Below are 144,179 nucleotides of genomic sequence, written 5' to 3' on the forward strand. Positions count from 1 at the left end.
ATACCATGTTCATGGATTGGTAGAATCAACATCATTAAAATGTCCATACTACCCAAAGCAATCTACAGATTCAATGCAATCCCCATTAAAATACCAATGGCATATTTCAAAGACCTAGAACAAACTCTCCAAAAATTCATCTGAAATAAAAAAAGACCCCCAATAGCCACAGCAATCCTAAGAAAGAAGAACAAAGTTGGAGGGATCACAATACCAGATATCAAGCTATTACCAAGCCACAGTTCTCAAAACTGTCTGGTACTGGCACAAGAACAGACATATAGACCAATGGAACAGAACAGAAAACTCAGAAATCGACCCAAGCCAATATGCTCAATTAATATTTGACAAAGGAGGCAAGAGAAAACAATAGAGTCAAGACAGTCTCTTCAATAAATGCTGTTGGGAAATTTGGTCAGATACATGCAAAAAAATGAAACTTGATCACCAACTTACACCATACACAAAAATAAACTCAAAATAGCTAAAGGACTTAAATGTAAGATGGGAAACCATAAAAATCTTAGAAGACTCCATAGGCAGCAAAATATCAGACATATGTCGTAGTAATATCTTTACCAATACAATTCCTAGGGCAATGGAGACTAAGGAGAAAATAAACAAATGGGACTACATCAAAATAAAAAGCTTCTGCACAGCAAAAGAAACCATCAACAAAACAACAAGAAAGCCCACTGCATGGGAGAACATATTTGCCAATGCTATTTCAGATAAGGGTTTAATCTCCAAAATTTACACAGAACTCATACAACTTAACAAAAGGAAGATAATCCAATCAAAAAATGGGCAAAGGACCTAACAGACACTTTTCAAAAGGGGACATACAGGAGGCTGAGAGACATATGAAAACATGCTCAAAGTCACTAATCATCTGAGAGATATAAATCAAAACAACAATGAGATACCATGTCACACCTGTCAGAATGGCTGTCATCAACAAATCAACAAACAACAAATGCTGGCGAGGATGTGGAGAAAAAGGAACCCTCCTGCACTGCTGGTGGGAATGCAGACTGGTGCAGCCACTGTGGAAGACAGTATGGAGTTTCCTCAAAAAATTAAAAATGGAAATCCCATTTGACCCAGTAATCCCACTTCTAGGAATATATCCCAAGAAACCAGAAACACCAATCAGAAAAGATATATGCACCCCTATGTTCATAGCAGCACAATTTACAATAACTAAGATTTGGAAACAACCTAATTCCCCTCAGCAAATGAGTGGATTAAAAAACTGTGGTACATCTACACAATGGAATACTAGGCCACTATAAAAAAGAAGGAATTTTTACCATTTGCAACAGCATGGATGGAACTGGAGAGCATTATGCTAAGCGAAATAAGCCAGTCAGAGAAAGATAAATATCACATGATCTCACTCATATGTGGGATATAATGATCAACATAAACTGATGAACAAAAATAGATCCAGAGACAAATGGCAGGGGAGGGGGTGGTTAGAGATCAACCAAAGGACTTGTATGCATGTATATTAGCGTAACCAATGGACACAGACACTGGGGCGGTGGGGCCTTGCCCACAGGCGTAGGAGTGGTGGGGGTGGGGGGTCAATTGGGGAAAAAGGAGACCTATTTAAAACTTTAAACAATTAAATAAATAAATAAATAAATAAATAAATAAATAGAATTTAGTCCCTGGAGACAAAGTATACTTAATACTTTGGTGGCTTATGAACAACAGAAACTTATTTCTCACAATTCCAGAGGCTGGAAGTCCAAGATCAAAGCACCAGTAGATTCTGTGTCTGGTGAGGCCCATTTCCTGGTTCATAAATGGCTGGTTTCTTGTTGTGTCCTTACATGATGAGAGGGGAAGGGAACTCTCTGGGGTCACTTAGAAGGACATTTTTCATCATTTAAGCTTATCTCAATCATACGTCCTGTCCTATTCCATGCATTCCCCAGCTACAGCAGTCCACAGAAACATCTTCCTTCTCTGAACCCTTAGACTTGGCCTCTCAAACTCACTGTAGCACTTGACCTTACATCTTTGTATCATATTAAAACTATGTCTTGTCTTCCCCATATGATTTTATGCCTTATGAAGAGTTTAAAAAAGGGTTATCTTGCAAATGCCACAAAACAGCAACAATAAGATAAAACATGTTGATAAAAACAGAAAGATTAAATATGTTATTGCATTACTAAGAAGAAAAAATTTAAAGTATTACAAATATTTCTTGAAATTTGAATACACAAAGTACTTAACCATAAATAATAAATCAACAACAAGAGGCTGCATTTTGTTATTTACATGATCATTCCCAGACTTGAAAACCATGTGTTCAAAAATCAGGTGATTTCTTGTTATACGTTGGTCTTTTGTGCATGACACCCCATTTCTTAAAGGCAGATTATAGTATAAGAACAACAATTATATAAATACTAGTGGCCCATTTCACGAAGATTCGCGCAATAGGCCTTCCTTCCCCTGGCTGCCGGCACCGGTTTTCCTCCAGCACCCAGGACCCAGGCCTTTGGTCCGGCTGCAGCAGCGAGGCTTGGCTTCTCCCCCGGTGACCCAGGCCCCCAGCTCCTCCTTGAGCAGAGCCCAGGGCAGGGCTGGAGGCCTGGGTCTCCCTGGTGCCCCAGTCCCCTAGCCCAGCCGTGAGCAAACTACAGCCCACGGGCCCGATCCAGCCCGTTTGAAATGAATAAAACTAAAAAAAAAAAAAAAGACCATACCCTTTTATGTAATGATGTTTACTTTGAATTTATATTAGTTCACACAAACACTCCATCCATGCTTTTGTTCCAGCCCTCCGGTCCAGTTTAAGAACCCACTGTGGCCCTCAAGTCAAAAAGTTTGCCCACCCCTGCCCTAGTCCCTCCTTGAGCGGAGTCCAAGGCCGGTGGGAAACTTGGCTTCCTCTGTCGCCAGGAGCAACCCAAGCCTCCTGCTCACTCCAGCTCCGTGACCGCTGCCATCTTCAGTCATCTTCAGTCTTCGCTCCGTGCCTGCGTATGCAAATGAACCGCCATCTCTGTTGGGTTAATTTGCATAGTCACTCTGATTAGCTAGTGGGTGCAGCAGAGTAACGGAGTGATGGTTAATTTGCATGTTTCTCTTTTATTATATAAGCTATTTAACTTTTTTTACACATATAATAAAGAAACAAAATTTAAAAGACAAAAAGTTGTTTGTGTTTTTCATGGAGTACTCACCAACAGAACACAGTTTGGGAAACAGTACTTCAGATGATCAGAGACAGATGGAAATCAACTGTTGTTTGACTTACTTCATAAATTTCTTAAGTTACATAGTCTACCCCCAAATAGCAACTAGAATAAACTCAGATCTGAGACATGGTCAAACTGTGGGACAACTTATTTCAATGGCTAAGCAAGTTGATAGGTACATAGGGGATTTGTTAAACCATAATTTATTTCATAGAGACCAGACAATCATGTGTGTAAGCATCTTTAAAGATATGTAAAAGCACATGGAGAGAGAGCAGTGCATAAAATAAAAAACAGATGTTTTTCCTCTTAAAAATCAAAACATTCCTAACCCCTTTCCTAGCTCCCAGCTCAAGTTTTCTTGATGAGACAACTGTTCCTATTCAATTCATATGCAATCTAAAAAGACTAACTTTAACGAGTTCACATTCTTTAACTTTAAAACTGCTTGCCACTGTTCATACCAACAGAATTTCACAATCTTTCCAGCTTCATAAGCACAATTACCCCAGCTAGCAGCTACCTAACTCGCCCTGCAGATGTACAGTGAATCCCTCTCTGTAGCTGTAACAAGTAGCTATTTTGTTTTTTTTAGATCAAAACCTTTATTCCAGTTTCTCTATATTCCCACTCCAATTTGAGATTCAACAATTTAAACTTATTAAAAATAATTCAACCTCTTTTAGATAGTGTGTGAAGGTTTTAAAAGATGTCAACGATTTTTTGAAACGCATTCCTTCAAAAGACAGACATTAATTCCCTCCCCTGGTTGTGTGCTGGCCTCAGTTATTCACTTCTAATGATTAGATTAAAAAGTAGAAGGGATGATATGTGTCTTCAGAGCCTAGGTCATAAGAGGTGTAGCAGCCTTCTCTCTCTCTCTCTCTCTCTCTCTCTCTCTCTCTCTCTCTCTCTTTCAACTGCCAGGTTGTGAGGCTGATTAAGCAGCCACTGGAGAGGCCCCTGTGGTGAGAATCTGACACCTCCTGCCAACAGCTGTGTGAAAGGCTGGGCTTGGAATTACATCTTCCAGCTCTCCTCAAGTCTTCAGATGGCTGCAGACTCTACTGACATCTTGATTGCAGCCTTGAGAGAAACCCTGAACCAGAAACACCCAGCTTAGCTGTTCCTAAGTTTTTGACCTACAGAAAATGTGAGATAATAAACTGTTGTGATGGGCCACTATAGTAAGGGGTTGTTTGTTGCATAGCCAAAGGTAACTAACACATAGCCGTTGAAATATGCTAATTCATAACTATAAGGTCCATCCTCCCCTCTGATGCTGAGTGACATTACATCTTATTTTCCCTCCCTGAGTGTCACAGGCTCCTCTTCCCCTACTAGCCATGAGATTTTTGGAGAGAGTTTTACATTGTACTCATGGGCAAAGAGAACTATAATTTTGATGGATGAAGGAACCAAGATTTGTATATACCCAACCACTTGCTGGTGAGTATCCTCTTCCTTCCTGCATTACAGTTCATGGCAATTTCAAAATCTTATTTTACATTTTGAGTCAGCTTTTCTTTTTCTCACTGTAATAGTTAAGCAATAAGACAACATCAGAAGGCTTGAGAGAGACTTTTTTAAGAAGATAAATTGAGCCAAACCGGCTCCGTGGTTGAGTGATGACCGATGAACCAGAAGGTCATGGTTCAATTTCTGGTTAGGGCACATGCCTGAGTTGCAGGCTCAACCCCCGGTGTGCTGCATGCACATCATTGATGTTTTTATCTCTCCCTCTCTCTTTCTCTCTCTCCCTTCCTCTCTGAAATCAATAAAAATATTTTTTTAAAAAGAAAATAAATTGATAGAAAACTTAATATGTTTGAAGATATTGAGAGATTTATTTATACAAGTGGGAGAAGAGTGTGGGAATTAGTGATAAGAATAGAGAAAGCTATGAAAATGCAAAAAACTATTCTATTTTTCACTCTAGAGAAAATCAAAAGTTGTGAAGGAAAGGAAATCTACTCTACGTATGGGACATGTAGTCCACAGTGTTTATACAGTCATCGTACTGTAACCACTGACTATTGATCTAACCTCAATAACACTCTCCTAGGAAAAATGAGGATCAGGAAGTTTGCTTATGTGTGTGGTTAAAACAGAGTTTGTGTGTGAGAAAGTTTCACGTTTCTTATGGGAATATTAAAAAAAAAATCATGACTCAAGTGAAAAATCAAGAAAGAGCTATATAAGCTTATTATCTATAAGCTGGTGCGAAACAGAAAGGGTAAAAGGCAGAAGTGGAGAAGTCAAGGAGGGGAGCTAGGCAGGCGATTTACAGTGTTATTTGACTCTAAACTATTTGCATGAATACGTTTTTAAAAGTAAAGGAAAAGGAAAAGAGAAAAAGATAATTACTAAAATAATCACTAAAATGTATGGAGAGATCTGTAAATGTTACCAACGTTATTAATTGGTGCTTTACATATTTTGCAATGCCAAATTCTCTCCCAGGGGTCCCCCAAATGTGGACTATCTACATGACATTAACTTCCGCTTAAGATCTTCCAGTGTTTCTGAATTTATTCAAAACAATCCTCTGACTGGAGATACAATAATCCGCTCTTTGAGAAGACTCTTTTGTGTTCTGAGATGGAGCAAAATCTCTAGTGACAACTTCAATCAGTTCTGGTGACTTCTGTTTTTGCTATTGATTTAAAATATGAAAAACAATATTCTAGTTATTGAATAGACTTTCTTCATTTTAGTTTTTCCTTCTTTTTACAATGTCACTCAAGAAAATGTAATAAATGGAGACCAGCTTGACTTAATAAATATTTATCAAGCATTCATTACATGTTCATAGTCTAGTGCAGTGATGGTGAACCTTTTGAGCTCGGAGTGTCAGCATTTTGAAAAACCCTAACTTAACTCTGGTGCCATGTCACATATAGAAATTTTTTGATATTTGCAACCATAGTAAAACAAAGACTTATATTTTTGATATTTATTTTATATATTTAAATGCCATTTAACAAAGAAAAATCAACCAAAAAATAAGTTCGCATGTCACCTCTGACACGCGTGTCATAGGTTCGCCATCACTGGTCTAGTGTGTGGTGGTGGGTTGCAGACCTGTGACCAAATGATTCTAATGCAATGGGATTTGTATAAAGATTAATGTGTATACATGTCAGAGAAATAGTCTAGTGGTAATTTGCCTAGGAGCTGCCTCAGATATTTATGAAATGGGGCAAGATATAAATTGGCTAAGGAGTGGGAGAGAGGTGGGAAGAGAAGGTTTTAGAGAACACAAACCCAGAAGAGGTTTTTGGAAAATGAATGGTTTACCAGGTATACAAGCAGGGGAAGAGCATTACAGGAAGAAGGAACAGCATGTGAGAAGGAACAGGGCACAAGCAGCATTGTGTATTGAGGAATCAAACTATATCAACATTGCCCTGAATGCAAGGACTGGAGAGGGCTTTGTTTGTCATCATAGGGCACATACACTTTGCCCTGTAGACAATAAAGAGATAGTAAAGAAACTGGTGATACCCTCAGATCAATAGATTATCCTGGTGAAGGAAATATTTCACTTGATATTATGAAAATTATATAAACATAGAGAAAAATAAAATAGTATGATGAAGCACTATAGACATAGATTTAACAATTCTTAACATTTAAAAAAAGTGTTTATTGTGGGAAGTTTCAAGAATAAACAAAAGTAACCTGGCTGGCATGGCTCAGTGGTTGAATGTCAACCTATGAACCAAGAGGTAATGGTTCGATTCCTGGTCAGGGCATATACCCAGGTTGCAGGCTCGATCCTGAGTGGGAGGCATGCAGGAGGCAACTGATTGATTATTCTCTCTCATCATTGGTGTTTCTATCTTTCTCTCCCTCTCCCTTCCTCTCTGAAATCAATAAAAAATATTTTTTAAAAGAATAAACAAAAGTAGAGAAAATAATATGATTGAGTCTCCTGTACTCATAAATCAGTTTCAACAATTATCAACTCATTATCAATCTTATCTATGCTCCAATATACTTCCATCATTCCCAGATTATTTTGAGGCACATCTAAGTATAATTTCATCTGTAAATATATAAGCATATATCTCAAAGGAAAAGCATACTTTAAAAAAACAGAATGTACAACACCAAGAGTGAACCATAATGTAAACAAACTATGGACTCTGGGTGATTATGCTATGTCAATGTAGGTTTATCACTTGTAACCAATGTACCACTCTGGTGGGGATGTTAATAATGGGTGAGGCTATGGATGGATGGATGCAGGGGTATATGAGAAAGTTCTGTACCTTCCAATAAATTCATAATTAAAGTAACAAAACAAACTAACAAAAAAACCACAGTGGAATCATCACACCTAAGAAATAACAATTTTTAACAAAATACAGTTATCACTTAAGTCCCCACATACCTCATAAAGGTATGATTTACTTAAATCGGTAATCAAATAAGGTCCACATACTATAAAATCAATGTCTCTTAAATGTCTTTGAAAACTAATTCTTTTTTTGTAGTCATTGGCTTCATAATTTTTCAAAAATTTAAATTGTGGTAAAGTACACAATACATAAAATGTACCACTTAGCCACTTATGAGTACAAATCAGAAGCATTAAGAACTTCACATTTTTGTACAACCGTCACCACCATCCATGTCCAGAACTCTCTTTATCTTGCAAAATTGCAACTCTGTACCCATTAAACAATGACTCCTATTCCCCTCTCTCCTAAGTCCCTGCCAGCCACCATTCTACTTTCTGTCTGTATGCCTCATGTAAATGGAAGTATAAAATATTTGTCTTTTTGTGACTGGCTTATTAAGTTTAGTCTAAAGTCTTCAAGATTTATCTAAGATATAGTATATGATAGAATTTCCTTCCTTTTTAAGGCTGAATAATATTCCATTATAAGTATACACAACATTTTGTTTATCCATCCATCCTCTGACGAACACTTGGGTTATTTCTATTGTGAATAATGCTCCTATAAACATGAGATCCTTCTCTTGATTCCTTTGGTTATATATACAGAAGTGGCATTGCTGGATCATATGATAGTTCTATTTTTAATTTTTTAGGAACCTCAATACTAGTTACACTATAGTGGAAATGACACTGTGCCATGTTACATTCCCACCAACAATGCACAAGGGTTCCAATTTCTCTACATCTTTGCCAATACTTATTCTTTTCCTTTTTTTTTTTAAGTAATGGGTGGGAGGTGGTATCTCATTGTGGTTTTTATTTGCATTTCCCTAATAATCAGTGATGTCAAGCATCTTTTCATGTACTTATTAGCCATTTGTATATTCTTTATTTATATTCTGAATAGTAACCCATTATCAGATATATGATTTGAAAATATTTTCTCCTAGTCCATGAATTGCCTTTTCACAAAATTTTGTCCTTTGGTGCACTTAAGTTTTTAATTTAGATTAAAAACTTAAAGTTTTTAATTTATCTATTTTTTCTTTTGCTGCCTATACTTTTGGTGTGGCATATTTTATATGTATATAAAATAAATAAATTTATACTGATAGTTTTCAATTCAAATCTGGACTATAGGCTTTTAAAAATTAAATTTAACATTATTGAACAGACCTATTATTTTCCTTTTTCTTATACCGAAAATCCCAGATCTTAACAGTATCAGCTTGATTACTACTTTTCTTTACACCACAATACACATCCAAAATAATGATACTAATACTACCATAAACAATTTGATTACTGAGAGGAGTTTCAGATTTTTTAATTTTGTATTCTTGGGTGTTCTTTTTTATCCTTAAGGTATATCCCTCTAAAGTTGTAGAATCAAATTACTGTGTTTAAAATCAGTTAAATTAGTTCTTCTCTATATTTTATGCCACTAGCTAAATACACAGTTAGATTTATTTATTTAATTTTGCTTTCATCTGTGAATAATTGTTTTTAACTTAAAATGCTTAATTATTGTGTAAAGTGATTGCATGGCTACAAAGTTAAATCATGCAATCAAGATGCATTTTGAAAAGTCTAGCTTTTAGCCTTGTTGCTTCCACATTGTTCTCTTCCTCAAATTGGTAACCTTTAAAAAATATTTTTACTTAAGCCTTCCATTTAAAAAAATACATATGTAGCCCTAGCTGGTTTGGCTCAGTGGGTAGAGCGTCAGCCTGCAGACTTAAGGGTCCTGGGTTCCATTTTGGTCAAGGGCAAATACCAAGGTTGCGGGCTTGATCCCCAGTACAGGGCGTGCAGGAGGCTGCCGATCAATGATTCTCTCTCATCATCGATGTTTCTTCCTCTTCCTTCCTCTCTGAAATCAATAAAAATATATAACAAAAGAAATACATATGTATATTGATTTGTAACCTATCTTTCTTAGATAAATGTTACTTTACTATCCACATTTTTCTCTACCTTCCTTTTTTACTTAATATATTCTAGAGGTCATCATGCTGTACAATAAATAAGATGTTATTTATTTCTTTTTTTTTATAGCAGTATATACTCCATTATGTGGATATGCTATAGTTTATTCAATCAGTCCTCTACTGTGCATTATTAGACAGCAGCCAGACCCTATATCTTATAGAAGTAGATGAATTGGACTTCACTTGATGGACAAGGAGTATGGTATGTTCTAGAAGCCATTTTCTGTAGACAGAAAAACTGTGAGTTTTGTTGTGTAGCTGTACCACTATCTGATTTGCATTTCCTAGAGACCACTTGATTCTGGTGTGGAGAGTGAGATGGAAGTTGAAGCTAGAGGTAAACCGGTTAGAAAGCAGCTGAGCCCCTGACTAAGGGGGGAAAAAGATCAAGAGGAATTTAGGATGTAGAATTAAAAGAACTTAGAGACAAATTAGAAACAAGTAGTAAGAAGGAGGAAGGAGTAAAAAATGAATATGAGGCTTTTAGTTTTCACAACAGGGTCATTAACTAGGAAATGAGATGTTGAAGGAAACGATATTTAGGGGGTGAGAGAAAATAATGAGTTGAATTTTGGACACACCAGATGTGTGCTTCTGGGACAGTGAGGTGGAGTGACCAGTAGGGAATAGGAGCAGGTAAGTGAAGAAGGTGGAGAGGAGAGGTTTTCTGTGTAAGGGTCACACTATCCAGGTGCAATGTCTACTTTGAGAAAAGTGCTAACCATGGAAGAGAATTAAGGAGATTTAGAATTAATAGCCAACTGAAATACAGGAGAGGAATCAGGATAGAGAACTATTGAGTAAGCATTTTAACATAGGAGTGTCTCGTTCCAAAGTGGGCACTCTGTCTTAGTCAGTTTGAAATTCCATAGACATGGTGGCTTAAACAATTTATTTCTCACACTTGAGACTGGAGAGTCCAAAATCCAGCTGCTAGCAGATTCTTTGTCTGGTTTGCAGATTACTGACCTTTGTATCCTCATAGGGCAGGGAGAGAAAGATCTGTATCTCTCTTCTAGAACATTAATCCCATTCGAGGGTCTCGCCCTCATGACCTAATCTAACCCTAATTATCCCCGAATGGTTTCACTCCAAATAATATCACATTGGGGCTCTGGGTTTTACCAGTAACTTATGAAATTTGGGATGGGGGGCGTTCAGTTCATAGAACATTTTATCTGCTGTATCATGTTTTCTTAAAGTTTGGCAGTGAAAGGATGAGGGAAGCATTGGTGGCCTGTTAGGGAAGTAGTGTCAAGAGAATGTATTTTTTTCTAGGATGGTAGAGACTTACTCATACTTTTAGGCTCATGAGAAGAAGGTAAGTGAAAGGGAAGAAGGGTAAGTGATGAGGTAAGGTCCCTGAGGAGGTGGTGAGTACTAGAGCATGCCTATATCTCTATAAGAATAAGTAATTCCATAGACTAATAATGATTTATTCAATTTACTCTTTCCTGGGTTGTCCTCATGACACCATTATCAACCTTTCCATTCTCAGTTACTTCATTAATTTAAAAAGTAGGATACTTTAGGTAATCTCCAAGGCCAATCTTGGTCCTAAACTTTTATCTTTATAGCTTTTCTATAAAGTCTGTCATCCCAGAACTGGAAAGAACTTTCTGAGTTATTGCATGGTCTGTCTCCTTGCCTCCAAGCCAAATTCACCATAAATATTTCTACCTCTAAAAGAGGTATATCATTGAGAATTAGTTCAACCACATTTAACTTTATAGAGTACAAATCTTTGCCAAGAGACAGCTGGCCGGTTCATGCATAGAAATATCATGTTAATCAACCATTGGGCCTGGAGGAGAAGTTGAATTCTTGGCAAAGAGTTGCCCTTTGAGCTGTCTAAACTCGAGCACTAGTTTTGGGGCTCTTTCCCCCTCATTCATTCATTTTGATTTGACATCTTTATGAGGGACTCCACCCAGCAGGTGTTCAGAAAAGTGTGAAAGGGCAATTTTTCACCTCTCAAGAGGGTTGAAGGGTACATTGTTTAGACCTGGATCTCTTCCAGTCTGTGTGAAATGTCCTAGGCAGCCAAAAGATACTCCCAGGTTACAGGTTTTAGGAACTGCTAACAGTGGGGCAGGAATTTTCTTCTTTCTGTCGTTTTTTTAAGTGTCTCTACAGAAATGATTATTATGTCTGTGGATACTTTTACATATTGGCTCCAGCGTTTGTGCTGCTTTTCCTGGGGTGTGTTTTCAATAGCGGCATTCATCAGCTTTTACAGGATTCCCTGGAAACCCTTGCAGAAGCCTTCCCCAAGGGGAGCAATGCCATTTCTTTCACTTTTTGGAGGAAATCTCCTTACAAGTCTTGGCAGTCCAGTTGTGTGGCTTTCTGTGATCTTCCTCAGTGTATAGGGGATGATATTTTAACCAACCGAGCTACCTGGCCAGGGCTTGTGAGTTAGTGGTCATGTCTATCTGTATCCCAGGAGCAGTTTCAGGATGCAGGAGTACCTGGGGCAACTTTGTAGTCACAAATCTACTCCCTCCATGGAAGAGCTCTCTGAGACAGCCCACAATCAAATCTCCCAATCTCCTTGAGAGACACAGGAAGTCCTGCTATGATCCATGTGGTCTCAGGTAAGCACACCCAGTCAGGATGTCATTACATCCCCCCCGTCCCCACACCTTGTGTTGGTTTGTTTGCGCGCAGGGGAAGTAAAGGTGATCTGTATTTTCTCCCTAGGCCTGTGTAAGATTGTTCCACCTGAAGGCTGGGGTGTTTTCTACTTCTGTGGTGCTGGCTGAGAGTATGAGCAATGGCCTACAGCAGAAGGATCGCATCTAGCCTTTGCCCACCTCCTCTTGACATACACCTTGAATCCTGCTTTACAGAGAAGACTGAGCCATCAGTCATGAGCTCGACAATATCTTCCCTAACATCTTCAACCCCATCCCCATCGATGACCATGCTCACCTTCATCAGTCTTTTCTTAGGGGGAGGGGAAGTCTTGATGCAGTTCAAGGCCAAAACATTCTCTTATTATCTGGATCTCGTCCTCTTCCACCACCTCAAGACCTTGCTTCATCAGTCATTCCCTCTCTCCTATATTTTCAAATGCCTGCATTCTTAAAAAGTAAAAAGAGGAGACAGTCTAACTTTGGGCTGAGGGTCCTATGTCTGTTTCCATTTTTAGTCAAGTTCCAAGAATCTTCTATACACAGTATCTCACCTCCTGTTGGCTTCAATCCACCACAGATAGGCTGTTATTGGACACGGACCTGCCCGAGCAGGTCTGCCTTAGGCCAGCCTGTGGTGTGTGGGTTTTGACTTCCTGTATGAAAGATTTCACAATACGAGTCCAGATGGCTTTGAGGGTGTGTTTATTAATGTTGGGGACAGCTACACAAAGGAAGAAATTAGGGTAGAAGAAACAGCAGGGGGGAGCCCAGGCGGTGCTCTCTTTGGCTCCCTAGAAATGTTATAGGAAAGAATGAGCCAAGGTGGGGCTGCTGTTAGCTCACTGGGAAGTGAAGGCCACAGTGATAGAAGTGAGCCTGGGCGAGGCTGCTTTAGCTCACTGGGAAGACAGAGAAAAAGTGGGCCTTGGAGATAGGATCGGGGCTGAGCCCAGGTCAAGCTGCTGCTGCCCACTGCTCCTCTGACTGCAGAATCTCCTGGGGACCTGTAGAATTTAGGAAGAAGTAAACAGTTCCCAACCAGGAAAGGATATGGGCATGCTCTAGAGCAGTGGTTCTCAACCTTCCTAATGCTGCGACCCTTTAATACAGTTCCTCATGTTGTGGTGACCCCCAATTTCATTGTTACAAACTGAACACAATTAAAGCATAGTGATTAATCACAAAAACAATATGTAATTATATATGTGTTTTCCAATGGTCTTAGGCGACCCCTGTGAAAGGGTCGTTTGACCCCCAAAGGGGTCGCGACCCACAGGTTGAGAACCACTGAGAGTGAGCCCGCCTTGAGTCTTTGTCCTGAGGACTTTTTATCCTTTTTTTTTTTTTTTCTGCAGGCAAGAATCTTAGGGGAGGGTTTCAGTAGAATAGTCATCAGCTTTCCAGGTACATTTTTAATATGCTGATGCATCAAAATAAATGTATAGGGAAGTTTTCTGTTATTCTTTGTTCTGTTCTACTATTTCACTTTTACCTTATTTATGTCTGTATGGCTTAAATTGGGGTTTTTGTTATTTTTTTCCCCCAACTTCATCTGTCCTTGGGATTAGCTGGCACAAGTGACATTAATTGAGTCTTTGTTCTCTATTTTCCCAAGGCAGGGTGATTTAAGCTATGTATTCTCTGCTTAGAGAGGAGAGGTATTAACAGTTTGCCATCAAGTGTCCTTGGTTGGGGAAGATAAGGCGTTACAAGTCACAAGCTGGCTGCAGACTGTGTGGCCTTGCTTAATTTTCTTGTGTTTCCTCATTCCACTTGCCCCGGGATTTTCCCAGCTTACTACCCTGCTATACGGTAACAGCCTCCATCTTGCCCTGAAATTGCTCTGGGGCAAAGACCTTCTCATCAAATTAAGCCACATCCCTCTCATGGCTTTTCTGCATCATCTAATAAGCTGCCACTCCATTCTCCTTGAAACTCTCTTGGCTCCAGCGTTACCAGTTTCTCCATGTACATCCCTGACGGAAAGCTTGGCCTCATTTGTGCTCGTCTTTCTTTGCTGCCTTTTGAATGGTGTCTCCCCCAACCCCAGATTCTCTTTTCGCTCCTTATATTTTCTCAAGTCCACGCTCTCCCCAGATGTTGCCATCTATAGCCACTGCCTTTACTATTATCCATACATTGATGACCTCTCTTCTGCGGTTCTGGGGCTGTTTAGGTGTTTCAAAGGCAACTCAAACTCAAAATATTCCAGTCTGATTTGCTTCTTTCTTACACTGGCTCTGCCTCCTGTGGGCCCTCACTCAGCCTCCCAAGCTGGACACCCAGCTCCCTTTACTCAGCAACCCCTCGTCATCATGCACTTAAGTCACTGGCAAATTGAGCTTCTTTGTAGTTTGCGAATCCGCTTTCTTTGTTACCGAAGGCTTCACAGGTTGCTGTGAAAAATTAAGTGACATACCACATAATTAACGTGCCTAGTACCTGATAAAAATCTTAATTGAATTCAAAGCTGAGAAAGCAGCATTTCCAGGCTCTTATATTGTTTGGCCTGTATAGACCATTGGGAATTAGAATTTCCTCTTTTAAGTCATTAAGTCTAGTGATTCACACACCACACCAAAATAGCAAGTCACCAGATGCAGTCTGCTGGCCTGAAAGATTTAGGCCACTGGGAGGCTCCAGGAATCAGAGGATTGTTCTGACTTTGGAATCCTCAAGTGACTCCTAATGTAATTTAGGTTTCCGTTGGATACAGTTGAAGCAAGGACCTGAAATCATGAGGTTCTTTTTGTGTCTTTTTAAAGAGCTCCCACTGCACTGATATAAAATGCCTTCTCTCTGCGGAATTTCCCTTTTCTGGGACTTGCGTGCTGGGTAGATGCAAACTATAACGGCAACTTTCCATTTTCCCCCTTCTGTAACCCTTTCCTCCCTGTGAGGAGGGGAGCTATTGTAAACCCAAATTCTATTTTGTTGAACATTCAGCTATGTAAAAATGTAATAATGAACAGTTCTCTGTGATAGTCTCAAATGTGTTGCGAATTAACCATCACATATTTATAACGCAATGAACTTGGTCGCATTACTATAACAGAAACCCAACTCTGCTCTCTTAGACTACAGTACATTTGTCGGCTCATGTAACAGGCAGGCCTTTCTCTCAGTCCAGTCATCCATGTCCTCCTCCCTCTGTCAGAGCAAAGATTGTGGTCTGGGGAGTGCCCTGTCCTCCCTGGCTGTGAAGAGGGTGGTTTTAAACTGGGCATGAGCCACTGTGCCCAGGTGATGACCTCCCCTGAGGTGGATGGGCTGCTTAATAAAATGGTGGGACCTGAGCAGAAAACTGTCATTCTATCAGAAGGCAGAAAGATACAGGCAGCCAACAAATATCCATTACATGAAGCATAATAGAATGTTTAAAAAATGGAAGAGGGAATAAAGAAGGAAGTAAAGGGGTTGCAGAAATATTCGTGGTCTGTCATAAACAGGGAGAAGAGGGAACTTTCCAATTATTCATAGTAGTCCATTCCAATTGCTGAAGAGATCCAGGCTCCTGATAACTGATAGATGAGCCGGAGGGATTTGAGAAGACAATAAGTAAGCGTAGAAGCTGCTGAAGGAAGAATTTCTGATTCCTGGCAACTTTGATAGACAGGCCTCCTCAGTGAACAGCTTGGCAACTATCTGGTGATGTCACTTGAAAGAACTAAACTGTCTCTCTGCCCCAAACCGTCCTTTCCCTTTGCCTTTTCCAAGATAGCAAAAATCTCTGCATTGATCAAGGTTCCCGGTTCTACTCCTGGCCTTCTGTGGAGCTGGTTTGAAGGGCCTTCTGTTGATGGGACAGCTGCCCCAGTGACCCCATTTGACCCTTAATACCTACCTCATTGTCCTTCGGAAGAGACAGCCGGGTAAGTGAGGAACAATTTCCCCATAGTCTTCTTTTTTAAAAAAATATGTATTTATTAAATTGATTGGGGTGACGTTGGTCAACATGAACCCCAGCGTATTCTAAAATCCAAAAAAGTGGAATTTCAGTGGTTATTGATGTTGTTTATTCATAAATATATTTTAGATATTCATCATATTCCTAGCCTCTCATTTTACAGAGAGAGAGAAGAGAGAGAGAGAAAGAGAGATTATCCACGTTACCGAAGATTAGCCACTAGTCAGCATTAGCTGAAGCCACGAGAAAGAGAACTAGCCCTCCTCTCCAGTCCCCTGAGTCCCAGGTGAGGCCTGTCAGTACCATATCATTTACAGCAGTTTTAACTGATGGTGCCACACTGGCTGTAACTTTTACTTTTAATTTGACTTTTCTGCAGAATCCAGTAGATTCCGGACTGCCATATAGGTTGCCCTTCCATGCTGAGGTCTGCTGAAGATTATTGCTTATTTAATCCAGTACATTTTGAATTTTAAATATGTTCTGGTTACAGATAAAATATACTTCATCCGGTTTTTAGAGGATAAAAATGATAGTAAAGAATCTAACTGAATGAGCTTTGAAAGTATTCTCAAAGAACATTATTTACCTCTCATTTTAGTGATTTCCTGGCCTTGCCATCAGTAATATTTCACAAGAAATGGAAAGAATTTGGTTAATGCCAGCTATCTAAAAATTAAATATATTAAGTGAATTATAATTAAATGCTATTTTTAAGTGTTTCAGAATTAGCATTCAAAGAAATAGGTTTGCTTTGTTGATTACAAATTAAGAGTAGTTTCAGGAAGCTTAAGCTATAAACCAAACCAATATGAGAAAATCACATCCATCATTTTTCAAAAATATGAAAGATTGCTACAAATAGAACTGTTTCTATAGAGAATACAATGTACAGTATCTAGAAACTATATATAGTGGATTCTATGTTTTATCATTTCATTCATTTTTTTTCCAGTGAGAAGAGATAAATATACCAGCTGTATAGGTATTCTTTTTCTGTTACCATAAATACTGAAATGAATAGACTGGACTGAGTAATATGTGCAATTGAGGTTTGCTATCTTATAAGGAGCTATTTGTATATGAAACTTTGACATGAGATGGAAAATGTGTGGTTTAAAAGCAAAAGAAAAAAACAACAGCTTTATATCCTAGTGTACTGCATTTCAAATTTCGGGCTAATTTATAATCCTCTTAAAGCCCATTCTATTAAGCAATTCAAAGTTTCAATGGCTGTCTGTGTTTAGCTAATATTAGCTCCTCCACTAATCAGCCTGTGACATTTTGCATGCTATTCTTCATTTTTTCCGTCTGTATTTTTTCTCATCTAGCTTTTTCAGGAATGTTATTCCTATTTCTGTCACACTGTCGCCTTTTAGTCTGTCTTGCAAGAATGTAACATCAGCAGCCAGATGAACCTAGGAAAGAAAAGAAAAAAAGGCTTTCGTCATTTACGTGTTTTTTTTTAAATGTTTAATAATTGAGTTATCATTTATTTATGTAATATATTTTATTGATTTTTTTTTTTTTTTTTTTTTTAACAGAGAGAAAGGGAGAGGGATAGAGAGTCAGAAACATCGATGAGAGAGAAACATGAGAATCATCAATCAACTGCCTCCTGCACACCCCTTACTGGGGATGTGCCTGCAACCAAGGTACATGCCCTTGACCGGAATCAAACCTGGGACCCTTCAGTCCGCAGGCCGACACTCCATCCACTGAGCCAAACCGGTCAGAGCTCATTTACGTTTTTTAAGAAACAACAACCTCACTACAATTTTCTGTCTCTTTTCTTCAGCTTTATTTACCCCATAAGAGCTGACTTTCCTTTTGGAAAGATAAAAAGGAGCTAGCTCTGTGGATGAAGGGCCCTTTACTGTGTGTCTTTCAAAAATGGTCTGGCTGTGTGTGAGCTCTGTGTCATGCATCTGCAAAGAGATGGGTGGTCCAGGCCAGGCAGAACCTGGGTGATTCTGGGGCAAGCCCAGAGACGGGGGCCCTTGCCAAGGTTTGTTCACAGGGCTGAATTATGAATCCATCTCAAAAAGAACACTGATTCTCAGCTCAAGGATAGCCTTGACCCAATGTGCCTCGCAAGCAGAACTTCCAAGGATAAATGAATTCATAAACGACTCCTCTCCAACTGACTTGCCATATATCATTCTGTCCTAGCTAAATAGCATAATCATAACATAATAAGTATTGTCCTAACAATACTTAGGACTCACTTATGGCTTTGAGAGGTTTAAAAAAAGTATAGACTAAATAAATCATGACTATAAAATTAAAGATTGAAATTACAGACATGAATATTTGATACCAAGGCCTTCTTTTCCTCTGTAAGGCATAGCTCATTTCCCAGACATTGACATGAGCTCCAAGGGCTGACTTCTCTATTCATTAAAATATATTCACATAAGAGCAGCATGGTATTGCTGTCCTACCCTCAATAAAATGCCATTCAGCTATTTTAAGTCATTGGGGTAAAGAAAATAAATAAGTGAAAGTACCTAATTAAAGCAAATAAGTGGAAAAGCCTGAGCCTAGTAATGAATTAATTAATATTAATTAATTATAATCTTACCAGACTCATTTCCCTCTCTCACTAAGAATTTCTTGGCCAACCAGCCTGGATTTGTTAAACCATAGACCTTGGTAGGCCAAGTTCTTTGACCCATACAGTGCACAAAAACTATGCCTCTGTGATGCCCAGCACCCAATAGAAGGATATAGACTGCACTTTGAAATATAGAAGATAAATTCACCCACATTTTTTTCCGTATAAGATCTTTTTCTGTCTTTGTAAAAATTTGACAGAAAATTAAATAAAATAACAGGGAGACTACACTGATGCTAATTGAATATTTGGGGCCACATGCTGTCTGATGCCTATGTGTCTATCATTCAGCATATATAGTCAACCATTATCCATGAAAGATGGAGACGTCTCTATCTTGCTTTTGACTTGGTTTTATGGTTCAACCCATTAACTCCCAGAATTCTTCCTTTCCCATTTCTTGATTTCATGGCCATTGATTGTAGGGCAAGCTTTAAAAAATGGTAGGTAGGCCTGTGGAAGATCTGTGTGACTGATACATTATTTCTGTTGCTTTACTCTTTTGGACTGCCTGTTATTATGTCCTTCCCCTAATTATCACAAATAATTGAAAATTATATTCATGCTTCATTATTGAGTAGGTCAACACATGTCTAGACCTGGGACACTATCTGGTCTCAGTAGTCTAAGTAGCTAAGCTTCTGGAAAAAGGAGACTGTTGATTACTACCTCTGCCCAAGCTGCCCGTGGCTCATCAGTGTTGGACAGAGTGTCTTCTTCTCCCTTCACTTTCCCAAAACAGCTTTTACCAAGTCCTTCCTGACCTTTTGGTCCCTAGATGTTGTGAATATTTTTCAGGTCTTGTTTTTCTTAGCCTCTGCTGCACTGGGTCTTGCTAATCACTTCCTTTTCTCGAAATACTCTCCTCTCTTGTTTCTTCGACTGGTATTTTTCTAAGCCCCGGTTGCTCCTTCTCGGTATCCTTTGCAGCCTTTGTATTCTCTTGTCTAGCTTACTCACTGTGTTTTGTCGCCTCCTAGGGTTCCAACTGTGGCTCTCTCTCTCTCTCTCTTTTACACTCTATCTACACACTCTTTGAGAGTTCCAGTGCTTCTTCAGTCCACATCTCTGTGACTTGCAGGCATGTGTAACAACTGCTGAGTGATATTATCTCTGGTGTGTATAGATACCTCAATCCCAGCAGCTGCCCAATTAAATTCCTCATTTTGTCTCTCCCATCCCCAAATGAACATCTCCTGGTTTTGCTCTCTTGATTAATAGTACAACCATCGCTATAGGTTGCTCAGAAACCTGAAAATAGCCCTAGCTGGTTTGGCTCAGTGGATAGAGCCTCGGCCTACAGACTGAAGGGTCCCAGGTTTGATTCCAGTCAAGGGCACATGTCTGGATGTGCCCAGGTTTCGGACTCCATCCCCAGTAAGGGATGTGCATTGATTAATGATTCTCTCTCATCATTGATGATTCTATCTCTCTTTCCCTCTCCCTTCCTCTCTGAAATCAATAAAAATATATTATAAATTTAAAAAGAAACTAAAAATAATTCCTGAGTCTTTTCTCAACCTTGTCCCTTTAGTCAACTGATTACCTAATCTTAAACCTGTTCTACCTTCTTAGTGTTGTTGGCATCACCCTCTCTCCACTCCTCCTGTCAGGGCTTTCTCTGGCTTTTCTCGAGGTTCCCACCATCAACTTCCTAACTGCCTTCCTCCTCCCTCCAGCATTGTCCTCTCCTGTACACTTTCACTTTGTGGACAAAGGAATAAAATTCCTAAAATACAAATTTGAAAATATCATCCCCCTGTTTATAAACCTATAACGGGTCTTTGCTCTTTTCAATACAAAAATCAAATTCCCAACTTGTCCTATAAATGCCTTTATTTTTTAATTAGGCCTCTGTAAAAACTTAAATCTCCTTCCTCATGACAATTCCTCTCTCAACCTACATGTCATTCATGGGAAATGAATTCAAGTTCCTCGTTCCTTGACGGAAACATTCTTTTTGTGCCTTTGGACAAGCTGCTCCCCAAGGTTCTCACCTCACCGAACTCCCATTTATCCTTCAAATGCCAGATCACAGTTTTTCTAGGAAGTTGTCCCTGACCTTCCATCCACCCCCACCCAGGTCCTCCCATAGCCCTTAGTCACACTTAACATATCTGCTTTCTCTACAGGACAGAAGATTCTTGAAGGACAGCAACTGTGTCTTATTCCTCTTTGTAAGTTCAGTGCCTGACTCTTAGCAGATGCTAATCATTGTCTTAGTTAAATTGATGAATAATTCAGGTGTGGAAGCCAGCCTCCAGAATAGCCTGCAGTGATCCCTGGCCTCCTGTTATTCACGCCCTCACGTAGTCCCCTCCCACTTTGCACCAGGGTTGGCAGCACCTGTTGTGATGAGATCTCCAGAGAGGCCTATTTGGCAAGGAACTTCATGAAGCCTCTAGCCAACTTTTAGCAAGGCCATGCGTGGGCTTGAAAGTAGATTCTTTAGCCGAGACTGCAGCCCAACCAACAGCTTGATGGCATGTGTATAAGCTGAGAAAAGCTCTGAGCCACAACCACCTGCTAAGCTGGTCCCAGATTTCTGATCCTTAGAAACCGTGTAAGATAATAAACATTTGTTTTATGCTGCTATTCTATGGGGCAATTTGTTACGCAGCACTAGATAACAAATGTACCCACAAAATGAAGCAGGAGTTTACCATTTCCAGGGCACCTCTGATAATCCCACAGAGTAAGTTGCAGTAGCACAGAGACGACCGCCCAGCAGGGAGCTCTTCCACAAACTCCACCAGTGGATTCTTGTCCAGAATCAGGGAAAATTCATTTCTGCTTGAGTTATTACAGGTCACACTTGGTGTAATTCCCAAGTACATCTTGAAAGCCACCTAACAAAGAGGGGGGGCGGGAATTATGAAAACTTGGTTTAGAACAAATGTCTATAAATAGGGCACCCAAATACCCTGTTCTAGGCAGTGCTATGTAAGGGGGAAGCGCATGGAGTTTGCAGTCAGGAAGTCCAGGCTCACACTTAGCTTTGGAGTGTACTGAACGTATGACCAACGCAAGTCTTAAATCCTTTTATTTTTATGAAACATCTTAAGGGACTAGATCTTAAAACAAAAATCTCTTAAAGTAAACATCCTTTAGGAAGGTGGGAAATTAAAATATGACTAATCATCAACATATTAGTATGATATTTGTCACACTGAGGCTAGTAAAAGATAAGGTATTGAATTAGAAGGAACACATCTGCCCTAACAGGAATGCGATAGAGCGAAGGATGCTACAGGAAGGTTAGACTCAAGGGTCTGTTTGGGGAAGTGGAAGGAGTCATATTACTAAGGATGGCAAGTCTCTGACAAGGAACAAAGAGAAGTGGTGAGAGGCACATAAAATGAGTCCTAAAGTAACTTCTCAAAAAAGTCTCCTGTTTTACAGGACTTACATTTTTTTATAACATGGAAATGGAGGAAACCTTGACGATTATTTCTGTTTCATTTCCATTTTCACAAATGACTAAACCGGAATCCAGAGACGTAAACTGACATGGTCAAGGCTACACCATATCTTGGCTCCTAGTCCACGGCACTTTCTTTTCACGAAGCACACACACCTGGAACTTGAGGCTTATTAATGGGAATGTGTCAGCTTGATAGGTTGTTGTCTTTTAAGTGCCTTAATTAATTTAATTTTAAAATCAAGACTGGTGTAGGAGAGAAATTGAAATAATTTCCTTAAATTATTTCTAATTAGAAGTACTTCTAATAAAAGGTTTTTTCATTCATTCATTCATTCATTCATTCGTACTCAATGAGCGCTACCTGTCTAGTACAGTGCCTGGCATACAGTAGGAGTTCAATAACTATTTGAAAAAGGAATTATTGAATGAGCATCTAATCTGTTTGACACCATGTTTAGATCCAGAATACAAGTTAATAAAAGGGGCTACAGATATTAAACAAATAACTGCAAGGGTAAAATAAGTCCTGCAAGTACAATGTTATATATAGGGTAGGGCAAAAGTAGGCTTATAGTTGTGAATATGTGAAATACAGACTTCATTCTTATATTATTATTTATTAATTATTGTATTATTTTCTATATGAACAACTAAACCTACTTTTGCCCCCCTGTATTAAGAAGCAATCCTGGAAATAATCGCAGAGGAAGGAACTTCTACCCTGTTCATGAATACGGAGTGAGAGTTTGTCAGGTGAACAGAGTGGGGATGGTGGGGGTGATATTCCAGGTAGAGGGAACGTATCCTGGGCATGAAACGCCATGATAAGACTCATGGGGGGCTGGCATTTATCAGCGTGTAGGCAGGGGGGAGGCTCAAAGCCATGACTAAGCTACGGCAGAATTCAGTTTCTGTTTTATAGGGCTCTCCTTTGTGTCAGCATGGAGGGTGGATTTAGGACAGAGGGGATGCTGGGCATGAGGTCAAAGGCAGACATGCCAATCAAAAGATTACTATGATAGCCCAGGAAAGAAATGATGAGGACTTCTTATTTTGTCTCATTCAAAACTCAAAGGTTCATTAAAGTTTTCCTATAAATTCCAAGTAGCCCAAATCCTGAACTTTGCTGCCCGTCTCTGCCACTAGCCAGCTTGAAAGGATACAAAGTGAATTTCCTGCTCTTAAGTAGCAAGAGAGAAAAAAAACAGCACAAATGTCCAGACTTGGACATTGACTTGGCTCCCGACCAACTGGCTGAAACCCATTTCTGGCAATGCTTTGATTTCTCCGGCTGGAAAATTCCTAGACTATTATTTACATGAGTGAGAATTTCTTTCAGATTCTCAATGCATGGAAATAACATAAAAACGGAGGCTTTGCACTTTGAATTTAATTGCCAGTGTTTTGGCTCTCGTTTCACGGCCCAATACCCACCAGTAGGAGGCATTGTCTAAACACAGTTGGGAAATACTCATTCTTGGGGAATGACATTGTTTCCTTATCTGGCCGAATTCGGTCTGAGAAGGAGGACCGACTGCTGGCAAGGAAGGAAGAGCTCCACCCTCAGCCACGGCCACAGCTGCTCTGCCAATAAATAAGGCAAAGCATCTCCCCGCTTTATTTACCTCCAAAATGGATGCTTTCAATGGGATTTTGAAATTCATCCTGCACCAGAAAACGGTGATTGGCTACAGCTTCATGGCTCTGCTGACCCTGGGAAGCGAGCGGCTCTTTTCACTCGTGGCGTTCAAGTGCCCCTGCAGCACCGAGAATGTGGTCTACGGGCTGGTTTTCCTTTTTGCTCCCGCCTGGGTCTTACTCATCCTGGGATTCTTCCTGAACAACAGGTCCTGGAGACTCTTCACAGGCTGCTGCGTGAACCCCAGGAAAATCTTCCCCCGGGGCCACGGCGGCCGCTTCTTCTATGTCCTGGGCCAGATTACTCTGAGCTCCTTGGTGGCTCCAATGATGTGGCTGTCGGTGGCTTTGCTCAATGGCACTTTCTATGAATGTGCCATGAGCGGGACAAAAAGTGCAAGACTCCTGGGATTGATTTGCAAGGACAAGCCCAAAGAGTGCTGGGAAGAGCTTCACAAAGTGTCATGCGGCAAAACCAGCATGACAGCCACGGTCAGCGAGGAGCTGAAGCTGTCCCTGCAAGCTCAGTCTCAGGTAAAAAAAACAAACAAAACAAAACAAAAAAAACTTGGCTTTCCCTCCCAGCTTGAGCTATTCTCTCAGTTCGCCTTCTAGCCAGGGCTGAGTCTGAATCCTGCCAGAACAGTTTGAGACAAAATGGAAATTGGAACAGGATGCAGTGTTAAGACCATCTCGGGAAAAGCTTTTTAGAAGTCGGAGGGGCTCAGTAAAACTGCTGATTGAATTGTCTTTTCCATTTCCGAACAGAACATATCCTCTGGGTTCTGTGTACGTAAATACTTAAGTACTTTAAAGCTATCTCTCTGGGTTGACTTTATAAATAATGCATGATACTAACTCATAATTGAGTGTTAAGGCCAGAGCTGTAATTAGAAATTACTGCCATCTATCAATTATTTATTTTCAAATTGGTTTCTCAGGAAAAACAACAACAAAACCCACACACTTAGCGTTCATCTATTAAAATATAGCTGAACCAAATGAGTTAATACTGTGCAATGTTGCATGCAATATCGTTAAAAGCAAGATTCCCTTGAATGATTTTTGGCAACTTCTATCTCTGTGTGTAAATAGTGTCCGGATTGAGAAGAGTTTCCCAGATAACGTAGGAATTGGCCGTCTTTAGCCTCTGGTGAAAAGCGGTCATATTCTCTAGGGAGGTGAGTCCGCCGCTCTTTGTGCTGTACAGCTCAACAAGTCTTACATGACTTTAGAAGCTCACGACTCGGGGCATTGTTTTATGTACCAGAAGGAAATCGCAGCTTTCCCTAACTGATGTGGGGAAGTAGCTTGTCATCCTCCCAGGTTTGTGCGCACAAATCCAGATGTGAAGCCTTGCCCCGGCCTCAGGAAAGACTGCATTCCTGCTTGTGAGGAGAAGGAATTGCATTCCCCAAACCAAAACGAGCAATAAGTGTGGATAAACAGATCCACAACCGGTCAGCAATGCCACTTGTTTTGGAATAAACACGCTGAAAATAGTATAATTTTACTTTTCAACAAGGATTTACACATCAAGGCAAAGAGTATTTTTGAAATCCTGCATTCCAAAGCTGGCTGGCAGTGTTGTCATATACTTTTCATAAACCGATAAGCCTAAAATCTTTTGTGTAATGCATAAAGTACACCTTAGATAAAAACATGCCAGGCTCCCAGATGTCTTTTTTCTTTTGTTGAAGGAAGGTATTAATTAGGAATGTTATGACACAATGAGTGATTTATGATTTACGTCCCCAGGCACCAGGCTCCATTCAGTTAGTGCCAGATCCAAACACGCATCACCGTGTGAGCTTTTCTTCTCTAAACACAAGCACGAGGAAATCATGCACATGCTGTCATAGCTGAACCTGGGCACACCGACCTGTTCTACTTTTCAGCAGAATGAAAAGGACCTGGGGCTGATTCCTGGGGGAGGATGCATGAGGGATGTGGACAAGGCAAGCTGTGTCAATAGCAGGTGCTCACAGTAGTTCAGGTAATCAGGAGAAACAAACAGTCCAGACTAATAGTTGGGCATGTGGGTGGGGGTGAAAAAAGTGTCCCATCCATAGGTGGGGCAGAGAAACAAGAAACCCAGCTGGGTGATGCTCTTTTCTTAAGGCAGGTAAAGTGTAGTAGTGGAAAGAACTTGGCCTTGGAGTTGGCTAGCCTTGGGTTTGAGTCCTGACCCTACCAGTCTCCAGCTATGTGATCTAGAGCTAGTGATTTGACTTCTCTGAACCCCAGATTCCTCTAGTTGGGGGAATAATACTTGCCCTGCTGGAGGGTATAGAGATAATGGACATAAGGGGACATAAAGCTTCTGGCACACGATAATTGATGAGAAAACTGCCAAGGTTTGAGGGAGGAGACTCATCCAGAATGGGACACTATTGAAGGCTGGGGTGGGATCATGTACCATGTCTAGTTAGGCTGGGTACTATGAGTTGGGGAAGAACAAGAGGGCTCAGTACTCAGGTGAGAGCAAGGTGATGCTAGGGTCATTTCCAAGGAGGGAGGGGGAGGAGAGGGGGAGTTTGAAGCTGACCAAATGGTTTAAAACTCAAGCAGAATTGCCTCTGATATTGAGGTGAGATGGCCTGCTGACCTGCAGGAGGCCATGCTATAGGGGATGAAGAAAAGAGGAAGTTCTGAGGTAGTCAACCACAAGTCAGGTGAATACGAGGATTTTCACAACATGGTAGCTATGTCTAATTCATTAATCATGATAGAAAGATATCATGAGTTTAATCATGCATTTACATACACATATACATTTGAAAAATAGCATCCTATATAATAAAAAGGTAATATGCAAATTGCCCTAACAGCAGAATGACTGGGAACAACCAGTCACTATGATGCCCACTGACCACCAGGGGACACACACTCAATGCAGGAGCTGCCCCCTGGTAGTCACTGCACTTCCACAGGGGAAGCTCCGCTCAGCCACAAGCCAGGCTGATGATTGTGAGCACAGCGGCGGTGGTGAGAGTCTCTCCCATCTCCTTCACAGTGCTAAGGATGTCCAACTGTGGCTTAGGCCCGCTTCCCGTAGGGAGCAGGCCTAAGCTGGCAGGTGGACATCCCCCAAGGGATCCTGGGCTACCAGAGAGATGTCTGACTGCCAGCTTAGGCCCAATCCCCTGGGGAGTGGGCCTGAGCTGACAGGTGGACATCCTCGAAGGGGTCCTGAATTGCAAGAGGGCACAGGCTGGGCTGAGGGATCCCCCCCCTCCCTCCCACCACCACCACCACCACCACCACCACCACCACCACTACCGAGTGCATGAATTTTCATGCACTGGGCCTCTAGTCATGTAATAATAGCTCACACTTACTGAATGTACATATATGTCTACATCATCTCATTTTAATCCCCAAAATTGCCCTCTGGGATGGGTAACCCCCATTTTATGGTTGAGAAAACTGAGGTGCAGAGAACGGTCAGTAAAGGGAAAGTTGAGATTTAAACCCAACTGGTGCCAATCCAGAGTCAGCATTCATGTGGAGTCTGAGCCCTTCACAATGACTCCAAGGCCTGAGAGTGTGGGAACCACAGGTTTAAAGCATTGGAGTGTATCTGTAGTTCTGTTATGGTCTGAATGGGTTCACCCGCTGATTTTTGTCTCTATTTTCAAATAGGCCCATCTGCTGAGAAATACCAAAGGCCATTTCATTGAAATGTCAAGAGAAAGTTTGAAAGAGCTCATTAGTTGTCCAAATATGAAATTAATTCCAATTATCAAAATATAATTAGAACAACAAAAAAGTTTAGAAGATAAGTTGAACTATTTGGACTTCTGTTTTTAATATTCAGCGGGAGGGGGAGAAAGCCCAGCTGAGCCAGTCCATAATCAGAGAGAATTTTGTTTTTTCTAATTATCAAAATTCAGAACCAATAGTCCTGAAGGTTTGGAATCACTGTAATTTTTTTCTCAGCTTTTATGCAGGCTTTCAATTCTTACAGTTTCAGTCTCCTTACTGTATTATGTCTGTTTTACTTTATCATGATAATGAGTCATGAAATTTCCCTCAGAAGGGGTTGTTGCTCCCTACAAACAAGAGAACTTGGGAAAAATCAGTCACTAGATGCATATCTGCATTTATCAATGCCTGAAAACACATGGCTAAGGAACTGGTCATTTGCTCAAATGATCACATTTACCCAGGCACAGAAATGTTTGGTTTCCCTGATTCTTGGATAATCTATATTTTTTGCTTTTTTTCTATTTGCCTGCCTTCTGGTTATTTATTTGCATACCAGCAATGATGTCGAGGATGGAGAATAATTAGGTAAAGTCGAAATTTATTTTGACTGTTAGAAAAGTGTTGTTAAAAAAATAAGATGAAGGATTTCAGCTGAGATGTGGTTTTAATTTAGCCATTCACTTCCCAATACGATCACCCCAGCTCCCTGAGAAGTGGCTTTGCTTTTACACGCCCTCAATCTCTCTCTCTCTTTCTAAGATTCTAGGATGGTGCCTGATTTGTTCAGCATCTTTTTTCTCTCTGCTCACCACTTGTTATGCTCGCTGCCGATCTAAAGTTAGCTACCTTCAGCTGAATTTTTGGAAGACGTATGCACAGAAGGAGAAGGAGCAGTTGGAGAATGCGTTCCTGGACTACGCCAGCAAGCTGAGTGAGAGAAATCTGAAAAGCTTTTTTGAAAACAAGAGACCAGAGGTCTTCCCCATGCCTACTTTTGCTGCCTGGGAGGCTGCTTCAGAACTGCATTCTTTCCACCAAAGCCAGCAACACTATAGCACCCTGCACAGGGTGGTGGAGGAGGGTCCGGAACTTAACCCCGAGGAAGATGAGACCACAATAGTCCTTGTGGGTAGCGCCCACAGTGTGTAGTTCATCCACCATTGCTGACTCATGGTGTCCAGGGGTTCACTTCTTATAACATCTTGTCACTGCATCAGCCACAACCTGTGAATATCTGTGTTTTCTCACATTCCGTGTTTCTTTATAAGACAACAAGGCCAAGGGAAGCAGCTTTGCAGCTCCCAAGTGCAGACGGTGTTAGGATGTGCTGTGCTCAAACTGATGCAGAGTGACTGGTCAAGGATGGCGAGAAAGGTGGTCTTGCTTTGGGTGGGGGTTGGGTTCAGAATCTTCAAGTTTAAGATTTTGTGATTCAACAGCAAGACTCATGCAAGAGGGTCATGGCATCTGGGGAAGAAGTGGTGAGTTGTGAGTGAGACAGGTACTCTTAATGGACTACTGTACACAGTGGAATCTGCAGTGTAGTCAGCAAAATTCTCATCCTATAAATCTACCCTACTGCCCTTTAAGAATGTATAAAATTCTACCATCTGAAATTCATTTCCTCAGAATCTGAAGACACCAGTTCTCAAAAACAACACATTGAATGGATATAATGCCTAAAATTCTGATCTTCTCATCTGTTTAAGCATACAATAAAAGTATGCCCTGCAAGCAGGGTTGTATTAGGGCTATTGTGGGCTCTAAGTACTTTTGCTTCCATGGACCCCTTTCTACACTAAAAATACACACACACACACATTCATGACTGTGTTGATAGAAAATATATAAATATTATGTATTAAAAAATTTTCAACCCAAAAGTTTATTTTTTCCCCCAGATTTTAAAAGAAATTCAAAACACTTGTGGGCCCCTACAGGTATCATGGGCCCTAGGCACAGTGCCCACTGTGCTGAAGGGGGCAGTGAGCCCTGACTGGAGGTCTGTGGGAACTGTCCAAAGCGTGAAGCCCAAAATGTATACTGAGCCAGAATGAGACTCTAGGAGAGGCAAAAGGGCACGCTTGGAGGCTGAGGCTGGAGCTTGAGCACAGAGAGAAACCCTGGAGGAGGCCTCCATCACTGGTAAACAAGGCAATGCCAGTGGCTTTTTAAAAACTATATATTTTTATTGATTTCAGAGAGGAAAGGAAAGAGAGATAGAGATAGAAACATCAATGATGAGAGAGAATCATTGTTTGACTGCCTCTTGCACACCTCACACATTGAATAATAATTCAATGTATTATTTTTGAGAACTGATGTCTTCAGATTCTGGGGATTGAGCCCACAACCCGGGGATGTGCCCTGACAGGGAATTGAACCGTGACCTCCTGGTTCATAGGTCAACACTCTACCACTGAGCCATGCCAGCCAGGCCCCCTGCCGGTGGAGTTATTCCCTTTGGAGCAGGATTTTGATCAAGAGCATTAGGTTAATTTAATCCATTTTGTGGGTTGGAACATAGTTATTACACATATAAAATGTCCTATTTGAATCTGGAAGGAAATTTGCTTTTAGGCAGCTTCAAATAATATTTTCAATGTTCAGCTGCTACTTAAAATTGAGTTATGCAGAAAAAATACTTCTGTAGCTATAAGAAAGACCATATTCTAAATTTTGCTCTTCCACTAAGGAGGCAAGGTAGAATTAATGTATATGACAATCTATTATGCTCTGGGTAGTTTACATATGATTTATATTTAAAACTTACAAGTATACTGGGAAGGAAGTATTACTATTTCTACTTTTATAAATAAAACTAAAGTTCAAAAAGGTTAAAGTTAAGTCATAGGTAAGAGATAAACTAAATTTACACCTGAATTTATCTGACTCAACTTCTACCACATAAAATGTTGCATGATGTTGATATATTCTCAAATGTTCAGTTAACCATAAAAAGCATGTTTCCATTTGTAATATCTTAATCAATAAAGGAGAAAAAATTAAGAAAAGAAAAAAATAGTAAACACACACACACACACACACACACAGACACACACAGCATGTTTCCTCATTGAAGTATCAATGAGCCTGGCCAGCGTGCCTCAGTGGTTGAGCGTGGACCTATGAACCAGGAGGTCATGGTTCAATTCTCTATCAGGGCACATGCTTGGGTTGAGGGCTCGATCCCCAGTAGGGGGAGTGCAGGAGGTAGCTGATCAAGGATTCTCTCTCATCATTGATGTTTCTATCTCCCTCTCTCTTCCTCTCTGAAATCAATTAAAAATATATTTTTTAAGTAATAAAAGTCTAAACTCAGGTGATACTTAGTAATTGTGCGTAAAAACAATACTTGAAAATATATGCATCCTTTGGAAGAGTGCCTAACCCATACAATTATTACTAATTGCATCATGACAACATTTTATTCCAAGATTTAGCCTAAAGGAATGTACTTCTGCAATAATAATGGTTGCTGATGGAATCAACACAAGATTATTTCTCCTTGGGGTTTTGTTCATATCTGTGTCATGGGAGGAAAGGTGAGGGATAATAATCAGTGTCTTTAAAAATCTTGCTTCCTTAGACAAGTGGCTAACTATGAGTGGATCTCAATGATTCTGTATAGGAAGCCAAGCAGTTAAAGAAATATGCAGCTACAAATTAGTGTTGAATCAATGTCCATCTTCTTTGAAGTGAATGTCCTAGAAGACAGAGCTTCTCTCCCTACCTCCTACCCCAGAGAGAAGCTAGTTATCCCAATTACTGGTAGGGTGGGCTTTGCTTCAACCAAGACTATCCTATATAATAAAGCAGAAATATGCAAATTGACCATCATGCCCTCACAATATGGCTGCCTACAACCAGGCCAGCAGGGGGGTTAGTGAGGGACGACCAAACGACTGAACAAGCAGGCTGCGTGGGGTGACCAGGCCAGCAGGGGGGGAAGTTGGGGGCAACCAGGCCAGCGGGGGGGGGGGGGCAGTAAGGGGTGACCAGGCCAGCAGAGGGGGGCAGTTGGGGGCAACCAGGCAAGCAGGCAGGTGAGCAATTAGGAGCCAGCTGTCCAGGATTGTGAGAGGGATGTCTGACTGCCGGTTTAGGCCCAACCTAAACCGGCAGTCAGACATCCCCCAAGGGGTCCGGATTGGAGAGGGTTCAGGCTGGGTTGAGGGGACTCCCCCCGCCCCCCGTGGATGAATTTTGTGCACCAGGCCTCTAGTGCTTTATTGTATTTCTTTAGTTTTCCCCACTGTTAAAAATGACATTTTATCTTCTTTGAAACACTTGAAAGAGATAAAATGAGAGGCAACTCTGGGAGAATCGAGACAGAGGGTCTGGGGGAGTGGCAGCCCTCACATGCCACCTCACCTCTACTGCAGTCACTATAGAGTGCCAGGGAACACAGTTTGAAAACTCTTGTTCTAAAACAGTGGATGTCTATTAAGATCGCTTGGGGAGCATTTAAAAAGTTCTTATGGCCCAGCCAGTGTTGCCCAGTGGTTGAGCATCAACCTATGAACCAGGAGGTCACAGTTCGATTCCCAGGTTGCAGGCTTGATTCCCAGTGTAGGGTGTGCAGGAGGCAGCTGGTCAATGATTCTCTCATCACTGATGTTTCTAGCTCTCTCCCCCTCTACCTTCCTCTCTAAAAACAATAAAAAATATATTAAAAAATAAAAATTTCTTATGCTGGGCTTTATTCCCAGAGACCATGATTTAATTAGTTAAAAGTAGGATCTAGGCATCAGGATTTCCTCAGGAAACCTCCAGGTTATTGTATGGAGCAGAAAGACTGATAACCATTACCTTGGACAGTGACTAAGAGGTCAGGCCAAGCCTGGACAGAAGCTTACATCTGACACAAAGAATGACACCGCGCAGGGCTGACCCAGAGTTTGGCTGGCCTTTCCAAGGTGTCTCTAAACCCTTCGGCCCAGGTTGATCTTGATTTTTTCCTTTGGGATTTTGTTTTCCAGAGTATTTCCTAAATAGTTTTCATCTCCTTGTAAGGAATTTTGTTGTTAAAAGGTTACATTGATAAAATGCTCCCAAAGCTACTGCTATTTTAAAGTTGTGAATGAAAAAGGAGCTATGTAATATAACTGACAAGCTGGGGGTTGGGGGGTGGGGGCAAATGACAGGCCTGACAAGCTCAGTGACCAAAAGTAACCACGCAGGACGGTCTGATCACAAATTCCTCACTGGGCAGGTCATAACAGGTAGTCACATCCCAGGCCTACAGCTTCCTTAGCAAAGGTCAACCTTGACCTTAAGTGAGCTCTGTCTATTGTTCTCATGCATCTAGGGCAGGGGTGGGCAAACTTTTTGACTCGAGGGCCACAATGGGTTCTTAAACTGGACCGGAGGGCTGGAACAAAAGCATGGATGGAGTGTTTGTGTGAACTAATATAAATTCAAAGTAAACATCATTACATAAAAGGGTATGGTCTTTTTTTTTTTAGTTTTATTCATTTCAAACGGGCCAGATCCGGCCCGCGGGCCGTAGTTTGCCCACGGCTGATCTAGGGTAATATACCTTTGAAATTTCAGAGTAATTTTTTTTCTTTTTGTGAATCCTCACCTGAGGATATTTTCCCATTAATTTTAGATAGAGTAGAGGGGATGGAGGGAGGGAAGGAAGGGGGGAGGAGAGAGAGAGAGAGAGAGAGAGAGAGAGAGAGAGAGAGGAGAGAGGCACATGGATTTTACATGCCCTTGACCAGGAATAGAACCTACAACCCTTCAATGTTCGGGCTGACATGCTAACCACTTAGCCACCGGCCAGGGCCTGAGTAATTTTCTTTTCCTCCCCCTCGAAGGTACAACCACAGGCACAAGAGCACCAGACCACAGAACTTCTCATTATTATCTTGTTCCCTGAATACCATCTGTATGTGCTGTAAATGTTAATTATTAACTATTGTGTACCCATCAATGTAAAAGAAGTATGTTTCTCCATTTTGCTTTTTATCCAGTCTCGGAGATTTCCCTGCTTTGCTTTCCTCCTGCCTCCTTATCTACCACCAATTAATTTCATGTAACCCTCCTTACGTCTCCTCCTTTGATTCTAATGTATAAAATAAGCTGCAAAACTGCCATTCTCCAGAGCCTTTTCTCAGTCCATTGAGATTTTGCTTCCAGGCATATCCTCAAAATTTGGCTCCAATAAACTCTTAAAAGACTTTGCTATAGGCTGGACTTCTTTTGTCAACAAATCCACACACTTAGATTTGTTTTGTAAGTCAGTCTCCCATGAGTTTCATCCAAATAAGTTAAGCAATAAAAACAAATCCAAGAATCTGCAATGGGAAGTTGGGATAGACTGTATTTTTTAACCTTCTTTATTCACTTTAAAAAAATAAATTTATTTGGATAACACTGGTTAATAAATTACATAAATTTTAGACTAGATTTTCATGTGCTAAGATCTCTGGAAGACTGAAAATTTTTTCCTGGAATATAATAGTACCAGGAAGACAAGATGCCTCGTTAAAGTCAGACTTTCTCTAAATCCCAGTCACAAGCAGAATTGGAAGATGGACACTCCTAAGTAAGGGAAGATGAGTGGTAGAATTTGCTGAGACTTGAACTTTCAGAGGTACTTCTCTGTGACTAGAGGAAAAACAATGTTACATACTTGTAATCATAATGAACGTTTCAGGGCAATTTTCCTGCAGGTGCCTTGCCTTCCTAGAGGAACTCTGCCATAAGTAACTGATGTGGGTTAGACCCAGTCAGTCTGCAAGATCCACAGACCCTGTGGCTCTGCGTACATGCTTCTCCACAAAAGAAAACTTCCTACGTTTTTCTCCTTTCACCCCTTCCAGAGGTACAAGGAGGAATAGTTCAAGTACGTGGGTGCTTATAGAAGGCAGTTCTTGCCTACTCAGGGGGGAGAATTAAGTCTAAATAATTGTGTTTGTTTAAACAAGTTTCTTATTTTTAATCATCTATCTGGCATATTTTTGGCCCAAGGGGTAATAATTCTGGAAATATGTTATGAATTGCTTTTGCTGTTAATACTCATTATTTTTTAAATATTGAGAATTTTATAACTATAAAGGATTTTTCTTTCCTTTTAATTTTTCCACTCTCTTATCCCCAGCTAAAAAAAAAAAAAAAATGCCACTCAGTAGGAAACTGGCCTGACATTCAGCTAGCGCTGATGCCAGCTCCTCTGGAATGCTGTGTGGTGTTGTGCTGTGACTTCCATGGAATTCAATCCCTGCCTATCAAGGGCTCCCACTTATTTTAATATCATATGTTGGAAAATGTGAAAAAGGTTCAATAGGCTCTTACCACTAAATTGTGAGTTAGCCTTTGAAAACAGTAATTAATAGCAAAGAAATTCAAAGGAAAACCTAATACTATCTATTGTAGTACAACATCATTTTTCCTAGAATTCGGTTGCCTCCCCTCTACCAAAGCATCTCTCTGTGAGTTTACTGTTCTGAGAAATGTCCATCCCACTCTTGCTAATATTTTAAAATATTTACTTTCGCCAGAGCAGGCTTGGCTCAGTAGATAGAGCGTCAGCTTGCAGACTGAAGGGTCCCAGGTTCGATTCTGGTCAAGGGCACATACCTCAGTTGCAGGCTCCTCCCTGGCCCAGGCCCTGCTCAGGGCTCCTGCAGGAGGCAGCCTATTGATGTGTTTCTCTCACATTGATATTTCTCTCTGTCTCTCCCTCTCTCTTCCACTCTCTCTAAAAATCAATGGAAAAATATCCTCAGGTGAAGATTTTTAAAAATAAAATAAAATAATAAAATATATACTTTCTACTAACACTGTAGTTTCCCCTGGAATGCTTCCTAGGGGATACACAGTTTTGAAAGATTTCCTTACTTATTATCTGCAAAATACCTAGCAAAGACAATTATTTTTATTTCAATACCTTATAGTTAGCATGTGAAATGGAGCCTGCTACACTAGTCTATGCAGGAATTCTAGCCTCTGGGGCAACAGAAAACAAGCACTAGCATCAGTAAGATGAATAATGTGAGCAGAGGACTCACAAGCAAAAGACTCATAAATTGCTGTTACTAATTTTTCAGACAGAAAGAGCAAGGTTTGTAACAATTCCTTTGCCCTGTTTTAGAAAATCTCAGAATGTTTGTCATACCCAAACCTGCTTCCTGAGGGGTTTCCTATGACGGTCATGTTCTCTGTCTCATTACCCTGATGTTCTAGCCACAATTAATAGACTAGAATGGGCATTTGAGAGGCCGGGCAATCAGCCCCATCATTTGGTTACAGGCCTGGCAGTGGCCTAGCATGAAAACTCTGGGCAACAGAGGGCTACTGATTGACTGGACAGGTTGGGACTTTGAATATGAGACAGAGAGAGTCACAGTTTGGGTGACTGGACAGAAGACAAAAGAAAGTAAGCGGAAGCCAAGTAGACACTGTGAGGCGGCCGAAGGACTGATGTGGAGGGAAGAAAGGGAAGTAGTGTGGTGAAGGGGGAGGGAAGGGTGGTAGAGAACGTCAATGGGGGGAAAAGGAGACATCCGTAATACTTTCAAAAATAAAGATACATTTTTTAAAAGAAAAAGAATAGAAAGGGGTAGGGATCAAATGTATAAATTGCCAGTCATAAAAACAGTCACAGGGATGTAAAGTACAGCATCAAGAATATGGTCAATAATATTGTAATAACAGTGTATGATATTATGGTGTCAGATGGTACTGGACTTATCGGGGTGATCACTTTGTAAGGCATATACATGTCTAATCACTACGTTCTACACTGAAACTAATGTCATATTATATGTCAACTATAATTGAAAAATAAAAAAAATTATTTAAAGAAGATATTAGTAATTAGTTGCAAGAGCAAAGTAAGCAGAGAATAGCTGAGTCACCAGAACTGCGGAGGAGAGAAGTAGGTAGGGAAGTGCAAATGCCTGCTCCTGAGATGACAAGGGAAACCAAAGGATTTTCTAATTTCTGTTCTCCCATGAAGCCTAGCGATTGTGTCCCAGGATATCCTTACAATAAACCCCTATGGCCTGATGTAACTCCAACCTAAAAGGGTCTAGCTAACACAATTTGGCTCCATGATGAATTTTAGGCTACATTTCAGATATTTACCATAATAAATGAAAATGATTAATTTATATCTAATTAGCTTTTCTTAATAAAACTGTTGCTATACATGTGTTTGAAACCATCGAACATATTTTTGTGTAACTAGGGAGATTTTTTTAGATCTTAGTCAGAGAGAGGTATAATTGCATTTTCTATTTAGCCTCATAATAAACTGGAAGAGATACATGCCTGTTAGGTTAAGGGAAATGCAATATCTAGTAATTTGATTCTATTTAATGCTTGCATTTTATAATCACAGTTGACTTCAGTGTAGCAAGAATGGCTCTCCTACCTCTCCTGCAATTATCTACAATCATAAAAATAGCGGGGGGAAATAAAGGGTTTCAATAAAATTATCAAGATGAATTCACTGTCTATTGTTTAATAAGAATCAGATATTTTCCTGTCCAGAATTCCATTGCAGTGCAAATCTTGTTATTGTGAGCAACCAGACAGGTTTGGATTTTCAATGTAGTAGTAAGTACTGTTGAAATAAGGGGGCTACAAGTGATGGGTGTTAAAGTGCGAGGGGAAGAGTAGGAGACTTTAATTTGGAGATGAATGTGGACTACTGCCCTCTTCTGGAAAGAGTAGGAGGAGCAACAGTGTACAGATGTGTGGTAAGATCTTCAAACATTTTCCAAATTCACTTCAGTAATATGTAACATATGTCTACAATATTCTGGTTTGCCATTCAGTCACATGTAATATATATCTACAATGTTCTGGTGGGTCAAACCCTAAGAATACCTGGAATTATTCTTCCCTTTGAAAAGCTTACAGACGTGATGGGGAAATGAAATATCCCAGAAATGAAAGATAACTTTAATGGATAATACAATAAAGTATCAAATCAAACGAAGTTTGTTTATATTACCATGGTTCAATAAAACTCTGTATTATTCTATTCTTTGTAAAACACTTTTTCTTTAGTTAGATGAGGAATAGAAATATCTACAAAAGAAGCTGCCCAACCAGCATGGCTTAATGGTTGAGCATCGACCTATGAACCAGGAGGTCTTGGTTCAATTTTCAATAAGGGCACATGCCCAGGTTGCAGGCTCGATTCCCAGTTGGGGGTGCGGGGGTGGGGGGGAGGGAGTGCAGGAGGCAGCCCATCAATGAGTCTCTCTCATCATTGATGTTTTCTATCTCTCTCTCCCTCTCCCTTCCTCTCTGAGATCAATAAAAAATATATTTTAAAAAATGTTTTCTTTTTTTGGGTTTCTCTCTCAGCACTAAGGAATTCTTTCGCATATTTTTTCTTTCATAGTAGCTAATCACCTATATAGTTAATAAGTTTTTATATTAAACTTTGTTTGTTGAAATGATTGTGTGGTTTCTATCTCCCGACTGGGCCCTCACTCACTCTCCTTCAAGAAAGGCACACCCTCGCCCTAACAGGTTTGGCTCAGTGGATGGAGTGTCGGCCTGCGGACTGAAGGGTCCTAGGTTCAATTCTGGTCAAGGGCATGTACTTTGGCTGTGGGCACATCCCCAGTAGGGGGTGTGCAGGAGGCAGCTGATTGATGTTTCTCTCTCATCGATGTTTCTAACTCTCTACCCTTCTCCCTTCCTTTTTGTAAAAAATCAATAAAATATATTTTAAAAAAGAAAAGCACACCCCTCTGAAAATGTCTAATCAAGTCAGATTTGAATGTCCCTGTTGAGGTGTTAAATCGGTGCTTCTGAGTACAAACCTGGATGGAGATTGCACTTCCATGGCATGGAGCTGCCAATACTCTGTGACTTGGGGGTTTTGGGCTTCAAAGCATTTGAATAACTTGAATAAATTCAGCCATGGCAGTTTTGTGCCTTCAGATCAGAATTAGGACAAAAGAAATATGACTAGTGTGGTTTGCTGGAACCCTTCTGTATAGACTCAGCTCTCGTCTTAAATAGAGCAGTTTATAAATAAAAATGATTCCCTAGTTTAAAAAAAATCCCTTTGCCATTGAGATTTCTTTCTGGATTATACTCCTAAATCTTGCTCTAGAGTTCATGCTTACAACATTCACCACTTAGATTTCCTTCCCCGCTTTAGGCATTTTCTTTTCCTTTTTTTGCCTCCTATGAACATTTCCTTTTGACTATTTCATTGATTTTATATCACTCATACACACAAAAAAATCATTGTTTATACATTTAATTAAGGCAAAGTTTCAATGCATACTATCAGAAGGAAAATATCTCATTTTTGCTTCCCAGAATTTCCAACATGTACAACATATTGGGTTCCAATTTTTTAACATAAAGATCAGAATTTCGAGTTTTAAAAGTATCTTTATATTTTGAATATATTTTGTGTTGTGTTTTAAAATTTCATTCTACTGTGATAATACCAATGACGTGATGTTTATCCTGAAAAATTATAAAGTCCCTCTATGCCCCTCAGCACAACCATCCTAATGGCATTGGCCTGACAGTGAGAAGCTTGTCCATGCTGGGCCGAGCAGCTGTTAGCACTGTCAGTAACTGGAAAGTATGAATGCTTTGGAGGAGACCTTGGAAGTAACAACCAGGATGCTCAGCTATTTATAATTATAGTTTGGTGTCCAGATTTTAAATTCAGGAGAACTTTAGCTGAAAGAGGCCTCATCTGACAGATATAGAAACTGAGTTTCAGCCCGGCTCAGCGACTTTCTCAGGGACACACTGAGGGAATGGGCTGAGCGGGAAGAGGATTCTTCCCTTTCCATCTCTGCCGCATTGGATTTGGTTACACCACTGCTCTGAATCTGATGAGGATCAGAGCTCCTTGCGTTGAAGTTACTTTTAAAAGGCAACATCATCCTAGTTCTTGTCAAGCCTAGCCTTTATGATCATTTGTATTTTAATGATCAAGTTTTTCTCTAATTAGCTTCTCCTAATAAGAAAACTTCATCATAAATGTGTTTGGAAACCATGAAAAATATTTTTATGTATCTCAGGAGGTGTTTTTTAGACCTTAAACCAGAGAGAGGTACAATTGCATTTTCTACTTACCCTTATAACAAACTGAAAGAGATTTGTTCCTGTTAAATTATAGTTAAACTCTCTAATATTTCGTTATTTCAACTAAAATCAGCTAAGGTAACTCTGCTGCAAATTCCACATTTTCATTTTTCTCAAAACAATGACCATAGCAGGAGAAAATCTTCAAAGGTATATTTTAGAGGAACAATTATATTTTTTTAAAAGCACTGGAATCAGGTCAGAGAAATAAAGTGTAAGCTGGCTTTTCTACCTGTCTCTGGTGATGTCATCTAAGTCTCAATTACATCATCAGTAAAATGGGGCTAATGAGAGATGCTCTCTACTTCACAAAGCTCTTGCACGGAAAAAATAGATAATAGGTGGGAATTACTTTGAACTTTTCTTCAGAAAATCTCTGTATTACTAGTTTTTTAAAATATCATTTTATAATGCTAACAATTTGTTATATGTCTTATTTAAAATGTGTTGTATTTTGAGACAATCACTACAAAAAGCAGATTTAAATATGATAATATCACAATTTAAAAATGAATACCTTTTTGTCAGTGGGTAGTTGAAATATTGGGGGGCTCACTTTGTAAAGTATACGATTGTCTAACCACTATGTGGCTGTACACCTGAAACTAAAAGAAAATAATATTGACTGTGAATTATAATTGAAAAATAAAATAAATACCTTTTAATGTTGCAGGAAGATGGCTTTAGAATTAGCCTGCCATCCCTTTTTTATATGGAATACTAGGGGCCCAGTGCACAAATTTGTGCACCTTGAAAGGAACTGTGGACTGCAAGGCTGCAGTGGGCACAGGGGCGGGTCTCGGCCCATCCTCTGTGCCCCCACCTGGCCCCTCCCACTGTGGCCTCTGGTCCCCTCTCTGCCGGCAGCCCTGCTCCCACTGCTGCTGCTCCCACACACTGTCGGCGCCGGCCCCGCTCGCACCCGCTGATGGTGCAGAGCAATTGGGGCCAGCGCCAGCAGCGGGTGTGAACGGCGGCTGCTGCCCCGATTGCCCCTCAGGAGCAGGGGGAGGTGGAGAAGCCCTGAGGGGTGATCGGGGCTGGCAGCTGCTGCTTGCACCTGCTGACAGTGCCGAGCGATCGGCCAGCGCCGGGAGCCAGCAGCGGGTATGAGCGGGGCCGGTGCTGGCAGCAGGTGCGAGTGCCAGGCAGGACTGCGGCTCCCGGGAGCAAAGAATTTTTGTTAACCACCAGAGGCTCGCCCTGATGACAGCGACCAGCACCCCACCTTGGTCTGGTGCCCCTGCTCACCGGCTCCACCATCCCATGGGGCTGACACCCGCCATGTTCGGCACTCTACCACCTGCTGCCGATGCTCACCACGTTCTGCACGCGCCCCTTGGTGGTGAGCGCACGTCATAGTGACTGGTTGTTCGGTTGTTCAGTTGTTCCGCCGTTCGGTTTATTTGCATATTAGGGTTTTATATATACAGATAAGGCTGACTAAATATAATTTGGTCTCTGTCATGGGATTTGTTTTTATACCACTAGATGGTGCAATTTGAGGTCTAAAGCCTGTCCAAAAAAATTATCAGAAGCTTAGTGATAGAGTTACTTTCCCTTTGGAAAAGGCAAAGTGAGGAAAACGAGAGGGGGCTGTTAGTAATATATGAGGTCACATGATTGTCCTCTCCCAGAGGCAGAGGAGTGTAGAGTAGAGCATGAGATCAGGAGACCTATTCCTATGTATAGTCTTTCACTAACTAGCTCTTAGATGACTCACTTCACTCATCTGGACATGGGTGTTTCTTCTTTCTCTGCTTCCCTCTCTTCCCTTCTCTGGAACCAGGACAGAGATCACGAGTTCTGTGGCGGCCACGATATGCAGATGAAGTACTCAACAAGGACAATGCCAGTGTTCTGTCTAAATGTGTGGTCTGGGAAGGCGGCCAAACAAGTCACAACCATCGGGTTCTGCTCCTGTTCCTGCTATGCTCCCCAGGCAGCACTAAGCCTCCTCTGATCTTGCCCACTTCTCTATAAAACCGACTCTCACATCTGACACCCACCTCCTCTGAGCAGAGACTACAAGGATGGATGAGACAATGCAGCCAAAGGCCAGACCTTTTAATGAAAGCTAATTATAAGCAAAGCATTTGTGTGAATACATAACTAAAACCTGACCTTTCATCTGTGTTCAAATGCTCCCGAATTGGGTGACATCATTCCCACATGTGAAAGAGTATTTTGCTGGAGAAGTGAAAATTATTAAGGGGGAGGAAACCAGGCCTTTGAAGGAAAGTGCAAAGACCAGGAGACAACCCCTCTGCACAAAAGAAGGGTGAGGGTGGCAACATATTCTCTTCACTGGTAAGAAGGAAACTTGCAATAAGAGTGGAAGTTTTGAACCCATTTGGAGTTGATTTGTGTGTAGACTCTAGGGTAAGGGTCCAATTCCATTCTTTTGCGTGTGGACGTCCAGTTTCCCAGAACCATTTGTGAGAGAGACTATCCTTTCCCCTTTGCTATATTCAATGGTGAAAAATTGCAAGCTTCACTCATGCTCAACACAGTTCTAGAAGTCCTAGCCAGATCAACTAGGTAAGAAAAAAGAAATAAAAGGCATCCACATTGGAAAGAAAGACGTAAAATTATCTTTCTGCAGATGATATGATCTTATAGGTAGAAAATCCTAACCACTACACACACACACACACACACACACACACACACACAGAAGCTGTTAAAACTAAGAAATTATTTCAGAAAAGTTGCAGGATACAAAATCAACAAACAAAAATGAGTTGTGTTTCTACATACTACCAATAAACTATTCAAAAAAGAAATTAAGGAAACAATCTTATTACAAAAGCACCAAAAAAAAGGATAAAATACCTAGGAATAAACTTAACTAAGGAGGTGAAAGACTTATTTACTGGAAACTATAAAACACTGATGAAAGAAATTAGGTACAAACAAATGGAACGACATCCTGTGTTCATGGATTGGGTAACTTAATATTATTAATATATCCATACTACCCCAAGTGATCTATAAATTCAATACAGTCCCCATCAATATTCCAATGGCACTTTTTACAGAAATAGGACACAACCATCTACATTTATATATTGTGAATATTTGCTTTCCATCAACATAGCTCATATTCTTGTAGTATTTCCCATAGAACTGGTATAGTGAAAATCTATTTCATTTTACAAACCACTGCTTCAGGATCTTAATTATAGGCTGCAAATATGGAAAGAGAGAAAAAAATATAACCTGTTTAGTAGTGTGGTAAACTCACCACACTAAGACTAGAAAGCCTAGATTTTAATTTCAACTATATGATTCACTAGCCATGAAATAATAAAAGTAAGAATAACAATAAATGGAAAAATATTTCATTTGGATTGCTTTTTAATGTGCAATATTTTTCACATATGCTAGTATTTGTTTAGCAAATTCTTTCTGGGGCTCAGTTTGCTTATCTGGAAAGTGGGGATAAGAACTCCTAGTCTGCCTGCTTCACAGGAATACTGTAAAAATGAAAGACAAAAAATATGTAAAACTGCAGTTAGAATCACAAACCGCTATGTAGAACTATTATTGACACTAATGTGAAGAGTCAATATGACAATGGATGACCCCATCGAGGGTGACGAGAGAAAAGAAGAATGAGACGAACTAGATTGGTCAGTTGTGAAAACGTGGAGGCAGCATTCCTGGGCCGCATAAATATCTCTTATCCACGCAGATGTCTCACAAGTGAACAAGGCAAGGAATTCTGGCTAAGGACACATTTCCCAATCTCATCTCCTATCGAAAATTTGATCTCGTCCCAGATGATTCCAAGCTGCCTCTCAAGGCTGTGAAAGTTCTTAGAGCACATACATTTATAGGAAGCTTTCTTTTTCTCTTGGGAAAACACTTGTCCTAGAATGAAATGGCTACAGTATTCTCTGACACAGGCAAAGACGACCTCCTTCCACCTGCTGAAAATGATTACATAAAGAAATTGGTTCTGGGCCTGTGTGTTATAAGGCTGCCTTATTACACTTCCCTTCTGCTTACCTTCTAAAACATTTCCCCAGTGTGGGACACATACCATTTGGTCAGAAAAATCGATAGATGCTTAAATGCCTGGAAGCATTTATCTGTGTTCTCAATAGCTTTATCTCTGTGCTGAAATAAAATGCTTTTTGATCGGAATCCTCTCTCTTCTCACCTAATAATGGATACAGATGGAACCTCTTCAATCAGAGCAGAAAACCACCAAACTCAGGACGAATTAAAGGGTTTCAAAACATATTGACAGAGCTAAAAATGCTCTTACCTGGGCAATTATGTCTGTAATTTCTGAATAACTGTGGCATCGGCCCACACAAGATCGAGCCAAAAAGTCTTCCACCAGCCGCGTTCCAATGCCGTATCCCCTGTGGATGAAGGAAAGACTGTGGTCTGGAAATAATATTCGAGTACTTAGTGCTAAGTTTGTCAGTGTTTAAGAATGGATTCATCTAGTTAGCACTTGCCAACTGGATTACAGACTAAACCTAACGTGACAAGTCAAATGGCTATTTAAAAGTGGGCTTCTTATTTGTCCCACAGACCACAGAAACAGAGGGCAACAAGGCCCTGGCCGGGTAGCACAGTGGGTTAGAGAGTTGTCCTGATACACCTAGGTTGCAAGTTCCATCTCCAGTCAGGGCACATACAAGAATCAACCAATGAATGCATAAATAAGTGGAACAACAAATCTCTTTCCTCCTCCTCCCCCTCCCCCTCTTCCCCCTCCTCCCCCTCCTCCCTCTCCTCCTCCTCCTCCTCTACTCCCTCCTCCTCCTCCTCCTCCTCCTCCTCTCTCTGCAACACATCCAGGGAATCTTAACTAATCTACAAGCAAAGGAATTTGAGGAATCAGGGATGGCCCAAACTTAGCTTTGCACACTAAAGGTAAATAAGGTTGGTTGGTGTTTGTGGCCTAATGTTTCTCATTAGCAACTAACTTTCTCATCATTAGCTGTTGAGAATGAGGGTCAGTTAACCTTGTCTGCTACAGGTGTGGTACCTAGATGCTCATTCTTCTCTTAGCAGAGTCATTGTGGTAGGAGGGCAGGCATGCCTGGGGTGGGCTCTAGAAGGAGGGGATGAGGGGAATAGAAAAATAAATTTTTGTTGCTAGTGTAGATGTCAACAGTTAGAACTCTGAGTTTTCGTGAAAAGAAAACAGAGCCAAGTTCAGAAAATTCATTTTTTCATTTCAGGGAAACCGAATCTGTGGGACTTGGGAGAAAGCATTTGTAATAGCTCTACCTCACAACGAATAGCTTGAGTAGTACTTGCAGTACAATCGTGAAAGCATTTTATTGAGATGTGATCTGAGTATGTGGCTAAGATGGCTAGCAGACACCTTCAGCAAGATCAGCCTAAGAACTTTCAATCTAGCTGAGGAAATATGACCTTCATGGTGGAAATAAAGAAGAACAAGACTTCCTTTGCCAAACCACTGACACAAAACTGGGCTTTTCATTTCACAGCAACATGTGCATAAACCAGTGAAATGATCTGAATGGAGCAACAGAACACCCCGCAGGATAAAGACACCAAAGTTTGTAGAGGCAATATTTGCTCCTAGGGCCTAAGAAGGGGGGAGACAGATTTGATGTCAGAGTGCTCATTAATTCACTAAATCTAGCGATATTCTATTAATTTTTCCGAGTGGATGGCGATATTAAATTTAGCTTACTTGCCTTTCAAGAAAAATGTTTTGTGATTCTAGTCAGGAAGTTCTCACAGAATAGACTTTTTAAAAACAGAATGTATACTTTACAGAAATAGTTGTACCAGGATTTTAAAAATGTTCTCAGTGTTTCTAATTTTTATGCATACACACAGGCTTGGCCACTGGGAATAGTGACGGGAAGCCAGAATGTTATGGTCAGTGCCGTATATATACATATATATTGCTTTGGTCAAAGGGTTTGCTTCTGCAAAGTAGATATTGTGTTTACTTATATATCAAATTAAAAATGTAAAATGCAGAAGCTATTAAAGATATCCAGATGTGAATTATTGTGTTTCTTAAGGCAAGTCCTTTTGGCAGCCTCTCAAAATTTATTCTTTAACTAATATTTCATTCATATTTGTTAAAATATGCCCTCAAGTAGTAGCTAACCAGAGATAATTCTTTTTAGTCAAATAAGCGAATTTCTGTATTTTCTACCTATGTTCCCCACAACAATGCAAATCTAACATAAGCTAAATAAAATGGTGTAACTTCTGGACACGCTATATGGCTGGTTGCATTGTGACCCAAGTATAAAATAGCTTACGCAGCTCCCACTCTTACTGACAGTTTAGCCAAGGAAGTGCTTCTGACTAATTAAGAAGAAATGAAAAAAAAAAAAGAAGTACACAGATCAAAATAAATACAGGACAATGAAAAAGAACTTTCTAATAGAAAAAAATAATAAGCACATAAGAAAAAGAAAGAAAAACCAAGGTTTTGAGAGAAAAAAATATTTAATATTTATTTTATGGTTTGTTTGTTTTTTCCTGTATTCAGTGAACTGAAAATACAGTGAACCCTTTTTAAAAGCTCTAAAATGCTCAACTCAGCTAGGCTAAATTTCCCATTCAACCTGTCTGATTAAATCTTCTACAGATTTTTCAGTCATTGTCCTGTTAGAACCCTTTTCAGAATCCATAATTAAGAAGTTTAAAAATGTTGACAGATATTTTATTACTTTTTATTTTTATTTATCAACTCTAGAAAGAGAAAAGAAGGGAGAGAGAGAGAAACATTGATTTGCTATTTCACTTATTTATGCATTCATTTGTTGTTTCTTGCATGTGCCCTGAAACCTTGGCCTATGGGGACAACACTCCAACTAGTTACCCGGCCATGGCCGACAGATATTTTATTATTGAGCAATAACATAACGTTCATATAATTATTCTGAGAAATTTAAAGGCTGAATTTGTGCAAAAGGAATCTCCATTAATAAAGACAAGAATAATGAGCATTTAAAATGGAAGAAGTGGGTTCCACTAATATATATATATCCTGGTGCACAACATTCGTGCACTGGGGGGGGGGGGGGGTTTCTCAGCCAGGCCTGCACCCTCTCACAGTCCAGGACCCCTCGGGGGATGTCCGCCTGCTGGCTTAGGTGGACATCCCCTGAGGGGCCCTTAGCACTGCTGTGAAGGTGGGAGAGGCTCCCGCCACCACCACTGCGCTTGCCAGCCATGAGCCCGGCTTCTGGCTGAGCAGTGCTCCCCTGTAGGAGCGCACTGACCACCAGGGGGAAGCTCCTGCATTGAGCATCTGCCCCTGGTGGTCAGTGCGCATCATAGCGATCAGTTGTTCCACCGTTTGGTTGATTTGCTTATTAGGATTTTATTATATAGAATATATATATGTATTTTTTGTTTTTTAATCCTCACCTGAGGATATTTTCCCCATTGATTTTTCAGAGTGGAAGGGAAGGGAAAGGGGAGAGAGGGGAGAGAGAAACATGCGACCCAACTGAAGATCAAACTTGTACCCTTTTGGTGTACCCCACAATACTCCAACCAATGGAGACACCTGCAAGGGTCCATTAGTAGCTTTTTGCATATCCTTCCACAGACAGTCTATGCTTATGTAAGCGCATATATATATATATATATATATATATATATAGTTAGTGGAAGGAGTTATGTTAGAACAAAAGCTTTCTGAAAAAAAATCAAATTTGATGATCCATCATGTTAAAAGAAAAAAAGTGTTTTACCACCTCCTTTGCTTATAAATGACTAGCAAAGAAATGATTTCCAACTAAAAAGAAAACATTCCATGCCTGATATACATGGGAAAAGTCCCTTCCCACTCTTATACTTTATGACAACCCAAATGTCGGCTGGCAGAAATGATGTCTAACCTTAAGATGTTATTTATTCAGATAGAAGATGAGCCAGTGGGATGGAGCAAGAGAAGTCAGGGTGGGGAAAATGCAGAGGATGCTAAGAAACAACGCACATTCCATAAGAATGAAAGACTTCTACTTACATTTTATCTAAATATGTATTCACATCTTCATCTTTTTCATAATCCTTGCACAGTTGGGCAACCAGAGCTCCATAGGTTAGGACAAAGAGATCTTTGTTCTGGAGAAAAATGGGTAGTTTCACGTTATAGGCAGTTACAAATAATACACTGCTCTGGCTTTTAGTTGGATGCAGACTTCCAGATCATCTGTTCACTTTTCCACTCTCCATTCTACTCATATTTGCATACATTGCTGGGGGCGGTGGGGGCATGGGGGGCTATGAAATAAAATTAATTTCTTAACATAAATTTTTTTCTGCATTTGTTTGTATGGTATAACTTGCAATATTATTTTCATGGAGAAAGTTTCTGAAGAAATAGTAATTGCTAGTATAAATTCCTGTTGTTCTAGAATGGCCTTTGGTAGATGCTGTCCATGTTCAGTTGGAGGCATAACTGGGTGAGACTTCTCATGAGTCTGCATACTTCCTAATGGGTTCCAGACCTGCCAGGAAGACCATCGGGATGAATCCAACTGCAGCAGGAAATTTATGGTTTTGTTCTTTATACTTGTACTTCCTTATAGATCTCCAAAATATGCCTTATATTCAGAGTGAATTAAAAATTGAAACTGAGGATAATTTAGGTTTGGTTTCACATAGATAGGTTGAAAATATGGGAAACAACACAAAGCACAATCAATCCATTTCAGAAAGTCTCTGTTTTGCCTCTACCATAGATACTATCTAAGAATGGAAAGGGGATATTAGAGATAATTTATTCCAATGTTCTCAGTCCTACAGAGGAGGGAATGGGGCCTCAGGAGGAATGAGTGACTTGCCCAACTAGCCAGCAGCTGGCAGAGCCCGGAGGAAGCCTGAGACTGCAGGTCCCCCCTCCACACACAGCAATTATCGCTGAGGTGCACAAAAGAAGGCATGTTTTGAGTAGAGGTGGGTGGAAGATGGAGGTACTAGGGATTACCACTGTTGAAAATAATCTTGTGCATAATTACGTATTTTCATGAAAGGTCAAATGTGGATTCCAGGTTAGAAGAGAGGTCCTTACCTCTAGGCCCAGGTGTCTTGGACAGATAGCCTAACCTGCAGGGGAAAATAAGGCCTGATAATATGTATTTAATTTCTTCTTTTAATCGTGGACAGAAATGTCTCAACAAACCAATACAATTGTTTATTCAACAAGGGGGCTGCTATAAAATATTACATAATTTTGAGCCAAATACTTCCAAAATTGGCCCAATACCACCAGTGTCTACTCCAGGGGTCCTCAAACTTTTTAAACAGGTGGCCAGTTCACTGTCCCTCAGACCATTGGAGGGCCGGACTATAGTTTAAAAAAAAACTATGAACAAATTCCTATGCACACTGCACATATCTTATTTTGAAGTAAAAAAACAAAACGGGAACAAATACAATATTTATATTTGCATGTGGCCCGCGGGCTGTAGTTTGAGGACCCCTGGTCTATTCCCTTACTTATCGGTTTATATCATGACAATGTTTTTAGTCGAGTAGAATATTTATTATCACTAAATAATTTTAAATGGATAGCATCTAAATATTATATAGCACATATGGACATAATTTATGTTGAAAATATAAATAAAAATGTCATAAATATATGTAGAAATATATTATATACATTAAGGACACTAATATATATAATCCAGGTATAAGCAAATAATAAATACATTAATATTTCTACCAGGAAAGAAAGGATGTAAAGCAAGAGATTTGAACAAAAATAATGTTAAACAAATCATGGAAGGGTCATCATGTACTCAATTTTAATTTTGTTCTTATTTAAAAATTTCAAGAACCTAATAATAAGTCACAAGAAATGCCTATATTAGTACATTTCTGCTTAGTATATCAGGATCCACAGCAGAAAATAAATTACTGCTATGTGCCAATATTACATCACAAAAATAAGCAAAGGGGAAGGGAAAAGGGAGTGAAAACATAGTTACTATCACTAGCAAAAAAAAAAAAAAAAAGAATTTGAAAAGGAGATACCTATATACCATATCCTCAGCATTGTGTCCATTTATAAATGCCAAGCTGAAATAATGGCATTTCCTTTTTCTTTTCTATCTCTCTTTCTCTCTGTCTATCTCTCTCTCATTATGAAGGGTGGGTACAAACTATATTTTACTTCCAGTGAGTTTTAAGTTCAATACCCATAAAGGCCAGTTTTCTCCATTCTGCTTCATGGCCAAAGGCTGTACCTTGAACAACATATCCAATTGAGTCTCAAATCCATACAACTTATCACAAGGAAGGTCAATTTTAAAAAATAATCATTTTTTATATATGAAAAATATAATACCATTAGCTATTTCAAGAGGTTTGGGATATATTAGGATAAATATGAGTTTTTATCAAATGATGTAAGTACAATATAAATGATGTACAATATTTTTTAGCATTTGAGAGACCCAATAAAAATAAATCAAGATCCTAGAATGCCAGAGGGGGCATCTGTAGACATTTCAAACTGGGCTGTGCCTGGGTTAGTCATACAATTTTAAGTACCCATGGATGAAATTACTTAATTTTAAGCAATTGTCCATCATTCGCTTGAAATAAATAACAGAGCTTTAAACTTAATGATGAGCTTTCACATATACTAGTATAACTTGTGAATGCCTAAACCTATAAGATTAAAGAAAAATATCTACATCTAATCTGCAAATAATTGAGTTTTAAAAATAACTCTCAACTGGGAATATGTAGAAAAGATAATAACACATACCAAATTACAACAATAACCCCTTACATCTAGGACTAGGGAATCTATGTTTAAAAGCAATCTTTTAATCCCGAGTTTTTTGATCCTCTAGTCCTATTTAATTTAATATATAATCAACTATTTTCCATGCATTTCATTTCCTGTCTCCTGACAAAATACAAAATACAACAAATTACAAGTATGAAATACAAAAAAAATTGCTTAATCTTTTCACATTTTCTGTCAGAGACAAGAAAAATTTGACACTTTTGTAGATATAACCAGTCGGAAAAGAAGACCCTGGACTATGTAAGAATCGATTATTCTGTTACGGTGTGTAAGAGATTGTTGTAACTATTCCCAGAGGTGTCCTTTACGATTCACTCCACCGAACACTCCCTTACTCCACTGAAAAACTCTACTTATAGCATCGCCTTGCAAAATAAATCAGAAGTCACTTAAAACATTTTCTCTGAACTAGAATAAAATATCTTTGAGAACATGCTGATAAAGATCTTACTATTTTGTGGTATTCTGGTTTTCTAGGTGCAGAGCGAGACATAGTGCTTGATAGATGAAGAGTGGGATCTTCGGTTCCTTTCCTTTGGCTTTGTGTTGTGTTTGCAAGTCCCCCCTCGCTTTGAGACACAAGTGCTACCTGCTTTTGCTTCTTGCTGCACTGAAGAGGACAGTCATAAACAGGACTCTGCTGTAGCTGGTACTTTCCCAGCCATCAAGTAAGTACGGCTCCACTTGTGAGGGTGAGCTGTAATCTAGAGGCATGAAAGCTGAGAGTAGGAAGTCAGACCAGAAGCACCATCTACTGAAAATTCTTTAGCCCAAGGGAGTATGAGAGTGGTGTTTTGCTCTCATGCCAAGGCATTGTTTTGAAATCACAAACAGAAACCCTCACAATCCAAGATAGATCTAAAGGTTAGCATTATTCAGTCTTTGTATTGATTGTTGTGTGAACTCAAGACAGGATCAGCAATCTATAGGCACTAAATCCTGGGTTCAGACCTAATCAACTCTAATGGGTATCACATTATCCCCCAAACAATGGGTATCATAGATCCCATCTGGTGTGATTAGAAAATTTAAATATACCTGGTAACTTTTTACCCAGAACTAGCAATTTGAAGGAGTGATAGAATTTGGGGTGCTGATATTTTCTTATAAAACTGTTGCTCAAAATGGCTGCTCTACACTTTAATAATGTATGATGATCCTGGCAGAGAAAGCAAGCCCTTAGCTTCCTTTCAATAGTCCCTGAGATGTTGGCTATTGAAAGCTCTTTATTTACGCACAAGTATAGTTAAAGTTGAAACACGAAGCCCTCTCATCTTGGCAACTGCAGGGTGTGGAGGATCAAAACGTTTCCAGAAATAAAAGCATACAACTCAATTTAAGAAAGTAGTCTCTTACTTCATACAGCTTGAGTCAATTAGCCCTATGTGTTCTGGAGAATTCTAGCTATAAAGTGACAGACTACTGACGACTTTGAAGACCAGCATGGCATAGTTGAAAGAGCCCAGGAAGGTTGGGGAGGCTGAGGCTAAGCTGCAGTCCTACCATTTACTGGCTCTGTGACTTGGGCAAGCCATTTTATTGCTCTCCGGCTCAGTCCCCACATCTGCGAACGGCAGTAATAATGCCCACCTCGCAGAATAATTGTGAGTATCAAAGAGATAATGTGCACTATAAAGCACATTACAATGCACTATATAAACAATAATTACTAAAGATTATTCTTGAAGTTGAATATCTTGAATGGGATTCTACAATATTTAAGGTATTTCCATTCATGCCTTTGTTTTATGACCCCACTCTCAGGAAAATCAGTTTTGCTGGGCCGTAAGGTGTGGGGGGCTTTTCAGTAGCAGTTTCATAGCACCTTTATTTATGTAAACTTTACAGTTTACAACATGGTTTTAATTTTCTTTATCTCATTTTCATTCAACTACAGTCTGAGAAGTAGTCAGCATGGTAATCAATACCATGTTATAGGATAGGCATCTCAGTCAGAGAGGTTAGGAATATTTTTCAATGTTAGCTCAGTAGTAGGCAACAAAGAGTGAGTTAGGCTAAATTTGCTGATTCCAAATATAAAAACCTTTTTTTTTCTGAACACACTGTAACTACATTACAAAAATATTTTAGGGGTAGATTCACAAAAGCTACTAGTATGGTGACAGTATGTTGATGGGCCCAGTATTGGGCAATTCTGGCTTCTGCATGAGAGATCCCTGAAAAAAGCATAGAAAAGTTTTGTGTACTTGGTGAGAGGGGAGAGATCATAGATTAGAAATCACACAAGATGGTACGGGAATCAATTTCACAAAACTCTAGAGGTGTGGTATGGTGACATCAGGGCCACCATGAGAATGGACATCGTGATGAAGCACTGCTCTTCCTGCAGCAGGACCGCAGGCTTTCAGGCAGGTCCCTGCCAGGACTATTGTACAAAAGCACAGTCTGCACAAGCTCAGCCGTAGGCATGGCCTCCAGGACAGTGGTTTGCTGGTTTTCAGGCTGTGCAATGCAGTTGCTGTAATAAGTGCAAATGGCACCAGGTGTCAGGCCAGAGGGGTTGGGGTCAGACCAAACCTGGGCTCAGCAACTTTGGTACTTGGGTTTCATATAAAAAGAAGTAGCCTGGGGCACACAAGGCTCACTTGGATCTTCATTTAAATAGAAGAACGCAGGGAGGTTGTTTCAAACATGTACATGATCTATACCAGTGATGGCGAAGCTTTTGAGCTCGGCGTGTCAGCATTTTGAAAAACCCTAACTTAACTCTGGTGCCATGTCACATATAGAAATTGTTTGATATTTGCAACCATAGTAAAACAAAGACTTATATTTTTGATATTTATTTTATATATTTAAATGCCATTTAACAAAGAAAAATCAACCAAAAAAATAGGTTCGCCATCACTGATCTATACTGATTGTCCTGGCAGCAAACTAGAAACAAGAGTCATTTCAAAATAATGCATACGTTTTTCCTCTTTTATTAAGAGTCCTTTCAGTGTCCTAGGCCTGAATTTGGACGGAGGTTGAAAATAAGATGCATTCTTCAGGCTCATCATAGCTGCACTGCAGTGTCAATCAACCCAAGTAAATGGTGAGCTGGGCCACTCCCCTATGCTGGTCCTTTGGGAGGTACCTGGGCAGCTGAGTAGAGATTTGGGGAGAAGCTAAAGAGAAAAATCTACTAACCCGTCAGCCATATAATCACCATCCGAGATCATCCCCAACTCTCAGACAAGGCGAAGCCACGTCCAGCTGTTGTAGGCAACGGGAATGGCACCAGATGTTAGACCGGTGAAGTCAGACCAAACCTGGGTTCAGCAACCTCCGTACTTGGGTTCTGGCTAGGAAAGAATTCAGAGTCCAGACCCAAATTGTAAGAGAGCATTTACTGGGTAAATGACAGAGGTAGAAGAAGTAATTCCTAGAAGAAATGGGCTTGAGAAACAAGTTCTAGAGGTAAAGGAAGGGCTCTTGGAGCTTGAGAGTAAGGCGGCTAATGGGGCCTCCAGGGAGGGGGAAAGGGAAGGAAAGGCATGGGTGAGCTTCCGGGAGGGAGAGCACACTGATGCTCTGTCCTAAGGGCTTTAAGGATGGAGATGTTAGGGGAGGTCCCAGGGGGAGATCTCAATAGAATGTTCAGCAGTTTTCCAGGTGTATCCTTTCTGGGTTGTGTTCTCTACTGATTGATTGGCTGGCCACAGGGCAGGGGGACATTATTCAATGCAGCTGGTCCTGACATCAGCGTTGGCTGGTTTTATTGCTTATCTGGGCCTGGAGCTGAAGTACAACTAGGATCTAGATCAGTGGTTCTCTACCTTCCTAATGCCGAGACCCTTTAATACAGTTCCTCATGTTGTGGTGACCCCCCCAACTATAAAATTATTTTCGTTGCTACTTCATCACTGTAATTTTGCTACTGTTATGAATCGTCATGTAAATATCTGATATGCAGGATGTATTTTCATTGTTACAAATTGAACATAATTAAAGCATAGTGATTAATCACAAATACAATATGTAATTATATATGTGTTTTCCGATGGTCTTAGGCGACCCCTGTGAAAGGGTCGTTCGACCCCCAAAGGGGTCGCGACCCACAGATTGAAAACCGCTGACCTAGATGTTATCTCTAGGGAGGAAAGGTCAGGAGGTCCAATCACCCTGGGGTTAGGTCCTATTACCCTTCAATTGTCCTGTACAGCTGGGGCTTTTCCACCCTGATGACCCTCTGTACCTGGCCCATGGTCCTTGCTCTGCTCATGTCTGTCTAACTGCCTACAACACAGCTCCCATACGTCTTTCCCGGAGCTTATGGTTTTTCAGGCTTTATGTGTGGCCTAGTTTTAGATATATTGCTGGTAAGCAGCATGAATATTTTTAAATCACTTTCCAGCTCTGGTGTGGTGGTTAACAGCATTATCCAGACCACCTGGGTCCTATCCTGTTTCTTCTATTCATCTCTGTGTGACCCTGTACAATTTCCTTAATCTCTCTATACCTCAGTTTTCTCATAGGTAAAAAAGCTGAGGATAATACTAGTACTTCATCATAGGGTGATTGTGGAGGGTAAATAAGATAAAGTTCTTAGAATAGTGCCTGTCATAGAGTAAGCATCAGTAATTAATTGTTAGCTATTTAATTTTCCTGTGTGAACATTGGTGTGTTTGGTCTCATTTCTACCATTATTTTGTGTGGTTTTTTTTTTTTTTACCATCCTTTCCCTTTGTTTATTAACTCTTTTCCTATCAATATTCTCTGTTTGTTTTCTCTGTCTTTTTTAATGCCCTATACACTGTATTTTTATTATTTAATAATTCTACCTAAAACTTTACTGCTGTATTGAGATATAGTTGATATGCAATTTGATGAGTTTTGACCTATGTATACAACCGTGAAGCCATCAAATCAATCAATATAATTGACATTTCCATCACTCTGTTTTAATTGTGTTATCTTAGATTCTTTGACTATTTAGCATCCAATAATTACAGGGCCACACTAATAGGCAAAGCGATTTACATCTCCTGTGCGATCCAGAGCCCATACTCTGAAGCACCTTCTGATCTGTCATACAACAAGCCAATGTTTCCCCTACTCTGAATCAACCCAGGTCCTGGTACCAGGCAAGTAGTGACAGCCCCTATGCCCCAAAGCCCGACAGAATTCTTTAAACTAGCCAGCTCCAGGCTGGCTTCTCTGCCCTATCTTACCTTTTCCATGGAAACACCAGGGAAAGCTCTGGCCTAAGCTTTCTGCTCCGCCTTTCTGCCTCCTGACCAAACTTGTTGTTTCCTCATGTGGCCGTGGGTGGCCTGGCATGCCCCTTTCTCTTGGTAAATGTAAGTAATAAATTCTTTTTTCAGTGGTATTGGCCTCTCTGTGTCATCACGCAATCATCTCCATAAACTGAAATCCTGCTGGTACAAATGGTTACAATGCCCCCAAACTTTCTCATGCCTCTTGGTAATCTCTTTTCTCATTTCTCCTCCCCCATAACCTAGGCCAGTGGTCGGCAAACTCATTAGTCAACAGAGCCAAATATCAACAGTACAACAATTGAAATTTCTTTTGAGAGCCAAATTTTTTAAACTTAAACTATATAGGTAGGTACATTGTTATTAACTTAATTAGGGTACTCCTAAGGCTTAGGAAGAGCCACACTCAAGGGGCCAAAGAGCCGCATGTGGCTCATGAGCCGCAGTTTGCCGACCACTAGGCAAGTGCTGGTCTATTTTCTGTCAGTATAGATTACCTGGTAATTCACACTTTTTAGAATTTTATATAGTCACACATTATGTATTCCTTCCCTTGAATTTTTTATTTAGGAAATGATTTTGAATTTATTCTTGCTATTGTGTTGTTTCCTGTTCACAGCTATTGTAAGTAAAACTGCTATGGACATTCATGTACAAGTTTTCTTGTGAACATATGCTTTCATTCTCTTGAGCAAATACCTAGGAGATAAATGAGTGTGGTATACAGTGGATGTAGAGTTAACTTTTAAAGAAACTGCAATTTTCCAACTTTACATTCCTACCATCAGTGTATGAGGGTTGCAGTTACACTGCAATCCTCGCCAACATTTGGTATGGTCAGTATTTTTTATTTTAGCCATTTTAGTAGTCATACATATTTATAACCATGTATTGCCTTAGTTGTATCTTTTAAAGAGTAGTTATTCCTACGTCTTATAATTAAAGGAACATCTTAAGAATATCATATTTGGAAAGCTCACAGGTGGAGACCAAGATGGCGGCGTAGGTAAACACTGGAGACCGCTGCCGCAAACAACCATTTCAAAAATACAACTAAAAGACGGAACGGACATCACCCAGAACCACAGGAAGGCTGGCTGAAGAGAGACTCTACAACTAGAAGGAAAGAGAACAGCAAATCGAGGCTCAGAGGCGGCGCAGTGTGGAAAATACAAAGGTACCGAGGTGCGCGCGCAAAGCGGGCTGGTGGCTGAGGGCGCGGTTGTCGTTTTCTGTCGGGAGTGAGTCTCAGACTCTGGGCACCAGATCCGGGCGAGTCTCTAGGGACCCAGACTCAAACGGGAGAAGTGGGATTATCCGGCATCAGTTGGAACCTGAGGGCAGCTTTCTCTCCGAGGTTTGCAGCGGCTGCCGGGGTTCTGAGAAGCAGAGCCTCTGGGAACGGGACTGAGAGCGGCCATAACTGCTCCCTCCACCCACCCGCCCTGTTGATCCCGCCCCGCCCAAACCCTGCGCACAACCATTTGCAGATCGCCTCAGGCAAAGGCTGGATTCGCGCCTCCCCAGAGGACTGAAGTTTTCCACACAGGTGATTCCTACAGCCAGTCGGCCTGGTGGTCAAATCCCTCTAGTGTTAACTACAACAATTAAGGCTTGGCTAGAACAAGACTGCGCACAGAGACCACAAGGGGGTGCACCAAGAAAGCATAAAAGATGCGGAGACAAAAAAACATGACAGAAATGGAGGATATGGAGCTAAGAATCGCAATTTTGAGGGCTTGCCATAAATTTGTGCAGAGCCTCACGAAAACTAATGAGACCCTCGATGCTACGATAAAGAAATTAGAAAGTAAGCATACACGGACTGAAATAAAGAATATTATACCCAATAGCAGACCAGAGGAGCACAAGAATCAAACCAAAGATTCGACAAAAAACACCCAATTGGAAAAGCAAAATGAAAAAAGAATCCGAAAGTGTGAAGATAGTGTAAGGAGCCTCTGGGACAGCTTTAAGCGGACTAATATCAGAATTATTGGAGTGCCAGAAGATGAGAGACAGCAAGATATTGAAAACCTATTTCAAGAAATAATGGCAGAAAACTTCCCCCATCTGGAGAAAGAAATGGACTTACAGGTCCAAGAAGCGCAGAGAACCCCAAACAAAAGGAATCCAAAGAGGACCACACCAAGACACATCATCATTAAAATGCCAAGAGCAAAAGACAAAGAGAAAATCTTAAAAGCAGCAAGAGAAAGAGGCTCAATTACCTACAAGGGAATACCCATACGACTGTCAGCTGATTTCTCAACAGAAACTTTGCAGGCCAGAAGGGAATGGCAAGAAATATTCAAAGTGCTGAATACCAAGAACCTACAACCAAGATTACTTTATCCAGCAAAGCTATCATTCAGAATTGAAGGTCAGATAAAGAGCTTCACAGATAAGGAAAAGCTAAAGGAGTTCATCACCGCCAAACCAGTATTATATGAAATGCTGAAAGGTATCCTTTAAGAAGAGGAAGAAGAAGAAAAAGGTAAAGATACAAATTATGAACAACAAACATGCATCTATCAACAAATGAATCTAAGAATCAAGTGAATAAATAACCTGATGTACAGAATGAACTGGTGATTATAATAGAATCAGGGACATAGAAAGGGAATAGACTGACTATTCTTGGGGGGAAAAGGGGTGTGGGAGATGCGGGAAGTGACTGGACAAAAATCATGCACCTATGGATGAACACAGTGGGTGGGGAGTGAGGGTGGAGGGTGGGGTGGGAGCTGGAAGGAGGGGAGTTATGGGGGGAAAAAAGAGGAACAAATGTAATAATCTGAACAATAAAGATTTAATTAAAAAAAAAAAAAAAAAAAAAAAGAATATCATATTTGTACTCATCATTATTTTTTACTCCAGGTCTTTCCTCAGAGTTCATTTTCTCCTTGTTGAAAATGTATGTTAACAATCCTCTTACTGAGGTTCTGTGGGCAGCAAATTCTCTTAGTTTCATGTATTTTTATTTCGTTCTATCTTGAATGATTGTTTACCTGGTATTAAGTTACTCTATGTTGTCTTCTGGTCTCTGTTGTTGCTGATTAGCGTCTCCTGCTAGTCTATTGTCAGTCTTTCATAGGTTATGTATCCCCTCTTTCTGCTAGCTTTTAAGAATATCTCCTTATTTTTCATACTCTGTAGTTTTACTATGGCATGTCTATATGTGGACTTATCTTTACACTATTCATAACATCTAACACCATTCTGATGTGAGAACTTTCTTTGATTCTGCAAAATTCTCATTTATTTCTCTTCAAATAAACAGATCATGGAGTTGTTTAATTTGTCTTCTATTTTCTTTCATTAGTTTTAAAAAATATGTTATTTCTTTGTCTTTTTGTATTGCACTTTGGATGAATTCCTCAGCATTATGTTTCAATTCACGCATTATGTATTTAATCATGTCCAGTTGAGAGTTTCTTTGAAAACAGAAACTTATATCTTACTCACTTTTTATAAGCCCAACCAAGCCTAGTCAGGTGCCTTTTATATAGAAGTTATAAAAAATTTGATCATTTTATTTCTTCTTTATAGATATATAACTTTATTAGTACCCAAATATTACATTTCCATAGAACAAAATATATTTTATAAACAAATTTACAACTTAATTTATAAAGCAACACATTATTAATTAGATTCTGTCAATCCAAATAGATTTTTATGCAAAGTTAGAATGCTTTTGTTGTGATTCGGCTTTAGGGTTACACAAAACTTGTTCTGCTCTTTTTGGGAAAGTTTTTGGAATCTTCTGGCAGAACTCTTGGGCTATGGACACACCAGAGCTGTGAATTTTTGGGTCACTTTAGTTTTTTGTAATTTCCATCAATTTTAATGCCATATCCTGGACTAGTAGAAAAGTAAGAATGTTTGCTGTTTTGCTTCCAATGCTCTATTTGCTGGTGCTGAGCATTTTGGGTCACACAGAGCAGCCCATAGAATGATGGCAGTAGTTTGCTTTTCAAGCAGGCCATCCTCTCTTTAGTGGGAAAATACACTAAAGAAGTTACTCCTGTCTCTCATACCAGATGAACCCTCTTTCAATTTCTCCCAGCTGTAACCTGAATGAAGTGCATTTATTAGGTTAGGACTCCCAAGGGGCACATGGGTAGATGCTAGGGTCCTTTCAACATATAAGGATGTTGGTTGACTGACACAACCAGTTAAACTAGTAAGATCCCATAAAATGGTTACAGCTCAAGAAGTCTAATGATCAGAAAGGGCTCCGCGCTGGTTGGTGGAAGAGCTTCCCAACGATGGGCTCAACTCTCAACAATATCGCGTGTTCTCTGCAGAGAAGTGGAACATGGATCAATTCTTTAATTGCTGCTTTGACTCTTGGCGGGCAGCAACTGTTCTCCTCCTCCACATTCAGATGTCCGTGTCAGGTTGGGAAAAATTTCTACTATGGTTCTGCTTTCCTAGTCATTCCTGCCTTGATCCTTCTGGTTGCTGGCTACGCTCTGAGAAGCCAGATGTGGACAATTTCGAGTGACTACTGCTGCCACTGTACCCCTCCACACCGGAGAATCGGCTTCCTGGAGCGCAAGCTGGCTTGCCTCAGGTTCTTCAGCATCACCGGCAGGGCACTCGTTGCTCCATTGACGTGGCTGGTGGCCACCCTGATGACAGGCACCTACTACGAATGTGCAGCAAGTGAATTTGTAACTGTGGACCATTACCCAGTGTTTGACAACATCAGTGCCAGCAAACGGGAGGAGATCTTAGCTGGGTTTCCATGCTGCAAATCAGCTCCTTCTGACATGATCCTGGTAAGAGATGAAGTAGCTCTTCTGCACAGATACCAGTCACAAGTAAGTTCTTGATTTTTTTTTCTGTTATCCTCTCCCATAGTAACTATCATGGGAAACATTTCGCATCCTGCTGCTTCTCATATTGTCTGTTCATAGAACACAAACTAGGTGTCAATCATCAAAGTGATCTACTGAGCAGCTATATAAATACAGTTAGGATATGGGGCTTTGGCATCACAGACCGGGGTTTAAGTCTTGCTTTGCTGTTTAGTAACCTGCAAAACCTTCAGCAAGTTAGGTAACTTCTTTATGCTTCACTTTTCTCGGATGTAAAATGGGGATATTAATGGGATCAACTGCATAGGGTCGGTGTGAGGAATAAATCAGCTAATATATCTAAAATGCTCAGTACTGTGTCCAGAATCTATATCTGTAAAAACAATGAATTTTAGATATTGTTATTAAAATTATTATTACCATATGAGTAATTTTCATCTTGCTACATATATATTCTTAAATATGAATTCTTATAAATTAAAATATCTAAAATTATAGGAAGCTTAAATATAATTAAAATTAAACAAGAATGATGGTCTTAAATTAAGTGGCCTTGGACAGGTTTGTGTGAGGAGTTGGATGAGGGAGTGGGAGGAAGGCCTGAAGCACTTTCCCACATGTCTCCTAGGACCCTGCGAATCCAAACCTGTGCGGCTTCCCCAAGTCTTTCTGCTCTTCTTTTTCTGTCTTCTCCCCCTATTGGAACTCTCCTCAACTTCTTGCATCTGTTGAACTCCTCTTTAATGATTTAAGTGTGAGCATCACCTCCTCTGAGAGGTATTCCCTGATACTCTTCTCCTTGAAACAAGTCCACTTCTCTTCCATTGTGCTCCCCCAAAACCCTGTGCTTACACATATCAAAAAAATGACATCTTTTACCATATTTCTTCGATTGTTCTTTTGTCTCTCTCTTTAGGCTTAAAGACTGCGGCTTTGGCAGTCTTTAAGACCGAATGTGTCTTAAATTATTCACAACCAAGCACCATGCACAGCACATGGTGGAGGTCAACCTGGGGCTCAGTCAATGACAGCTGATGAATTAATGGGCATCTGAGATGGCCTTTCCTCCACCACGCTGGCCTCTATTAAGTTTAATTGTGATGAGCACGTTGTAGGCTTTAGCCTCCACAGAGGGCAGCTATCTTAGCGTACACACACTGGAATCCCAGGCGTGTTGGTGAATACCAAACTGTGGAAGAGACCTTCACCTTCCAGACTATGGCTGCCTACTGCTGGCTTCCCCAAATGTATGAAATTTGTGTCTCTCACTTTATGTAACAACTGCTGAATACTGAAAAGAAGAAGAATTAAAAGGGGCGGGGAGGGAAGGATTGTGAGAGTAGAAAACAGCCATCAATATTTAATGGTGGAAACTAAATAGTTACAAATAAAATCTAGTTCATTTTCCTTTCAAAGTATATTTCAAAAATAAGTCATAAAACTAGCCAGCAAATGACTATTTGAAGGGAGAGGAAAAGGAAAACAATAAGTCGTTATACATTTAGGAACATAAGAGTCTGCTCACTGGCTTTCTTCTTTGGTCATAAAAAAATAAAAGGAAAGAGCAAACCAGGAAGAAATATTAATGAATACTTGTTGGCACATCATTGAAGACGCCTTAGGAGGCTACCATTATTATCTATGATATCATTTTCATCACCATCATTATCAAATATTTATTAAGCCCCCAGAGAATGCATGGGCCTGTACCTGATGGTTGAAAAGTAAGGTTGAGCTAAAAGCAAAGAACATACTGTATGTACCTTTATGCAAGATAGTTGGTGAGTTATAGCGTCTGCTACTTCAAGGACAACACTTAGAATTCATTCAAAACCCTTTGTAATCCAAAAACCAAGTTGAACGGGTTGGGCCTGTACCCCCATCATACCCATATCCATATCAAATGATCATCACCTTGTTAGTACATGAAAAACTAGAAAAACAAATACCTTGTCCACAGTTTGGTCCTGTTTTGTGGGAATCCCTCTTACTATGGCTATTTCTTGAATATTCGAAGCATTGATGCTTTCTGTTTTCCTTTTAAATAATTACATGAAGATGCTGGGCTGGATTTTGATCACCTTGGCAACCATCATTACCCTCGTCTCCTGCTGCTTGGTAAGGTGCTGCTCTCCCCTCACCTCCCTGCAGCACTGCTACTGGACCAACCACCTCCGCAACGAGAAGGAGCTCTTTGAGCAAGCTGCAGAGCAGCACTCACGCCTCCTCATCATGCAGCGCATAAGGAAACTATTTGGCTTCGTTCCTGGAAATGAAGATGTCAAACACATCCGCATTCCTTCGTGTCAGGACTGGAAGGACATTTCAGTACCCAGTCTTCTCTGTATGGGTGATGACTTGCAAGGTCACTATAGCTTCCTTGGAGGCCAGGTGGATGAGGCTGAGGAAAGCACACCAGGAGGTATTGAATTAAAACCTTGATTATAGCACCTCTCCCAATTCAAGTTGCTTAACACGTACTTTATTCTTATGATGATGGAGTTTCAATGTAATTCCTTTATTTTTTACTCTTTCTTCTATTATGTGCAAAACGCCATTTCCAAAATCAATTTGATAATTGTGCCAATGTCTCTTTTTGCCTATATCTGTCTTATTAAAACAAAATGGAATTTGGAGTTATATCACCATTTGAATCTTGGTTCTGTTATTTAATAGCTGGGCAAAAATTACTATTTTTAGTGCTATTTCATTGTACATAGTAGCTACCTCACAGAGCTGGTGTAAGGATTAAATATGGTAACATAAGCAAAGTGCATAGCACAGTGGCTTTCCTAAAATAAGTGCTAACAAATGTTACCTTCTCCCTCCTCTTTGCATTTCATGTCTGTATCACTATTTTCCCTGTCTCTATTTTCTGATTTTCTTTCTTTTTTTTTCTTTCTATCTCTAAATGCAGAAATGTTTCACTACTTCTGCCTCTACACTTACATATCTGACCTTTTGGAAACCAGGATTAAAAGTCCGTTCATGGTGACATGTAAGGGAGAAGCCCATTGAAGGAAGTCTTGAGTCATCCTGCCATAACCAGGGAAAGATGATGCATTATTGTATCATCATTAGTATCATAAGTACTATCTGTAGCACATCTGTACTGGGAGCATTTTTATAGCTACGACATATAACACTGTGCTTTTTCATTAATTGTAATTTTGCAGTCAAAATCCATTTGAGGAAGCAAGACTGTCACCTATATTTGCATATTCTTTATCTACAACTCCAAAAGGGAGACCTACCTGACTTTCCTCTGTGTGACTTTGCATTTCTAATATTTGACAGTTTTCTTATTTATCTTGATTATTTCTGATATATCCGGTGTCTTGTGCCTGATTTTTGCCACATTTACATGGGCAACTGGGTCATTGGCCAAAATAAGCAAAATGAGGGCTTGTATTTATTTTTTAAACCAAAACAATGACTGCTTGCTGGGCAATGGACCAAATGCCAATAGTCAAGCTGACGTTCAAGACTCAGAGAAGTCAAGCAATTTGCTAAAGGTCACACACTTAGAAGTGATGGAACCGGAATCCAGTAGCCTGACGTCTGACCATGCACTCCACTGCAGTGCAGCAACAGAAGGCGGATTATCAAACTTCCAGGGCCTTGTGGGTGTAGTTTTTCAATGAATAACTAAAACATCCTGAGTTCCAATAAGATGCCATATCACACCTGAGTCCCTCTTTTTCCACTGCCACTGTACCTGCATGCACAAGGGCTCACCTTCAACTTTTCCCTGCTCCATGAGGCATCACTGGATCTGAGCCACTCAAAACCAGTAGCACTGATTCTATTAGCCACAGCTACTCGCTGGACCAGAAAGCTCGGGTATGCTCTTTCTCATGCAGGGAGTGGCAGAACACTGTAATCCTCCATTTGTTTTCAATAGGCCATAGTTTGAAGAGTCCAAGTGAATGTCAGGAAATCATACTCTCTCATTCATATGGTCTTATGCAAGTCAATCTCTCTGGGACATAATGATCCCCGACAAGAGACAGGGGCGGGTGATTAAATTGTGGGAGTGGGTGATTAAACTATATTGAGTCATGGACCCCTTTGAAGAGCCATTCTGGGAAAAGCTATTTTGAGGAAATATCCAGAAAAAACTGCGTGCGTGTGAGTGCGCGCGCACACACACACACACACACACACACAGGCTTATATACCTCAGAGTTTGAATATTGTGGTAGGCTGACTAATGGCTCCCCCAAAGGTGTGCATGTTCCAATTCCTGGAACTTGGGAATGTTACTTTATAATTTATGTGGCAAAAGAGACAATGCAGATGTGAAGTTAAGGATCTTGAGGTGGGGATATTATCCTGGTGGGACAGATATAATCACGAGTCCTGATAGGAGGGCCACAGGAGGACTCAGAGAAGGCAAAGCAGCAACAGAAGAGGAGTGCGGAGGACTGTGAGCATGGTGCCTGGGACATTACCCATTACTGGCTGGAGGGGGTCATGAGCCAAATCAAGGAAACAGATTCTCCCCTGTACCCCCAGAAGGAACACAGCCCTGTGACAGCTTGACTTTGGCTCACTGAGACTGGGTCTAACCTGTGTCAGAACAGGAAGAAATATCTACTGTTCTTACAGGACTCTGAGATAATAAATCTGCCTTGTGTTAAGCCACTACGTTTGTGGTAATTTGTTAGCATGGCAATAGGAGATGAATACGCATACCAACACATTTCAGGAGTTTATGGACACACAAGCCTGTCATGAATGACACCCTGTGGATGAAGACCTCTTCAAGGTAATTTCTAGGACAGGCATTCTGTGATTCTACATGCACTGATGCTCCGCCCTAGGCAAAACCATTGCTCCTGTAAATTAAATAAATATATCTATAATATTATAAAACACACTGCATTCTAATATTTTAAGTTGGTTTAAAGTGCAACCCGGGCATGTGCCCTTGACCAGAATCGAGCCTGGGACCCTTCAGTCCAGCACTCTATGGACTGACCAAACCCGCTAAGGCTACTGTAAAATATTTTATAATGTGGACATATTCCATTGGAAATGTGAGAAAACAAATGCCAAAGGCGGGGGGTGGGGGATGGTGAGTAATCTGGATCTATGAGGTGCTTTGTTGTATATACACTTCATAAATCAAGAGTAATCGGCTTTTTGTTGATTTTCACTTCGAGATAATTCGAATTTGAGAAAGCTGCCTACAAAATAAGCATCTTTACCCAGTAATAATTTAATAGATCCCATGAGATGTATATTCTGTTCCAAGTATTTCCTGGCAGACCTGGAACAGGAAAATTTTGTAGGCAATCAGGTAGTGCCTGCCGCCAGCCAGGGCAGGGCGTTCTGCGTTCTGCCTCCTTCTCATCTTTATCTGGGACCCGGCCCCGTGCGCCAGTTTCTTCCTCGCCCAGTGCTCTCCGACCCCCTTCCCCGAGCCCGGGGGATTCCGACCAGGGGTGCCGACACCGTCTACAGCACCAAACCCGCCGGGGTGGCAGCGGGTCCTGTGCTCGGGGCGCCGCAACGCTGCCACCCACCGGGGCTGCGCGCCTCCGACCAGGCAGCCCGCTGGGGCGGCGCGTCTGTGTCTTCCCAGGCTCCCAACAGCCCTTCACCTCGCTGTCCTCCGGTCCGGACCGCGTGGAGATGCCGTGCTCTCCCAGGTGGGTCAAGCGCAGTCATTGCACCAGGATCTGAACACGGTCTCACCACCTCCACTCGCACAGCTCGGGTCTAAGTCACCACCGTCTTTTGCTTAGATTGTTACCATAGCCTCCTAACTGGTCCCCGTACTTCCAGGCTTCGTCCCGCTTACGTATATTTACACTTGGTAGCCAAAGTCAGATTGGCCCTCTCCCAGCGAAACCCTCCAATGACCCTACCTGACCTGTAATCCCGCCCCCTCCCCGCCCCCCAATCCCCACCCAGGTCCCTGCGCACCAGCCACACAGGCTTCCGAAATACCAAGTGGGCTCCCGGGCCAGGAGCTCTGCCTTGCTCCCTCTGCCCAGAAGCTCTTTGGCCGCTGACAAACCCGTAATTTGTCGGAACCGAGGTATCCAGGAAGGTAAGCTCCGTGCATGTGCAGTTACTCCGTGTACTGATTCTCATCAACTTCAGAAGAGATCCCGCTCCCCCCCCCCCCCCCGCCAAGTTTAAAAGAATGCCCCCTCAATACCTAAGTACCAAGGGGCACCTGAATGTCTGTGTCCTTGCCTTCCTCTGCGACAAGGAATCAATACTCCCTCACACAAGATCAATGCCTCCCAGTCCATGGGGCACGTTCATTTCAGGGTGAAAGCGGACTCGAGCGCCTCATCACTAGGGACCTTATTACAAACGGTTTCCCACTACACAGTGGAACCTGCTTTCATACAGAAAACAAAGCAAAGGGAAACCTCAAAGAGTGAAAAGTCTACTAGTGGTAGAGTATTTTATTGTATTTACCATTTTTATTTCTTTACTTAACCATGTTCCTTTATTATAAACATGGTTATTTAACATTCTTCTCATAAAAGCAACATGCTTAGCCATTTGCTTAGCTTTTGCCATTACGGTCCTTTGAAAACCTTCTTTGGAACTGATGCGATGAACTGACAGGTGACATGCATACGTTTGAAGCATACTCCTCGGCTTTATGTTCCCAAGTCGAAGGTTCTGGACAATTTTCAGAGTCCTGACACTTTTACATGGCTTTTCAAAACTGCTCCTGAAACCGACACCCTCTTGATCAATTCACAGAAATCCGCAATCACAGACATCTTTAAGTCCGGGTACAGCCGCGCGCATTTCACACACTTAGAAGCGGAGCCTCGGGATCTGAACGCCGAAGCCAGATCCCCGGACTTGCCGTCGGTCTCTCCCCCGATTCACTCGGAGTCGCCATTCAGGGGTCCGGCCCGCGGGACCCACCGGCGGAGCTTCCGCTTCCCTCCCTCTGCCCGCCGGCTTCTGCACGGCTTCCCGCCCAGCTCCCGCGGGACGCCACGGGCCCTCGGGGCGGAAGCGCAGAAACCGCCTGCACCGCACCATCAGCCCGCACTTACAGTGCGCGCCGGTCTCCCCACAGGCCATCCGATCGCGAACCGAAAAGCCGGAAACGCCGGAGGCCGCGAACTCCCTCCCCGAGCCTCCACCGGCGACTCCCTCCCGCTCGGGAACCAGAGGCCGCCCTTCAGCCCTGACTCATCGAGCGCGGATGCCGCGCGGAGGGGCTCCTCGGGCTCAGGCCCCGCGAAGCCCCGGAGCCGGCCCTAGGTGTCTGTGACGAACGCCAGACCGGGAGCCCTCACCATCCCGGCCAATCCCGAGCGGGCGTGGCACAGGCGGCTGCTCAGCGCCCCGCCGCCAGGCCCAACGAGTCGAACGCGGAACTCGGGAGCGGGCGGAGGCCGGCGCGGGGCTGGGGCTCAGCTGGCCCGCCTGGCTCTGGGCGGCGGGCCTCCCAGCCGGGGACTCTGCGCCTGCGCCCGCCCGGCCGCTGCCCGCTCTCCCGGCGCCGCCGTGGTCCCGGCTGCGGCGCGCCGCCTGGGTGTCTGGGCGATCGATCCATGGGCAGCGGCGAGGGCCACGATGACAGACTACGGCGAGGAGCAGCGCAACGAGCTGGAGGCTCTGGAGTCCATCTACCCCGACTCCTTCACAGGTGACTTCCGCGGCCGCGTGCCCGCAGCCGTCCCGGGCCGGGGTGGGATGGCCGGAGCCGCCGCCGCCGCCCTCGGCCTCCCGGGCCACGATGGTGGCGGGACAGCGAGGCCGCGCGGCCGCCTCTCCCGCCCCTCTCTCCTCCAGTTCTTCCCGCGAAGTGTCCAGGCCACTTGCGAGCAACTCCGCGGTTGTTGCTCCGCCGGTTCCCTGGGACCTAAAAGTCCCGGCGAGGCCGGCTGGGTCCCCGGAGACTGTCAGGCCTCGAATTCGGTCCCGGGCGCTTAGGTGCCGGTGTAACTTACGGGAACCGGAGGGTGAACGACATTAACACGAAACATACTCCACGTGGGAAACATGCTCCGCGTCCGGAGCCGCAAAGGCGCCCGTCTTCACATCCTCACCTGCGTTCGGGGAGAAGCCGTTTTCCTGCGAATAAAGTGTATGGGAATCAGAGTAGTGTTTATCTAGCATCATGTGCGAGCAGCAGTGTTCTGGAAGTGTGTCGTTTTCCTTTTCTTTCTAAAAAAAAAAGATGTCCTGGCATTCTGGAGAATGCCCAGTGAGTGATGGAGCCCAGAGTTCAGGTCCGCTGTGGACTCGCAGGTGGTCAGGCCGGAGGCGGCATCAGACTCCATCCAGCCCCGGCTGCGTGCGGCCGGCGGGGCGGCGGGGGGACGGGGGGCGGTGTCCTCTGGGTCGGCCGGCGAGTTGGCGGCCGGTCTGGTCCCACTGGGTCTGGAACTCCTTTCCTTCCCGCACCTTCACCTTCAGACAGGTGAGATGTGGGGTCAGGCTCCGGCCGGGATGGGGGGGAGCAGATTACGTGGCAGGTTGGGCTAATGTAACATGTTGAGAAGTGCATGACGTCAAGGAAGACACTTGTGTATTAAGCGGTGCTCCAGACGATTCTTTTACGATTCTTTTAAAAAGTATATATTTATGATTGATTTAAGAGAGAGGGAGGAAGAGATAGAAACATCAATGATGAGAGAGAATCATTGATTGGCTGCCTTCCGCACGCCCCCTACTGGGGATCAAGCCTGCAACCCGGGCATGTGCCCTTGGCCGGAATCGAACCCGGTACCTTTCAGTCCGCAGGCCGTCGCTCTATCCACTGAGCCAAGCCGGCCAGAACCAGACGATTCTTAAAATGCAGCAAGACAGCCATGTCTGTGGCTTCTCCCACGTTACACTCAGGTTTTTGTGTTTTTTTTGAGAAGTGATCAAATAAAAGCAGTCAGAGCGAGTCGCACCCGGATTTGTGGGACTTCTGTTCCCCATGCCTTCCTCTGGGTGTCGTCTGTCGTTGACCGTCAGAATTCAGTGTAAGGTTTGTTATTTCAACTCAAGCCCCAGCCCCTCTCCCGTCCATCCTGTCGGGTAGTTTTCTCAGCTCTGCCTTGGACCGCTGCTTGCAATGGTAGCAAATGTTGTTCTGCTTTGCCAACAGGCAGATGTCTCTCAGCTACCCCCGTGTAGCTCCCACTCCGTTCATGTTCTCTCTCACCAGCAGCTCAGCTGTGCTGTGAGGATGTTAATGGGGTGAGTGAAGAGGGTTTGAGAGTGTCGTTAACTGGGTGTGTATGGCGTCTGGCTCCCTTCTCTCTCCTTGCTTATGTGTCAGTGTCTAAATAAATTGGAATATAGGGTCAGTTGTGGGATATACTCTTAATTGTCACAAGTGGCCATTCCGGTTACATTGGAAATGTCACAGACACGGACACTGTGTAGGCAGAGTTCAGAAGGCATAAGATGTGCTATTCTTCTCATTTCTTTGGACATAAGGTATCCCTCATTAAATACTGTGCATATAAGCACTTATAAAAGTGATACATTGTTAACCCTGCAACAGCCTTGGTGGTTCTTTTGTATTGTGCTAGACCAGTGGTTCTCAACCTTGGCTGCACATTAGAATCACCTGGAATCTTTTTAAAATCCTGATTTCTGGGCCTCATCCTCCGGAAATTCTGTTTCTTTGTTACTAATGTTGTGGCCCCACCCCATAACAAAGAAACAGAATTTCCATTTTAAAAAGATTCCCAGGTGATTCTAATGTGCAGCCAAGGTTGAGAACCACTGTATTAGAAAAATCATATAACCTCTCCAGTCCTCAGTTTCCATATCTGTTTAATGAAGAATAATGGAAATACTTTATAACTGTTAACTATAAGACACTCTTCACTGGAAATTTACCATATTAGTTTCTGATTCTTCTAATATAGCTTTATAATTCCTCGTCCTTATCAGCGAATAGTTTTGATTTCCGTTTTCATCAACTGCTGATGAAATGGAAATCAATCTATCTTCAAAAATCTGGCCTCTGAGATTCCTCTTTCTGTCTATAAACTTTGTAGCCCTCTAGTTCTTTCATCCCCGTACTTTCACTGAACATGCCTTTCGTCATGATTTCTTATGGATTAATTGTTTATCAACTTCTTTCGTGTTCATGTTGCCTCCCTAATCTGTCTGGCTCCAAAGGTCAGGCAGTTAGAGATGTTCTTGCTACCACCCATATCGTCATTTACCAAGTATTTACAATTGTGATTGTTAGAAGCTCAGTCTATTGGGAAAAGACATTGGATAAGTTATAAACAGCACAGTGTGATGGCTCTTTCATGGAGGTATGTATAGGGTGCAGCTGGAGCATGGGGAGAGATGAGGGTCTGAGTTGTTTCGGAAAACTGAGGGGTGATGAAGAGTTATATGAATGAAATGTGGGGAAGGACTGTTACAGAAAACCGGAGAAGAACCAAGCAACGCTTATAGAGATGGAGTTATATTTATTATTACGCGGGCCCAGAGAAAAATGTCTCTAGAATTCTAGGTGAAGTCACACAGGAAGTTTTCTGTATTTATACCTTTTTACCCTTTTTGTCTCCCAAATAAGGGGTTTTCCGGTCCCCTTTGCAAGTTCTTAAAGAGCCCCTATGTGCTGGGGCTTTGAGACCTCAACCAAAGGCTTGGTCTGGTGCCCGCACTGATAACTTTGGGGAAGGTTTAATGGCCTCTCTGAAATGGGAGTAGTCTTATTTTCCTTATTATTTAAGCCAGCAAGCATTTACTGAAGCCAAAATGCAGGGTTAAAATTTCAAACAGCAGCCAAAACCGGTTTGGCTCGGTGGATAGAGCGTCAGCCTGCGGACTGAAGGGTCCCAGGTTCGATTCAGGTCAGGGGCATGTACCTTGGTTGCAGGCACATCCCCAGGAGGAGGTGTGCAGGAGGCAGCTGGTCGATGTTTCTCTCTCATTGATGTTTCTGACTCTCTATCCCTCTCCCTTCCTCTCTGTAAAAAATCAATAAAAATATATTTAAAAAATTTCAAACAGCAGTTTTTGTATAAGATGGATGCTTCAGGACCACAGCATGAGTAGAAGGATGAGTCTGTGTCAATGGACAAGTGTCTTGGTATTGCTAGAATATAAAGGGAGTTATGGAAAATGAGACCTGACAAGTAAGCAGGGGCCAGATCACAAAGGGCTTTGGTAGGAATTTAGGCATGATCTAACAGGCCAAGGGTTCATTGCCCATTTCCTCCCCAGCTGGCTGCACAGGCACATATGCATCGTAGACACATTGGAGGTGCACGTTGTAGACACTACCGTGTCAGACCTGGATCTTGATAGCTGGGGTGGTTCACAAATAAAATAGTCTTTTCTTGAATTGTTTTTACCTCTCATGGCTGCTGCTTTTCTTTTCATTTCTGGCACTTTTTCCTCCTCTCACATTTCGCCCCCCAAATGTAGGGTTCCTAACAAAGCTGGTTTTGGTCCTTGTTTCACTCTCCATTTCCTCTCTAGTCTTATAGCGTTAGCTATCACCTCTTTGTGAATGATCCCAAATTAAATTCACACCTACCTCTAGCTCCATTTGCTCGTTTCTGATTGCATACTCAATTCCTCCAACTGAAGCTACTCTGTGTCCTTCAAATGTGTCCCATTTGATTTTTCCTTTGCATTTCTTGTTTTTGTTCGTGGCTCCACCATCCTCTGCCTGCATATTCAAAATGTCATTCATCACCATGTTCCTTGCTATTCCCATTGGTGCCAACCTCCTTCAGAACCTCATTATCTTTGCTGGGACAATTTCATTAGCTATCGAGTTCATCCTGCCTCTGGTCTCCTTTCTTTCCTTTCGCTTTATGCACTGTTGCTAGATTTATTTCCTGTGTTTAGAAATACAATTCTGCCCATATCACTGCTGTTAAAAACCAAAAAACCAAAAACCTATCACTGGCCACAACTAAACTTTCAACTGTACTTTCAACTAGTGTTCCTCATTCACCTCACTCACACATATTTCCATCAAATGGGATAGTTTCTTATTCCCTATTGTTCCTTAAGCTTTTCCACCATTATACCCTTGCTGCTGTGTTAATCTACATCCTTTTCTCCATCTCTACTTACCACTATGCCTTAATTCATAGCCTAGCTCAAATGATTTCACTGTAATTTCTCAGCTGGAAAAAAAATTTTCTTTTTAAATGAAACTCTATAAAGTTATTAAGTTCTTCCAGTTACTACCTGTATAACCTTGAGAAAATTAGTAAAAAGCTTTTATCTCAGTTTTCACATCTATAAAACTGGTATGATATAATAGTTGATTCTAAGACATTTTTACATCTTAACATCTTTGCAATATGAATTTGTCTTACAAAATCTACCAGATATCATAGTTTAATTGCAGCTTTTTTTCTTAGTGGTACATAAAGTAGCGTGTATCTTATACTTGATAGCCTTTTAAGTTTGGTGAAATACAGTAACAGTATAAAATCATGGTTTTGGTGTAAGAATTAACAGGTCTTTATGTAAGTGCATAGCACAGTACAGACACAAAGTAATGCTCAATAGCTGTTGTTATTGGCTATAGGTGATTCCTAACTTACCACCTCATGAAGTCCTAGAAAATGGTAGTAAGTTGTAATGTCATTGGATTGAACCTTTATTTCTGTAGTTTTAATGTTTACCTTTCATGACATGTAAATTTTAAAGTTGGTCATGAAAAGAAATAGGAATGAAATATATCAAATGTATTTTACACATTTGTTTTTTAAAAAAGGTAGAGCCTGCCAGAACCGGTTTGGCTCAGTGGATAGAGCGTTGGCCTGCGGACTCAGGGGTCCCGGGTTCGATTCCGGTCAAGGGCATATACCTTGGTTGCCGGCACATCCCCAGTGGGGGGCGTGCAGGAGGCAGCTGATCCGATGTTTCTCTCTCATCGATGTTTCTGGCTCTCTGTCCCTCTCCCTTCCTCTCTGTAAAAAATCAATAAAATATATTAAAAAAAAAAAAAAGGTAGAGCCAATCATAAAAGCTTTATTATAATTTCTGTTCAGGGACTTTTTCATCATGGGCTGGCCTGCCTGAGGCCCATTAAAATAGGAGTCCAGTGAGTCTTTTATTTTATTTTATTTTTTTTTAAGTTTATAATGGTCTGTATTGTCCATGAATGAGTGAGATCATGTGGTATTTTTCCTTCATTGACTGGCTTATTTCACTTAGCATAATGCTCTCCAGTTCCATCCATGCCGTTGCAAATGGTAAGAGTTCCTTCTTTTTTACAGCAGCATAGCATTCCATCGTGTAGATGTACCACAGTTTTCTAATCCATTCATCTACTGATGGGCACTTAGGCTGTTTCCAGATCTTAGCTATGGTGAATTGTGCTGCTGTGAACATAGGGGTGCATAGATCCTTTCTGATTGGTGTTTCTGGTGTCTTGGGTTATATTCCTAGAAGTGGGATCACAGGGTCTAATGGGAGTTCCATTTTTAGTTTTTTGATGAAACTCCATACTGTCTTCCATAGTGGCTGCACCAGTCTGCATTCCCACCAGTAGTGCACGAGTGTTCCCTTTTCTCCGCATCCTCTCCAGCACTTGTCGTTTGTTGATTTGTTGATGATAGCCAGTCTGACAGGTGTCAGTGAGTCTTTTATCTTTTCGACAAACACCTCTCAAGTAATCGTAGATGTTCATCATTGTTTCAAGTACTTTTAAACTTCAATTAAACAGAAGGCATATGTCTTGAAATTTTTATTGTTAGTGAATATTTATGAAACTCAGAAGTTCCGGAGTAGGGAAAGCTGAGTAGTTTCCATAGTGACTTCTGCAAAGATTCCATGCTCTTCCATTTCAGAGAGAAGCTGCTGACCTGATTCCACCCTTGTCAGGGGCCAGTGCTTTCCAGGCCTGGAGGGAGGCACAGGCTTTTCTCATGGACTCAGCAGCTGTCATGGGTGGCTTGACTTTCCTTGTTTATTCTTGTCATGGTTCTGAATGCAAGTTTTCTTTGTTTGGTTCTAGAGATGCTGTGGGAGAGATTACCTAGAAGACACAAGCTCTAACAAATTAATATTTACTATTTGTCATGAAGATTCTGAATTGTATTTCAGGATATATTAGTGTGAAAATTAGTGATAATACTGAATATTTATCAGTGGCTAGTTTCTAATAAGAAACATCAAACTTTTTGTTATTCCATTTGGGAATTTTTTAGAATATAATTTTCCATATATAGGTGGAGATTTTGAATTAAAGGTATATTACTTAATTATTTTAATTGATTTGATAAAACTCCAGGAAGGTATCTACTATAGGTATTTCTTTCCAGATTAAAGATAACCAGAGATTTAAATAGAAAATTGATGGATGTGTTTTATCATTTGTGTGTTCTATTTAATCTGTATTTGCGGAAATGGAATCACTTTCCCTGACTGGGTAGTGATATTTGGCTAATGAGGAAAGCATCTTCATAACTTAACCTCTATGTCTATTTTCTTGCAGTATTATCAGAAAACCCTCCTAGTTTCACAATTACTGTGACATCCGAGGCTGGAGAAAATGATGAAAGTAAGTCTAATAAAAAAATGCTTGTGGTTTTTCTAAGCCTCTTAGAAATTTTACTCATTCCAGAGCCATTCTTTGCTGGGCCTTGCAGGTGCAGAGGTGCTGGGGTGCTGTTAAGAATCTAGTGTAAGTGTTGTGCATTTCTAGTTGGTATACTATGTAAACATGACTTCTAGAGAAATAGAAAATCAATAAAATACATTCTGACACAATACCAGTAAGCTTAGTTTTTAAAAGCAAAACAGAAACACTAACGATACATCAGATAGAGAAAAAGTAAGATATTTTTTGGCCAAAACAAGACTTGGCATGCATATGTATTCCAGTGGTTGTGTGGTATTTTGTTCAGTGACTATTATTTTTCCTTGACTTTTTAATCTTTGGACATTTAGATTGTTTACTGGATTTTTGCTGCTATAAACTGGTCAAGATAAACACCTATCTGCGTGGTTTTATTTCTCTCTTTAGGATGGATATTCTACTGTTGTTTAAATATATATGTATACATGAGTTAAGTGAAAAGTTTCCCACACAGCGTCTCACACTGTCTACTTCAAAACATCATCTAACAGCCCATAGCAGTCCCCTGCTGGTGTTGTGCAGACAGAAATATAGGGCCCAGGGCTACCGCCAGGTCTTCTGCACTGGGAACTGGCTTCAGTAGAGGCCTAAAAATGAGCCTATGACAGTAATTATTGTGTGTTGTATGTTGTACCTTTTGTTCATCTTGAGGGTTTTAAAAATAGTGTAACGTGTTTTTCTTTAACCTTGTTTTTCTTTGCAGGAAAATCTTTCGTGCTTTTTTATTGACACGTAAATTAATTACTGATTCAACAAAGATGTTGACTTCTCTATACTTTACACTTTAAGGTATTCATAGCAAACTGTTTTCTGGTGTTTTTAGCTGTCCAGACTACCCTCAAGTTTACATACAGTGAGAAATACCCAGATGAAGCCCCCCTTTATGAAATATTCTCCCAGGAAAATCTAGAAGATAATGATGTCACAAGCATCTTAAAATTATTAGCATTACAGGTAAGGTTAAGAAATATGCTAATTAACCAGGACGCCCTAACCGGTCGACAGGACAGGAGGAGGTTGCTCGCGCAGCGTCAGGGGCCGGGCAGCAGGGGCCTCCGTGTGCCTGTGCTGCGGGAGGGCCTGATCAGCAGCAGCCCAGGCTGCTTCAAGGGCCGGAGAGGGAGGCAGGGCCAGAACGGAGGGTGGGCAGTGCCGCAGGATTTCGAATCATGTGTTGGGCTCCTAGTATGTATATATATTTGTTTGTTTCCCACTCTGTCTTTAGACTTAAGCTGTTCCTGTACCCCTGTTTTTTTGTTTTGTTTTGTTTTTTAAATATATTTCTTTATTGATTTCAGAGAGGAAGGGAGAAGGAGAAATAGAAACATCAATGATGAGAGAGAATCATTGATCAGCTGCCTCCTGCACACCCCCTACTAGGGATTGAGCCCGCAACCCAGGCATGTACCCTTGGCTGGAATCGAACCTGGGACCCTTTAGTCCGCAGGCTGACGCTCTATCCACTGAGCCAAGCTGGCCAGGGCCTGTACCCCTGTTTTGAATTCAGTCAGCTCCATGACTTTTAGATATAAAAAGTCTGACAGGTAAAAGCACAACTTCAATTAGATTCTCAGAATATCCAGTTCCATGTGCAGTTAAAAATTCCAGCTGAAAAGAATTGAAATATTCAACCCCTCTGACCTGTTGCAGGCTAGTTGCCTACAATCTGGGAAGAAGAATGGTGATTGATTTTTTTTTTCTTACGTCTCCTTATCCCTAAGCTTACAAATAGCAACAATGGTTTTTGACTCCTCTAAGATGGGAGGTTATAAAGAAGAAAAATGGGTATTGGAAAAATTTTTTTTGGCTAGTTCTGTGGTGGGATGGGCTACCCACAGTATTCAAAGCTGTCTCTTGCTTGGGTAGAGAGTTTCCATGTGTTCTTCAGAGTAGGGAGTAGGGAGGACAAGCAAAATCTTTACCATCTTAAAATCAGAAGTCCTAGTTTTGTTTGTTTGCTCTAAGAATCAACAGAAAACATGTCTCCATCTTAAATGTGACTTGTATATTTCCAAGAGTATTGATTTTCTTAATGTTGATACTTTAAAAATATCTGGAGCTCCCAGCAAGCGTGGCTCAGTGGTTGAGCATTGACCTATGAACCAGGAGGTCGTGGTTCGATTCCCAGTCAGGGCCTTCAAATGACCAACTTCAAAGTAGCTTTTACATTGTAGTCCTTTCATGAGTCAGTCAGAGATGCTTTTATATTTGGTTTTAAACCATTTCAAATCAAAAGAAAAAGGTAGATAAAGATAAATCACAGAACTACCTACAATCTTTATTATTATATTATGTTAATAAATTGTTCTGGCCTTAAATTTCAGTTCATTGTCACAGCTCTTAAAATATCCAAAAGGAACTAAAATAATGAAAATATGCTTAAGAGCTGATGCTACTAGCTACTATAGGAAGGGTCTTCTGAATTCTACCTACATGTATGACTATTAAACAGAATTTACTGAAATGTCTGGTTTAGGTTGGATATAATAAATTACTTTAAAATTTAAGATATTGTTCATATATGTTCAGTTCTTAAATAATCATTTATTCAAGTGTCTGAACTGATACATAACTGAATTAGTAATCATATTATGAATGCATGGAATTTAGTTATTATGTTGAAACATTCTAATGGGTTGTTTTAATTTGTCTGAGAAGTATGCTTCTCACTACAACCCCTTTTTTTGTTGTTGCTTTTTTGTTTGTTTGTTTGTTTTGTTTGTTTTGTTACATAGGCAGAAGAAAACCTTGGTATGGTGATGATCTTTACTTTGGTAACAGCTGTCCAAGAAAAATTAAATGAAATAGTGGATCAAATAAAAACTAGAAGAGAAGAAGAAAAAAAACAAAAAGAAAAAGAAGCAGAAGAAGCCGAAAAGGTATATTAAAAGCCATGGTTTTTTCACTATTCTCTAAATCTGTCCTCCCTCCCTCCCTCCCTCCCTCCCTTCTGTTTTTTGTTGTTGTTGTTGTTGTTTTTATCTGTTTTTGTTTTTGGAAATTTAAGTGATTTTTTGGAACTCATGAAAATAAATTTTAGTAAAGCTTTATAAATAAAATCTTAGGAGTTCCTCATTTTGTTGGTGGCATAACACAAGTAACAATAATCAGTAAAGTTTAGTAAAGCTCATGCAGGTAAGATCAAGAAATATAAATTACTTCACTTATGGTATAGAGTTTAGAATTAATAATGCCCCCACCAGAGTGATTTAAATACATTCATGCAATGCTTAACACGAATATATGTTTTGAGAAATGCATTGTTAGGCATTTCATCATTGTGCGACCATCATAGAGTACACTTATACAAACCTAGATGGTATAGTCTACTACACATCTAGGCCATAAGGTATAGCCTATTGCTCCTAGGCTACAAACCTGTACAGCATGTCGCTGTACTGAATAGTATAGGCATTTATAACACAATTTGTGTATGCACTAGGTAAGTATTTGTGTACCTAAACATAGAAAAAGTACAATAAAAATTGGTATAAAAGATAAAAATGGTACACCATTAGACTTTATAAAGACTGCACACTTAGGCTACACTAAATTTATAAAACATGAGATTAAATCAAGCACAAGAGAAAATGATGCAGTTAAGAAACTTGGTAAACACAAGATGTGTGAGGCTGCTGCTGGTGTAATATGGCATACTGCTTTACAGCAAACTTTTCATATAAATAGAAAGAGTACATTCTGAAATAATGATAAAAGTATAGTATAGTAAATGTATAAACCAGTAACATAGTTGTTTATTATCATTATCAAGTAGTAGCATCCTATCTAATAAAAGAGCAATATGCAAATTAGCCATCACTCCATCACAAAGATGGTGGTGCCCAGTCCCCTCAGCCCCGCTGGTGTCCCCCAGTCCTGTGAGGGCGGCCACTAAGAGCAGGCAGCATGAGCAGCCTGGCAGAATGTTTGCTTCGTCGCCATGGCAATGAAGCCACAGAGGGCCTCTGGGCAGTGGGTGCAGAGCATCCCGCCCTGGCTGTGGAGGACCCCAGGGCTGCGGGTGTGGAGTGCCAGGCCCCACAGAGAGCAGAGAACCACGGGGAGTGGGCCTAAGCTGTCAGGGCTCCCGGATTGGAGAGGGCTCCCCTGAGGCCTTCCGGATTAGAGAGGGTGCAGGTCAGGCTGAGGGGCCCATCCCCCATGCATGAATTTCGTGTACTGGGCCTCTAGTTGTATATAATTGTATGTGCAATATTTTTATACAACTAATAGCACAGTAAGTTTGTTTACATCAGCATCACCACAAACACACAGTACACTTCCCTATGACATTTGGACAGCTACAATGTCACTAGGCTAGAGGAATTTTTCTACTCCATTATCTTACGCAACCACTGTCTTATAGGTATCCGTCATTGACTAAAATGTTGTTATGCGGCACATGATGGTATTTACTAAAAGAAAACCTCAAATTCTAAAACAAAGAAGAAAGATAAGCTATGATGCTAGTGTTCTAACTTGATGTGTATTCAAAACATCACTACTGACAGCAACAGCTTTCTTCTAAATAGTGAATAGCAATGGTTGTATGTTGCATATTATCTTTGTTTTTTGTAATAAAAATTATAAATGGACTTTTTCAGAATAAATCGCCAAAACCAATGAGAGTAGCCAGTGCAGGCAGATATCATATTAAACACTTTAAAACTTAAAACAGTTTTTCCTGTAAGTGGCTATATTCATTTGTCTAGAACAGCCGTGAGCAAACTATGGCCCACGGGCCGAATCCAGCCCATTTGAAATGAATAAAACTAAAAAAAAAAAAAAAAAAAGACCGTACCCTTTTATGTAATGATGTTTACTTTGAATTTATATTAGTTCACACAAACACTCCATCCATGCTTTTGTTCTGGCCTTCTGGTCCAGTTTAAGAACCCATTGTGGCCCTCGAGTCAAAAAGTTTGCCCACCCCTGGTCTAGAAGATCATTAAGTCTTATGTTTTAAACTGTTGTCTCACTTATCTGGTAACCTGTCTTTTTTATTTTCCAAGCAATTATTTCATGGCACTCCTGTTACAATTGAGAATTTCTTAAGTTGGAAAGCCAAGTTTGATGCAGAACTCTTGGAAATTAAAAAGAAACGAATGAAAGAAGAAGAACAAGCAGGAAAAAATAAATTAAGTGGTATGACTCGCCCCTATTTCTGTTCCCCTAAACGTTTTGGCATTAGTTCTGATATAGCAAGAGGATCATTTGAACAGATTTCTATAAGACATTTTTTTTTATCCTCACCTGAGGATATGTTTACTGATTTTAGAGATGAAGGGAGAGTGAGAGAGAGAGACATCGATGTGAGAGAAAAACATCGCTTGGTTGCCTCTTGCACCTGCCCCAACCAGGGATCAAATCCACAACCTAAGTATGTGTCCTGACTGGGAATCGAACCCAAAACCTTTTGGTGCACAGGACGATACTCCAACCAACTGAGCCATCCAGCCAGGGCTGTAAGAAAATATACTTAGGCATCCAGGGGGGAAAAAGAGAAAGCATTCTCTCTACATGTTGATGTATTTTCACACTTAATTATAATTAATGTTTATGGGTTATCTTTGATCTAAATATTACAATGATAGATCTTGAGATACAGCTACCATGACTTCCATGATTATAAGCCTTAGAAGTGATAGAGTCACATTTGTTTTTCTGGGACTCGAGGCAGACTAGGTTATCAGTTGTTCCATTTTTATGCAAATACATTTTATATGCCTCTTAGCTCAGTTCGTAAATTTATTGAAATTCAGAAAAACAGATTTTCAGACTTTTTCCTGGAGAGTTTTAGAAGATGGAGGAAAACTATGCTGTTCAAATTAAACATATTTATTTCTTTTAGGGAAACAGCTATTTGAAACAGATCATAATCTTGACACATCTGATATCCAGTTCTTGGAGGATGGTAAGATAATATTAGAATTCCACATGTATATATTGTACTGTTTTTAATATTAATCCATGAAAATCAGAGTAATGACAATAAATCTTTCCTCCCAAGGGTATAAAAAAATACATTTTAAAGAATAAATTCTAATGTTTGATAAATTTATACATAAACTATAGCAATATATTCTTTAAAGTTTTCTGATCACTTAAAATCAAATATAGCAATAGATAAACAATTAAGATCACATTAGCTTCTAACAACTTGTAAACCAGGCCCATGGTCAGCCATGGTCAGTGATCATCAACTTTGTATGACCAGGACATATCATTGTCTTCAATTTGTCATATGCCACATCATAAATCATTCTAGAAAGGCTTTTTTTATAACTGGATTTTTTTAGACTATGAACTGGAAGCACAAAGTTGTTGTTAAAATGTGTGAGTCTCTGCTGACCATTACAGACCATTGTTGGCCTGTAATGATTTGCAGTAGCAATTTAATATTTCATCACCTCCCTTGCATGTGGAGAAGTTTCTGTTTGTACCTTTCATTCCCAAGTATAAGACTAAAGATGAAATCTTGTTTTTTTGCAGCTGGAAACAGTGTGGAGGTAGATGAGTCTTTGTTCCAGGAAATGGATGACTTGGAGCTGGAGGATGACGAGGATGATCCAGACTACAATCCTGCTGACCCAGAGAGCGACCTGACCGACTGATGGGCCATCCCCGCCTGCCGAGGCTTGACTGCCACAGCATCTGTGGTTATGCCGAGAGGGTGTTGATTTTCCTTCCTTTTTTTCTAAGAAAAAAAAAATTTTCAGGAGAATATTCTTCTGAAAGCTTTCATCAATGAACTAATAAACTGACCTTAAAATTTCAAATATAAAATGTTCAATTCCTCTTATTAGTGAGAAGAAGCTCACGTACAGTCAAACCTCATTTCTCAAACGTCTGCCATCTTGAACAATTCGGTTCTCAACTAAATTGTTCACAGAACTAATGTTGAATCATACCTTGGTTTTCCACTTGGCAACCTTTTCATGTTGATACCTCACCATGATAAAGTCTCTCAGGCAACAAACAAAGGAGAGAAATAAACATTAGCACAATTTTAAAACATAAAGAGGCCGTCAAGAGTGCTAATGTTGCTAAAGGTGTGAAAGAAACAATGATCACGGGCAATTGAAGAGGTAGAAAAACTTGTTTTGGATAAATGAAAAGCAGTTAGTCCAGTGATGGCCAACCTTTTGAGCTCGGAGTGTCAGCATTTTGAAAAATCCTAACTTAACTCTGGTGCCGTGTCACATAGAAATTTTTTGATATTTGTAACCATGGTAAACAGATTTATGTTTTTGATACTTATTTTATATATTTAAATGCCATTTAACAAAGAAAAATCAACCAAAAAAATGAGTTCGCGTGTCATAGGTTCGCTATCACTGAGTTAGTCAGTGACAGCATTTCGGAGGCAGTGATATGAACAAGCAAAGATATTGCATGCTGTTCTGAAAGACACCCCTGGACCAAGTGCCAAAAGTGATTTAAGGCTAGTAGGGGGTATTTTGATAAATTTAAGAAAAGAAGTGTTTATTTATAGATTAAACAGTACATTAGACATGTATATAAGAAAGGTGAAAACAGATTCATTTGGGGGTCTGGAATGGATTAATTCAATTTACAACATTTCTAATGGGAAATGATTCCGTTTTCGAAAAAATCACTTCAACAGCCCTCTGGAACGAATCAAGTTCAAGAACTGAGGTTCCACTGTATTTTAAATCATTTTGTGTTGAAAAGAGATCTTCAGACTAGAATATAGACTGCTGCTATGCTTAGGTGTGGTTTTATATACCAGGAATTGGAATAACTCAGTGACTTTTGGATTCTAAGTGTTGTCATTCATACACATACATTACTAGAAGACTGAGGTGAATAGAGTATTAAACTTTCTGAAATCTAGCCTTTGGGTATGATAAATTTAAGTCTTAACAAAACCAGAAGCACATATTACAGTCAGGAATAAAATGGACTTTAGTCCTATTTGAATCAGAACCATCTATGGAGTTATTGAAGTGTTTTAGGCCCTTCTCAGTTTAAGTTAATAAACTCTGAGCCTCAATCTGAATCTTAAAACTGAAATCTCATGCCAGTGACTCTGGTTGTGATGCGCACTCCTGATTAAGAACCACTGTCCTACCCTTGTGAAGTCTATATGTCGTGATGTTCCCCTGTGCTTCTAATTAACCAGTCTGAAAGGTTCTGAATTCTGGGGGTTGTACACTGTCTACAAGAGAACCACACTCCACATCCATGCACATGTGAGACCTTCAGAATAATTTGAAATGATTGACTTGGAAATTCCAGGTAGGAGAGTCAGGCTTCGTGCAAGTTAGCCACTCACTGCAGATTTGGAGGATCGAATCTTCACCACTATGAGAAATCACTTATGCAATTGATTGCAAATACTGCCTCCATTCAAAAATTTATATGCCGCATACCCAAAAACAGCACGGTCAATCCCATGTTTATATTTGGAGTGAGCCCTTATGATTAAAATCAAATCATTTAAGACAAAGGTATCACTGAGGAATTTAATACTTTTCACCAACTTGAGCCCAACCAATACAAAGGAATGACAGTCATGTTCAACATTTCTATGCAGAGAGAAGTCTAAAAGTTTGTGTTATGTGAGGTTTTGCTTTTCCTCAGGAGATCCTTTTTGAAGCTGATCAGCAGATGTGTAAGAATCTAAAAGAGCAGTTCAGTTAAAGTTAAGAAAAGTGGAAGTCAGTGAAGACTTGACTGAAGTGTCAAGAATGACTCCACTTCCCCCTTGCTCATGATTTTTTAAAGTCTTAAGCTTTATACGTTTTCTACAGGTATCAGAGTGGATTGCCAACTTTGTCATTTCAGAATGCCATTTTCAGAATTAGGCAGAACCCAATGATATGGCAACGAAGACAAGCTGGTTAGATCTAATGATACTTCGAAGTATTTTTATCTAGAGTAAATATTAACTTTACTGTTGGCTCTGTATTCTGCAAATTAACCAAAGACTCTGGTTCTCAAACTGGAGCATACATCTTACCCAAGGTAAGTGCCTCATTCCCCTCAGCCTAGTCCCTGGTAGTTCAAAAGGCATCAGGGTACCCTGGCCTCTATCCTCAACATCATTAGGTAGAAAGGCTGGAGGTGGAACCATATGGAACTATCAGGTAAGGTGGTCTTCACATAAATGAAAGTGCTCAATGAATGAGCAAAATGAAGTCGTTATTGCTAGTGCCATGCAGACAGGTAAACTAAGCCAATTAAGGACGTGAAAATACTGGAATGTGAGCTTCTGCCACATAACCCAAGATGCTAAAAAATAGGTTATTGGTTTTGACCATACCAGTTCAAACGTATCTAAATGGGATATAATCATTAAATTATCCTTCAAATTTGATGATTTCTTTAAGATTGATTCTTATAGAACTTACACTATTTTGAAAATACGGATCTGAACATGTTTCACCTATACTTTTAAGATAGTTTTTTAAAAGAACTTCCTTATATTTGGACGTATCTTCTGACATCTAAATTTTGTTTTTAAAATACCAGATCCATCTCTATCTACAGACCCCTAAGACATTAGGATCTGTTGCTTCAAAGATGTTTGTTTTTAAAGGTAAATACTGATTCTAAGGCCCTTGAAAATGACATTGAAGGAGGGGTTTAGGCATATTCTCAAAGGTAGGCATTTGATATCTCTTTCCTTGCTATTAACTAATCTTCTGGGATTCTATTTGATATAGGAGCTGCCTCCGTGCACGTGTATTTTTATATGGGGAGGTTTAGACTTCTGTTTCTGATATTGGTGCTCAGTTGATGATGAATCAGCACATGTTGATCCTGCCTCAGGGAGCTTAAGCACAAGGGGGGAAAGTGAAAATTTAATACCTAATATTTTAATGCGCTACTGAGATTTAAAATATTAATTAGTATGAAAATGTAGCTGGTTCTGGTCAAAAAGGGTGAGAATTGGGATAACAGCTCTTCTAACTGTGGGAGCTTGAGAAACAGTCACTTACTCTCTGGTCCTCAATTTCCTCTGTTAGGTGGGGGTTTCAATATGCAAAATCCATTTTAAAAGGAAAATTAATAAACATGTTCAAAATTGGTCAGTTACTAGCAAAGCTCTTCACAGGGCTTTGTCTACAAAACTTGCACATCTTTCCTATTTCACCGTATTCTACCGGCCCTACACAAATTATGTGGGAGAAATAAGACTTCTATGGAGGTTAGTGCCCTTATCAAAGAGGCCCTGGCAAGCTCACTCGCCCCTTTTGCCATGTGAGGCTAGAGTGAGAAGACAGCCAAGGAAGCAGGTTCTCATCAGACATGAATCAGCTGGTATCAGAATCTTGGATTTCCCAGCCTCCAGGAACTGTGAGAAATAGATGTCTGTTGATTATAAGCTTCCCAATCCAGGGTATTTTGTTATTGCAGCCTGAATAGACTAAGACAAATACTCTGTCTTCTGCCATCTTACCTACTAATAAAACATGTAAAATGACCGTCCCTCCGCTATGCTCACCAGCCAATCAGGAGAGTATGCAAATTAACCCAACGATGATGGTTAAATTACATACATAGGCCGAAGCGGCGCAGCAAAGACTGAAGGCTCCAGCCAGAGCGAATGCCTGGGTCCTGGGTGTCGGACGAAAACCGGTGCCGGCAGCCAGGGGAAGGGAAGACCTATTGCACGAATCTCTTCGTGAAACAGGCCTCTAGTTATTTCATAAAGTCTAATTCAGGAGAAAACAAAGATTACTTAGCAATGCAGGTGGCAGCTTCCTTCAACTACACTTGCACAAATGCTGCCCAGCATTTGCATCTGTAGCAGCAAAACTACTTCAATTAGAACAATTCTGATGGGCATCTTAGCTCCTTAGCTGTGTGTGTGTGTGTGTGTGTGTGTGTGTGGTAACTGCTTTGTGGTCCAACTTTTCCCTCCACCCATTCATGCTTCCTTCACTCTGGCACAGGTATTGTTCCTGAGAGCACTTTGCGTGTCTGCATACTAATCTCAGTCTGTTTCCTGAGAGAACCTAACTTAAAATATCTCACAAAATGATTTTAATGAAAGCAGCATGGTGACCCAAAGGCAGAACAGCAATGGTGCAGAACTGGCTGAGAGCAGAGTTTGGAGGGATAGCTCTTGACTCATGCCCTTGGCTATTCATAGACTCCAAGTGTTGCTGGGGAAGTGGTTCTGGGTGGGGGTTGGAAATGTGGAGGAGCATTGTTGCCTGTCACAATATATCAAGGTGGGCAGAAGCCAGAGACACTAGGCATTTTCTTGTGTGAGGACAGTTCATGAAAAACTTCTGACTCCTGCATGCATTTCTAATGTTCCTCTTGACATTCCTGGCTGTCAAAACCCCATATAACTACATTAGAAAACAGTGTTGTGGAAAAACAGAGGTGTGGTGGGTGTGATAAAGTTTAGAACTTTTTCTAGAATATAAAGAAATTCCATTAAGCTCCTGTAACAGGTGAAGTGCTAAGAGAATCTGAGAAGAGATCTCAGGTCGGGATAAGGAGGCTCCTGAATAGGAAGAACTTGAGACACTTGGGAAAGCAAGACCCACATCACCAGCAGCACTTGCCAGTTTCATGCAACAGACTCCTGTGCTGGAGTCCAGGGGGAATGAGAGGGTCTTGGTGGAGGTCTGCAAAGCTCAAGGAAACAGAACATCGGCCAGACAAGAAGAGCCTCCCCTCACCAACATGTTGACAGTAAGCTTCCCTGTCATAGGCCCGTTTGGGAAGGAGAAATTAGAAGATCAATTGAGAGGGGAGAAATAGCACTGACAAGAAGTTTCCATCGTCATTAAATTTACTGGTCACTGTTTAACACTGAAAGAGACAAGTGATCTTTAATCTATAGGCTTAAATTATTTTTATAGTGAGAAGGAGGATTTGAGAATAAGATGAGATTGGTTATAGATAATAGAAAGTAATCTTTCCCCCCCAATAACTGCTGAGCAATAGAGTGTAATCCTTTTACTGGATTGCAGAAGAATTAAGACAGTATAATTAAAACATTGGCTTGAGTTTGAATCAGTGCTAGGAGGCGGTTTCCAGGGAACAAATCCTGTACTTAATAGATAAGCATAGAGAATATCCTATGAAAGATAGCTGAGAATATGGAAGTCATGTAGGTCCTGCAGTTACACTTCAAGAATATTAACTGGTAGTTATATAACAAAGATAGTGTGGAAGCAAGTATGATTTTTTTCTTCTTCTTGTTCCATATTTGTTATGATGCAAAATTAAGTACATGCCCAAAGCTTGTGTTGTGCTTGTGAATGGGAGAAATGAGATTTATGTGAATTTTATTCTGAGTTACCATATGATACAAACACAAATTTCCCCATTTAATAAGAATTTTTTGTTCATATGGAGTTAGTCCATTTTGCTAAATACAGGGTGTATTTCTCAGATTGCTTTTTCTAATGAATCCTATATAATAAAAGGCCACACTATGCAAATCAACCAAACAGTGGAATGACTGGTTGCTATGATGTGCGATGACCACAAGGGGGCAGACGCTCAACACAGGAGCTGCCCCCTGGTAGTCAGTGCGCTCCCACAGGGGGTGGCCGCTCAGCCAGAAGCAGGACTCACAGTGCAACAGCGGTGGTAGGAGCCTCTTCCACCTCCATGACAGTACTGAGGACCCCTCTGGGGATGTCCACCTGCTGGCCTAGCGGGGAGCCGACCTAAACTGGCAGTCAGACATCGACAGAGGGGTCCCAGACTACGAGATGCTCCTCCCCCGCCAGCCCCTCCCGCCCTGCACCCCCAGTGCATGAATGTTGTGCACCGGGCCTCTAGTATCTAAATAGCATTACACTTCCATACCTCTTTTAATCATGAAAAGGACACCATTGCCATCTATCAACCAAATTCAGTATATTGTCTTGAAAATATACTCACAAGTGCCACCTAGTGGTTAAAGAATCTATTGCATGTGTAGCTGCCACTACTGTTCTGCAGAACAGAGGGCAAAAAAACTAAAAGAAGCAAAAAACAGAAGAGCTTACCTCCCATCCTTGCCAACTCTTCAAATGTTGTCTCCCCTCTACAAAACGCCTGCCTTCGTTTACTCTGGGTGTCAGCGAGTTGTAAGGTTTGTTGTTGTTGTTTTGGTGTTGATCCTGACTTTGTAGATGTTTCCAAAAATTCCAGAACTTCAGTGACAGAGTTTGGTGTTCACTGTGGCAGGCAGCAGAATCTGGATTTTCAGTTACAATTTTTGGTGACTCTTCTGGGACTGTGTGGACTCCGGTAAGGTCCCCAGGGCCTGGGCTGAGGGTCCCAGCTGCTTGTGGTAGGCTGACCCCATGGCAGGGATTTCCCAGCAGCTGTTGAGAGTTCTTTATCTCAGGACTCTCCCTGCTCTCCCTCTCAAGGCATCAGGGGCCTCAAACACTCAGCTGGTGGAAGGAAACAGGTCTCTGTGGAGTCTGTGGACTCCAAGTCTGACTGGGTAAGTCATCCTGGGGGCACAGGAGGGGTCCTCTATCACTGCGCTCTGGTCTGTTTAGCCATCCAGGACTCAGCAAGGAGTCATCTCTGGTATCACTTAGGCAGGGGTAAGACTCTATGACTTTAATCCCAGTTCCTCCCTGGGAGGGAATCAGTTTATGTCTGAGAGCTCTGGTCTGTCTGTTCTAAGTGCTCTCTGAGAGCCCTCATCTGTCTGAAATGAAACTTTGGTACAATTGTTCTTTGCTTGTTTTCTTCTCTTTTGGGGACTTACTTTGATCTTTGCTGTTTTGTAACTCATTTGTTTTGACCTTGTCTTTCTTTAGATTATTTTTTCTGTCATGAAATAAGAGACTTGGTCTTGGTTCCATCTGAGAGTCCATTAAGTGGTATTTTAGCTAACTGGTTAATTAAAGTCAATAACAAATCAGAATTGCTTTTGCCAAAGGTCTGATAAATAGGATAAGATCTCTTATGTGCAAGATTTCATGTTACATGATAAAAATTCTACTCTGAAAGAATCTACATTGATGGTTCAAAGTGGTGGTGGGGGGGGGGGGGGGGCGGGGAAGTTTCACTCCCAACCCCCAACAGTAAAACTCAAGATCATTAAAATAAAGAGTGGAATGGTGGTTTCTGAGGGGCTGGGAGGTGGAGAGAATGTGAAGATGTTGGTCAAGGTCTACAAACTTTCAGTTAAACAATGAGAAGTTCTGATGATTTAATACACAGCATTGTTACTATAGCTAATACTGTATTGTATACTTGAAATTTGCTAAGAAAATATATCTTAAGTCTTCTCACCATAAAACAAGAAAGTGTGACATATGCAGGGGGGAAAAAGCAGTTAATAAAAACTGACCCAGTAACTATTAAACATACATTGGAAGGTCTCCATAGCAAATTCAATCTGGCAGAAGAAATCATCAGGGAATGTAAAGATAACTTAATCAAGATAATCCAATCTTAAGAAAGATAGAAGAATACAAAAAAGAAAAGAAAAAAGAAAACTTGAACAGATCATCAAAGATCTGTGGGAAAGGAGAGACATGCTAACTCTTGGAGATCAGAATCGAGACAAGTTCCAATACCCAGGTTTCAATGAAATGTACCATATGCCAAGAAACAGTGTCTTCGTTCATTCACAGACAGTTTCTGTTAACTGCTCTATTTTTAGGAATGTCACACTTCCCTGTTTCTCCTGTATTTCTTTGTTATTTTTAATTGTTTGTTATAGTGAGTTCCTAGAAATAATTTTATGGAAGAGTCTGTTTTCCCAGATATATGCAGTCTTTGTGTCTCCACTAAGTTTTGTGGGTTTAAAAGAATAGTTTTATCTTTAAGTCTGAGCCACCATAGCTCAGTGGTTCAGTCAATAATAGGAATAATATTTATATGCTTAAGTATCTTAAATTTATAAATTTTCTACCTTTTCACTGTTTATGATTGACATAAAATTTAAAAGTTCAATGACCATAAGTTTTAGTTTACTTTCCTCAAGCTATTTATTTTAATTATTGACTCACATTATTATTTTGTAATCCTCAACTGAGTATATTTTTCTATTGAATTTTAAGGAGAGTGGAAGAGATAGGGAAAGACAGAGAGAAACGTCAATGTGAGAAAAACACATCAACTGGTTGCTGCCTGCATGCACTGTGACCTGGGCCTAGGCCAGGGAGAAGCCTACAACCGAGGTACTGCCCTCGACCAGAATTGAACCCGGAACTCTTTAGTCCACAGGCCTACACTCTATCCACTGAGCCAAACAGGCTAGAGCCTCACATGATTCTTTATAATCATTAACATACTGTGTCTTCATGAAATGGGTTATTGATTTATTTTACTCGAGAAATCACTGTGAGAAAAAGGCAGCCTGAATACTTGCAAGGTCATATTTCTGTCACATTAAACCCTTATTTTCCCAGCAGTAAATATTTCTCCAATTAAAGGGATTGAAGTCTTCTTTTGGGTCAAATTTTTATTCAGTAAAAAGTAACCATAGAAAAGATGAAAGTACAAACTCCAAGTTACTAACAATAGTTCTAGGTAAGAAATACAAGCTAACTTTACCTAGTGTAGTGCCTGCAGAATAGGGGTGAGGGAAACTGTGTTAGGAAGAACTTGAGTTGTGTTCCAAATCAGATAGGGTGCCACCTGTAATGTCAACAGAGGCAAAAGAGACATTATTTATCTTTGTATATGTGAAGAAATATTTGTTATTCAAGAATCTACAACGGAAGAGAAGCAGCAGTTAAGGTCAACAAGCCAAGTGAACAGAGGGGGAATTTGAACAGACTTTAGGACATTCATCTTTTGTGGCCATTCTATTTAGAAGACAAACTGACTGGTACATTGTGTGCCTGTGAAAAAGCTGCCACACAACAGTATCTCAAGAACAAACGCCAGAACCTACCACTACTTCTGAGATATAGTGGCATAAAGACCTTTCCGACATTTGCCCAATGAGGGTTATAATGGCTGATAAATGGTGATTGGCAGTTACATGAGTATTACATTTGTGTCAAGAATGTTGTAGAATTTGGGAAAACACCGAATCCTTTGGAAGTTAATCCACTTACTATTTGCAGATCTGGCCTTTTCTACTCATCTTCTCAGTTCTTCACACTACATTTTTCTCAATTCTGTTTCATAAGAAACAACACAAAAATTTAAAGGCCCCAATAGTAGTGCTATTGAAGTAAAAACAAGTGAGTTCATTGTACTGATGATCTGTGGGCATAAGAGAGTCATGAGTGGAGCAGTAAGCACAAACATCTGTGTTTTCTGGATTTATTCCAAAGCAAGGACTTTGAATCCTACCGGGCAGCCCTGAGTATCTTTGAGCTGGTTGAACCATTTATCATCCATTATTTGTGGTCAACCAGTCTATTGTGAGGTCATTATGTCAGTATCAGCCCAACCCCTTCTCTTGGGTGAATTATTGATTCTGAGAGCACTGCTAATTGGTTAATCATTAGTGTGGACTAGTTACTGCTTACCTGTATCTTTCTCCATTGGTAGCAACACCAAGCATGTCAAACTCCAGGCTGGCGGGCCACATGCTTTATCAGCCGCGAGTTTGACATGTTTGCCTTACACAGATTCAGAGCCAAGTTCAAACGGGAAACGTTCAGTCAGGGATGCAGGGCAAGCGTGATGATTCTCTGCATCTGTCAGTACACTCTGGGTGTTTGGTGTTTCATCTACTGGGATTTATAAATTGTTTTTAATGTTTAATACACCATCTGCAACAAGCCATGTGCCACATGTTACTCTTTATATAAAAACTAGAGGCCCAATGCATGAAATTTGTGCAAGAGGCTTGGCCCTCTCAGCCCCCGGCTTTGTCTGGAAGGTCATCCAGAAGGTGGTTGTGCTGTTAGTCCTAATTAGCATATTAGCTCTTCATTATATAAGATTGTTTGTTGTACTGAAAGGTTGCTGTCTCAGAATGTCAAATCCTATAGGAAAGCAAACATTTTATCAACTCCATTTTAAGCAAATCCATAACCATACCACTTTTGAATTTTGTCATATTGGACAGCCACTGCTTTACTCTAAATTGCAGGCTTCTAACCAGGTCATATCTTTGCATTAAATGAAGGTTTGTAGAACTTCAGGGAATTATTAATTAGAAATAATAAGAACAATGTATATGTAGAAGGTGGTACCATTCCAGCATACCTAGGTGAAAGCTTAAAAAAAGGAAATTTAAAAACCTCAGGTCAGGTTTAATATGAGTGTGATGTCTCTACATGAGAGATGAAATACTTGAATGAGGTTTTGGAAGACCTCAATATGTTTGCCAGGGTCTTTCAAGAACTTTTCTAAATTACCTTTAATTTGTCTTATGTCCCAGGGTGAGAAGGGGATCTGGGATAAAGTATGACCAGATCCTTTGTCTGTCTTAGGGCAAGTTGAGACCAGCTCAGCCTTCGGTGGGATGTGGCCCCCACCATTTCCTCTGCTGGATTTTGAGTTGTTATTGCCAGGAGCATGGGATTGAGTTTACAGTTCCTGCCTGTCTTTGGCTTGTCCTCTAGAGTAAAGAAAGTCTGGACATATGGGACTTCTAACTATTTTTCTTCCTTCCTATAGAAAAGGTCTAATTGTAGGATGGTGTTATACTTAAGGCTTCCCTCTGAGGGCAACTCTCCCCATTCACCAGTTGGTATTGAGGCCAAACCTGAGTGCAGAACAAAATCAGGTGCTATTTTTTTTTTAAGTTTGTGGGTCAGAATTATTCCAATTTTTGAGGGGCTGTTTTTATGTGGTGTGAATGACAGGCTTCCCACTGAGAGGAAAAAATGCAGAAGGATGTTCCCTTTATCCATTGTGCTTCACAAAGGACGTCCTGTGTCCATTGTCACTAGCCTTGGCAGTGGGGCGTCCCTCACCTCTCACTAGGAGTGAGGTTACCTTGTCCATGTCCTGTCGCAAATAAGGCTGCTGGGTGGACTAACCACACTTACCACCACAGTGAGGACCCGAGATCACGCAGAAGGTGTCTCCTGCCTCCCTAACCTGTGGGGGAAGGGTGCATCACCTGTGTCCTGCTCTCAGGCCCCTTGTCTGTGATTAAAAGTGCCTGAGGTATCCATTAATGTGTTTGAAGTACCCACTGAATTGGATGGTTAAGAAGCTACTGACGTTAATTCCCAAGGGGTTTACTCTAGGATGTGGACTTAAGAGAGTTTGCATAGTACTTGTAACCCTGGTTAGGCCAGTATGCAGGGATCCGAGGAGAGTACAGACAGCTCTGTTCCCACCCCTTCTATGCCCTTGTCATTAGAGGATTGATTCTCTGCCTGATTTCAGGGGCAAAGATGGAATCTATTTCAAGCCAAATTTAGTACTTTAAACCTTCTGCTCACTGGCTTAATTCTTTATTTTTACTGAACCTAAATTTCTGCTGTTTTACTTCCAAACCTTAAAAATGCCACCTCAGAGATTTTACCTCCTTTCTAGCAGGGCAACTAACTTGATCGATTCCTAGAAAAATGCCTGGGAGAGGGACATGCTAGTTGACTTTGCAGGGAACAGTTTAGGTAAAAGGCACACCTTCTTTGTTCTTATCAATGGTGAGAAAACATTTCAGTTACTCTGTGAACATTGGTGGAAGAGGTTTTTAAATTTCCCCTTAAGACCAGCGTTCACTTGTATATTTTACTTAGGTATGCTAGGAAGGAGGTTCCACCTTCTATATATATATATAATTTTGTATTATCTCCAGATAATAATTCCTTGAAGTTCCACGAGCCCTTATCCAATTCAAAGATATGACCTGCTTAGAAGCCTGCAATTTGGAGAAAGTCAGAGTCCTTTTTAATGGGTTTCTTTAAAGACTTAATGCACCAGAGTAAAGCCATGGCTGTCCAATATGACAAAATTCGAAAAGTGGCATGGTTATAGATTTGTTTAAAATGCAGTTGATAAAAACCTTTACTTTCCTATAAGATACTAGAGGCCCAATACATGAAATTTGTGCAAGCGTAGGCCTTCCTTCCTCTGGCTGCCAGCACCGGCTTTTCTCTGGCACCCGGGATCCAGGCTTCCCTCACAGAGGGAGGCCCTGCCCATCTGCCACAGCCTGTCGGCCGGTGGGGGCTCCCTCTATGGGATGATCGTGGAGCCCCCTGATTGATTGCCCCACCGGATGGTGGCCTGGGCCTCCCTCTGCAGGGCGATCATGGAGTAATGGCCAGGCCCCCGACCAATTGCATCATACCCGCCTTGGCTAGCCTGGTGCCATTGGGTGTCATAGTGTGGTTGTCCGGAAGGTTGTTTGGTCTAATTACCATATTATGCTTTTAGTATTATAGATGGCATTCTGAGACAACAACCTTTTAATAAATAATGCCTGAAAAATGACATAGAGAACAACAAACAAGTTGTACGTAAAGAATAACATGTGGCACATGGCTTATTGCAGACGGTGTGATAAACATTGAAAACAATTGATAAACCCCAATAGATGGAACCCACAAACACCCAGAGTGTCAGTGACAGACACAGAGCATCATCCCACTTGCCCTGTGTCCCTGACTGGAGACGTGTCATTTCTGAAAGTTTTCCGTTTGACCTTGGCTCTGAATCTGAGTACATTCTTTTCTGAAGTAGACTGAAACCTCTCTAACATTCAAAATATATGTATCTAAATAGATCACAGTTATTAATTTTTTATTTGACAAAGCTTCCTCATGTAATTTCAAGTATTTTGAATTTGCCCAATTTAGTTCAAAAATAATTTCTTTTTTAGAGGAGAGAATAGATCCTTGAGGTTCCCACAGTCCATTGGGGTGTCCCAAAGGTATTTCTCAGTCTAAAGCAGTGATGGGGAACCTTTTGAGCTCGGTGTGTCAGTATTTTGAAAAACCCTAACTTAACTCTGGTGCTGTGTCACATATAGAAATTTTTTCATATTTGCAGCCATAGTAAAACAAAGATTTATATTTTTGATATTTATTTTATACTAGAGGCCCAGTGCACAAAAATTTGTGCACTGGCCGGGGGGGGGGGGGGGGGGGTGTCCCTCAGCCCAGACTGCACTCTCTTGCAGTCTGGGACCCCTTGGGGGATGATCACCTGCTGGCTTAGGCCTGCTCCCCAGGGAATTGGGCCTAAGCTGGCAATCAGACATCCCTCTGCAGCCTGACAGCCCTCAGGGGATGCCCACTTGCCAGTGGGGAGCAGACCTAAGCTGCAGTCAGACATCCTTAGCACTGCTGAGGAGGCAGGAGAGGCTCCCACCACCACCGCTGTACTGGCAGCCATCAGCCTGGCTTGTGGCTGAGCAGAGCTCCCCCATATGGGAGCGCACTGACCGCCAGAGGGCAGCTCCTGCATTGAGCATCTTCCCCCTGGTGGTCAGTGTGTGTCATAGTGACCAGTCATTTCTAGTTTCTCTGCTGTTAGGGTCAGTTTGCATATTACCCTTTTACTATATAGGATAGAGGCCTGGTGCACGGGTGGGGGCCAGCTGGTTTGCCCTGAAGGGTGTCCTGGATCAGGGTGGGGGCCCCGCTTGGGTGCCTGGCCAGCCTGGGTGAGGGGCTGATGGCTGTTTGCAGCTGGTCACACTCCCTTCAGGGTGGGGATCCCCACTGGGGTGCCTGGCCAGCCTGGATGAGGGGCTGAGGGCCATTTTCAGGCTGGCCTGTGACTGAAGCTCCCAGCCTCTCCTTTTTTTCTTTCTTTTTTTATTCTGGGATTTATTTACCTTCTATAATTGAAACTTTTTTGCTGTCACTGGAGCTAAGAGCCGGCTCCAGATCCGTGGCCATGGCCGGCTGAAAGCAGGTATTTGGGGTTTGTTTAGCTTCTATAATTGAAACTTTGCTGCTTTCGGAGCTCAGAGCCAGGCCGTGGCAGGTGGGGAACCTTGGCTTCCTCCATCACTGGAGCAAGCAAGCCTCTTGCTCGCTTCAGCTGTGTGGCTGCGAGCCGCTATCTTAGTTGGCAGTTAATTTGCATATTGCCCTGATTAACCAATGGGAGGCATAGTGAAGGTACGGTTAATTACCATGTTTGTCTATTATTAGATAGGATATTTAAATGCCATTTAACAAAGAAAAAATCAACCAAAAAAATGAGTTCACGTGTCACCTCTGATACACGTGTCATAGGTTTGCTATCGCTGGTCTAAAGCCTTGAAAATCCACACTCAGAAGAATCACCAAACATAATCAATCTAAAGATCTTCAAACTTAAACTGGGTTTAGTATTAAAAATTTGGTTCAGACCATAGAATTAATCCTATTTAATATGGCCAATAAGTTGTTATATTCTAGTAATGCCATCGGAGGCTAAGATTTTACCACATGTAGTAAACAGAAACTCAGACATATACAAAGACTGCCACATACTTTGAACTGTTCATTTTTGCAGAAAAAATACTGGGAGGACATGCATTCCTTTGTGCAGCGCCCCCATGAGTGCCAAGCAGCCAAGCCTTGATTGCCCGCCCCATAGCCAGCCTCAGTGCCCCTTCAGTGGGCCTGCTTGGGTTTGCAATGTCACAGGCAGGCCCTTCACCATGTAAGCCACACTTTAGGACCACCCATCCCCAACTACCAATGCCGTGCAGGGAAATTTTAACAGGAGCAATGCTGGGTAGGGGCTTTGCTGTTCCCCACCCTCCCCCCTCCCAGACCACCTGCAGGAGGTTGGCAATGCCGGGGCCTTCCCAGATTATCAGGGCGCAGGTGAGCAGGCATAAGAGGGGGAAGTCCTGGGAACACACGCCTTATCTTAAAATTAAGTCTTCAAGTTCCTCTGCTGAATATCACCTAGTAACCTCATTCTGCCACCTTGAGACTGAAAACCGCTTCATAAAATAAAACTACCTTCTTTTCTTTTTTTCCCCTTCCCCCTCCCTTTTTGCCTCAGGTTAGGGGAAAATTTCTTGGGGAGATAGCTTTTATCTCCAGCAGGGAGAACTCCTTTATTATGCTAACTAGCAGCCCAGTGCATGGATTCATGCACTGGTAGGGTCCCTTGGCTTGGCCTGCAGGGATAGGGCCAAAACTGGCTCTCTGTCATCCCCTGAGGGGTCCTGGATTGTGAGAGGGCACAGGCCAGGCTGAAGGACACCACCAGTTCACAATCAGGGCCAGGTAGGGACTGTGGGAGGGCTCCAGGGCATGTCTGGCATGTCTGGCCTGTCTCACCCAGTCCGGATCGGCCAGACCCCAGCAGCAAGCTAACTTACTGGTTGGAGCTTCTGCCCCCTAGTGGTCAGTGTGCATCATAGCAACTGGCCAAACAGTTGAATGAATGGTCGGACACTTAGCATATTAGCCTTTTATTATATAGGACTAGAGGCCCGGTGCACAAAATTTGTGCACGGAGGGGGGGTTGTCCCTCAGCCTGCACCCTCTCCAATCTGGGACATCCCTCTCGCAATCCGGGACTGCTGGTTCCTAACCACTTACCTGCTGCCTGCCTGATCCTTAACTGCTCTTCCTTGCTGGCTCATCTCCCTAATTGCTCTCCCCTGCTGGCATGATCTCCCTAACTGCTCTCCCTTGCTGGCTCATCTCCCTAACTGCTCTCCCCTGCTGGCCTGACCCCCCCTAACTGCTCTCCCCTGCCAGCCTGATCACCCCTAACCACCTCTGCCTTGGCCCCGCCACCATGGCTTTGTCCGGAAGTACATCTGGTCTAATTAGCATATTACCCTTTCATTAGTATAGAATAGAGACCTGGTGCATGGGTGGGGGCTGGCTGGTCTGGCCTGAAGGGGGTCCCAGATCATGGTGGGGGTTCCCTTGAAGGATGGGGCTGGCATGGGTGAGGGGCCTGTGGCAGTTTGCAGGCCGGCCACACCCAGATCAGGGTGGGGGGTCCCTGCTAGGGGCCAGTGCCAGCCTGGGTGAGGGGCCTGGGGCAGTTTACTGGCCAACCACACTCCTGATTGGGTTTGGGGGGGCCCGCTGGGGGACAGGGCTGGCCTGGGCAAGGGGCAACCAGGTTTGTAGGCCAGCCACATCCTCATCGGGGTGGGGGTCCCTGCTGGGGGTGGTGCTGACCTGGACGAGGAAGTGGGGTGGTTTGCAGGCTGACCATGCCCCTGATCGGGGTGAGGGTCCCCACTGGGGGTGGGGTGAGGCCCAAACTCCCCAATCAGCCCTCTCTGTGCCCGACCAGGGGCTGCACCTAGGGATTGGGCCTGCCCTCTGCCACCCAGGAGCGGGTCTAAGCAAGCAGATCGTTATCTCCCGAGGGGTCCCAGACTGAGAGAGGGCACAAGTGGGGCTGAGGGACACGCCCCCCTGCCAGTACACAAATTTTTGTGCACCGGGCCTCTAGTCTACACCAATAAAAGAGAAACATGCAAATTGGTGTCATTTCGCTATACCCACCAGCCAATCAGAGCAACTATGCAAATTAACCCAACAAAGATGGCGGTTGATTTGCATACGCAGGCACGGAGCAAAGACTGAAGGCTCCAGCTGGAGTGAAGATTGAAGACTGAAGAGGCTTGGCTATAGCGGAGAAGCCAAGTCTCGCTGTGGCCGCAGCAGAGAAGCCAAGCCTCAAGACTTGGCTTCTCCACTGTGGCTGGACCAAAGGCCTGGGTCTCGGGTGCCAGAGGAAAACCAGTGCCCACAGTCAGGGGAAGGAAGGCCTATTGTGCGAATCTTCGTGCAATGGGTTTCTAGTAATTTTATAATGTTACAATTCTGTAGGACAGAAGTCCAACGCACGTCTTGCTCGGATAAAATCGAAGTGTTGGCAGGGCTATGTTCACTTCTGGAGGCTCTGGGGTACAGTTTTCCTTGCCTTTTCTAGCATTCAGAGGCCCACCTGCATTCATTGTCTCCTAGCTTCCTCCCCAGTCAGGTTGCATCTCTTTCACCTTCCTTCCTTCATCATGGCTCTTTATTTCTTCCAACCCAGGCTGGTAGTGTTTCTGCTGGTATAAATCTTTTTCTATACCTGTATTGAGGAAAAATTAACAAAATTTTATATGTTTAAATATACAGTATGATAATTTGATATATACATCAAAAATATTTACCACCTTGTCAAGTTATTAAACATGTTTATCACCTCACATAGTTACTGGGGTTTTTTGTTTGGTATGAACACTTAAGATCTACTCTCTTAGCAAATTTCAAGTGTACAATACAATATTATTAACTAAAGTAACCATGCTGTGTATTAGATCATCAGAACTTCTCACTGTATAACTGAAAGTATGTACCCTTTGAACAATATCTCCCCATTTTCCCTACCTCCCAATCCCTGAGAAACCACCATTCAGTTCTTTTTTTTTTTTTTAATGATTGGGGGATAAGGACACTTATGTAATACCTTAATCAATAAAGAAAATATATATAGCAAATTGTCTGGGATTCCGTACGTCATGACCACTCAGAAGGAGGCTGGGTGAACAGGTGGGCGGGAGGGGACTGTGTGTGAGGTGAGGCAAGCCACAGATGCCGTGGTGGCTTGAGCAGTCCCGGAGCAGAGAGAGATGGGGGGCCTGCCAGCTGCCACATGCCAGCAGTCCCATCTCTGTACATGAGCTGCAGAGGAAACATCTTTTCTGACCACTCACTGGCTAAGCTCCTGGTATGCCACTAGCAGTGTTCTTGGTAACTTAGCTAATAAGAATCCAAGAAGGCGACCTAGGGTTTTTCTACCTCACTCCTGGAGGAAAAAAAATGAAAGTCCACTGTTGGAGGGGCTAAGAAATTTCATATTCTGTCCTAGCCAGTTTGGCTCAGTGGATAGAGCCTCAGCCTGCAGACCACAGGGTCTGGGTTCAATTCTGATCAAGGGCATGTACCTAGGATGCAGGCTCCTCCCTGGCCGGGGCCCAGATCAGGGCTCATGCAAATGGTAAACAATTGAAGTATCCCTCTCACATTAATGTTTCTCTCTGTCTTCCCCTCTCTCTTCCATGCTCTCTAAAAATCAATGGAAAAATATCCTCGGGTGAGGGAAAGGAAGAAAGAAAGAAAAAGAAAGAAAGAAAGAAAGAAAGAAAGAAAGGAAGAAAGGAAGAAAGAAAGAAAGAAAGAAAGAAAGGAAGGAAGGAAGGAAGGAAGGAAGGAAGGAAGGAAGAAAGAAAGAAAGAAAGAAAGAAAGAAAGAAAGAAAGAAAGGTCATATCCTATGAAAGAGACATCTTGAAAATGCCTAAAGAAAGTTGTCATTTTTTCATGGTGAAGAGAAGAAAGAAAGAAAGAAAGAAAGAAAGAAAGAAAGAAAGAAAGAAAGAAAGAAAGAAAGAAAGAAAGGAAAGAAAGAAAGGAAGAAAGGTCATATCCTATGAAAGAGACATCTTGAAAATGCCTAAAGAAAGTTGTCATTTTTTCATGGTGAAGAGACTGCAGTCCATGTTGATGAAAACACCTTGGCAGCTGGGGTGGCCAGCAGTGGCAGCAGCAGCAGGGTGACGGGGGTGGCGCCTTCCCCTGATCATTCCGGTTGTCTCGCACAGACGGAGGCCAGACTGCAGCTTAAGCTGTCAGTTGGACATTCCCTGAGGGGTCCCAGACCATGAGAGGGGGCAGGCTGGACTGAGGGAACCCCCACCCAGTGCCCAATTTCGTGCACCGAGCCTCTAGTAAATAAATAAATTTTTATACATATATGATACCATACAGTATTTTTCTTCCTCTCTCAGGCTTATTTCACTTAGCATAATGCCCCCAGGTTCATCCATGTTGTTGAAATTGGCAAGATTTTCTTTTCCTTTTTTTTTTTTTGGCATGGCTGAATGATATCATCACATATCACATTTTCTATAGTAATTCATTTATCAACAGACACTTAGAATGTGTCCAATGACATGTTTTTCATTTCCTTCTGAGCTCAAGCATTAAATGGTGATGACCTATGAGCTTCCCTTCCACCCTTATCTCCCTCTCATTCTACAGCATAGGAAAGGTGGACAAATCAAGGTTTATCGACAGTTAACTCCTTGAATGGTCAAGTATGGAGAGTCCATGACCTCCAAGTGATGAATGTTAAATCTGCTGTTACCTGGATGAAGGAAGAAAGATAATCACATAAATTGTCTATGAGGCAGACAAAGTGAATTGACAGAGGTATTGCTGAAGTATTTAGAAAAAGAGGTGATAATCCATACTATCTTACTTACTTTACTATTCAAATTGTCCCTGAAATGGTCAGAAGCAATAAGTCTAAGCTGGCTCTAGTGTCCTTTTGATATGTCTCCAATGTTCTTTGAGTATTTCTTTACTTTGTGGTATAACAAGATGTAACAGGCCCATATGTACTTTCCTTATCTCACCTCTGCAATCTGCCATTTCTCCTGATTCCTAGAAATAGAGAAAGGTTTTTCGTAATCAAGATCTTGGCTTTAAGAGTGCTCATTTGTCTGATTTCTCTTTGCGTTTATGTCTCTCAGCAGACAGAGCTAGGAAATATCATTAATATATGTAAAAGTCTAATATGCAAAGTGTCTCCTCAGGAGTTCAACTGGGAGACCAGGAGTTGGACTGAGAGTTCAATTGCTTGCTATGACATGCGCTGACCACCAGGAGCTGGCATGGAACAAAGGAAGGCCCTGGCCCACAGCCAGCAGCCAGGGAAGGGAGGCCCGAAACCCTGATCGCTGGCCAGGCCTAGGGACCCTACCTGTGCACGAATTTCAAGCACCAGGCCTCTAGAATGATATAATTTTATAAGATACTAGAGGCCTGGTGCACAAAAATTTGTGCACTGTCAGGGGAGGGTGGATGGGGGAGTGTCCCTCAGCCTGACTTGTGCCCTCTCACAGTCTGGGACCCCTCGGGAGACAACCACCTGCTGGCTTAGGCCCACTCCCCGGGTGGCAGATGTCAGGCCCGATCCCTTGGTGTCTGCCCCGCCTCCCTGGGTCGCGCACATGACAGGGCCGATCGGGGATTGGGGCACCACCCCGGGTTGGGTCACACACCGAATGCCCGGGTGGGCCGGCAGATCGCTGCTGCCCCGCCTGGCCGCCCCGGGTCGGGTCGCACATGGACGCCTGCTGCCCTGGGTCGCAGATAGCAGGCCCGGATGGTGGCAGGGCAGGCAGGATGGCGCTGTCCTGCCCTGCCTGCAGTATGCAAATTAGCCACCATATTTGTTGGTGGTTAATTTGCATATCACGCTGAGTAGCCAATGGGAGGCGTAGCGAAGGTATGGTCAATTACCATGTTTGTCTATTATTAGATAGGATGAAGTGATATGCTCCTAACTACCTCAATTATTCAAGTTCTTAAAATATATAAAAAGACAAAATGAATTGAATATGTGGGTAGAGGAAGAAGAATAAGTTATTGTATCACAATTATACAGTGCTTTTCAAATCCCATTTTCTATTTTGTCCTTAGTTAGTAGTTTGGACAGACCATTATTGGAATAGAACACAACCTCCAAAATCTTAGGAAACAACACCAAGCAGTGGAAAGTTCCATGGAAGCAAAAAGGTTAGTAATATTTTTAATTGTTGCATGTACCATATCATTGCTTGGTATGGAAATGAGAAAGCTAAAACAATTCCTTTGGTCACGGATGCAATACTATCTTTTTCACTTAGAGTTACTGCCAACTGGCCTACTGAGGGACAACAGGAAAAGCATCTCAAAAGGCTGCTAAACCATTTATTTCAATAAAAATTTGGGTTATAAAATCAGAGGTTGTTGCCAAAACCGGTTTGGCTCAGTGGATAGAGCGTCGGCCTGCGGACTGAAGGGTCCCAGGTTCGATTCCGGTCAAGGGCATGTACTTGGGTTGTGGGCACATCCCCAGTGGGGGGTGTGCAGGGGGCAGCTGATCGATGTTTCTCTCTCATCGATGTTTCTGACTCTCTATCTCTCTCCCTTCCTCTCTGTAAAGAATCAATAAAATATATTTAAAAAAAATAAAAATAAAAAAATAAAATCAGAGGTTGTTGGCTGAGCTATTCATTTTAATAAGTAGTCTACTCCCTTAGATTTCTACTCTTTAAGCACTGCCAGTCTCACAAAAGTGATTATTGTCTTAATTTATGAACATTATGAGAAACAAAAGAAGGCTGAACCTTTTATAAGCTTAAATTCTCTTCAGCTTAAACCTTATATTTTCCCAGTGAAGACTTGTTCATTGAAAGGTTTAAAAACCTCCCCTAGAATCAAATTCTATTGCTAGTGGAAACCTGAGAATTATTATCAAAGAGTAATGTATGTAGGTAACAGATGACTGAGAAATGGGAGGAAGGTTCCAGGGAGATTTCAGGGCAGGTGTGAGACATAGTTCAGTTTTCATAGAATGTAAAAGAGATAAGCTGCATCTTCTGTAATGTGTCCTGAAAAAATGCAATATAAAACAGGAGTGGAGCCCTAACCAGTTTGGCTCAGGGGATAGAGCGTCGGCCTGTGGACTGAAAGGTCCCAGGTTAAATTCCAGTCAAGGGCCTATAGCTTGGTTTTGGGCACATCCCCAGTAAGAGGTGTGCAGGAGGCAGCTGATCGATGTTTCTAACTCTCTATCCTTCTCCCTTCCTCTCTGTAAAAAAAATCAATAAAATATATTTAAAAATATATATATATATATATTTAAAAAAACAAACAAACAAATAGGAGTGGAAGGCCATCACTTAGGAAGGACAATCCTGGATGTTTTAGAAAATGAATTTAAATACACTGATTTTATAAAGTTCTTTGAACCTCCCATAGTCATAGCCAGTTTTACATGGGATGTTTGGAGTAAAAACCTGGAAAGGAACACCAGCCTTCTGAGATAGGTCTAAAAGATTCATGAGCCATCCTTCATGCCCAAGGAAGATGTTGCTACAGCTTTCAAATACCTGTTGTTGTTGTTGTTGTAGTTTCCAATTTAAGTTAATATGACAACTGGTTACATGCAGCTCTCTTTATTATCTCCACCAGTTTTGACTCCTGCTTTTTTTGGACTAATCAGATGCCTATTTCCTAATATCAATAAAGTATTACCTAATTTATTTACTCAAACTTAGCTATATGTTGACTTCCTAGAATACTACTCATTGGCCAAAATACACTACTAGGGAGTATTTATTTCTCAGCAACACATCATTCCCTGTCATCCATGCAGTTATATCAGAAGTGGATTTTGCTTCATCAGTTGACGTGTAACAGTGAGTAGTGAAAACGTAGACATAGAGCCTCTTTCAAGTCTTACCCTCTCTTCAGCATACAATGTATTTCTTTCTTTCTCCTCAATGTTCTGTTTTTCTTCTTTTTCTTTTGGACTCAGGGCAAGAAAAGGAAAACACATGACATTTTTTTCTTTATACAAGTACTTTCTTTCATATTCATTAAGGAGATACAAACAATATATGACTGGCCAGTCCTGAGATCATATATAAAAATGCATCCCACACTCTACTCTTTCCTCCTTGTTTCTGGGACAAAATCTCTCTTGACTGTGCAAGACATACTAAATATAATAAGTAGTTAAAAGGGGTGATTTTAGAATGTTTTTGTGGGCTGCCTGACACTCTCCTCGGAATCCAGAATTCCTGAAATTGGTGCTTTTTGGTGTGTGTGTCCATGTGATACAGTATAAATTCTTCCTCACCACACTCTAAAGGTTGAGTTATCCATGGAAGTTTTTCCTGGAAAATTTCATAATAGCAAAATCATAACACTCCATCTATCTCTTGAAAGCATTTTCTGATTTATCAGCCAGTCTCCTTAATTGTCACTTCTCAATAGTTGAGGTTGCCTGGACTTCACCTTGAGTCAGGAAAGCTCTAGCAACTTAGTAGGGCCTCAACTGGATCTATTAATTGGAGATCAAATAACATCCCACAAAGCCTTCTCTGGAGGTTGAGATAACCATTCAAGAAACAGTATTTTGGTCCCCCCCCCCCCTTTTTTTAAGTGTGATCCAAAGGATTAAAATGCACACTTTCCAGAAATTCTAATCCTATCAGTCTGTTATAGGGCCTAGAATATGAACATTTACCAAAACCCAGGCAATTCTAATGCAAGTGATGTTTCTACTCTTACTCAGCAAAATTTTAACCTCTAACTTTCCTCTATTGGTCAGATGATTTAGATTGTTTGTAAAAGAATTAATGTTTTTTGACATGCAATTTAGACAAAGCCACATATGCAACTTTAACAAATTCATTTTCTAGGTGTGCACAGAAAATTTTTTGAAAGTACGCAACTAACATAAGTGTTGGTTCTAAACCTAGTGTTATTAGAATTTCTGGGATTTCCTCATCTATTTAACATTCAAGAATAGATTTTTCGCTCAGCTGGTGTGGCTCAGTGTTGGAGCGTCAACCTATGAATCAGGGATCATGGTTTGATTCCTGGTCAGGGAACATGCCTGGATAGTGGGCTCAATTCCCAGAAGGGGGCATGCAGAAGGCAGAACATCATTGATGTTTCTATCTCTCTTTCTCCCTCTCCCTCCTAGAAATCAATATGTATATGTATATATATATTTCTGTCCAATTTTTGAACAGATATGTCTTTAGACTATGTGCTTCCTATTTATATTTGGACTTTCTTATTTAGATTTATTTAGGATTTCAGATAAAAATTCAATTGGAAAATGTAATAAAAACCATACATTATCTTGCAACTATATGAGGGTGACATCTCCAAGGTAAAAGCAGTTGGTGTTACTTACATAGAGCATATTCCACAATTTATTTGAAATGGTAGACAGATCCCAAAGCCTCAGAAGCTTCTTTCAGGGACAACAGATTATTTCTCTTCCAGAAAAAAAAGTACATTTATTGGAGAACTTCCTATTTCGATAATAATAAAAATATGAAATACTAAGAAACTGTATTAGTAAAGTAATTGAAGGCATGGGCTCTGTGGCCAAATAGTCTGGCATCAAATCCTGCCAGGTCTGCCAGCTGGGCAACCTTGCACCTCCTTTACCTTATTTTCCTTGGTTCTATGTTTGGAATCATGATAATACCTCCCCCATGGGGTTTTAGGAAAAGATGTTTAACCTTTTAGTATCTTAGTTTCCTCCTCTTTAAAATAGTGATTAAACCTCTAGAAATGTTTGGTCGCTATTAAGAGTAAATTTTTAAAAATAAATCTTTATTGTTCAGATTATTACAGTTGTTCCTCTTCCCACCCCCCCCCCCCCATGGCTCCCCTCCACCTGGCTCCCACCCCCTCTGCCCTTACCCCCCCCCCCCCACTGTCCTCGTCCATAGATGTACGATTTTTGTCCAGTCTCTTCCCTCACCCCCACACCCACCTTCCCCCCTAGAATTGTCAGTCCACTCCCTTTCTATGCCCCTGATTCTATTGTATTCACCAGTTTATTCTGTGCATCAGATTTTTTATTCACTTGATTTTTAGATTCACTTGTTGATAGATATGTATTTGTTGTCACTTTGTTGTTCATAGTTTTTATCTTTATGTTTTTCTTCCTCTTTCTCTTCTTAAAGAATACCCTTCAGCATTTCATATAATATTGGGTTGACAATGATGAACTCCTTTAGCTTTTTCTTATCTGTGAAGCTCTTTATCTGACCTTTAATTCTATTTTTTTAAAAATACATTTTATTGATTTTTTACAGAGAGGAAGAGAGAGGGATAGAGAGTTAGAAACACCGATCAACTGCCTCCTGCACACCCCCTCCTGGGGATGTGCCCAAAACCAAGGCACATGCCCTTGACTGGAACCGAACCTGGGACCTTTCAGTCTGCAAGCCGACGCTCTGTCCACTGAGCCAAACTGGTTAGGGCTGACCTTCAATTATAAATGATAGCTTTGCTGGGTAGAGTAATCTTGGTTGTAGGTTCTTGGTATTCATCACTTTGAATATTTCTTGCCACTCCCTTCTGGCCTGCATAGTTTCTGTTGAGAAATCAGCTGACAGTCATATGGATACTCCCTTGTAGGTAACTAACTGTTTTTCTCTTGCTGCTTTTAAGATTCTCTCTTTGTCTTTTGCCCTTGGCATTTTAATTATGATGTGTCTTGGTGTGGTCCTCTTTGGATTCCTTTTGTTTAGGGTTCGCTGCTCTTCCTAGACTTGTATGTCTATTGCTTTCACCAGGTAGGGGAAGTTTTCTGTCATTATTTCTTCAAATAGGTTTTCAATATCTTGCTCTCTCTCTTCTTCTGACACCCCTATAATTCAGATGTTGGTATGCTTGAAGTTGTCCCTGCATCTCCTACCAGACTCAATGCACTTCATATTTTTGTATTCTTTTTTCCTTTTGCTTTTCTTGTTGGGTGTTTTTTGCTTCTTCGTATTTCAAATCTTTGACTTGATTTTTGGGATCCTCTAGTCTGCTGTTGGATATCTGTATATTATTCTTTATTTCAGTCTGTGTATGCTTAATTTCTAATTGGTCCTTTTTCATATCCTTGAGGGTCTCACTATATTTCTCAGAGGTTTCTAGAAGATTCTTGAGTAAACTTATAACTGTGGTTTTGAACACTATATCCAGTAGTTTGCTTTCCTCCATTTCTTTCATTTGTGACCTGTTTTTTTGTCTCCTCATTTTGGCTGCTTCCCTGTGTTGATAGAGTGCCTTTGTGTACTAGGTGTCCTAACAGGCCCAGTGGCTCAGCCTCCCTAATTACCTGAGGTGGACACTCTTGGTGCACCCCTTTGTGGGCTGTGTGCACAGTCTTGTAGTCAAGCCTTGATTGCTTTTGGTGTCACTGGGAGTAATTGACCTCCAGGCCAATAGTCTGTGAGGGCCAGTTTTGTCTACAATGGGAGAACTTCTTTGCTGGAGACACCTTTATGGGGCAGAACTTGCTTCAGTGGGGCTTTGTAGCTCACTGAGTCTGCCCAGGTTTTTAGGCAGAGAAACACCAGGCCATTCATATGCAAAAGCCTTTGTGCACAGCTTGGGTGGGGTTGTAAATGGGGTGGGGCGGCGTCTCAGAAAATCACCAGGGCGGAGCAAACCGCAATGGCTGCCATTTGGCACACTGCTCTGCCTCTGAGAGGCCCTGGGATCTGTGTCCCGCTGCCCCATGCAGGAACAATGACCGCTGCAAGCACCTCTGCAAGAAAGCTGCCCTCACATTCTTGCCCGATGCCAGACAATCCAGTCTCTCTCCGTATGAGGCTGGGTCCCAAATTCTCACCCGGAACTGGAGTTCAGAGCAGTGGGGAGCTTGTATCTCCCTCCCGATTGAAAAAGACAACAGTGTACCCAGTTGCCAGCCCCTTTCGCATGTGCCTCCATACCTCCGCTCATCCACATCTCTGCACCTCCTACCGGACTCAAAGCACTTTTCTCTTTCCTTCTAGTTGTAGAATTTCTACTCAGGCAGCCTTCCCATGGTTCTGGATGATATTCGTTTTATATTTTAGTTGTACTTTTAATGTGGTTGTGCATGGTATCAAATTCAGGTGTTTACCTATGCCACCATCTTGGTTGTCCCCAAGAGTAAATTTTTATATATGCACTAGAGGCCTGGTGGACAGATTCGTGCACTGTGGGGCGGGAAGGTAGGGCCCTCAAACCGGCCTGCGCCCTCTTCCAGTCTGGGACCTGTTGGGGATGTCCGCCTGCAAGGGGTATCAGGCCTAAGATGGCAGTCAGACATCCCTCTCACAGTCCTGAGCTCTCACAGTCCGGCATCCCTCACATCGTACCGCCCACCTGCACTGGAGGCAGAATAGGCTCCCACCACAGCTGCTGCCTTTGCTAGCCATGAACCCACTTCTTGCTGAGCAGCACTCCCCCTGTGGGAGCACACTGACCCCCAGGGGGCAATTCCTGCATTGAGCATCTGCCCTCTGGTGGTCAGTGTACATCATAGTGACTGGTCGTTCTGCCATTCAGTCGATTTCCATATTAGAATTTTATTATATAGGATGATGTTTAGTATGGCATGGGTGGAGACACATGACATTTAAAAGGTGCTTGGCATATACTGAACACTCAGTAAATGTTAGTAATTACTATAAAATACTAAGAAATTGAAAAGAATTTCATTTGTTTTTACTTGCAGGTGAATAAGTATGGACAACAAAGACACATATTTGCTGAACTTTAAAGACTATAATTTTGAATCTCCTTTAGTTGATGCTGACTTTCTAGAAAATCTAGATGATTTTGAAATTAGAGATGATGATGTCTTCATAATTACATATCCAAAATCTGGTAAGTTTGAGGAGTGGACTACCTGTTATCATTTTTCACTCTGGTTTGGTAATACATGTGTAAAAATGAGAACTTTTCCAGACATTAACAGTAGCCCAGCCTACATTTAGAGCACCATTTAAGATTTTTAATAAATTAATTAAATCTCAAAGTGTTACTATATAAGGTCATTTAAAATGAATATATTGTCATCTTTTAAGGCACCTCAGAAGAAACCAAATATTGAGCCAAAGCAGATACTAGGGCCATGCTGACCTGTTGGCTTTCTCTGAGAATGGAGGAAAACATATTAATAAAACCAGCAGGCTTTTGGTTAGCAGCATCTCTCAGAACTAATTCCTAATATGATTTCCAATTACTCTCATTGCTTTTATTTCCCTATAATAATGAAATAGTTTTGAACTAAAGTAAATTGTCCTCAAATCATACATTCCCTTAAAAGCTTATCTTTTATATGTGCTTTTTAGAACACAGGGCGATTGGTGTTCTTGAATCAATGTTGTACGAAGTGGTTAATATTGCTCAGAGATACATTGGAGTCAATGTCAACACAAAAAAAGTCATTCCTAATTTTCATGAAAGTGCTCCAGTCCCTCCCTTTTACCATTGACTTTGAAATTCAGGACCCTGTTTACTTTCCCCAAATTAGTAATACAATGCCTTTTCCCTGGATTTTTCTACTCTGCAAAATGTATCAGCACATTTGATATCAGGTGTTTTTTATTTTCCTCCCTTAGGTGTTGGTGGTGCCTCAGTTTGCTTAGGTTTAGGTTAAGCAGCCCATAAGAATTTTTCCTTTACGCTTAATCCAGCCTAAGTATTTGGCACACCACACCAGTCCTTAGTCCAACCTGCTGGGTTCTTACTCATCTTCAAGGGGAGATTAGTGACTCTCCAGGATTCACCATAAATTTTATCAAACCTACTGTATCTAATTAAATCTACTCAATTGAGTAGCAATGATTGCAAGATTATTTACACCTCACATTCTTTTATTTTATTTTATTTTTTTAAATTAAATCTTTATTGTTCAGATTATAACATTGGTTCCTCTTTTTTCCCACCATAACTCCCCTCCACCCAGTTCCCACCCCACCCTCCGCCCTTACTCCTCACCCACTGTCCTCATCCATAGGTGCACGATTATTGTCCAAGCTCTTCCCGCATCTCCCATTCCCCATTCCCCGCCAAGAATAATCAGTCCATTCCCTTTCTATGTCCCTGATTCTATTATAATCACCAGTTCAAACTGTTCATCAGATTATTTCACTTGATTTTTAGATTCACTTGCTGATAGATGTGTATTTGTTGTTCATAATTTGTATCTTTACCTTTTCTTCTTCTTCCTCTTCTTAAAGGATACCTTTCAGCATTTCATATAATACTGGTTTGTACATCTCACATTCTTTTAGAACATTGATTATATATTCATGAACATAGGTGCAAAAATCCTAAACCAAATAAATATAAGCAAAACAAATCTAGCAACGTCAAAAAAAAACAAACAAAAAAAATACTACTGTGACCAAGGTGGCTTTATTTCAAGATTGGTTTAAACATATATGAATGCAGTTCACCCACATTACTAGAGCATAGAAGAAAGCCTGAATTATCATCTCAATAGGTACAGAACAAGCATTTAATAAAATTCAGCATACATTCCTAAGGGAGACTAATAGCTAACTAGGGAGAAAGTGAACTTTTTAACCTGATGAATAGAATCTACCAAAAACTACCACAAACATCAAATGCAATAGTGTAACTTTTAAAATCAAGTATGAGACAAGAATGCCTCTCAGTACTTTCATTTAGCACTGTATTGGGAGACCTAAAAAGAAAAGTTTAAGGGGGTCTTGAGCTCTTAAACTGTCTCTATTTCCAAAAGGTAAAGCTTTAAGAAAGACTAAGGAAGGAGAAACAGAGACAGCCACAGAAAATCACATGAACAGAACTTACATGAATCACAGGGAACAAAAGAGCTGAAGGATTGATTTAAATCAGTACTATTACAACTCTTTTTGAGTAAAAAGGGAACTTAGAACACCTAATTTTATCTTTGCTAATTTTAATGTAAAATACATAGAAAAAAAAAACTCGGGCACATTTTCTTGGCATATTTGGGGTGGTTAAAAAGAAAGAAAAAGCTCTAAATAGTTTTGAGATAGATGGCATAATTATTGACATTGTTAATAAAAACATTAATTCAGGGTTGGAAATGAAATTATTTCTTTTTACAGGTACCATCTGGACTCAGCAGATATTAAGCTTGATTTATTTTGAGGGTCATCGTAACAGAACTGAAGACTTGGCAACGCTTGATAGAATCCCCTTCTTGGAATACAATATCCGCAAAATGGACTTTCTCAACAGACCGTCTCCTCGCCTCTTCTGTTCCCACCTCCCATATTATTTAGTACCAAAAGGTCTCAAGAGCAAAAAAGCTAAAGTAAGTCATATAAATAGCTAATGGACTTTGGCACAAACAAAAATACTTTCTTCAAATATTTTTTCCAGCCCCACTCATCCACAGTCTTTCAAATGTGATTATTATAATCTTTGATACTGTTTTACACATTATCAAGCTTAATATCTGCTGAGTGCATATGGTACCTGTAAAAATTTCATTTCCAACCCCGAATTAACGTTTTATTAACAATGTCAATAATTATGCCATCTATCTCAAAACTATTTGGAGCTTTTTCTTTCTTTTTAACCACTCCAAATATGCCAAGGAAATGTGCCCAACTTTTTTTTTCTATGTGTTTTACATTAAAATTAGCAAAGATAAATATATATGGAATTATAAGTATATACATAAATTGGGTCATCCCACACATTGCTTGTAGTGTGATTATATAGTATACAGCAACATTTCTTTGATGACAGCACATAAAATTCTATTCTTTTTAATGGTCTAGTTGAATTTATTGTATGGCTCTACAATGTTTAGTGTATTGATGGATAGGTAAGTTGCAGGAAATGTATATATTACATCGCAATACACATTCTTTTTTCTTTTTTTTAATCCTCACCTGAGGATATTTTTCCATTAATTTTTAGGGAGAGTGGAAGAGAGAGGGAAGACAGAGAGAAATATCAATGTGAGAGAAACACATTGATTGGTTGCCTCCTGCATGAGCCCCGACCAGCTTGCAACCTAAGTACCTGCCCTTGACCAGAATCAAACCTGGGACCCTTCGGTTCGCAGTCTCATGCTCTATCCACCAAGCCAAACAAGCTAAGGCCAAACTTTTTAGTTTTTATATAAATTATAAAATATCTCAAACTAATCTGAGTTTGCATCTTCCTAATCAATAATTAGATTAAGCACTTTTGATATGTTTATTGTCCATAATTATTTCTTATTCTGTGAAATTATTATAATTTTTTCCAATTTTTAAATTTCATGTCACTTTCTTATTGATTTCTTTTATATACATTCTGAATACTCATAAATTATTGGTTATATGTGTTGCTTTTCTCATCCTTTGTTGCTTTTTGTTACTTCATACTATATATTTTGATTAATAGCATTCTTTAAAACTTAATATAATTTACTTGATTACTTTTTATTTTAACAGAAATAAATTTTTTTAAAGAAATCTTTTTCTTCTCTGAGACCAGAAATGTATTCTTTATTTTTAAGATGTCAAATGTTGCTTTCATATTTAAATCCTTAATCCATTTGTAAATGATTTTTTTTTTCTGGGGGTCTGTGGTGAGGTATGAATTAGAATTCCAGTTTTATACTATTAGGATAATTATTTGTTTCAACATCACCTGTTAAGTAGTTTTTCCTTTTTGAAATGCTCTCAAATGCTATCTGGGCTTTTTATCAAATGTCTCTTAACGCTAACAGAGGATACATTGAAACAGTGTCTATATTTTCTTTTTTAAAATATATTTTTCTTGATTTTTTAGAGAGAGAAAGGGAGAGGGATAGAGAGTTAGGGACATCGATGAGAGAGGAACATCGATCAGCTGCCTCCTGCACACTCCCTACTGGGGATGTGCCCACAACCAAGGTACATGCCCTTGACCAGAATCAAATCTGGGACTCTTCAGTCTGCAGGCCGACACTATCTCCCATGAGCAGAACCAGTTAGGGCCGAAAGAGTTTCTATGCAGGGTAATTTGTAATATTAACCAATCTTACAAATAAATAATTGTACTTTTAGAAATGATTCCTATATGCTTGTGCATGTGAAATGTTATGTGAATAAAGTTGATTACTTCTTTGTAATAGATTACAGTCTTTGTAATATCAAAAAAAAGGGGGGGGGGTATAACCTAAATTTCCATGAGTAGTAAGCTGGATGAAACAAATTATTATGCCTTCATATAGTGACATATATTGATGTGAATAAACAACAACAAAAACAACAACAACCTCTAAGGTCAACCAAGAATTGTTAAAATTGTTTTCCTGTACCCCCTGCAGATTATTTACGTCTACAGAAACCCCAAGGATGTTATGACTTCATACTTTCACTTTTCAAATATGGTGGTCGCGCTTGAAGCTGCAAATGATATGGAACATTTCATGAAAAGGTTTCTAGATGGAAATGGTAAGTATGAATTTATGCATTCAACTAGTTTATGAAGCCATGTTGCCATTTAGCCAAATTCTCAAACTTGGGGAACACATTTTAAGGAAATAAAGAAGAGTAACGACAGAAACTGGATGCACATAAGTGGTTACTGCTCTGTTAATTTAATTTGCCACCCAATGGCTTTTCTATTCTCACCAGGACCACTTTGGGGATTGCTATGTTGCAAAGGCATATTGTTTAAGAAACAGTTTGGCCAGATCATAAAAGATCCGCAATGGTGTACCCATCCAAAGTGGATGTAGTGTGTGTGTTCCGTCACGGACTTATGGCAGGCTTTACATGGCAGCGGTGCAATATTCATCTCAACACTGAGGAGGATAGATTGATGGGAGAGGCTTGTGGAATGTGGAACTGGGGCTCTCACTTATTTAGAAGATTAGATTCAGGTTCTGTCTTATAGATATCTGAAGTTGCTATCCAGACATCTTAAAATAGATAATAAAAGGAGAAATAAAGACAGATTTTTCAGGTGGTAAAAGTAAGAAAGTAAGGATCTTACCTTAAATCTTCACAATGAGTTGTTTTGGTTTCTTATTTTCTCCTCTGCTGTGTTTCCTACATGCATAGGAAAGGCAGGTTTCCATTAAAATCATGAAATTATTTCCCAAAGCACCATTTTCACCAGGTAACATAGATGTCTAGTGGTGGGGGCTTTACTTTCCTTCCAGGGGATTCCAGAACAGCAAAGAAAGACTCAGGTTTGCTATTTGGTGAGTGCAGCATCTTTACCTTGTCACTTACTAATTTCCCCCCCAGTGGTAGGAAGCCGTTGGTTTGATCACATCAGAGGCTGGTATGAGCACAGACATGACTTCAGTATTCTGTTTATGATGTATGAGGAAATGAAAAAGGTAAGAGGCGAAGGTTATTTTTAAAAATTATTTCTTTGAAACCCTTTTTGATTTTGGTTTAAATGAACCACATTTTCCTAGTTTTCTTGGAACCTAACTACTTCTCATGCTTTTTCAGGGGTTTCTCATTTCCTGCCCATCCCTCAATTATTGGTTTCCTCAGGGCTCTCTTCCCACTGTACACAGTCATCTTTTGTGTTCCTTTTCATGCACCCATCTGTGTCTCTAAGGGCAAACTCACATGACTAGTGATTGAAAAAAGAGAAAAGGCACTTCGAAACAGTGGGGCCAACCGTGGCCCGTGTGACTAGTTGGTTAGATGTCATCCTATGCACTGAAGGGTTGCTGGTTCAATTCCCAGGCAGGACCTGGGTTGCAGGCTTGATCCCTGGTAGGAGGCACGGTGTTTCTCTCCCTCTCTATTCCTCTCTCTAAAAATCAATAAAAATATTACACAAACCAACAACAAACAAAAACAACTGGGGCGTGAAGACACTAAGATTTGGACAATTAGTCAGAGGTAATTGTGTGCCCAGTGATGCAAGTTCTTTGTGTTTTGTTGTTGTTTTTATTAAAAAGAATCTTGAAATGTAGCTTTCATGTGAAATCACATAATATTTACAAGTTGGCATCCAATGGAACTGTCTTAATACATTGTGTAAACCCAACCAAACACATTTGAAGTTGACTATTTTGTGATCTATGGTTGATATGTTGACTACCTGCTACATATCTTACTTGCTCACTAATTCAAAATTTCAAAATGCCTATTATGTGACAGACAGTAAAACATCAGAAAAAGACAATTGAACCCTTTATTTATAGAACTTATAATCCAACAGGGAAGATAAGTATTCACTAAGTAGGTATATATACTTCAAACCTCTGAAAACTGTTATCAAGGAAAAGTGCAGATATGATAAGATAGTACATGAAATATACTGATCTGGTATAGGTAGTAGGCAATTAATTCTGGAAAAGTAACGTGACAACTTCAAGTGAATAGAAATGAGTTGGCAGAGAAGTAAAACAGAAGTCTAAGCCAAAAAGAGAGAATGTGCAAATTATCTGAAGCCTCAGGTGCATGATATCTTGGAAGGAAGAAGTTAAAGAGCAAGGTGGAGGGAATGAAAGATTAAGATAGAGAGGTGGATACAGTAGGAGCCAGACCATGCAAGGTCTGTAGACTTTGTTAGTGATAGTAGTTTCTTCATCTTAAAAGCAATAATGAGCTTTTTAACAGTTATTTGAAGAATAGCAATATGATAGAATTAGTATCTTTAGAATCTAATTCCCTCTAATGGGTTTAAAAGTGATAATAGTAAATATAGGCAAACTAGTTAGAGACCAGTTTGCTAAACCACTGTTCATTGTTAGTGTAAATAAATGCAAATGGTTTGGAGATGTTGGTTTGATATACTACAACTTTGCTGAGTTTTTTAATTGTTCTAACAGGGTTTTTGTTGTTTGTTTTTGTAGAACTTTAGTGTTTTCTATGTATATAATCATGTTGTATGTGAGCACATAATCTTACGTCTTTCTTTAAATTTGGATGCCTTTTTCTTGTCTATTTACTCTGGTTAGGACTTCCAAGTTAGACTGAATTAAATGGTGAGAATTGCCATCCTTGCCTTGTTCCTGATCTTTTGTTGTTGTAGTTGTTAATCCTCACCAGAAGATATTTTCCCATTGATTTTTAGGGAGAGTAAAGACAGAGAAAGGGAAAGACAGAGAGAAATATTGATGTGAGAGAAACACATTGATTGGTTGCCTACTGCACGTGCCCTGACCAGGGCCCAGTTGAGGAGGAGCCTGTAATTGTGGTACATGCCCTTGACTGAAATCAAACCCTGGACCCTTCAGTCTGAAGACTGAGGCTCTATTCACTGATCCAGACCAACTAGGGCTGTTCATCTTTGCATTCCAGGAGTAAATCCCACTTGTTCATAGTGTATAGTTCTCTTAATGTTACTGAATTTGTTTTACTAGAAATTTCTTGAGGATTTTTGTGTCTTATCTTTCATAAATGATATTGGTTTTTAGTTTTCTTTTCCTGTAGTGTTCTCATTTGGCTTTGGTATCAGGGTAATGCTGGTCTTATAGAATGAGTCTGGAAGTATTTCCTCCTCTTTCATTTTTTTGAAGAGTTTGAGGATTGATGTTAATTCTTCTTTAATTTGTGTGTGGTAGAAATAACCAATGAAGCCACCAAACTTGGACTTTCCTTTTTTTGTAGCCATTGTATTTAATTACTTGCTTTACTCTTTCCCTCATGAAATTGTAAACTCTTAACAAGCACATATAGCATATTATTGTTCTCTTAAACTTCTCCAGCACCTATCACAGTTTCTGAAACCTAACATTCCTAAAAGTGCTAGTTGAATGAATGAATGAGTGAATGAAGGTAAGCTGTCCTTGTTAAATCAAACAGTAGAAAGCTCTAACAAAGCTGACAAGCAGAGCACTCATTTTTATAGAAGGAATAGGAAAGTAATATATCTTTGTCAAACTTTAGACTTACAAAAGTCCAATCACCTTCAGTTTTCCAAAATGTGGTAAAGGTGTTGGGATGTAACTCATGCATTCTTTGTAAGCTGAATAGTTTCTCATACCCACAATTCTTTCAGGATCTCAGAAGTTCTGTGCTTAAAATCAGCCGTTTTCTTGAGAAAGAACTGAGTGAAGAGGATGTGGAAGCTATTGTGAAACAGTCTACATTTCAGAACATGAAGTCTGATCCAAAAGCCAATTATGATGAGATTCTAAAACATGAAATTGGGAAAAGAACAGATGAGGGACATTTTCTGCGCAAAGGTGATACTCAGGGGTTTTTAGAAGCAAAAGTGTTGAGAGTTCCGTGATTGCTTGGCCCCTACACTAATTAAGGGGTGTTTTTACTGTGTCTTTCAAAGTACTGTCATGTGGAACCTGGAGAGAACTAAAGATCTTAACTGCCAATGGCCCTGAAAAGTATCCCAGGAAACTAATCAATATTTTATTACGTAGTCTAACACTTGAACCTAATTAATCAATATTACATTCCTTCCTTTTAGTCTACGTGTCCCTACTCTATAAAATTGATTAGTGATGTATATGTGTGATCAGGACAGCTCCAATTATTGTTTTTCTTTATTGCTCCTAGAATATTCTAGAAGTAAACCCAACATGTATTTTGTTGTGGGGGAGGGAGTTTGAGTTACACTTATTTCCTCATGTATCATATTTCTTCAATGTAAAAAGTAGATTAATACTTCATGAAACCAACATGCTATGAATTCAAGTATTCAATAACAACATGCAATTAATTTTTATTGTTCTTCTATGACATGCCAGGAATTAAGAATGAATATATTTTTCCCCTGATACTTCTTAATTTCAATTAAAATTTTTTTGATCTTTTAGTGTACATTTTTCTAGAGCATAATTTGTGCTTCTTTTATTCATATTTTATTTACTAATTTATCCATAACTTAGCATTTTGATGATGGATATTTATTCTTAGGTAATGAAGATCTTCTTGAAATTGCTCTTGATATTGCTATTTTTTTAAAAAGTGTTCTTTTTCCCCCCATTTATTATCAGCTTTTCAGTCTCATTGCTTAACTAGACCAAATACAGAGTAATTCTCATGCCCATAAATATCTTGCCAATTATTCCAAATGCCAATGGTAATCCTATATAATAAAAGAGTTGTATGCAAAATGACTCTAATGGCAGAAGGACAGGTGGCTATGACATGCACTAACCACCAGGGGGCAAATGCTCAATGCAGGAGATGCCTCTTGGTGGTCAGTGTGCTCCCACAGGGGGATGTCTGCTCAGCCACAAGCCAAGCCTCCTCGGCAGCACTAAGAATGTCTGACTGATGGTTTAGGCCTGCTGCCATCTGTTGGACATCCCCCAAGGGCTCCCAGGCTGCCAGAGGGATGTCTGACTGCCAGCTTAGGCTCGACCCCCCAGGGAGCAGGCCTAAGCTGGCAGGTGAACATTCCCAGAGGAGTCCTGGACTGCAAGAGGACACAGGCCATTCTGAGAGACCCCCCAACCCTGCCAAGTGCACAAATTTTTATGCACTGGTCCTCTAGTGTTTAACTAAGAAAATTTGATAGTTGATGATGCCAAATAATCTTCATTTAAAAATTGGCTTAATGACAGTTTCTAAGTTCCATCAAGTAAAACTGAAGCAATGAGAGCTCTGAACACCCTCTCTGACCTTGATTTCATCACTTGAAAATCATTGGGTTGCAGTTTTAAAAAAATTTTAACATACGTTTTTATTGATTTCAGAGAGGGAGATGGAGGGAGAGATAGAAACATCATTGATGAGAGAGAATCAATGGTTGGTTGCCTCCTGCACACCCCACACTGGAAATTGAGCCCGGAACCCTGGCATGTGACCTGAATGGGAATAAAACTGTGACCTCCTGGTTCACAGGTCAACGCTCAACCACTGAGCCCTGCTGGCCATGCTCTTTTCAATTTTATTTATTTTATCTTTAGCTTTTTATTTGTTTATTTTTACTTTTTAAATTATAGTTGAGATTCAAGATTATTTTATATTAGTTTCAGGTACACCGCATAGTAGTTAGACATTTATATAATTTATGAAGTGATCTTTCCAATAATTATTGTACCCACCTGGCACCATTCATAGTTATTACAATACTATTGACCATATTCTCTTTCTGTATTTTACATGCCATGACTATTTTGTAATTACCAGCTTGTAATTCTTAATCCCTTCAGGTTTTTCAATTTTAAAACGAAGAACTGCTGATATTGTGGAGTTGTGTTAAAAATTACATTACATGATAGATATAGTTTGCCAACTATGGTGCCCGGCATTTATTTTTATTGTTATTTTTATATACTAGAGGCCCAGTGCACAAAAATTGTGCTCTCAGACAGGGTAATCCCTCAGCCCAGCCTGCGAACTCTCCCAGTCCGGGAGTCCTCTGGGGATCTCCGTCTGCTGGCTTAGGGCCTCTCCCGGGGTATCAGGCCTAACCTGGCAGTCAGACATCCCCCTGTGCTGTCACGGAAGTGCACTGACCATCAGGGGCCAGCTCCTGCGTTGAGAATCTTCCCCCTGGTGGTCAGTGTGCATCATAGTGTCCAGTCATTCCCGGTCATTCCACTCTTAGGGTCAATTTGCATATTACCCTTTTATTATATAGGATTTTCTCTTTATTGTATTCTTTCCCCATCCCCATTTATCCTCCCTATCCCATCTTCCACCTCTACCCACCTCTTTCACTCGCACAATCACCACACTGTTGTCCATGTCCATGAGTTCTTCTTTCTATTTTTTCCCCACACTCCCAATACTTACCCCATACCAGAGTTATCTGTCTGCTCTCTATCTATGAATCTATCTATTTTGCTTGTTCTTTCAGTTTGTTCATTAAATTTCACATATGAGTGAAATGATATGGTACTTGTATTTCTTTGGTGCCTGGTATTTAGTAAAATATATGAAAAAATTATAACCTAGTCCTCTATTTTACTTTTGTTATACCATCTCAGTAAAGGTTATAATTTAATGGTAGTGGTTGGTGAAAGCATAACAGGTAAGGATAGTGAACTTTAGAAGTGTTTTTCAGTTTGTTTCTTAGTTCATTTCTGTATAAGCAAACATGAAGTATCAAACCCATGGAGAACTACCAGATATTTAGCATGGCTTGAAGAGGAGATGAAAGTGGGTGGGAAGAAACTCTTGCCCTGATAGTGCCACTTACTCACCCAGGTGCCGATCGTGTGCTTATTTCTAGGTACCGTTGGAGACTGGAAACATCACTTGACAGTGGAGCAAAATGAAAGATTTGACAAAATATTCCAAAGGAATATGAAAGATTTGCCTTTGAAGTTCATCTGGAATTTAAATGAAGAGTAAAATCAGTGTAGAAGAATTCTAAAAAAATATACTAACCAGAGAGGCTATTTTAATATACACATTTATTTGTGCTTCTTTTGCAAATGTTAATTATAAAACTTTAATAATAATAAAATAAGTAAACTGTACTTAGATTAGTTGCCAGGTGTTTGATAAGCCCTTTGAAATTTCAAAAATTAAAATCATTTACTAGATAGTCTGCATTGATAGCCTGTATTATAAATTGAAAAACAGGAAGCATGTAATAAGGAATTATAAATGTTCTGCGTTTTCCTTGGTGTGTATTTTTTCTCTACCTACAATTAAATTGAGTATCAATGAAACATTAAAATTTATTATTATAATTAAACATTAATTCTTTGATTTAAAATAATTGTGAATGTTGAAATAGAGAACTCTTATGAAAGCTCAAGGATCTATTTGATACTTAACCAGATCACTAAAATTTCTTTTCATATAATGATCTTGAGAGAGAGACAGAGAGAGAAACATTAATTTGTTGTTCCACTTTTTTATACATTCATTTGTTGATTCTTGTATGTGCCCTGTTGGGGACCTAACCCACAACCTTGGTGTATTGGGATGATATTTGAGAGATGTTAGGGAGAAGAGATTGCGCATTATAAAATACTATATTAATAATAGTAATATTATAATTTACATTTAAATACTTGTAGGGAGAATTCTCTTGTTATATATTTACATTTTGTAGTAATGTTAACCAACAAACACTGGGTTTACTGAAAGCAACGGGCTCACTGCTAGGCTCTCTGTAGTTAAGAAAATTTTGAGGAAATACAGTTACTTCCACAGAGAAGTTTATATTCCAGTTTGGATAGTAAGGTAATACCAAATACAAAAGAATACATTTAAAAAATGGAACTCGCAGGTTGAATTTAAAATATACATCCCAGATGATGTGAAATTGAATTAAATGGCATATTGACTATAGCTGGTGATAAATTTTAAGATGAATTGTACTCCACTAAGAAGTGTTAACGTAAAAAAACATTCAAACCTGTAAACAATTTTTTGTGAGTTTATTTGAGCCAAACTGTGGACAATCGCTGGGAAGCAGAATGTCAATGAAGTGAGATAATTCTCCAGAAAATGACAGGTTTTATCTATTTTTATACATTGCAACCAAAGGAGGAACAGGTGGGTTACATGAAATCCATTGGAGATAGACTAGAGAGGCGGGAGAAAGCAAAGCAGGGAAACCTCTGGGATTGGATAAAAAGTAAGATGATAGACACATACTTAGGTGGGTGCAGGAACAATGAATTTTCAGTCCTACTGAAGCCTCAAGTTCCATCAACCTTTTGATGAAACTTCTTGCATCTGTGACATGCTGGAATTAGCCTCCAGCAAATGAACAGGATGATAATGAACGAATTTGTGGCATCTGTCCTGGAGCCCAGGCACATTAGGTTGTGCCCCAAGGGGTCTGGAAAAAAGAAGTTACAAGTTACCCAGACATTTCAAGGATAAGCTATTATAGATGCAAAAAGACAGATAGGCTCAGTTAAGGTAAAGGTTGACCTTGTTAGTGAAGGTACTGACCTAGGATGTAACTACCCACCACAACTGCTTTTAGTTAAAGTTTACTTTCAGGCCCTCCTTTGTGGTTACTGTAGGTCTCTGAGTTTGAAGACCGCCATGCAGGCCTCCCCTGAGCTTGTCAGGTCAGTATGTGGCCGCTTTCATCCACAGAAGGAACAGATTAGTAAGAAGTAATCAGCACAGAAAAGGAGAAAATCATACATTTGTTTGGTGAAGAACCTTGAAGCAGAGGCTGTAGCTCAGGTCCAAACTCTAATAGGAGTAGAGGGAGAATAATATAGAGGTTTCCAATTCAACGTCTCATTGAGTAGAAACCCTTCTGCAATAGCCTGACAGTGGACCACCCTGCTTATGAACAAACCCTAGTATTTCAAAGGGAACCCTCCCCCCACCCCCCCCCACACCTCCACCCCCTCACCAAGGCATCCAGTTCAATGTCCAGGTAGTACAACTTGCAGGAGAGCTGTTATCTATACAATGAGCCCCAAATAGGAATGAAATGCCTTGAAGTTTCATGCACGGCAACTGCTATAAGAAAGGCAGTTTGCATACTTCATTCAGTAAGTATTCACAGTCTTACACAGAGCATGTTACAATGTCCATTTTACAGAAGGAAGTAGTAAAATAGGGATTTTTAGGGATGTAATAGGCAGTTTTAGGGAATTTTTAAAATTAAGGGGATCCATGGAAAAAACACAGGGCTACAGAGTTGCAAAAGTTTACATTTCCATCTGATAGGGGAGTTGGAAAAGGCAGCTGTTACATTTCCATAAGACAAGGGAACTGGGAGTAGCAAAATGTCTAAATTTAAAAAATAAAGAAGGAGGAAGAAAGCCCAGAGGGAATAGGAGAACAGTGAGGGAGGAGGGCCTCACAGTCTCAGGAGAGGTTTGATCTTTGAGCTGAGGAGTTACTATAGTAACCAAATCAAAGGGGAATACTGACCAATCAGAGGGGATATGCAGGCACAAAAAAACCCCCCAAACTGCAGCCTTTATAAACCTGGAAAAAGGAGCTAGGTGGGACTCTTTCCCCCTCCCCACGTGGGAGTCTCTGCCTGTTCCTCAATTTCCGCCTTTGCTTACCATCCTCCCTCTGTGGTTTCATTCTTCCACTCTGATGGACAAAGAGCTCCAGGGAGCCATCCTGCCCAGGGGAACACGGCCTGTTCCAGTCCCAAAATCCCCTACCAGAAGCAGAGCCAGGATTTCACTCAGGTTTGGTTCCATTTGAGGCTGATCAGATTAGCTATGTGTGCTTCCTGTTAGACTAATGGAAGAAGAGATCAGACAAGAATGAGATGTGATTATGAACTTTTAGAGGAAATAGAAATCCTGTGAAATTGATTGAAATCTAATAAATCTAATCTAATCTAATCTACTCCATCTAAATTTGATGATAAAGTCTGGGAGTTAACTAGAAGTGGCCTAAGAATGTAACAAATAGAACCAATATACCATCAAACTAAAGGATTGTAGCTTTGGATGATAAAAGAGGGATTCCATCAAAAACCAGCTGTCGCCCACCAGGAGTTAATTGGGGGGTTGCGGGGAGGAGTAGGTGAATGAGATGCTGAGACAATCCTCCGCGTGGTCCCAGAGCCGTTGGCGGGCGGGGGGCGCGGGGACCCAGACACCTCTGCCCACTGTGCGGCAGCGAGCCAGCTCCCCACCCACTCTGTGGGCTATGGTGCCCGCTCGCACCAACGTGCCTGCTGGGACCCCCAGGAGCAAAGTGAAATATTCAATGCTCTCCAGCACTGACGATGGACACATGGACCCTCAGAAGGACACTTTACCCGCTGAAGATGGCTGTAAACCCCAAAGATGTCCCAGTGTGGCGAGATCGCACTTACTTAAGTGTCAGGAAAGCCCCGCTAAGATCCCCTACAAGGCCATTGCCTGCTTCGCCCTGCAGTTTTTGATAGGCGCTGTTCTCCTGATCACCGGCTGGCTCCTGCTGGCGGGCTACCTCAGCGAAGCAGGACCCAACCGGGCCGTTGCCATTCTCATTGTGGGCATCCTGGTGTTGCTGCCCGGGTCTTACCACCTGCTCATCGCTTGCAAAGCCCATCGAGGCTGCCCTGGCTACTCCTACCAAGACCTTCCGGACTGTGGCGACTAGTGGCGACTAGCCCCACCGCAGCCAGGAGAGTGCGCTGGGGCTGAGCGGAGCTTCAAGGCATTTGGCAGAAGCTGTAGAAATCCATGTCGAAGGGTTAAGGAATTCTGCTGTTTTGCAGCTACTTGCAAAACTATGGCCAGCTTTTATAAATCCCTACCCAGAATGTTAATCGAATTTATAATTAGACAAACAGGAAGCCAGGGCGTGCTCTTATTTTGATTTTCCTGGCCCTGGCTAAAACTCCTGACAGATTTCTCCACAGGAATATGAATAATGGAAGACTAGCAATATTGGTTTTATGGGAAAGTAAAAAGTTACTCTGTAGGACAAAATGTTGCCACCACCACCCTATTTAGAGATGAGCATTTCTTTAAATAAATAGTTATTAATATTTTTTATCTTGTGACAAATGGGAAAATGCAGTCTATCTAATTTCCTATTACTAAGTAATTTGTTGGGAAAATTACTGAGTACCTTATCCCCCACACTTATCTCTAACTTGCATTCTGGATGATCTTGGTAAAATCACGTATCAACTTAGGAAAAATAAAAAGAGCACTACAGTTGTGTTGGGAGGAGGCCCCATGAGCTTTAAGACAGAACTGGCTTTAAATCCAGGTACAAACTTTCTAGCTGTATAAACTGACACAGTACCTTAGTGCTCTGACACAGTTTGGGACCATAATTTCTACTGTTTGGGTTTCAGTAGGGGTCAAAGTATTTTAGAGTAACAACATGGCACATGGATGTTCCCCAAAGTGTTAATTTCTCACTGTGAAAGAAGCTTCTGCAGAAGACTGCACTCAAAATTAACTAAAGCCACAGTGAATTGTATCTATTCACTGAAAGTTAACAAAACCCAAGAGAACTAGACTGCTTATTTGCAAAGTTATAATCTCATTTCAAATCAGGACACTGGGTTGCTTTTTATTTGTATGAGCCTTTTCCTTTGAGTTCTATATAGAAATAGGGCAGAAGCTCATATAATTAGAAGGGGTCTCATAAGAAAAAGAATAGAAAACTAAGCGCAGGGCATGGCAGTGGGCCTGTCAGAGGGAGGGGCACTAAAACATAAGTCTCACTGGTTTCTGATAAATCTGGCTGTGATAGAGGTGAAGAAAGAATCTAGAGAAAAGGACTGAGTATGGAATATGTCTACAGTTAAGGCTGTGGCTCCAAATTAAAGGTTACAATTGCTAAAGCAGTAGTATTTTCTAGAATAAAAGATATCATCCCATAAAAAGAAATACTTCCTGAAGTGTTGTAAATAAAAATATAGACAAGTTTGTAGGAGATAAAGAAAAGAATATATTTTCTGAAAAAGAATGTTGGCAAGTTGTGGAAGATGTTCAGGAATCAAGTAGAAACATGAGACAGAAACTCTTTTCACTACACATTCCATTCATTTCTGCCTACCACTGTGTTCATGACGCCTACCCTGACTACTCTATTTAATAATGCAACCTCCCCAGTGCGCCTGCCGACACTTCCTCTGATTACTAGTTTTCTACATTACCTTCTTATTTCCAGAACATTTATCACCTTTCAATACACTAAACAGTGTGATGATGTACTATACTCATTGTTTAGTGTCTGACTTTCACCACTAGTATGTTAGTTCTAGGAAAACAGGGATTTTAAAAAAATCTATTTTGTTCAGTGCTTAAAATGGTACCCGGAATGTAACAGTCACTGGGTAAATTTGTGGATGAAAGAATAAATAAATTATTGCCTAACTTAAAGGGAAACGTGAAGGCTTAAGAGTAAATCAAACCTATGTACTAAAAAAGAAAGACTCATGGACACAGACAACAGTATGGTGATTGCCAGAGAGAGGGGGGAGGTGGAAGGTAAAGGGGGAATAAATGATGATGGAAGGAGACTTGACTTGGGGTGGTAAACACGCAATACAATATACAGATGATGTATTTTATAATTGTATACCTGAAAACTGTATAATTTCATTAACCAATGCCACCCCAATAAATTCAATAAAAATAAAACAAAAACAACATAAAGGACTTTCTAATCATTTCACTCATTGATAACCTAAAACAAATTTCTATCTAAAAAGTCCTTAGGTAAGTATATTTTAAAAGTATGTTCTTAGTCAGTCTCAAATGGTCATATACTATGTGAATACATTTATTTAACATTCTTGAAATAAAATTGAAGAGATGGAGAACAGATTACTAGTTGCCAGAATTGTGGTGGTGATTGCTATACATGTGATAAATTTGCATTGAACTACACACACACACACACACACACACACAGATACACGAGTGCTTGTAAAACTGGTGAAGTCTGAATAAGCTCGGGAACCGTGGATGTCAATTTCCTGATAGGGATCATGTATCATAGTTACACAAAATGTTACCATGAGGAAGGAAGAGGGAGAGAGAAAGTTCAGTGATGAGAGAGAATCATCTGTTGGCTGCCTCCTGCATGCCCCCTACTGGGGCCAGAACCCAGGCATGTGTCCTGATTGGTAATTGAACCATGACCTCCTGGTTCATAGGTCAATGCTCAACCACTGAGCAACACTGGCCGGGCTAGTGCAGGGATTTTTAAGAGTAATCTTAATTCCCCTCTTTTGTCTCTGATTACATTACTGTCATTTAATTTATCTATAAGTTATATTCATCCAATACATTATAATTCTAGTTTATCTTTTATTTTGTTTTCGCATGAATTTCAAATGTTCTAATCCAAGCAATCTGATTTCAACGAGTCCCTGAACCAGCAGACATTACATGCAACATCTTGCCCGTATACATCCATGTGTATTTTGGGGAAGAGTAAAGGTCCCCAGCTTTATGAATGATTGAAGGGTTCTGTGCTTCTCCCACCCAGTTGGGTGTGTTGGGAGATAAATATTGTATTCTTCCCGAAAGTTAGAATTTATGACCAATGTGCTGCTAATTGGAAATCATATCAATGTAGTGTCAAATACCAACTGTTAATTCGTTTATTTTTTTAAAAAGAGATACAGTACAAATTAACATTCAAGTATTTAATTAATGTACAGTTTATAGTCAAGGCTAGATATGGTTCAATCCTATGTAACTTCTTCATGTTGGAGACCAAATAACATGAGTTAATAGCCATAGTCATGACCTTAAATATTGCAAAACTATGAATTCACATATATATTCTAAATAAGGATTACACTATCAAAAGTATGTTTAAGGTTAATTTGGATTTCAATTATTACAAAACATAACCCATGAACTCTCTTATTTATATAGGGTAACCTTCTGCATTGCCTTCTCCTTGAAGGTAATACTCTGTCTATTCAACTGGCAGATTCCATATGAGGGGAAAGACCAAAAGTAGGATTTCCTTGTTTATTCTCCAAAAATGTCCCGAGTTTGGTTGTTTGGTTCACACGATGAGACACCTTTATCTTCTAAGTGTTAGTCTGGGCTCTCCTGATCTGCACACTGGAGTCTCATGGTCACCTGCCCCTCAAGATTCTCTCTCTCTCTCTCTCTCTCTCTCTCTCACACACACACACACACACACACACACACACACACTCCATAAAGCTCAGTAAATGCACTGTCCCTCTACTAAGAAACAACTCGTCCCTCACCTCGCTCCTAGAATCAACCTATCAGACTTGGAAATCCTAGGGGCTGGGTCCTGGCTCCCCCTCATTTGTGCTCAGGGGCCCTACCCTTTCTGGGGTTTCCAACCACGACTGGCCGGCTGCAGGTCGGATTGGCTGAGCTAGGAAGAGGAGCAGAGGCTTGCCAAATCACAAATCTAGGATTTTCCTTTTCCTGGTCTACTCCCTAGAATCCTGGCAACAGATGTGCTCCATTGCTTCTCCCAGGAACCCTGCCCGGGTTGCTATGGAGATAGGACGCTGCTACTTGCAGAGCAAGTAGGACCCAGAAATCGCTTAGCAGACCTCAGCAAAGCGACTGTCCTGCGCTGACTCTTTCCACATCTGCACAATCCCTTTCATCCAGAAGTTTTTTTGTTTTTTTCTTGATTCCCTCTATGGAAGACTCCGCTGCTATGGAGCCAGAAAAAGAAAACCAGGAATCGCGGGAAGAAGGGAGGCCGTGGGACGAAATGACAGCAGCTTTTACCCAAGATTCTCAGCCTGGATTATCTGAACACCCGGAGTCAGAGCATTGGCCTGACACTGGACCCCAGCCCGGGAGCAGCCCGCCTGGGAGCCCGCCCGGGAGCAGCCCAACTCGGAGCCCGCCGTCCAGTGGCAGCCCACCTGTGGATGACCTCGCGGGACCAGGTGCATCGCCATCTGCGCCTCCTCGGGAGCCCTCCTCCCCTCCTCCTCTGGCTCTGTCGGGGCTGCATCCTGGTGCTCAGACAAAACCGCGAGGAAGATTCCTGAAGCCGGGACACCTCATCCTGACCACTTGCAACAATCACCTGATAAAGGAGAATCAACTCCCCACCAAACAGGCCAGTCAAAGGGGAACACCTTTCAACAGCTTCAGCAAAACGACGGTCACCTGTATGAGCTGAGGGACGCGAACCATAACAACTCTAAACAGGAAGACCTGAGATGTGACATTTCTCAGGAGGAAGACTCAGACAGTAAACGTCATCTGGATGAGGCTGAGCCTGAGCCTGAGGCTGAGCCTGAGCCTGAAGCGGCCCCCAGCATGCTTGAAATTGCCGTTCACAGTGCTAAGGCTTACCTACTGAAGACCAGTAGCAAGTCAGGCTTAAATCTGTAAGTCCTGGAGGAAAAAAGAGAGGAAAGTATCCAAAGAAAAGGGGGTGTGAGTATGTCTGGGTGAGAGTGTGTTTCTATGGGGAAATACCTTTGAAAAGTCTGTATTAGTATGAGTTGGTGGCTTAGTAACTCTTTGCACCACAGGCCTCAAAATAGGTCATTGGTGGGGATTCTTTTCTTTAAAGACCCTTGGCACAGAGAAACAAAGCCTCGGAATTATGGAATCTTGGGTGTGAAGGAGACCAAAGGGATAGTGAAGTCCCAGTGTCCCTTCAGGAAGCTTGTAACAGGAGCTTTCTGCCAGTGATGGGGAGCACCTGGCTCTGCTGTCAGCATCAGAGTGCTCGCCTGGCTTGGTTTTGAGTTCTCACCAGGCCAGTCCTGGGTGACCAGTTATCTGTTTTTCTGGAACTATCCTGATGTGAGCACTGAAAGCTCTGCACCTTAAGAAACTGCTAGTCTGGGCAAACCGGGGGAATTAGCCCCCATAATTTTAAGGTCTAAAGAATAAAAAGTGTTCATATTTAATGTGTGCAATCTCTCACAAAACTCAAGATTGACCATTTAAAATGTTATTTACAAATTACTCTCTTAAACTACAATTTTCTTAAGCTTTAGGGATGCGATCTGCTGCTCAGTAGTGGACTCTACTTGAATTTCTCATATAAACTCTCATCATAATGCTCTGGGTTAAATAACAAGCAGGAATTTACAAACTTTATGAAAAGTCCAAAAGAGCTCCTTATACATACTGGAGATCTCACTAACCATTTAAAGCCTAATACAAACACAAAAATGGGAAAGTTTCCTTTACTGATGTTTTTTATAGTGGACATTGTTTAAGTATCTAACTTTTATTTCATTACCAGTTGCTCAGTCTCTGAGGTAATAAATAAATATCTTAATATTCACTGTTTTCTTCAACTATAGAGCCAGTTGTTAAAAACTCCTCCTTAAAAATAAACCTCACTTCCTTGTACGCGGACCCTACTTGACATATATTGAGATAACAGTAAACAAAAACAAAGACCTAATTTTGACGATGTAAGAATCAAATGCAGTTGCTGATTGGGAGGTATATCATTTACACAAATACAAAACAGCATATTTATGATCTCAGAAAGGGCCACCCTACACTGAGGAAGCATGATTTTCAGGACCGACCTGAGGACAAAGTGGTTGCAAATAATTTCTTGAGAGAAATGATATATATGGGACACAGCAAGGAATTGCTCTTAGGTAGGACTTAGCAATTATATTAAAGTGATCTGAAGTAGATTAACCTCACTGGGGCAGAAGTTATCATTGAACTAATTATTAGAAATGAAATTGGAGAAATAAATGCTTAACTGTCAGAGAGAAAATTTATGCAAGTTTCCTTATTGGTCTGAGGATTTTCTATCTAACCTGAGAGCACATTGACAGACAATTCAGTTCTTAAGTTCACATTGTAAGTCTGGTATTTGAAAAGGCACACTTTCACCATTATGTATAAAATGTAATGAATTAATAGGAGGTTAGAGGCAGCTCACTAATACAGTTATGAAATAAAAAGCTAGGACAGTGTTTTTAATGGAACAAAAATACTGTATTAGATGTGTTACGTTTTAATAAAGGTGAATAATATTTTATGACACTTCTCTCAGTTGCATGTGGGCAGGGGTTGCAATATGAAATGTATTTCTAATAGGTTTAAAGTACACTGAAGTAGATAATTGGCATAGAAAATTAAACAGAAGAGAACATATCTTTTAGGAAAGTCACTAGGGTTTAGAAATCAAATTGAATTTGGCAAGGGTGGGGAAAGGGATGGAAAAGAAGTTAAGGTAAAAAAGAAAAATGTTAATCACTTTAAAATATCTAACTAAGAGATTTCAATCTCAAGTAAAATGTGAAATGTTCCTGATATAAAATACAGTGGGGCCTTGATTTACGAGTGTCCCAACTAACGAGTTTTTCGAGATATGAGCCGTATCTTGGCCGATTTTTTGCTTTGAGTTGGGAGCTAAAATTCGGGTTACGATCCAGCTTCAGATACCCCACCGCTAGTTGGCACAGCGAACGTCACAGTGAACGCCACACATCAGCCCAGCATCACGTGTCTCACTCGTTCACTTTTTGATTTGACATACGAGTAATTTGAGTTACAAGCTCCGTCAGGGAACGAATTAAACTCGTAAGTCAAGGCCCCACTGTATGTATCTTTCTATAATGTTTTTCTTTAATTTTTAAATATTCATATCATATTGGAGATATTTTTGAAGGAAAATTCTAGAATAAGTTTTTCTGGCAGTGGAAGTTACCATGTTTACTCACTTAAAATTTGTGAAGGTTTTGAGTTGTTGAAGTTTCCTAAACACCAGCTCCCTGAGTCTGCATGAAATGCTTCTTGAAACGCTTTTGATGTGGGTAACACCTGGAATTTTCTCTTTTGGGATAGATATGACCATCTTTCTAATATGCTGACCAGGATCTTAGATGAGCGTCCTGAAAATGCTGTGGACATCATTGAAAATATTAGCCAAGATGTAAAGATGGCACATTTTAGTGAAAAATTAGATACACTCCAAAATGAGAATGAGATGCTTCCAACATATGAAATAGCAGAGAAGCAAAAGGCTCTTTTTCTCCAGGGAAATTTGGAAGGAGCTGACCAAGAACTGGAAGATGAAATAGTAAGTCACTACTGTAAATCTGAATAGTTCAAACCTGAGGTTTGATTGGAGGTGAGTGGGTGTGGCTCTAAATTCATATCAATAGTCTCTTCTGGCTTGCTAAATAGTATTTTCAAACTCATTTCACATCACTCATTTTCTTGTTTAGAGTGTATTTTTTCACACTTGTGGTTTAGTATTTCACAGGCTTAGCTATTACATGTTTGTGGGGCTGAGGTTTTCATGTCAGAGAAAATGGTGTCTTCATCTTTTAAATTCCAAAGTACCTGGTACAGACCTGGGCCTATAGCTGTTTCTTATTAACTCCTTGTTGAATGAGTGAATTACTGTCAAGTCATTTAAAATCAGGCTTTAAATCAATATGCATATTTCCCTTTAGTTTATTAGACAAAGTAGAAATACTTCTAATGTCATTTTCATTCTCTTTCAAGGCAACTTCCTCATATTCTGTCTTGATATTATGCATATTATGCCAATGAATTATAATAGAAAAGGAGAGAGATCAAATGTCTTTTTTTAAATATATTATATTGATTTTTTACAGAGAGGAATTGAGAGGGACAGAGAGTTAGAAACATCAAACATCGATCAGCTGCCTCCTGTACCCCCCGCCCCCATTGGGGATGTGCCTGCAACCAAGGTACACACCCTTGACTGGAATCGAACCTGGGACCCTTCAGTCCTCAGGCCAATGTTCCATCCACTGAGCCAAACCAGTTATGGCTCAAATGTCTTTTAATCCCCAGAGACAAATTGTTGAAAATATTTACAGAGAACATTGGTGACAAAATTAAAAAGCTATCATTAGAGAATAATCTGTTGTATCACAGAAATTCTAGGTACAAATATTTCAAAATAGTATCCAGCATTGTGTTTCCTAAATGCCTACATGACTGTAATTTATACCACCAAGTAATTTAAATACCTACTGAGCTTTCATGTTTTGTTACCACTAGACTATATAAAAATCTGTCTGTATATTTGCAAATTAGATGTTTAGAGTGAGATGATTTCAGAAAAGGGCAGAGTTTGATTAGTGAAAAGACAGGAGGGTTGAGAATCTGGACCCGCAGGGCTCGGCAACCTTGGTGGGGAGACCCAACTTGACACATTGGGTCCAGGGTATCCAGAGGGAACAAGTGACCAGTGTTAAGGAACTGACATCAACTCTTGTTTCCTGAAAATACCTTACTGCAACCATTTAGTTATATGGCCACATCCAGAGAAGATGAGTCTAGAGGCAAACAGCATTTAGGGATCAAGCAGAAGGCAGATACTCTCATGGAGGAATTTACCAAAGGTCAAACTCCAGTATGAGAACGGGACATTGGAGTAGCTATAGGCACAACACTATCAGTTAGGGATCTGTGTCCTAAAATTAGGATAAGGAATGAGAATACAGAAAGCTGTTTAATTCTGGAACCTGAACCTCTTATTCAGATTCCATAAATTCTTCCTCAATTATGTCTTCAAATGTAGTCATGATTGAATACTTCTACATTCTTTTACTTATCCTATATATTACCATGTATATACATCTATATATAGTACTATATTGATTTTTATTGACTCCATATATTACCATCCTATCTAATAAAGAGGGAATATGCTAATTGACCCTCACACATTGGAAAAATGGCGGCACCCACAGCCAATAAGAGGGAATATGCTAATTGACTGCCCCAACCTCAAAGGTGACGGCTCCCACAGCCACAAGATTGTGGTGCCCAGTCCCCTCAGCCCCCCAGCCACTCAGGGCCGGCCTGAGGCACAGGAAACCAGGGCCGACCAAGGCTTGTGCAGGCAGCAGTGGCAGCAGCAGATGTGTGATGGGGGTGTCGCCTCCTACCGATCACCGGGTCGCCTCCCATCTCTGAAGGCTCTGGAACTGTGAGAGGGAACAGGCTGGGCTGAGGTACCCCACCCCCCAGTGCATGAATTTTCATGCACCAGGCCTCTAGTATGTGTATAAGAATTACTTATTGTTTATAAAATATATGATAATATATAAAAAATATACAGCATACCACAGAGATATTGTAGATTTGGTTCCACACCACTGCAATAAAGTGAATATTACAATAAATAAATCACACAAATCTTTTGTTTTCTCTTTGCACATAAAAGTTATGTTTACACTATATCTAAATGGGATATAATCATTAAATTATCCTTCAAATTTGATGGTATCTTTAAGATGGATTCTTATAGAACTTAGACTATTTTGAAAATATGGATCTGAACATTTTTCACCTATACCTTTGGGATAGTTTTCTAAAAGAACTTCTTTATATTTGGATGTACCTTCTGACATCTAAATTTTGTTTTTAAAATACCAGATCCATCTCTATCTAAAGACCCCTAAGACATTAGGATCTGTTGCTTCAAAGATGTTTGTTTTTAAAGGTAAATATTGATACTAAGGCCCTTGAAGATGACATTGAAGGAGCATTTTAGGCACAGTCTCAAAGGTAAGTGTTTGATATCTCTTTCCTTGCTACTAACTAATCTTCCGGGATTCTATTTGATATAGGAGCTGCCTCCGTGCACGTGTAGTTTTATATGGGGAGGTTGAGACTTCTGTTTCTGATATTGGTGCTCAATTGATGATGAACCAGCACTGTTGATCCTGCCTCAGGGAGCTTAAGCACAAGGGGGGAAAGTGAAGATTTAATACCTAATATTTTAGTGCACTACTGACATTTAAAATATTCATTAGTATGAAAATATAGCTGGTTCTGGTCAAAAAGGGTGAGAATTGGGATAACAGCTCTTCTCCTAACTGTGAGAGCTTGAGAAACAGTCACTTACTCTCTGGTCCTCAATTTCCTCTGTAAGGTGGGGGTTTCAATATGCAAAATCCATTTTAAAAGGAAAATTAATAAACATGTTCAAAATTGGTCAGTTACCAGCAAAGCTCTTTACAGGGCTTTGTCTACAAAACTTGCACATCTTTCCTATTTCACCATATTCTACCGGCCCTACACAAATTATGTGGGAGAAATAAGACTTCTATGGAGGTTAGTGCCCTTATCAAAGATGCCCTGGCAAGCTCACTCGCCCCTTCTGCCATGTGAGGTTGGAGTGAGAAGACAGCCAAGGAAGCAGGTTCTCATATCAGATATGAATCAGCTGGTATCAGAATCTTGGATTTCCCAGCCTCCAGGAACTGTGAGAAATAGATGTCTGTTGTTTATAAGCTTCCTGATGCAGGGCATTTTGTTATTGCAGCCTGAATAGACTAAGACAAATACTCTGTCTTCTGCCATCTTACCTAATAATAAAACATGTAAATTGACCGTCCCTCCGCTATGCTCACAAGCCAATCAGGAGAATATGCAAATTAACCCAACAAAGATGGCGGTTACTTTGCATACAGAGGCCGAAGCGGCACAGCGACGACTGAAGGCTCCAGCCAGAGCAAAGGCCTGGGTCCCGGGTGCCAGAAGAAAACCAGTGCCGGCAGCCAGGGGAAGGGAAGGTCTATTGCATGAATCTCTTCATGCAATGGGCCTCTAGTTATTTCATAAAGTCTAATTCAGGAGAAAACAAAAGATTACTTAGCAATGCAGGTGGCAGCTTCCTTCAACTACACTTGCACAAATGCTGCCCAGCATTTGCATCTGTAGCAGCAAAACTACTTCAATTAGAACAATTCTGATGGGCATCTTAGCTCCTTAGCTGTGGAGCTTTGTGTGTGTGTGTGTGTGTGTGTGTGTGTGTGTGTGTGTGTGTGTGGTAACTGCTTTGTGGTCCAACTTTTCCCTCCGCCCATTCATGCTTCCTTCACTCTGGCACAGGTATTGTTCCTGAGAGCACTTTGTGTGTCTGCATACTAATCTCAGTCTGTTTCCTGAGAGAACCTAACTTAAAATATCTCACAAAATGATTTTAATGAAAGCAGCATGGTGACCCAAAGGCAGAACAGCAATGGTGCAGAACCGGCTGAGAGCAGAGTTTGGAGGGATAGCTCTTGACTCATGCCCATGGCTACTCATAGACTCCAAGTGTTGCTGGGGAAGTGGTTCTGGGTGGGGGTTGGAAATGTGGAGGAGCATTGTTGCCTGTCACAATATATCAAGGTGGGCAGAAGCCAGAGACACTAGGCATTTTCTTGTGTGAGGACAGTTCATGAAAAACTTCTGACTCCTGCATGCATTTCTAATGTTTCTCTGGATATTCCTGGCTGTCAAAACCCCATATAACTACATTAGAAAACAGTGTTGTGGGAAAACAGAGGTGTGGAGGGTATGATAATGTTTAGAACGTTTCCTAGAATATAAAGAAATTCCATTAAGCTTCTGTAACAGGTGAAGTGCTTAGAGAATCTGGGAAGAGACCTCGGGTCGGGATAAGGAGGCTCCTGAATAGGAAGAACTTGAGACACTTGGGAAAGCAAGACCCACATCACCAGCAGCACTTGCCAGTTTCATGCAACAGACTCCTGTGCTGGAGTCCAGGAGGAATGAGAGGATCTTGGTGGAGGTCTGCAAAGCTCAAGGAAACAGAACATCGGCCAGACAAGAAGAGCCTCCCCTCACCAACATGTGGACAGTAAGCTTCCCTGTCATAGGCCCATTTGGGAAGGAGAAATTCGAAGATCTGTTGAGAGGGGAGAAACAGCCCTGACAGGAAGTTTCCATCGTCATTAAATGTACTCGTCACTGTTTAACACTGAAAGAGACATGTGATTTTTAATCTATAGGCTTAAATTATTTTTATAGTGAGAAGGAGGATTTGAAAATAAGATGAGATTGGTTATAGATAATAGAAAATAATTTTCCCCCCCACAAACTGCTGAGCAATAGAGTGTAATCCTTTTACTGGATTGCAGGAGAATTAAGACAGCATTAATAAAACCTTGGCATGAGTTTGAACCCATGCTAGGAGGCGGTTTCTAGGGAACAAATCCTGTAGTTAATGGATAAGCATAGAGAATATCCTATGAAAGATAGCTGAGAATATGGAAATCATGTAGGTCCTGCAGTTATACTTCAAGGATATTAACTGAAAGTTATATAACAAAGATAGTGTGGAAGCAAGTATGATTTTTTTTCTTCTCCTCGTTCCATATTTTTTATGATGCAAAATTAAGTACATGTCCAAAGCTTGTGTTGTGGTTGGGAATGGGAGAAATGAGATTTTTGTGAATTTTATTCTGAATTACCATATGATACAAACACATTTTTTCCCATTTAATAAGAATTTTTTATTCATATGGAGTTAGTCCATTTTGCTAAAGACAGGGTGTATTTCTCAGATTGCTTTTTCTAATAAATCCTATATAATAAAAGGCCACAGCAGAATGACTGGTCACTATGATGTGCACTGACCACCAGGGGCAGACGCTCAATGCAGGAGCTGTGCCCTGGTAGTCAGTGCGCTCCGACAGAGGGGTGGCCGCTCAGCCAGAAGCAGGGCTCACAGTGCAGCAGCGGTGGTGGGAGCCTCTCCCACCTCCATGACAGTGCTAAGGACTCCTCCGGGGATGTCTACCTGCTGGCCTAGTGAGGAGCGAACCTAAACAGGCAGTCAGACATCCCCAGAGGGGTCCCAGACTGCACTGCAGTGCATGAATGTTGTGCACCATGCCTCTAGTATCTAAATAGTATTAAATTTCCATACCTCTTTTAATCATTAAAAGGACACCATTGCCGTCAAGCACATTCAGTAAATTGTCTTGAAAATATCCTCATGATTGCCATCTAGTGGTTAAAGGATCTGTTGCATTTTTAGCTGTCACTATTGTTCTGCAGCAGAGCCCAGCTCCAGAAACAGAGGGCAAAAAGCTAAAACAAACAAAAACCAGAAAAACTTACCTCCCATCCTGGACACCTCTTCAAATTTTGTCTCCCCTCTACAAAATGCCTGCCTTCGTTTACTCTTGGTGTCAGTGAGTTGTGGGGTTTGTTGTTGTTTTGGTGTTGATCCTGACTTTGTAGATGTTTCCAAAAATTCCAGAACTTCAGTGACAAAGTTTGCTGTTCACTGTGGCAGGCAGCAGAATCTGGATTTTCAGTTACAATTTTTGGCGACTATCCTGGGACTATGTGGACCCCAGTAAGGGCCCGAGGGCCTGGGCTGAGGGTCCCAGCTGCTTGTTGTGGGCTGACCCCATGACAGGGACTACAGGGATTTCCCAGCAGCTGTTGAGAGTTCTTTATCTCGGGACTCTCCCTGCTCTCCCTCTCAAGGCATCAGGGGCCTGAAACACTCAGCTGGTGGAAGGAAACAGGTCTCTGTGGAGTCTGTGGACTCCAAGTCTGACTGGGTAAGTCATCCTGGGGGCACAGGAGGGGTCCTCTACCACTGCACTCTGGTCTGTTTAGCCATCCAGGACTCGGCAAGGAGTCATCTCTGGTATCACTTAGGCAGGGGTAAGACTCTATGACTTCAATCCCAGTTCCTCCGTGGAAGACTTGGTCTTGATTCCATCTGAGAGTCCAGTAAGTCGTATTTTATTTTTATTTTTTTTGAAGTTAATATTACCCTGACTTTTATTTATTTTTTTAATTAAATCTTTATTGTTCAGATTATCACATTTGTTCCTCTTTTTTCCCCCCATAACTCCCTTTCTCCCAGTTCTCACCCAATCCTCTGCCCTCACTCCCCACCCACTGTCCTCATCCATAGGTGCACGATTATTGTCCAGTCTCTTCCCGCATCCCCCACACCTCTTCCCCCCCTCCCACAAGAATAGTCAGTCCATTCCCTGTCTATGTCCCTGACTCTATTATAATCACCAGTTCATTCTGTTCATCAGATTATTTTTTCACTTGATTTTTAGATTCACTTGTTGATAGGTGTGTATTTGTTGTTCATAATTTGTATCTTTACCTTTTTCTTCTTCTTCCTCTTCTTAAAGGATACCTTTCAGCATTTCATATAATACTGGTTTGGTGGTGATGAACTCCTTTAGCTTTTTCTTATCTGTGAAGCTCTTTATCTGGCCTTCACTTCTGAATGATAGCTTTGCTGGATAAAGTAGTCTTGGTTGTAGGTTCTTGGCATTCATCACTTTGAATATTTCTTGCCACTCCCTTCTGGCCTGCAAAGTTTCTGTTGAGAAATCAGCTGACAGTCGTATGGGTACTCCCTTGTAGGTAACTGACTTTCTTTCTCTTGCTGCTTTTAAGATTCTCTCTTTGTCTTTTGCTCTTGGCATTTTAATTATGATGTGTGTTGGTGTGGTCCTCTTTGGATTCCTTTTGTTTGGGGTTCTCTGCGCTTCCTGGACTTGGAAGTCTATTTCTTTCACCAGGTAGGGGAAGTTTTCTGTCATTATTTCTTCAAATAGCTTTTCAATATCTTGCCCTCTCTCTTCTTCTGGCACCCCTATAATTTGGATGTTGGTGCGCTTGAAGCTGTCCCAGAGGCTCCTTACACTATCTTCGTATTTTTGGATTCTTTTTTCATTTTGCTTTTCCGGTTGGGTGTTTTTTGCTTCTTCATATTTCAAATCTTTGACTTGATTCTTGCGATCCTCTGGTCTGCTGTTGGGAGTCTGTATAATATTCTTTATTTCAGTCAGTGTATTCTTAATTTCTAGTTGGTCCTTTATCACAACATCGAGGGTCTCATTAGATTTCTTGAGGGTCTCATTAAGTTTATCAGCAGTTTCTAGAAAATTTTTGAAAAACCTTAAAAGTGTGGTTTTGAACTCTAGATCCAGTAGTTTGCTTTCGTCCATTGCTGTCACTTGTGACCTGTTTCTTTGTTTCGGCATTTTTTTATGCTTCACCGTGTCGATAGAGTGGCTTTCTGTGCTAAGTATCCTATAGGGCCCAGTGGCTCAGCCTCCCCAATTATCTGAGGTGGACACTCTTGATGCATCCCTTTGTGGGCTTTGTGCACAGTCTTGTTGTAGTTAAGCCTTGATTATTGTAGGTAACACTGGGAGTATTTGACCTCCAGACCAATTGACTGTGAGAATCAGCTGTGTCTACAGTGGGAGAACTTCTGTGATGAAGACACCCTTCTGGGGCAAGACTTGCTTCAGTGGGGCTTTGGTGCTCACTGAGTCTGCCCCCTGAGTGTGTCCCTTATGGATCTGAGGAGTTGTAATTGGATGGTCCCACTCTGACCACTGGGTACACTGGCTCTTGGATCTAAGGAGTTGCTAATCTAGCCTCTGCCTGAGGCTACCCAGCAGAAGCCAGCTGTAAAGCAATGCAAGTTGCCCTGGGGCCTTGAGGCAGCTACAGTTTGTTAAGTAATTTTCACATTACAAAGGGCTGGGCCTTTCATATGCAAAAGCCTCTGGGCATGGCTTGGGCGGGGCGGGGTCCCAGGGGATCAACTGGGTGGGTGGAGTGAGCAGTATGGCTGCTCTCAGTCCTGTCCTCAGAGGCCCTGGAAATCGCTGCGTGTGCCTCAAGAGAAAGCCCTCAAGTTCTGACCGATGCCAGACAGTCCTGTTTCTCCCATATGAGTGTGGGTCCCCAGAGACTCGCCCGGAACTGGAGCTCAGAGCCTGAGACTCTCTCCCAATTGAAAAAGACAATCGTGACCTCAGCCGCCAGCCCTCTAGGCATGCACCTCTGTACCTTTGTATTTTAGTTCCGCGCTGCATCTCCTCTAAGTCTCGGTATACTTTTCTCTTTCCTTCTCGTTGTAGAATTTACACTCAGCCAGCCTTCCTGTGGTTCTGGATGATGTCCGTTCCGTCTTTTAGTTGTATTTTTGAAGTGGTTGTGCGAGGCAGCAATCTCCGGTGTTTACCTATGCTGCCATCTTGGTTTCTCAGTAAGTAGTATTTTAGGTAACTGGTCTGTAAGAGGCGGTGGGGCTACAGGAAAGGCCTGACCCCACTCCAAGTCATGTAAAGGACATGAACTTGGCTTGCACCCCAGTTCTTGTGATCTAGGCAAGCAGACATTTTGTCATAGCAACTGTTTGTCATAGCAACTGTCAAACATAGATGGAACTAGACAAAGTGTGCCCAGTCTTGTCCAGCCTGTAACGATCTGCTACTTCCCCATCAGAAGCCAAGCCCTAGCAGTGATCTATGAAGCATGACCAGCAACAGCTTAGCTATGAAACAGTGTGTCTAAAAAAATAAAGTTGCTGGTGCCTTGTGCCTGTCCTCCTAAACCCCGGTCTCTGGTGCTTTTATCCCACGCCGCCATTACCCTATGGGACCTTTGGGAGCGGGTCTCCACACGGGTCAATTAAAGTCAATGACAAATCAGAATTGTTTGCCAAAGGTCTGGTAAATAGGGTAAGATCTCTTATGTGCAAGATTTCTTGTTGTTACATGATAAAAATTCTACTCTGAAAGAATCTACATTGATGGTTCAAAGAGGGGGGGGAAAGGTCTCACCCCCAACCCCCAACAGTAAAACTCAAGATCATTAAAATAAAGAATGAAATGGTGGTTTCTGAGGGTCTGGGAGGTGGAAAGAATGGGGAGATGTTGGTCAAGGGCTATAAACTTTCAGTTATACAATGAGAAGTTCTGATGATTTAATACACAGTATGGTTACTATAGCTAATACTGTATTGTATACTTGAAATTTGCTAAGAAAATATATCTTAAGTCTTCTCACCATAAAACAAGAAAGTGTGACATATGCAGGGGGGGAAAGCAGTTAATAAAAACTGACCCAGTACCTATTAAAAATACATTGGAAGGTCTCAATAGCAAATTCAAACTGGCAGGATATATGCACCCCTATGATCATAGCAGCACAATTCACCATAGCTAAGATCTGGAAACAGCCTAAGTGCCCATCAGTAGATGAATGGATTAGAAAACTGTGGTACATCTACACGATGGAATACTATGCTGCTGTAAAAAAGAAGGAATTCTTACCATTTGCAACAGCATGGATGGAACTGGAGAGCATTATGCTAAGCGAAATAAGCCAGTCAATGAAGGAAAAATACATGATCTCACTCATTTATGGATAATAAAGACCATTATAAACTTATGAACAAAAATAGATACAGAGGCAGAGCAGCCTGGAACAGACTGTCAAACTACAGCGGGAAGGCCGGAGAGGGTTGGGGGGCAGGAGGGGAGGGTAAGAGATCAACCGAAGGACTTGTATGCATGCATATAAGCATAACCATTGGACATAAGACACTGGGGGGTAGGGGAGGCCAGGGGATTGTCAAGGGTGGGGAAAAAAGGAGACATATGTAATACTCTTTATAATACTTTAAGCAATAAAACAATTTAAAAAAATTCAAACTGGCAGAAGAAATCATCAGGGAATGTAAAGAGAAGTTAATCAAGATAATCCAATCTTAAGAAAGAAGAATACAAAAAAGAAAAGAAAAAAGTAAACTTGAACAGATCATCAAAGACCTGTGGGAAAGGAGAGACATGCTAACTCTAGGAGATCAGAATCTAGACAAGTTCCAATACCCAGATTTCAATGAAATGTACCATATGCCAAGAAACAGTCTCTGAGTTCACTCACAGACAGTTTCTGTTAACTGCTCTATTTTTTCCGAATGTCACACTTTCCTGTTTCTCCTGTTTTTCTTTGTTGTTTTTAATTGTTTGCTATAGTGAGTTCCTAGAATTAATTTTATGGAAGAGTCTATTTTCCCAGATATATGCAGTCTTTTTGTGTCGTAAATGTTTCCCTCTACTTCCCGCGTGGTTCAGGGTTCAGGATCTGGAAGAGGAGCCGCACACAAATGAAAGAGAAAAGACAAGAGATAATTTGGAAATATTGGGGGACCAGGTGGGTAAATCCAACTCAGGAGGAAGGACTTCCACTGGTGCTCAGGCCGCACCAACCTTTTATAGTCAGAGGTAAACAAGGCAGTGGTTACCATAGTTGCACAGTTCTTGTGAGTTTCACTTGTTTTGACCATGGTTACACTTCCTGCACTTCCCTCAGCCCATTAGCTTCCCAGATAAGATCTGGGGAGTGTTATAAGGTCAAGCCTAATTATGCTAAGAGGACTGTGCCCTCTAAGCTGGGACTTGTTTGTGACTTTGCCAACAGGTCAGTCCGAGGCTTAACCTATATCAGTTTCCCACATCTCACCCCCTTTTTTTTTTTTTTTATTATTAGCTACTATAATGAAACTAAAACTTAAACATCATTTCTGGCTATTAAAACAATAACAAAACAATGCCAATCCGTAACCCAAAACATTTTAAAACTTAAACATAACATTTCAAGAACAAAAAATGTTTAAATCCCAATTTCAATGTCCAACAGTTTCAGTGTCTGACAGTTCCTTACGTGTACATGTTAGCAGTGTTATTTCAGTTCTGGATGGTGGACAAATGGTGACAATGCAGGTCCGACCCTCTCTGGTTTGATCCTGGGCAACCTGCAGCGATGCACAGCTGCTTGACTGCTAGCATGACAAAACGTCGTCAACGTCTTCCATCTCTGGATTGTTTTCATGGCTGGAGCCTTCTTGATAATTCCTCTTGTTGCAGGAATCCACATGGTCTTGAAGTTGTTTTCTGAAAATATGCAAACATATTCTCGACCAAAGGTTAATAAAGGGAATTTTTACTTGGGGTCCTTTTTATATTTGCCCAAATGATTTTCCTTTGGCTTATTTTGACACCATGTATGTTTTTCATGGGTGTCTTGCTGTTAGCATTACAAATGAAAAAAAAATTTTTCTAGATGTAAACTAGTTACAGGATATTTTTCCTTACATGGTATTTTTCCACTATCCCCCCTTTTTTTATTTAATTATTTGGAGGCTTTTGGAAAATTTTTATAATGCAGTCTAGACAACTTTAAATTTTAATTTTTTGCACAAAAATATGATTGCTTTAGGTTAATTTCAATTTAAAAAGAAAAATATTTTTCTTTTAAACCAAGTAAGCTACAGGGTTACTACTTGGATGTTGACTGATAGTGCCACAAGGTCATGTATTTCAAGTCAAAGTCATTAAATTTGGTTGAATTAAAAAGTCCTTTAAAAAGAGAGAATAAACTTTTGAAAACATTTCAGGGCCCATGAAATGTCTCAAGGTCATTCCTTGGTTATAGTTTTGAAATCTAACTTAAAAGACCATCAAATATATATGTGTATATATGATTTAAAGATTATATACTTTTTATAATTATTAAGAGATATCAATTAAATTTAAACTGATCTTTGTATTTAAAAATTTTGGTTGGGATCACAGAATTTATCCTCTTTTTCAATTAGACAAATGTTGAAATTTTACTATAATTATATGATTTCTCCCAATTTGTTTAACAAGAACTTTAAACTCTTAGCTGGCAAGTTAAATATTTAGCATTTCTTTGGGTTGATAAGATCTTATATTCTTAATAATAAACTTCAAAAATACAAGACACAATCAATAGATTTAATTCTGTCCTCTAGATTTTTCATGAGGGAAATTTAGATTAATATTTTAGCATTTTGTTATTTCAGAATAACTAATTCAATTTAGCAATCTCCCAAAGCCTTGGGCTGCCATCAACTGGAAACAGATAACCATTAAAATGCAAATTAATTACATTCTTTCTACCAAGGATGGGAAACTGGAAGCAAGCCTCTCTTTAGAAGTTGCCACTGGCGGGAAATTTTTGGCCTAACTGCTTGTTCTGTTGGGGGAAAGGAGGCTAGCCCTTCCTCCATTAGAAATTGCCTTGGGAAGCCAGCCTTAATTAAAGGGCATAGCTGTCTTTTACCTGGGCTACTTAGATTTTTATAATTA

The 144,179-nt window shown here is 40.8% G+C and overlaps 6 protein-coding genes across 11 annotated transcripts; 5 read left to right on the forward strand and 1 right to left on the reverse strand.

Annotated features, from left to right (window-relative positions):
* Nucleotides 1–16,266: 16,266 nt before the first annotated feature.
* TRAPPC3L (trafficking protein particle complex subunit 3L) lies at nucleotides 16,267–67,619 on the reverse strand. 5 transcript variants are annotated; one of them, XM_070417519.1, is made up of 7 exons: nucleotides 67,536–67,619; nucleotides 62,445–62,896; nucleotides 53,598–53,752; nucleotides 47,646–47,743; nucleotides 43,926–44,025; nucleotides 21,450–21,635; nucleotides 16,267–17,587 (listed from the first exon to the last, which is right to left on the reverse strand). In XM_070417519.1, coding segments are annotated over exons 4-7 (408 nt in total). In that variant the 5' UTR covers nucleotides 47,648–47,743; nucleotides 53,598–53,752; nucleotides 62,445–62,896; nucleotides 67,536–67,619; the 3' UTR covers nucleotides 16,267–17,467. The 5 variants fall into 5 exon arrangements, with proteins under 5 accessions (XP_070273620.1, XP_070273619.1, XP_070273621.1 ...); XM_070417518.1 differs by lacking the exon at nucleotides 53,598–53,752; XM_070417520.1 differs by lacking the exons at nucleotides 53,598–53,752; nucleotides 67,536–67,619 and adding an exon at nucleotides 66,105–66,349.
* On the forward strand, nucleotides 23,709–30,880 carry CALHM5 (calcium homeostasis modulator family member 5). The gene is made up of 2 exons (XM_070417516.1): nucleotides 23,709–24,382; nucleotides 28,319–30,880. The coding sequence occupies exons 1-2, from the start codon at nucleotides 23,843–23,845 to the stop codon at nucleotides 28,706–28,708; spliced, it is 930 nt and encodes a 309-aa protein (XP_070273617.1). The 5' UTR covers nucleotides 23,709–23,842; the 3' UTR covers nucleotides 28,709–30,880.
* On the forward strand, nucleotides 59,941–62,937 carry CALHM4 (calcium homeostasis modulator family member 4). The gene is made up of 2 exons (XM_070417523.1): nucleotides 59,941–60,498; nucleotides 62,554–62,937. The coding sequence occupies exons 1-2, from the start codon at nucleotides 59,941–59,943 to the stop codon at nucleotides 62,935–62,937; spliced, it is 942 nt and encodes a 313-aa protein (XP_070273624.1).
* A 283-nt stretch (nucleotides 67,620–67,902) lies between the features above and the next one.
* RWDD1 (RWD domain containing 1) lies at nucleotides 67,903–81,859 on the forward strand. Its single transcript, XM_070417517.1, has 7 exons — nucleotides 67,903–68,134; nucleotides 74,918–74,983; nucleotides 75,885–76,015; nucleotides 77,797–77,940; nucleotides 80,074–80,206; nucleotides 80,913–80,975; nucleotides 81,554–81,859. The coding sequence occupies exons 1-7, from the start codon at nucleotides 68,062–68,064 to the stop codon at nucleotides 81,673–81,675; spliced, it is 732 nt and encodes a 243-aa protein (XP_070273618.1). The 5' UTR covers nucleotides 67,903–68,061; the 3' UTR covers nucleotides 81,676–81,859.
* Nucleotides 81,860–84,539: 2,680 nt separating this feature from the next.
* Nucleotides 84,540–120,477, forward strand: LOC139013020 (amine sulfotransferase-like). The gene is made up of 8 exons (XM_070419200.1): nucleotides 84,540–84,626; nucleotides 102,336–102,431; nucleotides 108,931–109,082; nucleotides 111,320–111,528; nucleotides 113,524–113,650; nucleotides 114,452–114,546; nucleotides 117,174–117,360; nucleotides 120,318–120,477. The coding sequence occupies exons 3-8, from the start codon at nucleotides 108,941–108,943 to the stop codon at nucleotides 120,437–120,439; spliced, it is 882 nt and encodes a 293-aa protein (XP_070275301.1). The 5' UTR covers nucleotides 84,540–84,626; nucleotides 102,336–102,431; nucleotides 108,931–108,940; the 3' UTR covers nucleotides 120,440–120,477.
* Nucleotides 120,478–123,688: 3,211 nt separating this feature from the next.
* LOC139013021 (transmembrane protein 230-like) lies at nucleotides 123,689–124,126 on the forward strand. 2 transcript variants are annotated; one of them, XM_070419202.1, is made up of 2 exons: nucleotides 123,689–123,781; nucleotides 123,857–124,126. In XM_070419202.1, the coding sequence occupies exons 1-2, from the start codon at nucleotides 123,689–123,691 to the stop codon at nucleotides 124,124–124,126; spliced, it is 363 nt and encodes a 120-aa protein (XP_070275303.1). The 2 variants fall into 2 exon arrangements, with proteins under 2 accessions (XP_070275303.1, XP_070275302.1); XM_070419201.1 differs by having other exon boundaries at nucleotides 123,689–124,126.
* The last annotated feature ends 20,053 nt before the right edge of the window (nucleotides 124,127–144,179 follow it).

Source organism: Myotis yumanensis, unplaced genomic scaffold (genome assembly GCF_028538775.1).
Source record: "Myotis yumanensis isolate MYYU_CA2020_CCGP unplaced genomic scaffold, mMyoYum1.0.hap1 SCAF_6, whole genome shotgun sequence".
NCBI lineage: Eukaryota > Metazoa > Chordata > Mammalia > Chiroptera > Vespertilionidae > Myotis > Myotis yumanensis.

What these genes read in the sequence shown, in the direction of transcription:
- LOC139013020 (XM_070419200.1), top strand. Translation starts at nt 108,941, where the DNA reads ATGGACAACAAAGACACATATTTGCTGAACTTTAAAGACTATAATTTT. An exon ending in AATTACATATCCAAAATCTG is followed by an intron (nt 109,083 to 111,319) that starts GTAAGTTTGAGG and finishes TTCTTTTTACAG; the next exon opens with GTACCATCTGGACTCAGCAG. An exon ending in GGGACATTTTCTGCGCAAAG is followed by an intron (nt 117,361 to 120,317) that starts GTGATACTCAGG and finishes GCTTATTTCTAG; the next exon opens with GTACCGTTGGAGACTGGAAA.
- TRAPPC3L (XM_070417518.1), bottom strand. An exon ending in TTACAGACATAATTGCCCAG is followed by an intron (nt 21,636 to 43,925) that starts GTAAGAGCATTT and finishes CCTCTTTGTTAG; the next exon opens with GTGGCTTTCAAGATGTACTT. An exon ending in TCAGAGGTGCCCTGGAAATG is followed by an intron (nt 17,588 to 21,449) that starts GTAAACTCCTGC and finishes TTTCTTTCCTAG; the next exon opens with GTTCATCTGGCTGCTGATGT.
- CALHM4 (XM_070417523.1), top strand. Translation starts at nt 59,941, where the DNA reads ATGGGCTCAACTCTCAACAATATCGCGTGTTCTCTGCAGAGAAGTGGA. An exon ending in TGCACAGATACCAGTCACAA is followed by an intron (nt 60,499 to 62,553) that starts GTAAGTTCTTGA and finishes AATTACATGAAG; the next exon opens with ATGCTGGGCTGGATTTTGAT.
- LOC139013021 (XM_070419201.1), top strand. Translation starts at nt 123,689, where the DNA reads ATGGTGCCCGCTCGCACCAACGTGCCTGCTGGGACCCCCAGGAGCAAA.
- CALHM5 (XM_070417516.1), top strand. Translation starts at nt 23,843, where the DNA reads ATGGATGCTTTCAATGGGATTTTGAAATTCATCCTGCACCAGAAAACG. An exon ending in CCCTGCAAGCTCAGTCTCAG is followed by an intron (nt 24,383 to 28,318) that starts GTAAAAAAAACA and finishes TCTCTTTCTAAG; the next exon opens with ATTCTAGGATGGTGCCTGAT.
- RWDD1 (XM_070417517.1), top strand. Translation starts at nt 68,062, where the DNA reads ATGACAGACTACGGCGAGGAGCAGCGCAACGAGCTGGAGGCTCTGGAG. An exon ending in CTACCCCGACTCCTTCACAG is followed by an intron (nt 68,135 to 74,917) that starts GTGACTTCCGCG and finishes ATTTTCTTGCAG; the next exon opens with TATTATCAGAAAACCCTCCT. An exon ending in AAGCAGAAGAAGCCGAAAAG is followed by an intron (nt 77,941 to 80,073) that starts GTATATTAAAAG and finishes TTATTTTCCAAG; the next exon opens with CAATTATTTCATGGCACTCC.